The sequence below is a fragment of the Tachypleus tridentatus genome, chromosome 2 (genome assembly GCF_004210375.1).
Source record: "Tachypleus tridentatus isolate NWPU-2018 chromosome 2, ASM421037v1, whole genome shotgun sequence".
Lineage (NCBI taxonomy): Eukaryota > Metazoa > Arthropoda > Merostomata > Xiphosura > Limulidae > Tachypleus > Tachypleus tridentatus.
This window is the reverse complement of record NC_134826.1, coordinates 96,239,470-96,374,321: the sequence shown is the minus strand read 5'-3', so window position 1 is coordinate 96,374,321 and position 134,852 is coordinate 96,239,470. Positions and strand designations below refer to the sequence as shown.

The following is a 134,852-nucleotide window of genomic DNA, read 5'->3' as shown; positions in this document are numbered from 1 at the left end:
AAATCTTTAATTTTATGATGTTTTATTTGAAATATGAAAAATGTTTTTTATCTCTCTATATTATACCTATAATTATTTTCCATCTGTTTATTTTTTGAAGCAATTGATTTATATTGTATATTCATCATAATTCTGTTTGCTTAGTAGCTTAAATACCAGGTGTGAGTTATTTATTGTTCCAACTGTTGTCTAGATACCTATTTTAAAGCAATGTGTCACAGTTAAATGAATTTTTTCCCTCAGTACATTGTTATCGAAGAAGGTTCCAGTAGAAGGGCCTAAAACTTGCAAATAAAAGTATTTTAACATATGGAGAAGTCCATGTATAATTCACACAGAACTGTTTTCGTTTTGTATTATGTCATTTATATAACAACAGTTACTATTAACTTTGTTTTAGAGAATCATGTTGTATATTTATCAATAGTCAGTGAAGAACAGCTTTTGTTAGGAAATGTCATGTCATTATGATTGGTAGAATTGAAATGCTTAGACAAAATTTAATGAAGTTTTCACACACTGGTATGAAGTGGTCAAAAAATTGGCTAACTGCTTTCTCTGTGATGTATAATTTGTTGCATTTAGTGCACTAGATGTAGTAGGTACTGCGTGCCAGCATGTATACGCATTACTTTCTCATTTTAAACGTGTTACTTTGATCTTCTACTTTAATCGTGTTATTAATGCAAGAAACCTGAATAAGCTTGATTGGCTATTTCAAGGACATGTATTGCCTTCTATTCTTTAAATCTTTGATGTAGTTTATAAAAAGCTAGAAATGGTAAGTTGTAAATGTCAGTACTTGAGGAATCCGTAGTATTAATTCATAGCATCATAAACCACAAAGGGTGGAGAAAAAGCAATAGACATGTTAAATTTTATCTTGCATATTTTTAGAATAATTCCCACAGAAGACAAAGATTTATTTGAAGCTATGTTTTATTTGAAAATGCAGCGTTTTTTACTGCTTAAGTTTTATGCATGGTTGGTGTGGAGTTGTCTTAGTCTAGATATATTTTGCCCTTCCTATGAATTATATAGAGGGAGAATGTAGTTACATAAAAATTACAAATACTCACTATATTCCCAAATAAATCTATCACAATCTACAGCTGCAGAAAACAGTTTATCTCAAATTAATACGAACAAGTAAGTCTGTAGCTACAGTAAATCATTGTGAACCGTATCAGCTAGCTTTAAACCATGGTTATTTTCATTATAACGTATAAAGTTTACAACCATATCAAGTAATCCTTTGCACATAGTTAAGCATAAAAGCTAGTAAACAAGTAAAATAAATGTTAATTTAAAAATTTCCAACTAGGAATCATAAAAAAACAAAAGTAAGCAAACAAGAATGGAGATGATATTATTTACTCGAACTACAAATCCCTAGTTTGACAACACCAAATGTAATTTTAGGTAACAGCATGAAGTCAAAATAGGAGTTTATTTTAATAAATAATGCCTACTTTAGTGTCATTTGCTGACTTTTCTGATGATTCATGTTTGAAGGTTTTTAAATTTGCAATATTTTATCTTGTGTTCTTGTAACTTCTATTTTGAATGGCAATTAATGTGTTAAAGATCCCGTTAGAGGTGTGTTTTAGTAATCATGATGTATGATAATGTGAATATTTTGGCTTTTTATGTCAATAAGCTAGTCTCATTGTTTAAAATACAAATATCAGAAACTCTGTCATTAGTGTACTTAATTTACTTTACATTGCCCACATTTACAACATGCCATTTTTAGCTTTTTACAGACTGTAGCAAAGACTTAAAGAATGAAGTCTATTCAGGTTTCTTACATTAATAACATTATCAGAGTAGAAAATCGCAGTAACACGTTTAAAATGAGAAAGTAATGCATATACATGCTGGCACGCATTTGGGCAGTAAATGCATCAAATCATACATCATAATTGTCCTAGATGGTCAATTTTGTGATCACTTCAGACCAGTGTGCGAAAACTTCATTAAATTTTGTATCTAAGCATTTCAATTCTGCCAGTCATAATGACATGACACGTCATAAAAAAGCCTTTCACTGACTATTTATAGATACATGATTTTGTAAAATATAAAGTTAATAGTAATTGTTGATATATAAATGACATGACACTACACAATGAAAACTGATCCGTGTAGAATCATACACGAACTTTTCCACGAGAATCTACTTTAATCTGCGAGATTTAAGCTCTTCTACTGGAGCTTTCCTCTGGTAACAGTGGACTGAGAGACAAAAATTAATTTCACCGAGGAATATTTCTTTAAAATGGCTATCTAAGCAACAGTTGAAATAATAATCCACACCTGGTATTAAAGTTATTAAAGATACAGAGTTATGATGAATATACAATATAAATCAATTGCTTTAAAAAATAAACATATGGAAAATAATTATAAGGTTTAATACAGAGAAATAAAAATAAAATTTTTTCATACTTCAAATAATGCATTGTAGAATTAAAGGTTTAAATTTTCATAGAAACCACGACAAATAATGTGCTTCATGTCTTGTATTTGTCATGTCCATACAATATTGAGTAGACTTTGACTATGTTTTCATTTCAGCCGTGGGAGTGTTATAATGTGACGGTCGATCACACCATTTGTTGGTAAAAGTGTAGCACAAGAGTTGGCGGTGAGTGGTGATGGCTAGCTGCCTTCCCTCTAGTCTTACACTGCTAAATTAGGGACGGCGAACGTACATAACCTTCGAGTAGTTTTGCGCGAAATTCAAAACAAAAGTCCTTTGTTGTGGATGTAGTTTAGAGCTAAAAAACATCCTTGCGAAAAATGAGAAAAATAGAAGGAACTTTCTAAACAGAATCAAAATAGCTAATAATACTCGAAAAAAAAAAAAACCTTGTTGCTCAAGCTATACAAACTAGGGTCTTCTGAACAATCTTTTGTCGATCCTGTCAAGAACAGGGAGATTTAGTTTAGATAATCATCTTGAGCGAGTTGGTCAGCTGAAAAATAAATTATTGATGGAGTATAAACAGAATGATCAATCAGTGATGTCGAGAAACCCACTTGTTGAGAAATGTATATGCAAAAACGGCTCGTTTGGGTTGAGAAGAAGGTCGAAACGTTGTTCGCTCTTCTATGTAAAATATTTTCAACCCAAACGAGCCGTTTTTGCATATAAAAGAATGATCAATCCATCTCTCCAGAAAAGGTAAACGTACGTCATTTGAATGTGCTTTAGACATGCACATAAAAACTGTTGCCGTGTGTACAAACGACTTAATTTTGTATTATACATTGTATTATTTATTTTTATTTCTTAGTACAGGCACATTTTAGCGGGTGTCGGCATTACTTTGCAAAATATTTTGCGAAATTTCTTGTTGTATAAGGAGCTATCAAATCTACCGTTTCAAGAAATCAGTTTTAACGTAAAACACTATACATTTCTTAATGTTTTGTAAAATAAAAAAATCTTTATTGACTGAACGACTCACTTATAAAATAATAGTTTTCCACTGCATTTTCTTCAATACTATATTATTACAAATATTTTAAAAGCAATGATTTTAATTTAGCTATCAACTACCTAAATGTTGTTATGCTTTACGTTTGTGTTTCCTAGAATTTGTCGCAAAGGAGTGCAGAGTGAGGACACAGCATAAATTACTAGTTACATATTAAAGAAAAGCATCAGGAGTGCAAAGTACAAGCTTACTGGATGTAAAGGTTACTGGATGCTTAATACCAGTCGATTTATGTATACTACTTAAAATTCTGAATAGGATTGTTGAAGTTTGTAAAGCAAAACATAAATCAAAATTCTCAATTAAAATGCTAGCAACATACGAATAGCCACAGATTCATCTATATATATTCCATATTACACAGGGAACCCCACTAAATTGCACAGTTAGTACATCTCGTATATGAAATGTTCGTTTTAACCCTTGCCGAAACATCGGGGCGTGTGTGTGTTTTCTTATAGCAAAACTACATCGAGCTATCTGCTGTGTCGAGCGAGTGGAATTTTAGTGTTGTAAATCCGTAGACTTACCGCTCTTCCAGTGGGGGACCCAACATGTCGGACCAAGGTATTTTTAACACTACTTTATATTTTATAATCAAAATAATAACTAACACTTTCAAAAAGTCCTGTACAAACCATAGCTTTGTATGCCATATTTGTTTTCAAGATTGTATATTTTTTTGTATTGAGCTTGGCTAGAAACGTGCAACTCACCAGCCTAGATAGCAAGAACGAATACATCAACTGGTTTCAATGACAAAAGTGGAGTACATCAGTGTCTGTTAATTACACCGTTAGTATTTTAAATGTTTATGCAACAGTAAACATTGATCAAGCTAAAGAGATTGGGCACAAAATAGTACAGAGCATAAACAAAGAGCATAACGACCTTCTCCTTGGGAAATGATGTGCAAGTAGTAACATCCGATAACAAATATGAAGTATAAAGGTTGCTCATGTAAATCCAGTGTTCTTTCAGAGACTGGTCACTGTTGGTCAAAATATGACAAAGGCAAAATCATCATTCTTTACGTATGAATTATGCAGTGTTCTGATAGTCTATTGATTCTTCTGAACTTTTATGAGAAGCAACGAAGTCTACACTGTCTGATTACATCTAGTAAAATCAGAAAATACTGGCTATGAAAATAGCCAGTAAACAAAAGTATCACCTATCTTGGATGAAGAAATAGCGAGAATGACTATTATGTTAAGTTCAATGGTGACATAGTGCTATCTCTGATAAATTAGAATAATAAATATCAATTCGTCTGCACGTTGATTGAGACCTTTAAACAGGTGGGATGCAAAACTTCCAAGGTAAAGGCGGTATGAAATTGCTTATTATGCAGAAGTTATCAGAAGCTACAGTGAGCCAACCAACTATAGTGGTTGGCGAATACACTGACCATTAAGTGCTATTCTAGCACCTTGTGAAACCTGTGTCTGCTGAGAGATTCTTCAATTCAGAGGCACAATGTTAAAAGAAACAACAACATTAAAATAGAGGTTTGTAAAATTAAGGATAAAATTTCAACAACGAGCTCATGTATGTAGTTTCATCTTCTTCGTACACGCATTTAATGTATGGTACAACATCGCACCTTTATTATATTAAGAGTCAGAAAACTGACTGGAATATTTTTATGAACGTTTTATTAAGAGACGTTGGAAAGTAAGTATTTGATTGTGGTATATGAAAAGCTTAAAATATATACTGTGTTACTTGTCTGAATGAGATGTTGTTAAAGACTTGTTACATGTGTTAGTTGTCAGAAAATAAGTTTTTAAAAAAATGACTGGAATACTTTTAAGGAAAGTTTTCGGGCCCTATTAATATATTTCTCCATCTTAATAATTATGTACTTTTTATATGCTATTTTACAGTCCTTACTGCACATATAGCAGCTTAAATTATTTGTATGTAAAGCTGGAAATTCTTAATGTTATATCAGTTGAAGTACAAATATATAATAAAATAAAGAACTTATAACTGCATCCAGTTACTATTAATTCTTTTTAATACAGGCCATTACACGAAAGCAGTCTTCCATTTAAAAAAATTAAATTCTCCATCTACCACATTCAAGGTGCAATGTGGCGAGTGTCTTTCTGATGAGGTCACTTTGGTGATCCTAGTGAATTTGTGTGCATCACAGTATCTTAGTAGATGTTATGTAGTTGGATTTTAAAGATGTTATTTAGAGCATGATGCAATATATTCATAAGTAAAATTTATAATTTAAGGAAGAAACTTCTTTTCAGCCACAGGGGCGTCACAGTGTAATGGTCAATCCCATTATTCGTTGTTAAAAGAGTAGCCCAAGAGTTGGTGAAGGGTGGTGATGACTAACCACATTCACTTCTAGTCTTCTGCTGTTTAATTTAAATTGAAAACAGCTAGCGCATTTAAACAGCCTTCGTGTAGTTTTGCGCCAAATAAAAATACAAACATACAAGCGTTTTTCATTTTGAATAAAGTATTATACAAGTTATTATTTGTAACAAAGCTGCTACTGTTTGACTTCAATTTCAATATGCTTAAAAACAAAGTCGTAACAATTGAAATTTCTATTAGTGATAGATAGCTATTACCGTTCTTTCTAGTGTTATTCTCTTCGACTTAGCTTAACAAAGTTGTTATTGTCTTGATTTTTCATATCTGTGAATAAAATTATTATGAATATATATTTTCATCTATTTATTATCTTTTATCAACGTTGTTCGCTCCTATACATAAAATTTTTTCAACCTAAACCAGCCGTTTTTACATATATATTTTAAGAACATATGTAATATCATGCCGACGGCTAGCACCGACTAGGAATATTAACGTAATTAAGATCCATAACTCATTGTGGAACTACAAGAGCCAACATCAGCAGCTAGATCTATATAGCATTTTAATAATTGGTTAAGATACATATTCAAAAGCTAACACGAGTTGCCCAGATATGTAGCATTACAGGATAAAAGATTAACATATTGAATACTAGGTTAAGATCCAGCATCTAATTGTGTAATAAAAGACCAAATATGTGTATTGCCCTGGGATTGGTTTGTTTTGAATTTCGCGCAAAGCTACACAAGGGCTATCTGCACTAGCCGTTCTTAATTTTGCAATGTAAGACTAGAGGGAAGGCAGCTAGTCATCACTACCAACTGTCAACTCTTGGGCTACTCTTTTAGCAACGAATAGTGGGATTGGCCGTCACATTATAACGCCCCCATGGCTGAAAGGGCGAACATGTTTGGTGTGACGGAGATTCGAATCCGCAACCCTCGGATTACGAGTTGAGTGCCTTAACCACCTGGACATGCTGGGACATCCTGGGATAGAAACATTAACGTATTTAGCGCAAGCAAGGCCCAGGTAATCATTGTAAAATATAACATGACACGAAATATTCCATCAGCCGGCAAGAGGTTAAGACTCAGCTTGTCGTTATGAGATACGCAAAGGGATCCACGTGCCATACTTATGAGTAACGCTGCTCTCAAAATCATATTTTGAAATGAAGATTTTTAACTATTCCAAAAATTCGCTGTCGGTTAACACACGTTGCCATAAACTCTTCAGAAGCATAAACCAAATCTATTTTACCAGCGTATTCTGTCCCGATATTAGGAATCATCAAGTAATTCGAACGAGTTACTTATTAGTGATACGAAGATACGTCTTGATATGATTAAGATCACTAAAAGATCGCTCCTTAATAGTATTTGTGGCAGGCATGACGAGAATAAGATCAACCAGAGTGCAAATTTTCGATAAAAAAATCAGTTTTGCAGGATGGTAAATTTTTGAAATAGCTAAATAAATCACTAAAGGTAACACTAGCTAAAGAATTTGTTTTTGGTATTTAGGTTTCGAAAGTAGGGACCAACTGACTTTCTAATTTGTTTGCATTAAGGTTTGACTTGTAAAGGTTGGTGATAAATTTCTGTTATTGTGCATACTTTTAACCATTTACTGGTTTCAATAACAAATATTCGAGATTTCGACAGTCTTTATATCCAGACTGGTCAAAACTGTTTCAAATGTAAGTAGTACCATCGCCAAAACTTTTAAAGTATATCATTTGAAACTTATGTGGTGCATTTACGTCATTATACATTTTGGGTTCTTTTCGCTGACGATGTAGTTTAGGATCATCAACATCTAGGAACTTCGCTTTAACAACAAGGTCGACCTAGAAATCATCAAACTTTTCGTAATTTCTCACTAAATTCAGAGTAACAAGAGTCATTTTTGCTAATTACTGTCCTTCTAGAGTAGATACGTCTGTTCTTTGTAGAGACCTACTAAGGTTGTCAGCCTGTCAAAAATTATAAAACTAAACTTTATTCGATATAGAAATCTCGATATAGGAGTTCAATCCGAGAATATGATCTCTCATTTCAGGTTCTTTCACGACATTCATGCATTCCTGTTATAAATTTTGTAATGATTTATAGTTTTCTAATATGCTGGCAAACGCATCTGCTTTGACTGTCCACCTAATTGGACACAATAACCAGATAAGGCTTTTAGGCCCTTGAAAAATGTTTCATGTCTAAGAGAAAGTTTGAATAATTTTGTAAGTTTGTATTTTATGTCGAAAGGCTCATTACTTATGACCTTTTGATCATCTGGCTACATGCAAGACTGAAAGCTTGTCAATAACAATGAGTGTAGACGACCCTTGGTTCCAGTGCTTACGTAATTTATTGGCAGACAGATTCCACCTGGCTAAATGTTGGTGGCACCTGTTGCATCAACTGAATGCAGACCAAGGAACTCTTTGCGAATGTCAACTGTACTGTCAACCCACTATAAACAAACTACCACCTGTTCAATGTTATCTGTACCAGTCATTTCATTTGCCATTACTGTGTAAAACTTAAAGATTTGTAGTTTTATAACATGAAACGCAACATAAAAGGACAAAACAAGAAATAATTATATACGTGTAATTACAACTGCAACTATTGAATCAAAGTTTTGTTGGAGCACAAGAAAAATAATTATTGGAATAGGGATAATATCTCATATATACATTATAAGATGACTAAATCCATAAAGTACTGTAAGCCCATATTTTTTGCTTCATACATTTAACATTGCCTCTATTAACACATATACTCAGAAAATCTACAAATGAAATATTTAGACTTTGAAAGTGAGTGGTGGCTACTGCCTGTGAAACTGTTTAACCGTAGAGCTGCAGCACTATAATGTTATGTTTTACTGTTTTTATGTGCGTGTTTTATTTTCTGTTTTGTAACTTTTTTCGAAAAGGACATATCATCGAAATGTTGTTAATTTATCAAAACCTTTTATTTTTTCTTAACAATATCTAGAATAGAATTTCCTAATTTTGACAACCACAGCAAACCTTTTGTAGTAAAATAATATGTGATACATTCGTTAGGCATGCCACCTAACATTAGATTGTTAAACTATTCAAATATCATGATATTATTCTTAAATATTGTGTACCATTGACGTTTCTTAAACAAAATTTAAACTAAGCTATGGACAAGAGGCTCAGAGACATAGGCGCTTATCTGGTTCTTAGTTTTTTTCCATCAATATTAAATGACTGAACTTAAAGAAATAAGTTTAAGTTTATACTTCGATGAACTTTTAGTCCTAAAACAATTATAGTGCTACTGTATGTTGCATCACCAACCCTGTGATCAGGTGCCCATCAAAATGAAAAAAAAAAAAAATTGAATGGACTGATCATGATACACATTTTTGTTTCTGCAAAAGAATACTGGGAAAAGTTTCACAAACATATACACACACACATAAGAAAACAAAAACAAAAAGTACACAAGCAATTAACCAAACAAAAAACACACCAATAAAACAAACATTATCATGATAACCTGACGCCACCATGAGAATAAACTTTAATAAGAACCCTTAGAGACTAGCAACACGTCATACTGAAACAATCCCTTCATTTGTTGGTTGGTTGATTTAGTGTTTTATGGCACAAAGCAGCTAGTATATCTGCGCCAAACGTCAGGTAAAAAGGTAAAAATAAAGTAAATGTAGTAAAATTCATAAAAGGAAAAGAAGGTAAAACAAAACAGCATTAAAAAACAGAGAAAGCATAAAACCAATGTTGACACCTAGTCTACAATGTTAAGAGAGAATGCAGAGTAAGAGAACTTGTAAAGGACTTTCTCTAGCATAACGGTAATGATCATAACCCGCCAGGAAGACTAACAGGTAAGTACAAGAACCACCGTCAGCCACTTGAAGTTTGCCTTTCCAGTCCTGGTTCCGAGTTATGTGTCATAACAGCCATTATCAAAAGGTAAAGTAATAAGAGTTTTAAAAGATATGTAGCAAAATTGTAATAATAATTTGCCAAATGTCCGGTGAAAAGGTAAAAGTAAAGTAAATGTAGTAAAATTCATAAAAGGAAATGAAGGTAAAACAAAACAGCAATTAAAAACATAAAAGGCATAAAACTAATGTTGACATCCAGTTTACAAAGTTGTAAAGGACTTTCTGTAGCATAATGGTAATGATCATAACCCGCCAGGAAGACTAACAGGTAAGTACAAGAACCACCGTCAGTCACCTGAAGTTGGCCTTTCCAGTCCTGGTTCCGGGTTATGTGTCATTATGGCTAGTATCAAAAAGTAAAGTAATAAAAGTGTTAAAAGACATGCGGCAACACTGTAATAATAACTCGCCAGGACGACTAACGGGTACTTCAAACGGATAGTTCAAATAATAGCATTAGTTACCTGAAGTTGGCCTTTCCAGTCCTGGTGTCGAGTTATTTAATGTCATGGCCATTATCCAGTTTCAAATCGAACTAGAGAGATTGAGACTCTTAAAAGAGAACCACAATTAAAAAGGTGTAATGAATAAATATCAAGCACTTAAATGACATTAAAAATATTAATGGCCGTTAAAAAACTAAAAACTTTATCAAGATGGACAGTGTCACCGTCAACAATAACACTCTCTAATGTTATGGGCAAACCTTGAGACAGAACATGGTTAAAATAGTGCCATCGTTGAGAGTCGTAACGATGGCAAGAAAGTAAAATGTAGCTTACAGTGATTTGAGTGTTACACAAACTACACACTGGTGCATCAGTTCCAGATAATAGAAAACGATGAGTTAAAAAACTGTGACCAATGCATGGTCTAGTTAGAACAACTTCCTCCTTCTGAACCTTACAGAAGCTAGACGGCTAAAGTCCAATAAAAAAAGTCCAATTTGAAAAAGCTTGTTGTCGCGTAGCTCACTTTAAGTTGACTGCCAGCTGGCACGGAGCCGAGCCTTGAATACAGGACCATAGTCCAAGTATGGAATAAGCATAGTGGTGATAGTGCCATAGCAGATAAATTTAACTGCCGTGTCTGCAAGCTCGTTCCGGAGAATACCAACGTGGCTTGGTATCCACAAAAACTAGATAGAAGTAGCTGTTAATGAGAAATGGGCCAGTCGGTTTTGAATATTAGCGAAAACAGGGTGTGAGCCAACGTGTAGCAATTCCAGGGCCAGTAGAGAACTAAGCGAGTCAGTATAAACAGTGCAGTTGGAGTACTGCTTAGCTTCAGTATGATCCAAGGCAAGAGATATGGCGTACAGTTCAGCAGTGATCACAGAAGTTGTAGAGGGGATTCTGCGCGCAACCACCGAACTGCAACAAACCATGGCAGAGCCCACAGAGTTACCTGATTTGGAACCATCCGTATAAATTGGAATGGAAAGATTGTTCGAAAGATGTTCAGTAAATAAAATACGGTACTTCCAATCGGGAGTATCTGCCTTTCTCAGATGACTTAAAGAAAGGATTGTAATAAGCCACGGTGGGATGGGCTGACCAGTGGATACTGCAGTGTTATCCAAGGACAGACCCAATTCATCCAATTGCGCCTGGATGTGAAGGCCAAAAGGAGCAATGGCAGATAATCTGTTCTGAAAAAGTACGGCCCACCGAGGAAGAAAACAAATCCCCAGGTGGGATGCTTTAGTAAGGAACGAAGAATATAGTAAAGACAGTTGCAAACGGCGAAGGTGCAGAGAAGGTTCATGAGATTCTACGTATAAGCTCTGAACTGTAAAGTTGCGGAAAGCCCCAGTGCAGAGTCGAAGTCCTTGATGATGAAAGGGGTCCAGCATCTTTAAGGCCGAGGGTCTGGCAGAGCCATAGACCATTGATCCATAGTCGAGTTTCGATCGAATAAGAGAACGATATATCTTTAACATAGAACATCGATCCGCTCCCCAACTGACACATGAGAATAAGTAAAAGAACCGCTTTTGAAAAGAGAAAGTTTGTGATCAGTGAGCATAAGCTCTACAGAGCGACCCCTCCCATCAATATCAGCACTTCCCCAGAGAGGATGATGACCGTTAAAGTCCCCCAGGACTTAAAAGGATACGGCAACTGTTCAATGAGAGCATCAAGGTCTGATTGATCATATATCTCTATAAGCAACAAGTAGAGAGAACAAAGAGTGATAGTATGACCCAAGGAAACACGGATGACTATGGCCTCCAAGGGTGTGTTGAGTGACAAAAACAGGTTGGGCACATGCTGACCAACCCAACAGTGCCACCCCTCCATGTACTCGTCCATCACACAGTCTGTCATTTCTGTACAGAGAAAACTGCCGAAAGGTGACTGTATCGGCAGGTTTCAGAAATGTTTCTTGTAAGGAAAGACATACAGAATGGTAGGAAGCAATCAGTGTTTTGATGTCATCCAGATTAGAACGTAAACCTCGACAGTTCCATTGTATCAAGATGGCCATTTTTAATGATGGGTAGGCGAAGTGGCTGGAGAACCCTTCTGTTTACGACCACGTCTTTTTTCCTTACTGTCCTTATTCGGAGGAGGTCTATGGACTTCCATGGATCCTGCCCTGGGTCGATTTTGCAGGTCTCTGTTGTTAAAAGGGGTTTCCAGTGACTGAGGACGCGAACGAATGATTGTTTTGCATCTTGGAGTGGGAGAAAAAGATGTATCTGAAGAAATTCCTGTATTTGAAACCAAAGGATGTGGATCTTGGAGTTTGTTGGAATGTATGCGAGAAACAGAGATGGGTGTAGAAGTTTATTCATCAACCTTTTTAACCATGGAGGTCAAAAGGCTTTTCATTTGCTTTGAAAACGATTCTCTTGGAAGCACAGAGAGATCTGTCTGCACTCCCACTGTAGTTGTGGAACGAAGTGCAGCAGCATATGTTCGAGATGAATTGGCGGCCAGCAATTTCCTAGCCTCAGGATAACTAATGTTATGAGTCGTTTACAAACGCTGCACCTCTTTTTTCTCCAACCATTTAGGGTAAGAACGAAAGTAGGAAGGGTGAGAACCATTGCAGTTGACACAATGTGGATCCGTGTCACACTCATAGGCATCGTGGTCCTTGCCACCACAATGAGCATGTGTCAGGGAACCACGACATGACGTCTTTGAGTGGCCGAACCTCTGACATTGGAATGTACGTTCGTACACTGCAATTTAGATAACCTGCCTTGATGGTAGCAGGTGTACATGGTGATGTAAAGGTCAAAACGAGGATATTTGTCGGCAGTGTAACTCCATCTTTGCGAGTGGAGATGCGCCTCACTGCAGAAACTCCTTGAGTAGAGAAACCAGCGAGAATCTCTGACTCGGGGACGTTCTTCAAATCCCTCTCAACAATAACTCCTCGTGATGAATTCAAGATAGCATAAGGGATAACCTTAATAGGATGTCCCCAATAGCCTTTGAATTCAAGAGGAGTTCAGTGTGTTGTGATGTAGATGTTTTAACCAATATGTCTCCAGACTGAAGCTTCTTTACTGACTTTGGAGAGCCAGCAAATCTAGTCCCTTCTGAACAAAAAAATGGGAGCATTTGCCCTAAAGGTTTTTCTGAAAGAGAATGTAATATAAGAAAATGAGGTACGTGTGTTACAGAATGCTGCTCACAGTCTTCAAGACGTGGTCGTTTACCTATGGACTGTTTTTCACTATTTTATTTAAATTTTTCGTAAGAGGATCCATAGGAAAAAAGGAAAATTTTAGTATCCACTGACCCCACTCATCATGGAGCCCTACGAGGGGACGCACTACAATGTCATGCAAGGTCATTGCAGCAACGCCAGGGTTTCGTGAGCACTATACCCAAACACCAGCATCAGACACAGTGTCCATAACAACAGTTGAGAACTTCCAACACTGGTACTTGGTTGACTCTAGCCCAAGTGGGCCAGCCGATTGACCCAAGAGGGGCCACCCAAAGGCCACCTGTCTACAGGAATTCAAGGGCAAAGTGGTGTGTTAGGGTTGGACCCCTCAACCACAAGGGTCCTCTCCTCCCCTTCACGGGTCGCCACGCACGACAAACACGTGAGTGGATGTTTATATCCCAGATGAGATAACCAGAAAGAACAGAACCTTCCCTGGGAGGTTCCCTCACTATGTTCAGGAATCCACTCCGAGGGGACCCTTAATTTGTGTCTGAAAAGATTACGATGAAAATCTACAGAGTTAATGGGCAGATGGACAAACGGACGGGCAGACATACGCCTAATTGTCCATACTATAAGCTTGTAGTTCATCGGCTGGATGAGCTAAAGCTGGTTTGTACAATAATGCAAATAATGAAGGTTAAACTCCCTGAGGCTTGATTAATAGCTCATGCACGTTCATGTTTCCTTTAGGCTCGCATTTAGATTTAAAACGAGCGTTTTGTAAGGTATAAATACTTTATAATAGAAAGGTCACTATATATAGATTTATATAGCCATGAATTAAATCTTAATGTTTTCACAAGATTGAATCTAGATCTGATTATAATTAATGTAACCATCGTTCTTATGTGCAGGACCAAGATTTTAAGCATTTCATTTTGGATTTCAGGCGATGTGTATTTCTTAGTCTTTTTACCAATCCAAGTTAAAATCTGAGTATCATCTGCTTCTCGCAGATTTGTTAGCATGACCTCATAGTGTGAGACCCTTACGTGCTAAAAACCGCACATTTGACAAAACTTTCATTATACACTTGCAATTCTCTTTGGTTACACACTCATATAGTATGTTGCCAAAATCAGGCAAGGTCATTGGAAGGACGTTAATGTGCAAGTTTGCTACCTTGTGGCAGCTACTCTAGTGAGAGAATGATAGCATTTTCATAGTTTAAACATATACATGTTATGTTGTAGCCAGGACGAGCTGGTCTTGTTGATTTATTCATTCAAAGATATCATAGGTCTATATCTTAAAATGTTAAAGACAAAGCTCAGAAAATTAAGATTCAGTCACTCTTTCATAAATTGTATTTGGCTGAAAAAGCGTCGTAATCATACCCTCCTGGCCGCGACGCTTCCGTTGTACCTAACTTACGTTGTCTCTGAATTTCAATTTATAAAGTTGTAATGTTGATACTACTATTATCTGGACAAAGAACGAATACCTTAGCTTGTATCTTGCATGTCATATTATTGTTAAAATATTTTAGCTTGAGTAAGATTAATATTAGAAATATTTTTAAAACACCCTTTGTAAATAAAAAATATTTAAAATGCTTATTTAAAGAGAATAGTAAATACATATTTATAACAATTTACTTAAAAATTTAGGATAGATTATATTTTTAAAATATTCTTGGATTAAGCTGTATATGGTAAAATGACATTTCCTAAAATATTTGGATAGAAGGCATAAGCCTTACCTTAAATAATATTGGTAAAGCATATGGTAAAGTGTGTTTGCAAAAGTCAAATATAACTTAAAATATAAAGCTTTGATGAATAAAATTGTGTTAAAACGTGATTGGCCTAATAAAACAACTGCATTACAACAGAAACCTTTTGCTTATCATGATGATTTTTTTTATTACTTTTTCCACTTCATCTTCAACTGTTCAAGATAATTAACATTATTTACTGGACACAAAGTGCGTGTCAGCTCTTAAACTAAACAAATATTAATCATTGTTTAATCTACTTCAGGTAAATCAGGAACTTCAGTATACATGTATGCTTATAGAAGTTGTATATGCACATTATTTTAAGATCAGTATTTCTTGCACACCGGTAAAGTGTTACCTTTGGTATCTACATGTCCTTTCTGGCCATGTGCTGGTAGTTGAACTTCTCCCCTCTCCACTCCCCCTGGACTTACATACCATATAAGTACTGACTATAATAAATTCAAATTAGGAATAAACAATTTTAAAAATAAATAATGACATTAAAAACAAAAATAATAATTAATAGTATATAATAATACATTTGTATTTTTGACAATCTCGACAAGGAGGATATAGTAGTTGAAGAAGGGGGAAAATAAAGTTTATAATCAGAATATGGCCCATAAATGTGCAGTTACCTGAAGTTTCAGTAAGTTAAGTTATGGATAGCAGAAATAGTACCGGATAATAAATTGAAAGGTATTTTATTTTGATTACTTAACTTTATAACGCGATCATAAACTTAAATACATCGCTTGACATTACAGAGGTAACATAAGTTTGCACCATACTGATATAATAATAAAGAGTTTTCCATTAAACCATTAAAATCAGAATTTGATATTGGCAGGTGTTTTGATGAAACCAGTGGAACAGGCACAATGGGCCAGTTAAGTAGCACTTTCTTATCCCTCAAATGTTATGTTACATTTTATGCAATAAGACAGTCAATCAAGAAGCAAAAGCGTGTGCTTCATTTATATTTACTTAAGAAGTTATTGTTCTACAATTCTGAACTTATATGAACGAATATGAAAACAATTTACTCTGCAATGTGTTCAAGTGAAGAAACGTGCTTAGTTATTACTATATTCACAATTTACTTTTGCATTAAGTAAAATTTATCTATGTTTTGTCATCACGTTTCTTTTTTCAATTATAGGTATAAATGATAGCCTGTATACTAAAGAATGTTACAATATAATATTTATACTTAATACCAAGTACTTATACAGTATAATTTATAAAACACAGAATTTCATGTTTGGTTGGAAAAGTTCAGTGAGCTTTATATATTTATTTAAAATCTTTGTAACTAATAGTGCTTGAAATACCTATTCCTCACTCTAGCAAGTTTTTCTTTTTTCAATCACACTGTTTAATGAGTTCCCATTTATCACAAATACAGTGGATTACAATTAAGCACAACGCTACACATTGTACCATGCGTGTTCTGCCCACCATGTGTATCAAAACCCGGTTTCTATCGGTATGAGTCCGAAGATATACCACTATGTCATTGGTAGCCTCGTCAGTACAGAAGTACTTATAGTAAAAATGGGGCGGATACATAATACATACAATACAACCCTGGCCGACCCAAAATTTCTAATATAAACATTGCCAGTGAAAGCTATCCGATTTTGTTGACCAACACATAAAATGTAGTCCCTGTACCCTCCCCTCTTACATATAGGATACTATTTAATTTTTCGACATTATAGAAGATATTAATAGTAACAGACAATTACCACCAAATAGTCTTCTTTGCACGATGGATGTTTCTTCCTTATACACCAACATCCCACATGATAAAGGACTAGAAACTCCAAAGTCCGCATTAAACCTCTCTAACCCATCAGAATCTCAAACAATAATCGATCTTGCCAGCCTAGTTTTAACTCTGAACGACTTCGAATTTAATAACGAGCACTACATTCAGTTTAACAGTACCATAATGGGTACTATAATGGCTCCCAATTATGCCAACATTTTTATGGGTTATATTAAAAATCAGCTTTTACAACTCAGCCCTGTAAAATCCCATATATGGAAACGTTACATAGACGACATATTTTTCAATTAAACAGCCGATCTTGAATCACTTAAAGAATTTATCACGTTTGCAAACTCCTTTCACAAAACAATCAAATTTACTTGCGACTGTTCGTCTACGCAGATTATCTTCCTTGACGTCACAGTTTTTATAAAAAACGGAACTTTACAAACTGACTTGTAGAAGAAAAAAAAACCTTCGGACAGACCACAATATATTCACTATGAAAGCTGTCACTACAGCTCCATAGTCGTGTGAAACAAATATTTCCTGAAGTTTCCGCTGTCTCCTTACGAAAAAGCAGAACCCTAAAAGATATCCTTGCTCACACAAAAATAAATTACATCCCACTCCAAAATGGTTGTCGTCTATGTAATAAAGCTTGTTTTCGAACCTGTAAATTCATAAAAACCACTGACTCATTTTCTGACAAGCACAATCAAGGAAATTTTAAAGTATCTGAAGAAATCACTTGTGAAACAACAAACACCATTTATCTTATAAAGTGTAAAAAATTCAATCATCAGTATGTAGGACATACACAAACAACTCTGAGAGAATGTTTTAACAATCATAAATATTCTTTTAATACCAAAACATACCTTCCTGTTGCTCGACACTTCAACCAACACGATCATTCCATTAACGATGTTACTCTCACTGCCATTGAAATAAGATTCAAAACTAAAGCAGGTAGAGAAATAAAAGAAGCATATTAAATTCCCAAGCTAAATACTGTTCAACCTTTGGGAATTATTCTAGATCGAGGAATCAGTGATCTCCGGTCATTAGTTTCATCTCTGTCAGAAATATAACTTTATTCCTCACTTAGTTTTCATGAAATATCAAAACTGATTTTTTAAAATTGATTAGTATAACATATTTTTTCAATTACTCTCCAAATGTTATCTTTATTTTATTTTATTTAAACATCTAAGCATATATTTTTTAAACAAACATACATTTAGCCATTTCAAAATTAAATATCACTAACACCTTTTCACATTGGCTACCGAAAATGAGACGGTCTCAATAATACACAGAGAAATAAACAATTCCTGAAAAAGCGGATGACCCCCATGATGTCACTAAACACCTTCTATATATCACTCGTTCAATCACACTATCACTCCCAGTTTGCCCCAGAAGAAAAAAAAGTTCACCTTTCGAAAGCGTTCGGGTTATACGGTTTCTATTTCATTTTTACAATACAAACTATTAACTCATATACACCGTAACAACCAATTAATAAATCTTCAAAGGTATTTGAGAAACATACTTAGGTGATAAACAAACCAAATATAAAATTACAAGTGATACAAACACTTGAGAAAGTGAGCATAACAGATAAAAAAAATTCCAAAAAATCACAAATTTCTTAGCATCACTGGCATTGTTCAATTCTTCTAGCTGTGTAACAAACATTTACCACGAAATAGAACAATACCACAGCAAGTATTTGCTACTGCTCGCATTTTTCTGTAGTAACCATCACGAAAAATAACAGCTATTTGACACATATCAGGTATCAGGTAATACCTTGAACAGGAATGTCATTCTATAATACATATGTCTGCTCGCTCACTTCATACTGAGTGCATATGATCAACTAATAGTGCGAAGGAGTGTGATCTTCTTGATCCACAGCACTACGTCACACGGTGTGACAAGATCTGTAATTTAGGTAGTATGGAGTATGCAAATGTAGTCTAGAAATTTATAATACGTATTGTAAATTAAATCAGGTTTTTATTCAATGTAATTTAATATGTAGCATAATGCTGTGGTGAAATCCACACTACATGCGGTTTATCAACACCAATGAGTGATGCATAAGATTATGTAACCTCGTATGTAAAAATACATACATATGAACAAGTGAAAACAAATGTTTAAAAACTTAAATATAGGAATGGATGCACCAAAAATTGAGGAAGCAAATTAGGAATGGGCATGGTGTAATAAAACTTCCTCTGTACAACTTCACAAAGGAATATGTCCAACGTCCAGTTCATGCCTACTTTGTTTTTTGTTTTGTTTTTTGTGTGGTCATGATATTAACATTATGGTTACATATAAAATACTTCTATGATTTTTCTACATTTGCATAGACAGTAACGAATCAATGACGTCGATACATAAAAATTTGTTAGAATTCTTTACTTTGTATCTATTTTAATCCACCTACACATCTAATGTACGAAATCCTGCTGCCTTCTCACGTAATTGAAAAAGGTAGAACAAGACGTAAAATGAAAAAACAACAGACTTATGAGTCTACATGAATATATGATTCTTCTGGTGACATGTAATCAGAGTTTACAGTTCGTGTATTGCCTTCAATACTTCAATCTACAGATTACCCTAGTCATTGTATGGTTGGTTGGTTTTTGGAATTTCGCACAAAGCTACTCGAAGGCTATCTGTGCTTGCCGTCCCTAATTTTGCAGTGTAAGACTAGAGGGAAGGCAGCTAGTCATCACCACCCATCGCCAACTCTTGGGCTACTCTTTTACCAACGAATAGTGAGATTGACCGTCACATTATACGCCCCCACGGCTGGGAGGGCGAGCATGTTTGGCGCGACTCGGGCGCGAACCCGCGACCCTCGAATTACGAGTCGCACGCCTTACGCGCTTGGCCATGCCAGGCCAGTCATTGTATGATAAGCATAACTAAATTTGATAAGTTTAGTCCAGCTGGCTTATTTTCTACAGGATAGAAAGAACAAATGAACTAGATACCGGCAAGTTACGAAATTATGAGTAATTATAAATAAGAAAATAAATATTATACATAAATCATAACACAATGTTGTACGAGCTTTTAAAATAAATATTACATTAAAAATAATGGTAAAGTTGTAATAAATATTTTCATTGAAGTAAATTAGTATTTTAATTAGACCTAACTTATATAACGAGATCTTATGTACTTTTTAAAGAATTGAATTATAATTCTGTCCTTGAATTAAAATGTCTTCGAAACGAGTGTCCTCTAGTAAAAATATAGTAACAAATATTATAACTTTTTTCCTTTTCTTTTTTACATTGCTAGTCATCATTTATGAACCCTTTTTCTTTCGTCATTTAGGGCCCTCATTTTTCCCCTTTTGACCAAAAGTGAGGTAATTCATATCATTCTATATTATCACTCCATTTATAATAAATGGAAATTCTTCCAAGCCAATGTCATGTGACAAGTTCATTCGCCCCCAAGTGGCACAGCGGAATGTCTGCGGACCGTGGTGGGGACAGCACAGACAATCCATTGTGTAGCTTTGTGCTTAATTCCAAACAAATAAACAAAATGAACAATTTTATTTATATATAGATAACAGAATTTGTTGAATATCATAACCACATTGATAATTACTACATTGGATAAATAAAAGGTTATATAAAATAGTTATAGACTGATTGGAGATTGATTCTTTAGGCTCAATAACCAATGAAAATTCAGGGCTTCTTATGGGGTCCTGGGCGGACCCCATACCCCTGGCCTACATTTTGTACTACACCAGCCCTGTCCGCGGCACTTGTTCTTCAAACGCCCCTTTAAGTAAAGTTAAAAACTTACTTTAAATGTAATAATATTTTCAAGAGCAATAATTAAAAAAAAAATGAAATTTCAACTGATAAACCACGAAAGAAATTACCAAGTTATAAATTTGGCCGTTATTCTTATTTGCAGCAGAAATATCCGAGATCCCATTAGGCCTATGATAGAACTAGGTTTAGTGGTTATTTTTCAGGCGACTAATTGATAACTATTCAGTGTTATGCATATGGGTGTTTTAAGACCTTTTAAATCACCATACGTGATGAATTAAAAAGACTCAAAACTCCACAGGTATTATATACACATCACCATTATAAAAGGCTTAACTGTATTAGGTTTGCTGACCTAAATTATACTAATATGCCTTGAATAGCCTAAATTGCAGTCCATAAAAGTAGGTACGGACAATCAAGAAATGCATTAGGCTTCTCGTTATACACTCTCTTTTCAATTTTACGTTCGATGAAAAAGAAAAGAAATCTGTATCCAGTATTGACTAAATTCATTATTGTGACTGATTTCAAAGTACCACGAGAAAGATAACAGATGAAAATATACATTCATAATAACTTTATTCAGAAAAATGAATAATCAAGACAACAACTGTGTTAAGCTAAGTTGAAGAGAGTAACACCAGAACTAGAAGGAGCGCTATTAGCTATCACAAGCAGAAATTTCAATTTTTAGGACTTCGTTTTTAAGAACATATTGAAATTAGTCAAAGAGTTGAAAATTTGTTATAACTAATATCTTCTATAATACTTTATTCTATCAGGTCATCCCATAAGTAATGTCCGAAATTTTAATACAGAAAGTGCATCATCATTTCTGTGTTTGTAAAAGGCTTTTTTTTTTTTTTAATTTCGCGCAAAGCTACTCGAGGGCTATTTGCGCTAGCCATCCCTAATTTAGCTGTGTAAGACTAGAGGGAAGGCAACTAGTCATCATCATCCAGTGCCAACTCTTGGGCTACTTTGTTACCAACGGATAGTGGGATTGACCGTAATATTATAACGCCCCCACGGCTGAAAGGGCGAGCATGTTTGGCGCGACGGGGATGCGAATCCATAACCCTCAGATTACGAGTCGCACGCCTTAACCCACCTAGCCATATGCTGGGCCGTAAAAGGCTTTAATGATTAAAATATGTAGTAGGACGTGTATAAAAATATTCAGACAAATAAAAGAAACTAACCCAACTCCACATCTTCAGATCATTAATAAAATAAACCCTTATGAAAATGGATGTGTCTGAGGGGCACATTAAGCACATAATGCTTCATGAGATTAAAAAATGCAATACTGCAGCAGAAACTACATGAAACATTCAAGGCGTTTATCGTGCAGAGTCTCTCAATGAAAGAAAATGTCGAAGGGTTTCAGGTGACTAACGGTTGAAGAACTAGCACAGAAGCTTAATTTAACCCATTCAACAGTTCACAATAATCTGTAACAGCTTGAAAAGGTGTCAAAAGTTGGAAAATGGGTCCCCCATGATTTGTCAAAAGCTAACCTTAGAGCAAAAGTAAACATTTACACTTCTCTCCACTCTCGTGAACGTAACTCACCTTTTCTTTGATAGATTAATGACTGAAGATAAAAAATAAATATATTATAAAAATGTTAAGGGCCGCAGACGATGACTCAGTGTAGGTAAACTGGCTAAAGCACAGCCGAAAATGGTCCTCCACCTTAGAAAAGTCTTGTTAAGCGTTTGGTGGGATATTGTTGGTGAAATCCACTTTGAGTTGCTGCCACTCAATGTAACGATTACATCAGTCTTCTATTGTCAACAGTTAGAGCGCTTGAATGTTACACTGAAAGAAAACAGGCTTGCTTTGATCGGTCGTAAAGGTGTTGTTTTACACCAGGATAATGCATGGCCTCACACAGCAAAGATCGCATCTGCAAAGATTGAAGAAATAGACTGAGAAAAAGCTTTCACATCCTCTTTATTCTCCAGACCTCGCTCCATCTGATTGTCATCTTCCGAAGTTTAAAGAATTATCTTGATGGAAAAGAGCTTGGAACACATGAAGATGTCAAAACCATCCTCTCTACATTTTTTCCCTCCAAACCCCAAGACTTTTATAGAAGTGGCATTCGGGAGCTTGTGAATCGTTGGAAGGAAGTAATTAATAATAATGGGACATACATTATTGATTAAATAACATTAAAAGCTTTTGAAATCCTTTCTCTCTTTCTGAACCTAGAATCGGACATTATTTAAGGCAGGGGTTCCCAACCGGTGGGTCGCAAAGCCTTGGCAGGGGAGTCGCGCAGCCTTGTTAGAAGTAGCTTGGGATAACATTAATTTTATTTCATCAATTACATTTTCATGCTCTTACATTTTTTTTTGTTTCGGTGCAAAGCAAAACGTGTGCTACGTTAGTTCAATGTCATTAGGTGATATTATGGGTGTATGTATGCGTGCCTGTGAGTGAATGTGCCTGTGTGAATGTGTATGTGTCTGCAACTGTATGTATGTGTGTACTAGTGAGTAGCGAGTATGTGAGTGCACGCGCATGAACGTATGCTTGTGTGTCTGTTTAGCTGTAATTAAGTGTGTGTGTGCTCGCTGTCGACACGTGAGTCACATGTCCGTTGCTGATTGGTGGATGACGAATCGCGCGACTGGCCACGTTCCCTTCCCTCCCAATACTTACCCCATCATTACTCTACCTGCACCCCCAACAAGTAGTCAGTGTAAGATCTAAAGTTGCCAAAGCGTTCATTATTCAACATTTTTATTTTATTTTAACAAGGAGATAAGTAAGCAGTAGAGGTGAGTTGTGTCCATGGCTAAACGGCGCAGATACTCAGAATGCTACCTCAACATTGGCTTCACCACTGTGCTCGCCAACGAGAAACCACAGTGTGTTTTGTGCCATGCTGTCCTGAGTGCAGAGTCAATGAAACCATCAAAACTCAAGCGTCATCTCGAGACGAAACGTCCAGAACACGCAAAGAAGGGTTTGGATTTCTTCAAACGGCATGAACGGTGTCTTAAAAGCCAAAGAATCGATAGAAGTGGGTCGTTTCAGCAGCAGAGTGCAGCCGTAGTGGAAGCTTCATATGAGATTGCATTCGAAATTGCTAAACAAAAAAAGCCTCACACGATTGGAGAAACACTTCTTAAACCCTGCATGATGAAAACAGTAAATCTTATTCTTGGAGAAGCCAGTGCAAAGAAGATGCAGCAAGTATACCTGTCAAATAATACTGTACAGAGGCGCATTTCTAATATGTCTATGGATGTGAAGGAACAGGTTTTGACTGAAATCAAGGGTTCCCCTTTGTTCTCCTTTCAGCTCGACGAGTCAACAGATGTAAGTTCATGTTCTCAGTTGCTTGTCTTCGTGAGATACATTAATTCAGGTGACATCAAAGACAAATTCTTATTCTGCAGTGCACTTGAAACCACAACAAAAGCTGATGATGTCATGGAAAAAGTCTCAACTTTTTTTCAAGACGAAGATCTTCAATGGGAAAACGTGTGGGGGGTTTATACGGATGGGGCACCGGCTATGCTGGGATCGAAATCAGGATTCCAGTCGAGAGTGAAGAAGCTAGCACCTCAAGCAAAGGGCATCCACTACATGATTCACCGATATGCTCTCGCCAGTAAGACTCTCTCTGCAGGAAGAGCTTGAATCTGTAATCAAAATTGTAAATTATGTGAAGACTCAAGCACTCAACACTCGCCTATTCAAAGAACTATGCAAAGACATGAATGCTGACCACGAAGTCCTTCTCTTCTACACAGCAGTACATTGGTTGTCGAAAGGAAACGTTATTAATCGTGTCTTTGAAATGAAAGATGAAATAAAGCTATTCCTGGAGACTCAAGAAAGGAAAGATCTTGTAGCTCACTTCGAAGATGAAGCATGGAATAAAAGGGTTGCGTACCAAGCCGACATTTTTGACCAGCTGAACAAGCTCAATTTGAAGCTTTAAGGAAGGGAAACACATGTTCTCCTCTTTCAAGATAGTCTTTGGGCCTTTGTTTCCAAACTGCAAAACTGGCGTCGGAAAACCAATCTTGGAAACATCGCTATGTTTGAAAAACTTTGTGGAGTGACGGATAAGTCTCAGATCCAACTGGATCAGTTCCTCAAGGATGAGATTACCGAACATCTTCAGTCTCTAGAAAAGGAAGTCGAGCGTTACTTCTCTGAGCTATCACAGGAACAGGAGGCCCTGGTAAGGAACCCATTTTGTACTGAACTTGATGTATCCAGCATCCCAGATGATATCCAAGATAAATTTCTGGATCTAAGGAACGACTCTTCAGCTCGTGATCTCTTCAAGGTGAAATCCGTGACTCAGTTCTGGTGCGCTATATATCAGTCATACTCCAAAGTCAGCATGATAGCTTTACGTGTCCTTGTTCCATTTGCTTCTACCTACTTGTGTGAGGCAGGATTTTCCACTCTTGTCAATATAAAAACAAAGAATAGGAACAGATTGGATGTTGGAGATGACATGAGACTGGCTCTAACAAACGCTCGGCCACGAATTTCAAAGCTTGCTGCTGAAATGCAACATCAGGCATCTCACTAGCTGGGTTGGATAGCTGTTTAAACCTATGTTAATATTATTTTAAGAAATATATGTTCTTTTTGTGAATTCAGGTTGTACCAATGTGATTTAATTTGCTAATAAACAATTACAGAATTTTTAACTATTTTTTTAGATGTTTCTTTCCCTCTCTTTCACAGAAAATAAAAGAAAAATTAAGCTGCTGATAGTAAGCCCTAAGTAGGGGGTCACATGGGTTTCAAACTTTTAGGTAAGGGGTCACGAGTGCCAAAAGGTTAGGAACCCCTGATTTAAGGAATAGCCTGATAAAAAAATGAAAATTACTTGTGTGTTTGTTTTCTAGCAGCAAAAGACTAAAAGGAAGGTGGTTAGTCATCACCATCCTTCGCCAATTATAAGATATTGTTTTACTAACCAATAGCGGAGATAGCCCTCGAGTAGCTTTGCGCGAAATGCAAAAATAAACTAATGAATAATGGCATTTACTATCACACTATAACGCCCTTGCTGCTGAAAAAAACTTCCTTCTCAACTATACGTTATATTTATATGAATATATTTAAAATTCTAGTACGTGACACCTACAAAGATACTGTGATGCACACAAATTCGCTTAGATCAACAATGTGGCCTGTTATGTATTATAATTTATTTCGGACGAGTCTCTGGTCTATTATGTAATGTATGTTAATGTATTACTATTTCAAATAACCGGAAGTTTGAATTTCAATTTAGAAGTTAATATGTCTCAAATTCATTTTATTTCCAAACAAGATTGATACACACAATTTCCTTTTTTAACACAAATATGTTTTAATATGCAAATATAAAAATAATAGTATTCATGTCCACAATAGTCCCTAATTTTGCAGTGTAAGACCAGAGGGAAGGCAGCTAGTCATCACCACCCACCACCAATTCTAGGGCTCCTCTCTTACCAACGAATAGTGGGATTGATCGTTACATATAAAGCTCCCACGGCTGAAAGGCGAGCATGTTTGGTGCGACGGAGATTCGAATCCGCGACCCTCAGATTACGAGTCGAGCGCCTTAACCCTCTGGCCATACTAGGCCATGTAGAAATAATAGCATCCGAAGTATTTCAATGAAGTTAAACAGTTTGTAATGTTCGGAATCTTTAAACAATCCTGATTAAATTATGTAGTTTTGTGATTAATAGGCTTTGATCATAATTACAACTTTATAGGCTTAAACCACACTGACTGTAGCTACTGTAGCTGACCAAAAATAATCTTGTCTCTCGGCCCTTTGGTGTTTGTATACCAATCACACGATATACTGGAAATTTTAAGAGTGATTGAGCTTACTAGATTTTCAAAAAACGAGCATTGTTCATTTTTACAATCAATAACGTTCTACAAATTTCGAGAAGAGACAGGACTTGCGCAACACAGTCAAGAATATATATCACAAGCAAAAAAGAAAACTCTCCAGAAAAAAGCCTACGCTCTAAAATAAATGTACAAATATAAATCCGTTACAGACAATATCAGAAAGATGTTCGCTATATTGCGCTTTGAGTGGCTTACCCTTATCTCTACCCCAAACTGTGGTAGAAGAAACATTTAATTTTTGTTCATGGAAAACGTATTTCGTGCAATGGCTTGTATTGGAAAGAATAAATAGCAACTGGATATAATTATAACTTCTCCATTTTAGTATGCGAGATATATTTGTACTTCAGTTGATATAACATTATTTCCAACCTTACCTAAAAATAATTTAATCTGCTTTCTCTACAGCAAGCACTGTGAAATAACATATAAAAAGTACAGAATTATATAGATGGTGAAATATGTTAAAAAGAGCCATAAAACGTTCATAAAAATATTCCAGTCAGTTTTCTGACTCTTAATATAATAAAGGTGCGATGTTGTACCATACATTAAATGCGTGTACGAAGAAGATGAAACTACATACATGAGCTCGTTGTTGAAATTTTATCCTTAATTTTACAAACCTCTATTTTAATGTTGTTGTTTCTTTTAACATTGTGCCTCTGAATTGAAGAATATCTCAGCAGACACAGGTTTCACAAGGTGCTAGAATAGCACTTAATGGTCAGTGTATTCGCCAACCACTATAGTTGGTTGGCTCACTGTAGCTTCTGATAACTTCTGCATAATAAGCAATTTCATACCGCCTTTACCTTGGAAGTTTTGCATCCCACCTGTTTAAAGGTCTCAATCAACGTGCAGACGAATTGATATTTATTATTCTAATTTATCAGAGATAGCACTATGTCACCATTGAACTTAACATAATAGTCATTCTCGCTATTTCTTCATCCAAGATAGGTGATACTTTTGTTTACTGGCTATTTTCATAGCCAGTATTTTCTGATTTTACTAGATGTAATCAGACAGTGTAGACTTCGTTGCTTCTCATAAAAGTTCAGAAGAATCAATAGACTATCAGAACACTGCATAATTCATACGTAAAGAATGATGATTTTGCCTTTGTCATATTTTGACCAACAGTGACCAGTCTCTGAAAGAACACTGGATTTACATGAGCAACCTTTATACTTCATATTTGTTATCGGATGTTACTACTTGCACATCATTTCCCAAGGAGAAGGTCGTTATGCTCTTTGTTTATGCTCTGTACTATTTTGTGCCCAATCTCTTTAGCTTGATCAATGTTTACTGTTGCATAAACATTTAAAATACTAACGGTGTAATTAACAGACACTGATGTACTCCACTTTTGTCATTGAAACCAGTTGATGTATTCGTTCTTGCTATCTAGGCTGGTGAGTTGCACGTTTCTAGCCAAGCTCAATACAAAAAAATATACAATCTTGAAAACAAATATGGCATACAAAGCTATGGTTTGTACAGGACTTTTTGAAAGTGTTAGTTATTATTTTGATTATAAAATATAAAGTAGTGTTAAAAATACCTTGGTCCGACATGTTGGGTCCCCCACTGGAAGAGCGGTAAGTCTACGGATTTACAACACTAAAATTCCACTCGCTCGACACAGCAGATAGCTCGATGTAGTTTTGCTATAAGAAAAACACACACACGCCCCGATGTTTCGGCAAGGGTTAAAACGAACATTTCATATACGAGATGTACTAACTGTGCAATTTAGTGGGGTTCCCTGTGTAATATGGAATATATATAGATGAATCTGTGGCTATTCGTATGTTGCTAGCATTTTAATTGAGAATTTTGATTTATGTTTTGCTTTACAAACTTCAACAATCCTATTCAGAATTTTAAGTAGTATACATAAATCGACTGGTATTAAGCATCCAGTAACCTTTTACATCCAGTAAGCTTGTACTTTGCACTCCTGATGCTTTTCTTTAATATGTAACTAGTAATTTATGCTGTGTCCTCACTCTGCACTCCTTTGCGACAAATTCTAGGAAACACAAACGTAAAGCATAACAACATTTAGGTAGTTGATAGCTAAATTAAAATCATTGCTTTTAAAATATTTGTAATAATATAGTATTGAAGAAAATGCAGTGGAAAACTATTATTTTATAAGTGAGTCGTTCAGTCAATAAAGATTTTTTTATTTTACAAAACATTAAGAAATGTATAGTGTTTTACGTTAAAACTGATTTCTTGAAACGGTAGATTTGATAGCTCCTTATACAACAAGAAATTTCGCAAAATATTTTGCAAAGTAATGCCGACACCCGCTAAAATGTGCCTGTACTAAGAAATAAAAATAAATAATACAATGTATAATACAAAATTAAGTCGTTTGTACACACGGCAACAGTTTTTATGTGCATGTCTAAAGCACATTCAAATGACGTACGTTTACCTTTTCTGGAGAGATGGATTGATCATTCTGTTTATACTCCATCAATAATTTATTTTTCAGCTGACCAACTCACTCAAGATGATTATCTAAACTAAATCTCTCTGTTCTTGACAGGATCGACAAAAGATTGTTCAGAAGACCCTAGTTTGTATAGCTTGAGCAACAAGTAAAAGGTTTTTTGTTTTTTTTCGAGTATTATTAGCTATTTTGATTCTGTTTAGAAAGTTCCTTCTATTTTTCTCATTTTTCGCAAGGATATTTTTTAGCTCTAAACTACATCCACAACAAAGGACTTTTGTTTTGAATTTCGCGCAAAACTACTCGAAGGCTATGTACGTTCGCCGTCCCTAATTTAGCAGTGTAAGACTAGAGGGAAGGCAGCTAGCCATCACCACTCACCGCCAACTCTTGTGCTACACTTTTACCAACAAATGGTGTGATCGACCGTCACATTATAACACTCTCACAGCTGAAAGGGCGAGCATGTTTGGTGCGTCGAAGATTCGAACCCGCGATCCTCATTCAGATTACGAGTCGAACGCCTTGCCGGGCCTCAACAAAAGACAACACCTTCCTTATTCTTGTAACCCTAGTTATATAGATAACACTATTAATACCATAAATGCAACATGTAATAATATGAATGTCTCGAAAGGCACAACAATTGTACTCGGTCAATCATTTATCACAATGCAGTCGTTGATTTTGTATAGATCGCCTTAAGAGATTTAGAACTGCATCTGTTTCATCTGACTTTTCTTATAGTATATTCTTTTTCTAAATCATCTTTACACTTGTAAGAACCGATCTCCTTTTGTTGTTCCTTTTATAAGTCCCGCTTTTTTTCAAGTCTGTACATTGAGCATACTTTCTTAAGCAAGGTTACTATCAAACGATATTATTGATTGAGAGGAGGAATTAGCCCAGATACGCTAACGATTATACATTCAGGTAGGAGTTGATGTTGTTTGGCCCGGCATAGCCAGGTGGTTAAGGCACTCGACTCGTTATCTGAAAGTCGCGGGTTCAAATCCTTGTCACACCAAGCATGCCTACCCTTTTAGCTGTGGGGGCGTTATTATGTGAGTGGTGATGACTAGCTGCCTTCCCTCTAGTCTTGCACTGCTAAATTAGGAACGGCTAGTGCAGATAGCTCTCGTGTAGCTTTGCGCGAAATTAAAAGAAACAAATAAACAACGTGATGTTGTTCAGTGGATATACAGCTGGTACTTGCTGCATACTAAATAAGATGTAAGAGTGCTTGTGTTTCGGTAATTTATAATAATTTAAAGTATTATAATAAATAACTTATATTTAGCTATTTTAGTATCAGCTATATTAACATACATTTTAAATTTTCGTAAACTGTAATAACCACACTGGCCAAATGTGACAAGCAAGGTACATAAAGATTTACGTGTGATAATTCTGCTTCAATATTTGGTTATATTAAGCACGATTTAGAGACTCACAAAGCCACTAATAGCAAAGATACCCAACTGATGACTAAGGAAAGAGTGAACGTAGAAGCTTCTTTGTAGTTTGCCTGTTATCCATGATTAATACTGTTTATTATTAATTGTAATTTTTACTGTAGACTTTTAATAGTTACTGGGGTAGAAGCTAGTACACAATTGTTTATGTAAGATTTTTAAAAATAGGAAAAGAAAACATATTCACATTACACATCAAGCCCTTTAAAACGAATTTCCATTAGAATTTTTTACACATTAATTACACACTCAAAACAAAAGCAAAAAGGTTATGATAATAATAAAGATGACGTAGAAGGTGAAATTCGTAAGCAGTAACTTGTTAACTTGGTGCACGAGTGGGTTATTTCTTTTTGTACTGTTGATGTCTAAATATATTAATATCCTTTTTCCAGATCAGTTTTGTGATTTGTTTCACTGGCAGATTCGTTAGAATTATCTGGTGAAAATAAATAAACCAATAGTCCACATAAAAATAATTCATTACTTTTATTCTCTCCTTTAATGTTTCTACAAACTTGGACATTTATATGCTTCCGTAACTTGCAGTAGGCTTACATTACAAATATTTTTGACCAACTTGAAACAAAACATCTTACTTATATAGAGTTTTCTTATAGGAAAGCCAAACTAAGTTATCTGCTGTGCCCACCAAAGGGTATCTAACCCCAGATTTTAGCATTGTAAATACAAAGACTTACTGCTGTCACATCGGGGGACATAGAGGAATGCAATAGTTGACACACTGACAGGTTCACTTCGTTTTATGAAACCACTCTACAATACCTAACTAACTTAACAGATACAAGTGGTGTATATCTTTTTCTTAACTTCCCACATGTCAGCAATCCAAACGTCAGATCACACACACTTGGTTTATCATTTGTGCATTCAGTTGTATGTTGTACTGCCAATTTCACTTCACTGAAATTTGATAATGTTACTAGAAGGAGCTTGTGGGATTACTTTTATGTATTCAATACCACTTACGCAATCACTTGCACAAGTTGCACGTTCTTCTGTTAGTTTTATTTTTTTAGTGAAAAATGATCGCAATGATGTTTGTTTATGGTTTTCGCATATTTTAAGGCCGCGACGGGTTTTTTTAGATAAAAAGATTGTGATTAGCAATAAGGCTAAGTTAAAAATACTAGCTTAAACAAAACTGGCCAGACTTAGATTACTTGAAATTAAGTATTTATTTATTGGTTACTGTATTAGTTTGCTAGAATAGGAAACAGGATATTCTCAAGCTATTACACACTTTTCCATCTATACTGCGAAATTCCGACCAGCCAGGAAGGATAAATAAAATCAAATTCGCAAGAAGTTTATTGGATCCGATCAGGCTTTGTGCAGAGCCCTATCGCGAATATTTTCCATCACTTTTATACAGTACTTTAAACAATCACTGCAGAAACAAGCTGATAAACATGTGTGAAAAGATTAAAATATAAATTCTTAGGAAATGTATTTTGTTATTTCGTGATGCATACTGAAAAGTTCCTACACTCCGGACAGTATTATTCTTTTCTTTCATCGAATTTCTAAGTCAGCTGCTAACAGTGTAACAATAAGTGCGGAAAGATAAGAAGTATAAACTCTGACCAAAAGTCGTTTGGAAGTTTATAAGCAACACTAATAGAACTACATATTTTGTTTTGCAATATTTTCTTTAATGACTTGCCTACAACTGGGATGAAATGGTTAACGATTCTTTCTCTTCCTTCTTAGGGTAGACAAAACTTCATGAAGATAGAGATTTCGTTTGAAATAGTAGGGAACTGGCGTTTCAGCTGAAAACAAACTAGAAGTAAGGGAACATTATTTCACACTAATATACTACAGACAGACGCTTTAAAAAACGTTGTGTTTATAACCTACATTCTAATGTACCAGAGGAAGCTTAACGCCACATCCTGCGAACTTTCTAAAGCGTTCTGCATAGCCTTTATCAACAGTGTCTAATCGCAAAAATATTGATAAATTAGGAAAACAGAACTGCCGGAAGAAATGAACCCATTCTAAACATATACACATGAATAATATTAAAAACAATACCACAATTAATAATCAAGCGGATATCTCCAATGAACTATAAATACATCACTTCTACGGTACGTTCTTTTTTTAAAACCGAAATACCTTAGTTAATATTCAGTAGAATACGGTAGTATTGTTAGTTACATCTCAAACGAATGTTACCAATACATTCGAAAACAAACACAAAACCACAAGCAAAACATACTTACTCACAAATTTTTTATTTCTTTATTATATATTTACTTTCATTTTTAATACAGGGGAGAGCGCGAACGCAGTCCCCCACTACCAAAAATTGCACGTTCCATCTGCCCCAAATTGGGGTAGTGGCAGGGGTCAACCCACTCAAAGTGCAATGAATGAATCTTTCCCTGGGGAAACCACCTTCATGATCATAGAATTCCCAACGCCAAGTAAGTATATGTAAAATTCTTTTCGAACATGTTATGTACTACGCCTACACCTTCACTATGTAAGGTGTAGTATCAAATCTCTTAACTTATATAAAATTAACTCTTTATTACAAAAGAAATGCTTGTCATATTTGTTTATATTGAAATATTATATAGCGTATTATTTGTATAAATCTTGTATTTATTTCTATTTGACTGTAATATATGCTTAAATGTTTAAAAACGAGATAGCAGCTAAGTATTAGTAGTGTCGCTAAACTACTACAACTGCATCAGTACTAATAGACGTAATACTACGCATCCTAATATGATATTTACATCTATAGGTAAAATCCACGTATATTTGCACTGTTTGTAAATATTAATATATATATTCTTCTCTTACTCCATATTGTTCTTCTTCGTGTCACTTTATAATTAACTCGTAACAACGCTTTTAATTTTATTCAACTTGCTTAGTTGTCAGTCATTGAACAAATAACATGTCCAGATTCTACTATTAACTTAGTATTAATTTTAATGTTAGGCCTAATCGGCTTTCGGATATTTGTTTATCTTCCACTGTTAGTAATATTTCTGTGTGTTACTTTCTTATATGATATATATGTTGAAGTAAGTTAGCTCTTTTTTATTTTTAAGTAATTAGTTACTTCGGGACCCACAAAATGTATACTTAGCTATGCGAAATTGTAATTTGTATTTAACGATTTCGGGAAATAACAGCAGAAGAAATTCAAACATCGTTGGCATACTAAAGACATTGAGAACACAATGAGGGATTAATGTAGAGTTTACAAGTTAAAATTCACATAACTTTTAAGTTTATCTTTAGAAAAAGTAGCAATGTAAAGTCCTCCCTTTACTTTTAAGGAAAATTCCAGTTCCATTCTGAAATTTCTCTAAACCAACTGGTTATGAAAATACAACTATCTTCACTGGAGTTTGTTAACCTGTCTTCAAAATTTTAAACTTTCCCCACCTATTATTTTCTGAATACAGTGTAAATAATTTTGACTCTAGAGGCCTATAAGCTATCAATCACCCAGATAACTTTTTAAATTTAAGTAAGATCATCTCTTACATTTCTTTTTTTAAATAGAATATGTAATAAGAGATCTTAATCTGTAAAATATAACCCTTTTATCCCTGGAGTCATCCTGATTGCCCTTCTCTGCACTAATTTCAGTAAACCAGTATCATTTATTTGATAAGGAGACCAAAATTAGAAACTAAGATTTCACGTAATTTTCTTTCAACACATGTAGCAAAACATTGAACCTAATTAGTTAATAATCACTTTTTCCCAAATGTTCCCCATTTTAAACTCTTGCAGTTGTATTTTCATTAGTGTATCAAATGAATCTAAAATGGCATTCCCTATAGTCAACAACTGGTAAAGAAAATTATCATCAATGACTTTAAGAAATCTCTCTCCTTCACTATTTGACTATACAATACCAATCAATGTTCTAAAACAAAAATAACCCATAATATTGGGTCAGTATGTATAATAGTAGAAACTATAATCTAATTACACAGCTTGTTATTGATCACTTCTATATGAACAGATCATTTATAACAGTTGCTAATTACAGACCTTCTACTCGTAAACTAATGATTGTAGCCCATATAGATTCAACCCCATGACTACCAGTTTTCATCTTTATTCCCTATAGTGAGACATCCCACCCCTCTTAAAATGTTATCACCATTAAATAGCTTAAACTTTATATTTCAAAATAATTAGTATCACATTATTCACAAAATCTAATCAGATGTAAATAATTCCAGTTGTACTAGTCTACCATTTCAACTAGGTCTTTCGATTGTTTTGCTGTTCTAAATAATCCTGACATTAAAATAATAGCAGTTATGTTTATTCTTCATTACCATATTTATCTGACATACTTACCTTTAAAACTGTTTTTAAATCATGTTGTCAATTTCCTTTTTGCAAACTCCTTATTACCATAGTTATTTTATCAATTTGTTTATTCCCATTTTAAGTGTTGTACAAGTTCAGTATTTCCATTAACTGGAAAATATAAGTCATGTATTGTTTCATAATCTAGTTTACTGCCAGAGATGAAAACTGCCAGTCAGTCTGACTAGATTCAAAAAATCCTGTGAAGGACAGCTATCTTAGTGTATGCATATTAAGACAGATCCCTTCATTACTTTTTCTTCACAAACAGAACTTATAAAGCTATTCATTATTAAAGTGAGAATCTAAAACTTTAACCCTCCATCTTCTTGATTTTCTGCAATATCATGAATATGTTAAAACTTTCCAGAGAGGCTCCATTTCACTTTTTGACTTTCAGTATTATCTGTTAATCAGTTTTACATTACTGATGGACATGTTTATAACCAACAGGAAGATCAGAGTCTCCTCACATAAATCATACAAGTAGTTTAGTTTTGTGTTCTAAACTCTTAAGTGGAATTTCTATGTATGTAGTAGTGATGTTTTTGTGTGTAACCTGTGTATGGCTTATTTAGAAAGCTGGATAAATTATTATAGTTTTTTAACATTGCAGTTACTGATATATTTTTATGTTCTAAGTATACATCTAAATGCTACCTGAATTCTTCTTAGGTGCCCAAATGCATGAGACACAAAGGCTTATAGAAGAATGTTAAATTTCTTTTTTTGAATAAAAAACAAGACTCAAACATGTATACATTATTTTTTTACAAACATATTTAATATTGTTAAATTAAAAACTTCTCTTAACAAAATTTAAGTAAAGTTTTTAAAACTTTAAAAGCCTCAGTATTCTATCAAACATTACATTTGGCAATCACATGGCATTTCCCCTTTGAAGTGGATTCCTATATGTGGTGAGGGGGACCTCCCAGAGACAGTTCTGTACTTTCAGTTTACTTCCTTTGAGATCTAAACATCCACTAACAAGGGAGGAAAGGATCCTGGGGGTTGAGGGGCCCAACCCTAATACACCATTTTGGCCTTGAATTCCTGTAGATGGGCAGCCTTGGGATGGCCCTCCCCAGGGTCAGTTGGCTCATCCACTTGGGCTAGGATCAACTGAGTAGCTGTGTTGAATATTGTCAACGGGTGTTGTAGACATTGTGTTTGATGCTAATGTTTAGGTACAGCGCTCATGAAAACTGTGTCTGCTTTCCATCTATGTCCCTGCCACTTCTTCCAGTGTCTGTCTGGGTATACTTCCTATGCCTTAGGGTTTGGGTGTTTCCTCAGGTCCATTCTCTTCTGCAGCCTTGAGATGCAAAACAATTATTTGTTTATGCCCTAAGTTGCTGGAATCTTTATCTACAGGCAGAAACCTGCCTATTCAATTCTGTAAAGAAGAAAAAAAGTGGCCAAAGACAGATGGGTTCCCTGCCCCATTCTCCTCCACATAAATTAAAATTGCTACTTTGATACAGTGGAACTGTCGGGATTTTCATTCAAATGTAGATGACGCTAAGGATTTAATTGATTCTTACCATCCTGAGTGTCTCTCCATGCAGGAAACGTTTTTGAAACCTGCTGATGTAGTCACACTTTGGCAGTTTTCTTTGTACGGAAATGATAGGTTGTGTAATGGATGAGTGCATTGAGGGGTGGCACTGCTGGTCGAACAGCATGTACCACCCTGTCTTTGCCACTTGATACACCCTTGGAGGCTGTAGCATTCTGCATTTCCTTGGGTCGTACCATCACTATTTGTTCTCTCTATCTGTCTCCTGAAGAGATTTATGTTTAGTCAGACCTTGATGCTTTCATTGAGCTGTTACCATCTCTCTTTTTAATCCTGGGGGATTTTAATGGACATAATCTTCTCTGGATGGATAACAACCTTTTTCTCTTCAATACTGGTTCTTATACTTATTTTTATGCACCTAGTATATCTTTTACTGCTTTTGATCTGTCTACCTGCCCCCCTTCACTTTTCTCTTACTTTTTTTTGGGGGGGTTGACAGTAATGCATGGGGCAGTGACCAATTCATGTTATTTGAGTGACTGGCCATGGTCAGTGTATTCCTAAAACCTCAACACATTTTTCACAGTATCCTCTTCTGTAGTGGAGCTCTGCTTGCTACATGGCATGGAAGGCTCAAAAATGGACCTAGAGTATCCTCTGTAGGTATCCCACACATTTAAACTTCATTGCTTTTAATCTGGCTAGTGCACGTGCTAGGCAGGTCAGGTGTTAAAGCTAGAAGGAATCTTGAATTAAATATACATCTAATATTTCTTCTACCATCAGCTCCAACGTCATATGGGACAAGATTTGAAAGGTCAGTGAACAGTGTACTTTTGTCCCCCTACCAATTATACTCTATAATGGCCAGGAAGTTGCTGATACTCCTGGCAGAAGCTCTTTTCATGCATCCAACACTTCTGCTTCATCCCACACCTTCTTAGTCATCAAGACATGGACAGAGTGATCACCTCTTTCCATTTGGGCTGATCATCTCTATGACTATAATTGCCCCTTTACACTGGTGGAACTCAAACTTTTTCTTCATTGGTTTGACAGTACATCAGTTAGACTCAATGATATTAACTATGAGAAGCTGTGCCATTTGTCTCCTGCCTCTCTTGCTGTTCTTCTGGTTATTTATAACAGGATCTGGCAGGAGGATATTTTTCCTAATGCTAGGTGACATGCTATTGTTCTTCCTTCTCATAAGCATGGGAAGGATCCCAAGATCCCTTTAAACTGCTGTCCAATTACTTTGATGAGCTGTCTCGGTAAGATCTTAGTTTGCATCCTTGATGAAACAGATGTGAAAATATTAGTAGCTGAGCTGAAACTGTTAAGGAATTTAGCAAAGATATTATTCATTTTTTTTTTATTTTTCATTTCAAGCAAATTCTAGATATAGTCTTTCTGTTCTCCTCACAACAAGTAACTTTATCATTATATTTAAGAAAAAAAATCCTCTTTTGCTATGCTCATCTGTTTCTAAATTGTTTATGGCTTGTGGTCTAGATCTACTATAGACTGGTACCTGAATGATCCTATCTCTTTTGCTTAATTTTTTTTATAAACTGTGCACTTTTGTAAACTCAGTATTAGAGTTCTCTTTCTTCTTTCACTATTTTTTTCCAGTTTCTCTCTTACTTTCTGTTCTCAATCTTCTGTTTTGACCTTCTTATAGTACATTTTTCCATACAGTTATATCCAACTTATTCTCAGTTAAGAAAACTCTGAAATCTTACTGTATAAGTTTTTTTCTGAATTTCCTGAAAGAATTCAGGAAAAAAGTCACAAGATCTCTGCTCCAGAGACAACCTTTTGTGTGTGTTTGTGAAATATTGAATGAGTACAGTGAAAACACTATATGCTGGACTGAACCTACTAGTGGATAAAAGTGAAATAATTTCACAATTATTTTAAAAGCTAAACAGAAAGAGTTGGCTATTGCATAAAATAAAATTGCATTTTGATTACAGAAAGGAAAATAAAGCTAACCATATTCAAGCAATAACCCAAAAATGTTGAAAAATAATGTACCTTTACATTTTAACCAAATAATAGCTTTCATACATTATGTATTTTTTACATTTGTTTTGTTACTTGTAGATTTTACCATCTATTTTTATTTTTGCTGAATAACTCTTGTATGTCAGTACCAATATTTATTCATGAAACATCTTCAATCCTCTGTACCAGTTTTTACTGATAGCCAATAATCAGACCTTTCTTGGGCTTCTGTATTGATTGCATAGCTGTAAGCAATTTTACTGCCTTGTATCATGTTGTACCTAAGTCAGTGGTTTCTCCAAACTTTATTTTGCCACAAGTTGCTAGGGGTGTCATAAGAGTTACATCAACTGCAGAATAAACAAAAATATATAAAAAAAGAAAACTACAAAAATATTGCATTTGACAGCAGTGGTGTATTGCAAATAAGGTAAATAGACAGAGGAAAAATTTTTAAAACCATTGAGTGGAATAATATCATAACTGTATCATCTTTATGGACTTTTCTAGCTCATCCAAAGCCAATTGTTTTTTTTTAACATCAAACTGTTGTTATGGACCTGTTCATCATCTCTACGTATCTAGTTTTACTGAATTCTGGATCCCATGGTGGTTGGCAACACAACCTTGTTAATCTTCACTGACAGTATGAAGGTTTTGTCCATTCCATATCTTTATATGAAGTTTGATCCCAGAAAAGGATACATGTCAAGTAGCAGGTGATCTTGGATGTTCAATGATGTAACAGACTTTTCTAAATTAAGATTACTATCTGTGTAACAGATACACAGAATTTCTGTGTAAAAAGTATACAATAGTAGCTAGTTTAGGAAGAATAAATTTGAGGAGGAATATACATCTTCTCCAGGATACACGTGTGTTCTGTGGTCTACTATGGTCAAAATTTAGTGTATTATCACCATTTACTGTGGTTGGAACCAATGCATGAAACATAGTGTATTGTCTAGAAAGCAGGCTGTTCTTTTTCAAACAGTTATGTATTCAGTTGATGATGAGTCCTGATATTGTTTTGTAGTTATTGCCAGTTGGTAATTTCACTAATAAATGACCTCCATCAATAATACGTGAGAAGCTTTGTGAAAAGCAACTCTCGGTCTCACATGTAGCTTATGAAGTAATTTCTGCTCAAGCATCAGATATATTTATATACTAATAAGAGCAGGGTCAACCAGGAAGCCCTTATGTATGAATTCCTGTACATGGTGAGGGGACCTCCCAGGGAAGGTTCTGTTCTTTCAGTTTACCTCCTCTGGGATCCAAACATCTGCCCACATGTTTGCTGTGTGTGGCAACCCATGAAGGGGAGGAGAGAATCCTGGTGGTTGAGAGGTCCAACCCTAACACACTACTTTTGCCTTGAATTCTTGTAGATGGGCAGACTTGGTGAGGCCACCCTTGGGTCAGCTGGCTGGTCCACTTGGGCTAGAGTCAACCAAGTACCAATGTTGGAAGTTCTCAACGGGTGTTGTGGACATTGTATCTGATGCTTGTGTTTGGGTATAGTGCTCACGAAACCTGGCATTGCTGCTGTGTCCTTTTTTGACATTGTAATGCATCCCCTCATGGTGAGTGGGGTCAGTGGGCACCAAAATTTCCTTTTTTTTTTGGATTCTCCAAATAAAAACTTAAATAAAATAGTGAAAAAACAGTCCATGAGTAAACGACCACATCTTGAAGATTTGAGCAGCAATCTTCAACATCTGTTGTACCTCATTTTCTTATCCTACCTTCTCTTTCAGACAAACCTTTAGGGCAAATGTTTCCCTTTTCCATTCAGAAGGGACTAGAAGGACTTGCTGGTTCTCCAAAGTCAGTAAAGAACCTTTGATCTGGTGACATATTGGTGGAAACATCCACGTGTCAACATAGTGAACTCTTCTTGCATTGAAAGGCGATTGGGAATTCATCATGAGGAGTTATTGTTGAGAGGGATTTGAAGAACATCCCCAAGTCAGAGATTCTCACTGGATTCTCCACTCAAGGCGTTTCTGCAGTGAGGCATAGATACATGCCTCAAAATCCACTTGCAAAGATGGAATTATGATGCCGACCAATGTCCTCATTCTGATGCTCACATCACTACGTCCACCTGTCACTATCAAAGCAGGTTATCTTAATTGCAGGGTACAGCCATACATTCCACAACCTCTCAAATGTTTCCAGTGTCAGCGGTATGGTCACTCAAAGACATTGCATTGTGGTTTCTTGACATCTGCTCATTGTGGCAAGGATTGTGATGCCTCTGAGTGATAAATGTACCCTCATTGCGTCATTTACAATGGCTCTTGCCCATCCTACTTTCGTTCTTGCCCTAAATTGTTGGAAGAAAAAGAGGTGCAGCATTTGAAAACGATTCATAACATTATGTATCCTGAGGCTCGAAAGCTGTTGTCCACCACTTCATCTCGGACGTATGCTGCTGCACTTAGTAACACTACTACAGTGAGAGTGCAGACAGATCTCTCTGTGCCTCCAAAAAGGCTCGGCATGGCCAAGCGGGTTAAAGTGTGCGACTCGTAATCTGAGGGTCGCGGGTTCGCATCCCCGTCGCGCCAAACATGCTCGCCCTTTCAGCCGTGGGGCGTTATAATGTGACGGTCAATCCCACTATTCGTTGGTAAAAGAGTAGCCCAAGAGTTGGCGGTGGGTGGTGATGACTAGCTGCCTTCCCTCTAGTCTTACACTGCTAAACTAGGGACAGCTAGCATAGATAGCCCTCGAGTAGCTTTGTGCAAAATTCAAAACAAACAAATAAGCCTCCAAAAATCATTCTCCATTTTGGCCTCCATGGTTAAAAAAGGTGATGAATCAACTTAACACCCATCTCTTTCCTGGTTCTGGGTACAGGCATTTCCTTGAATACATCATTTTCTTCCACCCCAAGATGCAAAACGATCATTTGTTCGCATCCTCAGTCACTGGAATACTCTTCCAACAGCAAAGACCTGCCCAGTCGACTTAGGGCAGTATCCATGGAGGTCAATAGACCTCCCTTGAATAAAGACAGTAAAGAAAAAGGTGTGGCCATAAACAGAAGGGTTCTCCACCCAATTCGCCTAAACATAAGTAAAAATGGCCACCTTGATACAATAGAACTGTCAAGGTTTACGTTCTAATCTGGATGACATCAATACTCCCCTTCCTACCATCTTGTATGCCTTTCCTTACAGGAAACCCTTCTGAAACCTGCCGATACAGTCACCTTTCTGCAGTTTTCTTTGTACAGAAATGACAGGCTGTGTAATGGACGAGTGCATGGAGGGGTGGCACTGTTGGTAGATTAGTATGTGTCCACCCTGTCTTTGCCACTCAACACACCCTTGGAGGCCATAGTCATCCGTGTTTCCTTGGGTCATACCATCAATCTTTGTTCTCTCTATCTGTTTTTTGTAGAGATATATGATCAATCAGACCTTGATGCTCTCATTGAGTTGCCGTCTCCTTTTTAGTCCTGGGGGACTTTAATGGTCATCATCCCCTCTGGGGAAGTGCTGATATTCATAGTGATATTGATATTGAAGGGTCGTTCTGTAGAGCTTATGCTCACTGATCACAAACTTTTTCTTTTCAAAAGCGGTTCTTCTACTTATTTTCATGCACCTAGTCAGTCCTTTACTGATATTGATCTCTTAATTTGCTCCCATTCACTATTCTCCCATTTTTCATGGAGGGTTGACAATAATCCATGAGGCAGTGATCATTTTCCTATAATTTTGAGAGATACTGGCTATGGTTGATGCCACCCGATCTGCGTGCCCCAGTGGAAGCTGGATCAAGCAAACTGGCCCTCTTTCACTGCTTTCATAGAACTTGATCGTGCCATCGTCTGTAAGCCATCAGTAGATGACTGTGTGGCCGCAGTAACAGACTGTATTATACAGGCAGCTACTCATTGTGTTCCTAAAACCTTGACACATTTACCATGATATTCATGACAGGAACACTGCCTGTCACATGACACAGAAGGCTTAAAAACGGACCAGGATACTTTTCGTAGATATCCCACACTCTTGCACCACATCGCTTTCCAGCAGGCCTATGCACATGCTCGGTGGGTAAGAAGTCAAAGCCAGAGGGATCCTTGGATTAAGTTCACAACCAGCATATCTTCTATCACCATTTCCAAAATCATATGGGACAAGATTCGAAAGGTCAGTGGGCAATATAATTTTGTCCCCTTCTCGATCTTGTTCTCTGATGGCCAGGAAGTAGCTGATACCTGGAGCATTGCCGATACTTTAGGTGAAAGCTTTTACTGGGTATCTAGCACTTGTACTTCTTTCTCCACTTTCTTAGCCATCAAGACTCAGGCAGAGCAATCACCTCTTTCCTTTCGAGCTGATTGTCTCTATGACTAATCAATCCTTTACATTGGTGGAACTCAAACTTCATCAGTCTCGCAGAACATAGGTTGGACTTGAGATGTAAACTATGAAATGCTGCATCATCTATATCCTGCTAATCTTGCTATTCTTCGAGATTGAAAAGGCTTATGATACGTTGTATCATACATGGGTTACGTGACCATTTGCACATTTTTATTAAAGTTTTTTTTAATAGACAGGAGATTCCAAGTTCATATGGGTTCAACACTTTCCTGTTCTTTACTGCAGGAACTTGGAGTCCCTCAGGGCTGTGTTTTGAGTGTCACACTTTTCAGCATAAAGATTAATATCATCACTAAACAACTCCCTCTTACTGTTGCAAATGGGTTTTATGTTGACGACTTTCACGTCTCATATCAGTCGTCAAACATGAGGTATATTGAGCGGCAGCTACGGACTATCCTGAATCGTTTACTGAAGTGGACCACAGCAAATGGTGGCTTTGACTTCTCTCTAAAACCATTTGCATGCACTTTTGCTGCAAATTGGGTATTCACCCTGATCCTGAACTCTGTATTGGTGAAGTTGTGCTGCCTGTGGTTCCTGAGACAAAGTTCGGGGACTTATCTATGAACGTAAGCTGACCTTTATACATCAAGCAGCTGCAGGTCAAATGTACAAGAGCACTGAAAATTCTTCGTGTCCTCTTTTCCACAACTTAGAGAGCAGATCAATATTTTATGTTAAAGATATATCGTGCTCTTATTTGATTGAAACTCGACTATGGATCGCTGGTCTATGGCTATGCCAAGACCTCGGCTCTGCACTGGGGCTTTCTGCACTTCACCAGTTCAGAGCTTATTCATAGAGTCTCTTGAACCTTCTTTGCACCTCTGCCATTTGCAACTGTCTTTACTATATGCTTCGAAACTTCGTTCCTTACCAAAGCATCCCACCTGAGGTTGTGTTTTCCTTCCTCGATGGGCCATGCTTTTTCAGACCAGATGGTCTGCCATTGTCTCCTTGTGGCCTTCGTATCCAGGCACAGTTAGATGAATTGGAAATGTCCTTGGATAACATTGCTGTATCCTCTGGTCAGCCCATTCCACCATGGCTTCTTACAGTCCCCATTTGTGACTTATCTTTAAGTCATCTGAGAATAGTAGACACTCCTGATTGGAAATACTGTCTGCTATTTGCTGAACATCTTTTGAACCATCCTTCCATTCCTCTTTATACAGATGGTTCGAAGTTAGGTGATTGTGTGGGCTCTGCCATGGTTTGTTGTAGTTCAGTGGTTGCATGCAGAATTCCCTCTACAACTTCTGTGTTCACTGCCAAACTGTATGCTATTTCTCTTGCCCTGGATCACATAGAAACTCAGCAGTAGTCGAACTGCATGATTTATACTGACTTGCTTAGTTCTCTACTGGCCCTGGAATCGCTTCATGGTGGATTACACCCTGTTCTCGCTGATATTCAAAACCGACTGGCCCATTTCTCTTTAACATGTACTTCTATCTAGTTTTTCTGGATACCAGGCCTCGTTGGTATTCGCGGTAACAAGCTCTCTGATACCGCAGCTAAATCTATCTGCTCTGGCACTATCACTGCTGTGCCTGTTCCATACGTGGACTATGGTTCTTTGTTCAAGGCTCGGCTCCATGCCATTTGGGAGTCGACTTGGAGTGAGCAACGTGAAAACAAGCTTTTCCAAATAAAACCCTATATTAAACTTTGGCCGGCGTGTTTCCGTAAGGATCAAAAAGAAGAAGTTGTTCTAACTGTACTCTGCATTGGTCACAGTTTTTTAACTCATCGTTTTCTTTTATCTGGGACTGATGCATCAGTATGTTGTCTGTGCATCACTCAGGTCACAATAAATCACATTTTACTGTCTTGTCTTGCCGTCGTTAAATGGTGTTATTGGTTATGGTGATGCTGTCCACCTTTGAAATTTTTTTAGTTTTTTTAAATGCCATTAATCTTTTTAATGCTGTTTAAGATTTTTTAAATTTATACATTAGACCTTTTTTAATGTAGTTCCCTCTTAAGAACGAAAGTCCATCTAGTTCGATTTGAAATTAGAAAATGGTCGTAACGTCAAATAACTCGAAACCAGGACTGGAAAGGCCAACTTCAGGTGACTGACGCTGCTGTTTGAACTGCCCGTTAATCATCCTTTAGAGTTATATTTACAATTTTGCTGCGAGTCTTTTAAAACTTTTATTACTCTACTTTCAGAAAATGGCCATAACGTCAAATAACTCGGAACCAGGACTGGAAGGGCCAACTTCAGGTGACTGAAGGTGGTTTTTGAACTTACCTGTTAGTTTTCCTGGCAAGTTATGATAATTATAATTATGTTACAGTAAGTCCTTTACAATTTGTGTTACTGTAGTTTTTCTGTTACTGCTGTAGACTAGTAGTAAGCATTGATTTTAATGCTATTTTTGTTTTTTTTAACATTGTTTTATCTTACCTTAATTTTCTTTTATAAATTATTCTAAATTTACTTTAGTTTTAACTTTTTACCGGATGTTTGGCGCAGATAGCCTAGCGGCTTTTTGCCATAAAACACCAAACCAACCAACTAACCACTGAAATAAAGGTCTGGAATTAAAAACCAAACATTGGAACACTCAGATATATGCCCTTTTTTGTGAAATATGTTATTCTTATTTATAATGATGTGTAGAAGACCAAAGTTAAATCACTTTATATTGATTCAAATGTACATATTGAATATTTGTAGACATATTAGAAACGCTATTATATTGTAACATTTAATCATGTTAGTTCATCAAAGCATTAAATACATTTTTCACAGATGTTTGTTTGTAAGGAATTAAGTACAGACTACACAATGGTCTATCTATACTCTGACCACCAAGGGTATCAAAAACACGGTTTTCACAAATGGACATAACCGCAAAATTTTATATTTTAGTGTTCAATATCAAATAAATCATTGTTGCTATACAAAATTGACAATCATAATATTAAAATGATCTTTGATTATAAATCAAGTGATTATTGTTTCACATTTTATAAGTCCAACACTAACGATATATTGTTACAGAATATATTTTTACAACAATAATGTGTAATCAATATTTGACGAGCATACTGATTGCGGATTTATCACGAGACGTTTTAATACAGTGCCTTGCAGAAGTATTCACGTCTGCAGAGTTTTCACATTGTATTGCCATCTGAGTTTGCGATCATGAAACTCAAATGGGACTTAGTATTTAGAATTACACAGTCTACTCCAAACTAAAAAAGGCTAATTTTATGTAAGTAAGCTAGATTCACGCTTGCATAAATATCCAGCTCTTTTTCTATAGCAACCCTAAATTAGTTTAGATGCAAAAGATTAGTTTGAAAGGTTACAAAATTAGTGTAACTATCAAAAATACCCGCCCTTTGGATAGGTAAGTTGCTAGTTCCTGTTAGTGGGCCTGTAAGCTTTTCTAGAATTGCCTAACAGTTCTACAACAATGTACTCATATTTGGCATTCAATAATGTTCACAATCCAGGAGAAAAAAATATTTTATTGAAATTTTAATTTAAAAATGTGCTATCCTCACAGAATATATTTTCCTGAAATATTTCTTTGTAGATACAGTTATCAATGAAAGTGCCTTGCTCTTCCACAGCCATACAAATACTTCCTACTTTTAAAAATATTACCCAGTTGTGATCGTTAATGACTGGTGCTTTAGTTTCCAAGATCCTACTTTTGGAGGTATACATAGCAAGGTCAATTATAATAAAATGGTTTTTGTCTGTGTGTAAGCACAGCGGTTTAACTTGCATTCAGAGTAAACATATCTGTTTAAGTCACAACTCACTCAATGATACAACAAACCAACCATGACGACCAAGGAACTTTCCAAACAAATCGGGGATAAAGTGGTGGAGATCAAGATAAGACTATAAGAGAATTCTAAAATTGATGATTATCCCTTTGAGTATGGTGAAGCCCATCATTAAGAAGTAGAATGTTCTTCATACTATCTAGTCATTACCCAGATCAGACTGCTGTTTCCAACTAAGTAGCCACGGAAGCAGAAAGCTGTTTAGGAATGCCACTGTGAAGTTAAAAGTGATTTTGAAAGATGGAAGTGTTCATTGCAATACCCAGTCTCTACACAAAGCTGGTCTGTATGGGTGAGAAGCAAGTGTGAAGCTAGTACTCCTCCCAAACAAAATCCTGACTTTTATATTTCATTTGTTACGAAGCATGTAAATGATATGGCAAACACGTGGTCAAGGATTTTGTGGTCAGACAAGACAAAATTTGAGCTCTTTCGTCTAAATTCAAAGTGTTAAGCAAAACCCCAAGACAGCACATCACCTAGTCAATACCGTTCCGAAGGTCTGGTAAACACCTATCCATAAAGACTCGTAGCATTAATTGCTGCCAAAAGTGCTTCAACCAAGTGTTAAGTTAGGAGAATGAATACGGATTGAGTCAGCAAATTTCAATTTGTATATTTTCTTTGAACACTTTTTTAATATTCAACTTCCTTTACACATACAGTAGTAAGTTCGATCATTAAAGTTTCAACCAGCTTTGCCCAATGGTATAGTATAATTTTTGCCCATTCTTTCCGGTATAATTTCACTAATTCTGACAAGTTCGTGGATGGATTGCAATCTTCAAGAATACTGGATTGAAGTGAGGACTTTAAATGGGCCACTCCAAGACATTTACTAGCTTCTTTTGAAACCGCCTCAGTGTGGCCTTTGGCCTTGTGGTTCGGATAATTTTCTTTCTGAAATGTGAACTTAAGGCTCAGTTTTAGCTTCTTGACTTACTTAAACAAGTTTTCCTCTAGGATTAGTCTGTTCTTTGCACATCCATCTTCTCTTCAATCCTGACAAGCTTCCCAATCTACCTAATGATGAAAATCGTCATAACATTATATTACAATTACCATGTTTGATACTTTGAATGGATTTAACTGGGTTATTTGCTGTGTTTGACTCCCACCAGACGTAACACTTTAAATTTAGATTAAAAAGCCCTATTTGTGTGTTGTTTGATCACAGAACCTTTTGCTACATTTCTGCAGTATCATTTACATGCTTTGTCGCAAATTCAGTATGAAATTTAATAGGAATTTTTTTCAGTAACGACTTCTTTCTTGTTACTTACCCATACAGGCCATCTTCGTGTAGGAACTGGGATGTTGTCAGTGTGTGAACATTGACTCTCATAATATCCGCGTAACTTTGCAAGCCTTTCAAAGTCACTGTTGACTTCATAGTGGCATCCCTAACCTTTTTCTGCTTGTCTGGCTGCTTAGTTTGAAAGGGCGTTCTGGTCTGGGTAGTATGCAGTGCATTCCACTTTTCAATGATGTACTTCATTGTACGCAATTGGATCATCAATAACTTTGAAATTTGCTTGTAACCTTATCCAGATCTGTACCACTTTATTCCTTGTTTGGAAAGCTTCTTAGTCATTGTGGTTGACTTGTTGTATAATTATGTGAGTTGTGGATTGAATAAATGCGTTTACTCTGAAGTCAAATTAAACTACTTGATAACAGACAAAGACATTTCACTAAGTGTGTAACCTTTCATATTAATCCTTTATACCTAAAACTGATTGAGGGTTTTCACAGCAAAAGTGTTGTAAGCTTATACAACTGGGAATATTCTAATTTTCTTTGAATATGTGACTTACAGAATATCAACGTTTGTTAGCTTTCTCAGTTTGAACTGGATTGTTGTTGTTGTTTTGAATTAAGCACAAAGCTACATAATGGGCTGTCTGTGCTCTGCCCACCACGGGTATCGAAACCCGGTTTTTAGAGTTGTAAGTCCGTAGACATACCGCTGAGCCACTGCGGGGCAAACTGGATTGTATAGGTTCTAAATACAAAGTTTCATTTAATAGTTTCACATACCGCTGTGTCACTGGGGGGCGGATCAAAAAAGACATGTTCATTTTCCCAAATTGTAAGAATATCACTTATCAAGTTTTTAGGAAAAAGATAAGAAACAAGCTCTAGACAATGACTTGCGAAAATATTTACAGAAAGGTAAGGTTTTCTACAGTAGTTGTGGTTGAACCTAACTATGTACATAGTTCCTTTACACTTTAACAAAACAAGTCAACTTATAAAACTACACATGAAATTATAATATATTATTTAGAGATTTAAATAAACTAAGTGTCCCTCAGGGCGAATAGATGTTATACAGTATATTAGTTACAGACGTGAATAAGAACTGTTTTACACTTGTATTAAACATCAGAAAATGCAAAACATATATGATTTAAATTAAGTATAGAAGCAAAATGATAATCAGTAGAAAATATACACTAAATCGACATTTACAAACACAGTTGGCTGTACTAACTGTCTTATTCGATGTTTATGAAATTATACATTAGATTTGGTTTGATTAAACTATAGTCATTACATTAAATATGTTTTTAACACTGTCAGCCTGAACAAACACCAGCATATTATTTATATATTTACAAAATCGTTCTTTTCAGTGTGAATAGGTATTACACAATACATTAGTTTAAAAATATATTTACAATTAAGTGTTTTTACATATGAAACATCAGAAAATGCAAAATGTATGTTATGCAAATTAGATACAAAAGCAAAAACTATCTATTTTCAGTGTGTTAAGTGTTTACTAAATCGTTACTTGAGTAATAAAGAACACGATTGGTTTGTTTTTTGAATTTCGCGCAAAGCTCCTCGAGGGCTATCTGCGCTAGCCGAGTCTAATTTAGCAGTGTAAGACTAGAGAGAAAGCAGCTGGTCATCACCACTCACCGCCAACTCTTGGGCTACTTGATCGCACATTATAACGTCCTCACGGTTGAAAGGATGGGCATATTTGGCCATCACGACTGGGCTTCCCGGGCCAACACGACTGGTCATAGAATAATAGTAATATAACTGCCTTGATCGATATTTATAAAAATGAAACATTAGATGTGACAAAAACTTTTCAATAGTATATTAAATGTTTTAATATCATACTAGGCCTATAGAAATTATAGGCATATTGTTGAGACAATTATAAATATGTATGCAATCCTAAAAATATAGTAACACTGTCTACATGGGTAGTGTAGCTATGTAGATTTAATGAATGAGAACAGCCTAACACTATTAAACCTGATGAATATGTGTATATTAATTAGCAGTTGAGCATGTTACATGTAACATTATTCTTCGTTGAGTGGGTTCTATTAACTTATCTGATAAAAACAATTTGAAATCCAGTCTATGTAATGATAAAAAGTTAGTTTATTTCTCACTGAATACTTTTATATGCTTGTACACTTTTTCGTAATTTTTAGTCCTAAGCTTACGAACAAGAACATCACGCAAACTTGAATTGTAATATTACTAACACAAAATAAATCTACTGGTACAGTTCCATGGCTGGTCAATCAAGTAACTGTATAGGTGTGATAACTAACACAACTCCAAATACTTCACTGAAGTAAAATGTATGACTATACTCAACCACTGTTTACTGCTTGCTGAAAACAAAATGCAGGTTCTCCTATTTACATTCTAGCTTCTTTTCTTTTTTTTTCTAGGCGCTTGGTAAATTTACTAGATTTTTGTGACGCCATTTAGAGCATTCTAAGCCTATTCCAAAAAACTTGCTTGATCTTAACTTCATGTGTCTTCTAGTTGATATTCGCATTAAAACATTGAAAATATAGCTCACAAGAAAAATCCATAGGTGTGTGTACGGTGAGTTGAACACTTACGCGTTTTTCTAGAATAGCATGAATATTCATTTTATCTTCCAGCTGCTTGAGGTATGATACAGTTGAACAGATGTGGAAGAAACTTGTATCGTCTTTTCATATGAAGATCCTTCTTGTTTATGTTATGCACTTTTACATTGAATAATTAGATTACATGGTTTTTGTCACTGACGTTTGTTTTGTGGATTTTTACCTGTTACAAAATGAACACTTCAATATAATTTTTTAACTCTTTGTCTATCACTTCTTTGATCATATGGCCAATTTTTGTGGGAAATATTGCATTTCATTCAATGAGTAATTCAAGATTCTAAAAACAAACCTAAGACTAGCCAGTGAAGAACAGTGGAGTGGAATAATTATTGGCGCATACCTTTAACATGCCAATTTTGGCAGAGGTTATTGATATTCTCTTTCTGAAGCCCAGAAACCTAGAAATCAATCCATATTTGTCGGTCAGGCCTTTTAGCCTGTGGTACTATCAACAATGCCAGAAATATATACAAAATATTTACCCAACGAAACCTAATTCTTATGGCATGTACAACAATTCGTCGTTCAATCAACATTTTCAGATCTGATTCACGTTTTATATCTATGCCTATTTTATTCTGCATCTCCTCGTCACATCATCTGGCAATAATTTTTGTGATCATATACACTTGATTTATTATTCATTGATAAATTTGTATGTTTTAACCATCTTAAAGCTAAGAGACGGCTTGACTGGGTAATGAAACCACTTTATTATAAATGTCTTCAAGTATATACAGTTAAACCTGTTTAAGCCGGAAACTGCGTGTGGGAACCTGTACAAGCGGGAAAAATCAAAATTTTGTAGCATTATCTTAAGATTTCTTTTATAAAAGGCCCTCTATTTGGCGGAACCTGCGTAACGCAGACGAAAAACTATCTTTCACCTACCTCATCTATCACAAAGCTACTCGAGGGCTATTTGCGCTAGCTGTTTCTAATTTAGCAGTGTTAGACTAGAGAGAAGACAGCTAGTCATCACCACCCACCACCATCTCTTGGGCTACTCTTTTACCAACGACTAGCGGGATTGATCGTAAAATTATAACGCCTCCACGGTTCAAAGGGTGAGCATGTTTGGTGTGAGGGGGATTTGAACTTAACCACCTGGCCATGCCGGGCCTCAACAAATAGGATTAGAACCTGAGTAAGGCGGAAAAAAATGTTTTTGATTAAACATTAATTTCCTATTTAATTGGCCTGGCATGGCCGAGCGCGTAAGGTGTGCGACTCCTAATCCGAGGGTCACGGGCCCGCGTCGCGCTAAACATGCTCGCCCTCCTAGCCGTGGGGGTGTATAATGTGACGGTCAATCCCACTATACGTTGGTAAAAGAGTAGCCCAAGAGTTGGCGGTGGGTGGTGATGACTAGCTGCCTTCCCTCTAGTCTTACACTGCTAAATTAGGGACGGCTAGCACAGATAGCTCTCGAGTAGCTTTGTGCGAAATTCCAAAAAAAAACAAAACCTATTTAATTAATAATTTTTTTTAAATATTAATAAATTTTCAGACATTGTTACAATAAGTATTGGTTAAATATATCTTGTTCTTTTTTTTGATGAAATTATTTTGCAGTTAAATTAGCTTCATGATTTGTAGAAATATATTTGTCTTTTAAGTGCAAAATTCTTTAAATAATTCTCATGAGAAAAAATAAATTCCTATCTTCCCTGATTTTAAAATTTTGGGAAAATTTATCATGGGAATAGGTAAAAGTGAAAATATGCGCTGTTTCAAAAATTTAAGGAAGAATTAACTTCCTGTGGAATGGAAAGCGAATAAAAAAACGTGGTTTACAAGTGCTATATTCGAGGAATATTTGAACAAATTAAACAAAAAATGGAACAAGAAAATAGGAATATTCTACTTTTCCTAGATAATATAACCTGTCACCCAAAAGTTCAACTTTCAAATGTACATTTAGTCTTTCTACCTCCATGTACAACATCAGTTCTACAGCCACTAAATAATGGAATTATACAGTGTATAAAATTGAAATAACAGAAAATTGATGGTTCAGCATATTATTGCAAACATGGACGACTGTAAGAGATCATCTGAAATGACCATGAACATTGACGTGTTAGATGCAATTGCATTTTTAAGTCATTCAATTAAATGCGTAATAAAGTGCTTTCGAAACTGTGGATTTATTCTTGATAATGGCGGAGATTGTGGAGAAGTTGTTTGTTATGACGATTCTAGTGAAATCTAAACTTTTATTGAGAAGACTGATGCGGATGATTCTGTGAATGTAGAAAGTTTGGTGAACGTTGACAATAATGTTTTAACAGAAACTGATAAAATTGATTTAAAATATATAATAGAGTCGCAAGATGGTAACAATGTGAGAGATTCAGAAGATGAACAAAATGGAAAAGGTAGTGAGGAAATAGAAATTCCTACTTCGTCGCAAATGTTAAATTATATTAACACTACCAAATTGTGCAAAAATAAAAAGGGAAAATAAACTTCGTGAAAATATCGTAGAATTGATGTTCTGTTTTAACCGTATGAGAGAGCTCATTAAAAAAACGAAACAGTTGAAATTGTACACTTTCTTCAAATAAATTTGATTAAGATTTTGTTTACTTGTGTATATTTTGAATGTCTATTTTTGTTCTTATTCTAATAAATATAGCATAAACAGCATAATAACTTTATTCACAAACGTTTAACTTTCCTTGAGTCAAGCAAGTATAACGTTCCGCTCAAAAATTATATATAATTAAGAAAATGTATGTTCACTATGTCTAAGCCGGAAAGTTTACTCGGTCCCGTGCGATTCCACCTTAAACAGGTTTTACTGTATATATATTAGAGAAAATTAATACTGATAAAGTTAATTAAACAAAATCAAAAGGAAGAACTGAGTTAAAAACAGCAAATCCAAACCTTTAACTAATTATTTTAGTTTGTTATAATTTAAAAACAAGCAAAAACAAAAGTAAATAAAAAAATAATAAGCAGAAAACACTGCACTAATTAAAAAGACCCCAGGGTACAAGCAATAATGTGGGATATAAAATGTACCTTAGCTTTTGGAGGTGACTAAGGAAGTAGGATCAAAGACGTAGCTAGGGTTTTCAGCGCCTGGGAACAAAGTCAGTTTTCGCGCCCCCTCGTGACAAAATGTAAGCCATAATTCCTAATTATGTAACATCAGTTTGGCGCCCCCACTCCCGATGCTGCGCCCGGGGACAGATGTACCTCCTTGGCCCCCTAACTACGCCACTGAGTAGGATCCACATTGCGGTGGGGATACACCGTCTATCAGTTTTAACCTCCATTTGCCAGTCTCGCATAAATAAAATAAAGGAGTAGCAATATTTATAGAAAATAGGAGAGCAAGATGTGGGTGCTCAAGCCTACAACGTTCCACATCTATTTCACCTTTCACTGCCTGCAGACAATTGTGGGAAGACAACTACTCTCCAAAGTAAAGAAAAAACAAACAAACTGATAAACAAGAATAAGAAAAATAAGGTACTACCAGTTAAATTTTACATTTTGAAGTTAGCATACCAGCCTCTATTATGGTTGAAAGGCACTAATTAGTAGCCCAGTAGGGCCCGACATAGCCAGTTGCATAAGGCATTCGACTCGTAATGTAATGGTCGCGGGTTCGAATCCCCGTCATACCAAACATGTTCGCCCTTTCAACCGTGGGGGTGTTATAATGTGACAGTCAGTCCCACTATTCGTTGGTAAAATAGTAGCCCAAGAGTTGGCGGTGGGTAGTGATGACTAGCTGCCTTCCCTCTAATATTACACTAAATTAAGGACAGCTAGTGCAAATAGCTCTTGTGTAGCTTTGCGCAAAATTCAAAAGAAACCAATTAATAGCCCAGTAAACGAATTTTATTACAATGAAAAGTCCCATTCAGTTTTCTAAATAAATTTGTATAGCACCCCAACCACCACTTATTTATTAAGTCTACTGTGACTATCATGCTCTAAAGAAGCCTTTATATACGGCAAGGTTTACATCCGCATAAAGTAGTGCCAATTTGTTAAATGACGTTATTCATTATTAAAAATAGTTATTAGAATTTTTTTAGCATTTTTCTAATTTTTATTTCTTTATATTTATTTAATACATTCCTATATGTGTTACACAAAAACCATTGACACTAATACACCAAACAACAACAGAATATTACACTACAGCTTACTCGACGTTAAAGTAAATTGATTATTAAATAAAGATTACATAGAATCACGTAGTTCCAACGTCATTTATACGATAACATACATTCACAATTTTAGATCGGAGAAATAGGTAGAAAATTGGAAACCAGAAATAAGAAAATCTCCCGTGCTTACTACCATTGCAACTAAAAAATACAGTATATTCGTACAAAACACTAACATTTTAAACAAAGAACCTAACATCAGTATACGTAAAATAAAAGAAGTTATTTTAATTGAAGAAAATAGCCCCATCTTAAATCAACACTCTTGGCCATCTAGGGTACTAAGGTATCTATATCAGATTGTGAAACAGTATCCGGTCATGTGACTTCTTTGTTCTATACTCCATATATACTCTTGTATCTCTGTAAAGTACGTGTGTCTGAGAATGACAAAATCTTGGCGAAACATCGTACATTTATCATAACATTTTCTCATTACCCAGTCAAGCCGTCTCTGAACTTTTATTATCTAAAAAGTGGGTTCCTCGTTATCAAGTTGTAGCCATTTAGTAATTCAAACCTGTAAACCTAAAATTTTATATAGAACATTTAAATTCCTATATTGTTTCAGACATTTCATACATGAAGTTCTGCAATCATGTTCGAAGTATTCGCTACAATCTGGGGTTCGATTCCCCGTAGAGGACAGAGCACTGATAGTACGTTATGTAGCTTTACACGTAAAACAAGAACTAACATGTGGGAAACTATTGCATTCTATTCTCAGGCTTACCATCTATTAAATCAATTTGTATTTAGATGCTACACAGTAATAATATTAAATATTGTATATTTTGAAATATTGAAATTTATCTGTCGTACGCTATAAAACTTGCTCAAATATATGATGTTGTTTATGTTATTATTTAGTAGTTGAATTAGGAGGGCTAATAAATATATCCATAAATGCTATTAGTTAGTTAGTTAGTTATCACCATTAGATTCCATCAAGGAACATAGGGCCGCAATCGTTTGCGGATTCTTCAACAAGTATTTAAGTGAGTAGGTTGTTAGCCCACTGCACCGAGCTGTCCCTAATTTAGTAGTGTAAGACTAGAGGAAAGGCAGCTAGTCATTACCACCCACCACTAACTCTTGGGCTACTCTTTTACCAACGAATAGTGGGATTGACCATACATTATAACGCCCCCACGGCATGTTGGCTCGACGTGGGAGCGAACCCGCGACCCTCGGATTACGAGTCATGAATGCTATTAGACCTGATTATTTGGATAGCTATTTATTTATTTACAAAAAAAAATATTATTCTTAAGACCTTATTAAAATATTTGTTTACTAGTTATTTCATAATAATTATCTTGTATTGTAAAAGAAAAAAATCTCAATACTTCTGGAATCCAACTTTGAAAATTAGATTGTAAGTGTGTTACGATTCACATTACGTTCAATGCACGACAGTAACTCAGATTTAACTCGTTGGGAACGTAGTACAACTACAAAAGAAAATTATTATGAAGAGGCTTGTATCCATAATGAAACAGTTGGTTCCTTTTTCATGCCTTTAGTTTCGTAGTTAATTCATATTCTTAACGCGTGGAATTCAAGTAACCTTGCGCAGCACGAGCTCTTTCCTTCAAAATTATGTGCTAAAATAAAACTAACAAATCATCGGAACGGGGTGTATTGACTCTTGTTTGCTTAAGCTGCTAGGCACCTATTGTAATAGGTAATACTGTCAGAGATGTTTCTGTGGGCAACACGCTTACGTAACCCTATCTAAAATTTACCTATAATTTTCCTACTTCTTAAACGTCATCTTGCTACAAATGTTTGCTCTAAGCACGAATGAGGCTTTGGTGGTAAGGATAACTCTTTACCATCCAGAACCTTGTGCTAGGGAAACTGGTACATATCATTATTTTCTTAACAACATTTGTCAATGACATTAATTTTTTAACTTTACGTGTTGACTTTGCCGTTGAAACGTGGTCATAGTCTACATTCAATTTCTACTTGGAATTTAATCTCTTACCTATACTGAGTGACTTCGTATCATTACTCCGGGTTATCAAGTTTGTGTGGTTGCCGGACTCCAAGTCAGTATTGGACCAATTTCTACTTGGAATTTAATCTCTTACCTATACTGAGTGACTTCGTATCATTACTCCGGGTTATCAAGTTTGCGTGGTTGCCGGACTCCAAGTCAGTATTGGACCATGCAGGTGTTTCCTTTCTCAAGTACTGTCAGCGAGTCCCGCTAGTAGGCCAGTTCATCCTATTAATTTCTGTGATCTACTCTCCAAGTCCGCCAGTTCACTGGGATTCTGCATACGCACGACACTGTCTTTTCATTGTTCAACTCAACCTATGTTCTATCTACTTTACAGAACGTCTTTATTTAGTGTCTGCCATAACAGGAAGCCTCAGTCACTGATGAATTTTTTAGTTTAGTTAAAATGTTTATTTTTTTGAGCTGACACCATCTGACAAAATGAAACGAATTGCACATCTAAAAAGCAAATCTTCAAAAGAAATTCTATAGGAGTACCTGAAGCAAAAATCCATGATCACGAGATGGGCAACCCAAGCTATAGATGTTAGGAGTAACTTGTGTGACCTGCATGAATAGGTATATCTTACGATTATAAACATACATCATGGTATTACATAGGCACTACATATAGATCTCAAACCTTGGTAACCTCTATGTACAATTCCGGAAGAGGTCGTTAGATCGGTACAATTGATAATATTATTAACTATTTACTGACCGTGAAATACTAGTTACAAGGATAGTGAACTCATAAAATCTATAACAACAACAAAATGAGTTTAGTAGTAGAACTGTGAATCCATAATATATATACAATAGATAATAGTTTAGAGACAGGACAATGAATCCAGAAATAACACAACAAATAAAAGTCTTAATCTATAATTGTGGATCCACAGAATCTACGAGACATACAAAAGATTAGATTGTAAATTCAAAAGCTCTATAACAACAAAACAAATTGTATAGGTTATCCCTAACCAGCTAAAACTTTGATTTCTAAATTTGTTTCACGTGTTATTTTAATCCCAGGAGCTATTACTTAAATCTCGCTACCGCAACTGGGCACAATATAAATACCTGCACTTTTATAGTCTTTACACTGGTGTAGCACTGATTGATCGGACGACAGCCAGTCATAATATAAAATATCAATATTCTAGTACAGTTCATTTCCATGCAGTAAAAGGAGTGATGTTCATGTAGTATAGAATTGTCTTTTATGCTGGTTTTCCTTGTTGTTACTATAATTATTTCAAACACTGTAGAACAACTGTTAATGCTGTCTACATGAGCAATATTATAAATAGTGTATCAAGTAGACACGTACATATATAATTGATGTTGTTAATGTTTCAACATAAATTTATCTTTCGCAGTCCAGATAAAGGGAAGAAGCTAAAATACTATCCAGAAGAGAGGAAATGCTGCAACAACGTCTAGAGAGAACGGGTAGAAGCTACAGGATTGTTTAGAGAGAGAAAAAAAGCTGTAAAAGTGTGAAGAACTTAGGATCACCAGAGGAAATTAATAAAGCTACAACCTTGTCTAACGAGAAGAAAGAATCTACGACATTGTCTAGAGAGAGAGAGAAAAAAAAATCAACAATGCCGTCCCGTGAGAGGGGGAAGAAGGTGCAAAATTTTACAAAATTAATTGACAGATAACGTTTCCTTCTTTTTTTTTTATTTCACAAGTGAGAGGACCTAAAGATCACAATTTCCCGGAGTCGATGAAAAGAGTTTCCGGAGCTGAGGATAGTACAGCCTTTACGGTCGATGAGGCTAAGTTCAGAGTCTCTCAATCATGTTTATAAAGAACAAAACAGAAACTTGTTTAACAATGGTAATGGCTCGTATTATCTAACTCATGTTAAAAGTAATCAGAATAACTAAGCAACGGAAACTCGCAAACTATCAAACACACGTACAAAATAATAACAAAGGTCAAGAATTAATTCTGTGTATTTTAGGTTTATAAGATTGAATCAAGAGAGTATTGGAATGTTATCGTGCCCAATCCTGTTGATTCTCACTTGTTTCCCCATATCTTCTTCCTGATGTTTTTATTTAAAAAATGTTTCACAGCTATCTTATAGTTTATTTTGTACTAAATCTCGAATGTGAGTGAGCTCTAGACCTATCTTTCACTGAATTTCATCACTTTGACATTCAGAACACTGGGCATAAATCATATTGCGTCAGACCATCCAACGGCAATCGCAACGCTTTGTTTTACTTAGTCAGTCGGATTATATATTTAAAAACGGCTAAGTTTGAATAAAATCGTTTTGTTATCGAAACTTGGTAAAAAGAGTAGCTCAAGAGTTGGCGGTAGGTATTGATGACTAGCTGCTTTCCTTCTAGTCTTACAGTGCTAGATCAGGGAGCGTTAGCGCAGATAGCCTTCGTATAGCTTTTGCGTGAAATGTCGAGTTATTGTAAAAGTTGATAAGTAAATAAGTCAGTGTCATTACAGGATTATAAATTGAAAAAAACTTGACTTCATAAAGTGATACAGATATATCTTGTAGAAATTAAAATGTTTATTTTTCGTTAAGCTATATTGATGCGACTTAATGTTGGGAAACTAACATGTGGGAAACTATTGCATTCTATTCTCAGGCTTACCATCTATTAAATCAATTTGTATTTAGATGCTACACAGTAATAATATTAAATATTGTATATTTTGAAATATTGAAATTTATCTGTCGTACGCTATAAAACTTGCTCAAATATATGATGTTGTTTATGTTATTATTTAGTAGTTGAATTAGGAGGGCTAATAAATATATCCATAAATGCTATTAGTTAGTTAGTTAGTTATCACCATTAGATTCCATCAAGGAACATAGGGCCGCAATCGTTTGCGGATTCTTCAACAAGTATTTAAGTGAGTAGGTTGTTAGCCCACTGCACCGAGCTGTCCCTAATTTAGTAGTGTAAGACTAGAGGAAAGGCAGCTAGTCATTACCACCCACCACTAACTCTTGGGCTACTCTTTTACCAACGAATAGTGGGATTGACCATACATTATAACGCCCCCACGGCATGTTGGCTCGACGTGGGAGCGAACCCGCGACCCTCGGATTACGAGTCATGAATGCTATTAGACCTGATTATTTGGATAGCTATTTATTTATTTACAAAAAAAAATATTATTCTTAAGACCTTATTAAAATATTTGTTTACTAGTTATTTCATAATAATTATCTTGTATTGTAAAAGAAAAAAATCTCAATACTTCTGGAATCCAACTTTGAAAATTAGATTGTAAGTGTGTTACGATTCACATTACGTTCAATGCACGACAGTAACTCAGATTTAACTCGTTGGGAACGTAGTACAACTACAAAAGAAAATTATTATGAAGAGGCTTGTATCCATAATGAAACAGTTGGTTCCTTTTCATGCCTTTAGTTTCGTAGTTAATTCATATTCTTAACGCGTGGAATTCAAGTAACCTTGCGCAGCACGAGCTCTTTCCTTCAAAATTATGTGCTAAAATAAAACTAACAAATCATCGGAACGGGGTGTATTGACTCTTGTTTGCTTAAGCTGCTAGGCACCTATTGTAATAGGTAATACTGTCAGAGATGTTTCTGTGGGCAACACGCTTACGTAACCCTATCTAAAATTTACCTATAATTTTCCTACTTCTTAAACGTCATCTTGCTACAAATGTTTGCTCTAAGCACGAATGAGGCTTTGGTGGTAAGGATAACTCTTTACCATCCAGAACCTTGTGCTAGGGAAACTGGTACATATCATTATTTTCTTAACAACATTTGTCAATGACATTAATTTTTTAACTTTACGTGTTGACTTTGCCGTTGAAACGTGGTCATAGTCTACATTCAATTTCTACTTGGAATTTAATCTCTTACCTATACTGAGTGACTTCGTATCATTACTCCGGGTTATCAAGTTTGTGTGGTTGCCGGACTCCAAGTCAGTATTGGACCAATTTCTACTTGGAATTTAATCTCTTACCTATACTGAGTGACTTCGTATCATTACTCCGGGTTATCAAGTTTGCGTGGTTGCCGGACTCCAAGTCAGTATTGGACCATGCAGGTGTTTCCTTTCTCAAGTACTGTCAGCGAGTCCCGCTAGTAGGCCAGTTCATCCTATTAATTTCTGTGATCTACTCTCCAAGTCCGCCAGTTCACTGGGATTCTGCATACGCACGACACTGTCTTTTCATTGTTCAACTCAACCTATGTTCTATCTACTTTACAGAACGTCTTTATTTAGTGTCTGCCATAACAGGAAGCCTCAGTCACTGATGAATTTTTAGTTTAGTTAAAATGTTTATTTTTTGAGCTGACACCATCTGACAAAATGAAACGAATTGCACATCTAAAAAGCAAATCTTCAAAAGAAATTCTATAGGAGTACCTGAAGCAAAAATCCATGATCACGAGATGGGCAACCCAAGCTATAGATGTTAGGAGTAACTTGTGTGACCTGCATGAATAGGTATATCTTACGATTATAAACATACATCATGGTATTACATAGGCACTACATATAGATCTCAAACCTTGGTAACCTCTATGTACAATTCCGGAAGAGGTCGTTAGATCGGTACAATTGATAATATTATTAACTATTTACTGACCGTGAAATACTAGTTACAAGGATAGTGAACTCATAAAATCTATAACAACAACAAAATGAGTTTAGTAGTAGAACTGTGAATCCATAATATATATACAATAGATAATAGTTTAGAGACAGGACAATGAATCCAGAAATAACACAACAAATAAAAGTCTTAATCTATAATTGTGGATCCACAGAATCTACGAGACATACAAAAGATTAGATTGTAAATTCAAAAGCTCTATAACAACAAAAACAAATTGTATAGGTTATCCCTAACCAGCTAAAACTTTGATTTCTAAATTTGTTTCACGTGTTATTTTAATCCCAGGAGCTATTACTTAAATCTCGCTACCGCAACTGGGCACAATATAAATACCTGCACTTTTATAGTCTTTACACTGGTGTAGCACTGATTGATCGGACGACAGCCAGTCATAATATAAAATATCAATATTCTAGTACAGTTCATTTCCATGCAGTAAAAGGAGTGATGTTCATGTAGTATAGAATTGTCTTTTATGCTGGTTTTCCTTGTTGTTACTATAATTATTTCAAACACTGTAGAACAACTGTTAATGCTGTCTACATGAGCAATATTATAAATAGTGTATCAAGTAGACACGTACATATATAATTGATGTTGTTAATGTTTCAACATAAATTTATCTTTCGCAGTCCAGATAAAGGGAAGAAGCTAAAATACTATCCAGAAGAGAGGAAATGCTGCAACAACGTCTAGAGAGAACGGGTAGAAGCTACAGGATTGTTTAGAGAGAGAAAAAAAGCTGTAAAAGTGTGAAGAACTTAGGATCACCAGAGGAAATTAATAAAGCTACAACCTTGTCTAACGAGAAGAAAGAATCTACGACATTGTCTAGAGAGAGAGAGAAAAAAAAATCAACAATGCCGTCCCGTGAGAGGGGGAAGAAGGTGCAAAATTTTACAAAATTAATTGACAGATAACGTTTCCTTCTTTTTTTTTTATTTCACAAGTGAGAGGACCTAAAGATCACAATTTCCCGGAGTCGATGAAAAGAGTTTCCGGAGCTGAGGATAGTACAGCCTTTACGGTCGATGAGGCTAAGTTCAGAGTCTCTCCAATCATGTTTATAAAAGAACAAAAACAGAAACTTGTTTAACAATGGTAATGGCTCGTATTATCTAACTCATGTTAAAAGTAATCAGAATAACTAAGCAACGGAAACTCGCAAACTATCAAACACACGTACAAAATAATAACAAAGGTCAAGAATTAATTCTGTGTATTTTAGGTTTATAAGATTGAATCAAGAGAGTATTGGAATGTTATCGTGCCCAATCCTGTTGATTCTCACTTGTTTCCCCATATCTTCTTCCTGATGTTTTTATTTAAAAAATGTTTCACAGCTATCTTATAGTTTATTTTGTACTAAATCTCGAATGTGAGTGAGCTCTAGACCTATCTTTCACTGAATTTCATCACTTTGACATTCAGAACACTGGGCATAAATCATATTGCGTCAGACCATCCAACGGCAATCGCAACGCTTTGTTTTACTTAGTCAGTCGGATTATATATTTAAAAACGGCTAAGTTTGAATAAAATCGTTTTGTTATCGAAACTTGGTAAAAAGAGTAGCTCAAGAGTTGGCGGTAGGTATTGATGACTAGCTGCTTTCCTTCTAGTCTTACAGTGCTAGATCAGGGAGCGTTAGCGCAGATAGCCTTCGTATAGCTTTTGCGTGAAATGTCGAGTTATTGTAAAAGTTGATAAGTAAATAAGTCAGTGTCATTACAGGATTATAAATTGAAAAAAACTTGACTTCATAAAGTGATACAGATATATCTTGTAGAAATTAAAATGTTTATTTTTCGTTAAGCTATATTGATGCGACTTAATGTTGGTCTACTCAGTCTAAGCATAGCTGTCAACAATAACTTGCAGGTTTTTTTTTGTTTTTTCGATGTTGCTGTGCACTTATTTTAATCCGTATTTTTAGCAAGAGCATGATATCGTTAATATCCACTAGTTTTGCAATCACATTAGATCATTTTAAGAATAACTTCAAGAGCTGGTGGTAGGTCCATTAGAACTGGGAGCAAAGCTCCATCTCTTTCTTTCCCTCCGTATGTATAAGGAGATTGTAAATTAGGGCATGTCACATCGGAATTCATTCAAATCGTATCTTCATAATGAGCCCGTAGTGTCTGCTGTCTCATTACCAACTTTGTTGGACGTAACTTTTCTGCTTCAACCTTCTTCTTGAATAAATAAATGTCAACGAAATTTGCCAACGTTCTTGAATTTAGGTAAAAGGTTATAAAGATAAATATTCCTCTAGGGCATCATTTCTTTGTTATAAAGATAACTATTCCTCTCGGGCATCATTTCTTTGTTATAAAGATAACTATTTCTCTAGGGCATCATTTGTTTGTCATAAAGATAAATATTCTTCTAGGGCATCATTTCTTTGTTATAAAGATAGATATTCCTCTAGGACATCATTTGTTTGTTATAAAGATAAATATTCTTCTGGGGCATTATTTGTTTGTTCAGAAAGATGTTTCACTTTTACAAGAAGACGAAAGGCATTCGTGATATTATCATTGGCTTTCAGGAAAGTTTTCCAGGATTTTTCTCTTTGACAACTATCTATCCTGTTGTGTCTGAGCCTATGAAGGCATGAAATACACATAACACATGAGCCAGTTCTTCTTAGAGAGCGATGTATATTGGTTATAAGTGTACTGTTCTCATGTTACCAGTTCTAAATATAATACATAATTTGGACTCAATATCAGACAGTTTCTGAATAATTAAATTCTATATGTCAATGTATGAAGAAATGATGCATTTCATCAACAATGTGTTTGGCATGCAGTATCAACAAGAGTATCTGCTTCTTCTTGATCACTGTTTAGTTCCTCCACATTTATCTTGATAGGCTTTGCACCATTTTTCGTAGCCCTAACACACACTTTGTCGATGCTCTGGAAGTTATCTAATTTTTAGGTTGTTAGGAGAACTATCAATCTCTCTTTGTTTGTGTCATTGCTCAAACATTTCTTAACTGGCATCTTCAGTTGGTTGCTTCTAAGGCCTCGAATGTACCACAGGAACTAGTATTTGCATAACGATTTTGGATTAGGTAACTTGAAGTGTTCACCGAAGAGATAATAAAATATTTATATTTTCATACAGTTAAGTGATGTTTCTGACAGGTGTTCTGCCTCATGTAAAAGTTGCTAAACAGTATACAAAATAAAGGTAAATGATCATGATAAAAGTTACATAAACTGAAGATTTTATTTCCCCATTCCTATTAATAGTTTTGTTACGAATTCAAAACCAGAGGGGTTTTATCGTCCAATCCACATCTCGATTTTCTTATCAAACGAAAGGTCTCTTGGCCAGCCATCTGGGATACAACATATCATTCTGAAATGATGTTTAAACATATCTGCAATGTAAAAATTAAGAGAAATGTGGGAAAAATCTGCAGTTTACATATAATCTATCACAAATTTTAACTTTTCCTTTGGTTTTTCGTATGTTTTGATGGCTTTTTCAGTTTGAATTGTAGATTTACTGACTGTTCAAATTTTAGACCAATACATTTAATGCGATCTGGCTTGACAACAATGCATGAATTTTGTAAATGAAAATAGACAATAAAATCTAAGGTAAATTAAGATCAAGTATATAAATTTCTGTATGTACATAGCAATGGATTAAAATGTTCAGTAAAGTGTGGAATTTTCAGTTGCTTTCAAGAGTCCAATGTTCCTATGCTAGAAACTGCATTCTCTTCATTTTTTACCCCTTCTCCTTCCTATGTGTTGCGTCTAACTAATTTTTAGATTGATACAACCAGAACTGGCTTTGATCATAGCAAATAATCTGGAGTTTGTGTAGAATTATTCAGTTCATCGAACAGGCCAGTCTTAGGCTGACTAATTAGCAAGTCTATCTGATGAACTGAATAACTTAAAAACCATTAAAATTAGTGAATCACAAGGAAAATCCTATAAACTGTAAAAACAAAATAATGTGGCATGTAGACCCTTATCTGTAATATGTTTAAAATGACTAAGTTTAAGGTTAGCACTTGTTTTTAATCTTAATGGTTCAACTTGCGTACGAGGTGTACAAAGAACGATTAGAAGTGCCAAGAATGATGCTGCTTATCTGATTCAATGTATAAAATGATGTTTTAAGGCAATTTAATTACAGTCACGTGTTTTAGCAATGAAGAAGTGAAGTAGAATGCATATATAAACAAGTTATAAGTTGTTATTTAATAATTTTATTTTACACAAGCATTAGGCAAGGGTTACAAAAATTTTTGACATTGATATTGTATGAAATAATGTAAAAATATTTTATAATGCAAAGTATATGGTCACAAAGCTTTACAGTGAACACAAATTTATTTTCTTTGCTAAAATATGTTTTATAATAAGCATATATTTTCATAACAAAATTTTATAAAATGATAATTACATTGTGTTATTTATTAACTTTTGTCCCTAAAATAGGTCAAATGTACCTTATCTGTTCAAAGGTGTTGCTTGTCATCTCAAGTCTGACTTTGAGAAATTGTGTTAAAACAGCTAATAATTTTTTTTCCTGAAAGTTTATAAATAAATTTAAAAATTAACATTTGATTTGTTCATGCATTTTTCAGAATATTTACTAAAAGTTTGGAGTATCCTTAAGAACAGAATATTTGTGGCAGTATTTAAGTTTTCATGATATGCCAAATGTGAATACCAGTTTTGCAGGCAATAAAATAACCTTATGCACAAAAAGTATATAAAAATTTTAAACAATACTAATTTAAAACATTCAGATGTTTCAACATAGTTTTACCATAATAATTCCTTAAAATGAGCTTAGAACATAAGAAAGTGCTGGTAAACAACTAGTGTTACTTTTTAGTTACAGCAGTAGCTGAATACTAGAAGTTTATTATATTCAATGTTTTACTACACTTGCAAAATTAATTGGGTTTGTCTAGGTTTTAGGAGCTCTGAATACTTTAATTTTTACATTATTATTTATTATTGGCATCTAAAACATTCAACTAATATTTTGAAATATTTATATAGTGGTCTAAATGGTCAACAGATAGCAGATGCTTTCATGGTATAACAAATTCAACGATCAATAACTAAACACTGATGAGCATTTTAATCTTTAAATACAATAAACAAGAAATATATATATGAAAGTAGTATCAGCAAATCCTTCAATGTGAAACAAAACAAGGGCTGTGCAGTAAAGCACAAATACTGATTAGTGTTAATTAAACTAAATATATACACATGCATAAGATTTCACATAATACACAAGACTTCTTAGACATATATTCAACTCATCATCCTTTTCTTTAACAACAATATGAATAAAAAGTAGCTATACAAAAATCATGGTCAAATTATTTACATCATATTAAGTTTTCTTTTCTTTTTAAAGCATACAGTGCATTCACAAAAGTAGAAAATATATCAACCAAACATTAAGGTGATTCTGGGGATCCACCTGAACCAGGGAACACGAGAACATGTTCCATACTTTGAGGTGTAGAGTTGCGGGCATCATAATTATGACTATTGCATCCAGAACTGCTGGAACTCAGCTCTTCATAACTACCTTGAAATTCTGCAAAAGCAAAAAAGTATACAATATTTTCTCAATAAACAGAGGAAATCATAAACTAAATAAATTACAGAAGATGGAGATTCTAAGTTTGAATAAAGGACAGTTTCTTTTGATTAAAAGTTAATTATTTTGGTGTAATGAAAGAATAATGAAACATACTTGAAAAATGGGTTATTTAATAATAACAATCAAAGAATGAATAAATACAACATAAGCTAACTGAGATATAACTTTCTAAGAGGAGTTGAAGGCTGTAAATGCTGGAGTTGTACTCTTTTTTTTTTTTATGAATGTTTACTTGGGTTATGCGTTTTAAACAGATCATAAATTTTCTTCTTGTAAGTTTGTATTTGTTTATTCTTGGTAACCCATTAGTATGATGCCTTCACTAATACAGAAGAATATTTTCTTAACCTATTAATTCATGTTTCACATTTCTTCTTTCCTTTGAGGAATGTTTTATGAAGTTACAGATGGGTTCTTTATGAATTATATGTTATATTTATATATATAATCTTATATAAACAAAATCAAGTCCAAACAAAATTTTAAAATGCTGCTCTAGTCAAAAAGATGTTTAGGATACAGGCTATCATGTGGAATAAAAAAAATGTACCATAGCTTTTGGAGGTGACTGGGAAGTAGGATGAACATTGGAGCAGGGATACACCATCTATCAGTCTTAACCTCTGTTCACAAGTTTCACATGAAGAATAATTAAATAATAATATCTAATCTATTTCTGTTCTTTTGATTACCTTATTATTCTTCATGTGAGACTGGTGAACAGAGGTAAGACTAATAGACAGTGTATTCCTACTACATTGTGGGTCCTACTTCCGCAGTCATCTCGAAAAACTATAGTACATTTTATACTCCACATAACAGCCTGTGCCCTGGAGATCCTTTTGATTAATGCAGCATTTTTTATGTTTTTGGGCTTGTGTTTGATTATAACAAATTATCATTAATCAGAGGTTTGTATTTGCTGTTTTTTATGCAATCCTTCCTTTGGATTTTATTTTACTTGACTGTTCAGTATTAAAGTTCTCTATATAATATGTGAAATGAGCTTACGAAAATGTAATCGAACTAAGTTACATATTTCAACATACCAGTGTTATTAGGGGGATCAATAGTTGTTGTGTCTCTTGCTGGTGTTTCTATCATAGCATCAGCCAGAGATTCTCTCAGTTTGTCTTCTATTTGACCTCGTTCTTTTGTTGCTTTACCAGGAGAAGGAGCAATAACTTCTATTTCTGTCTGGCCACCACATACCTCTAGTATACCAGAATGTTGTTCAAAACTCCCTAAACAATGAGCATAACAATTTGGTTATGCTACTGTTAGAAGGATTTTAACTCATTGCAGTGAAAGGCTCATTACCTCTTGCAGGGTTAATAATCCTTTGCTTTTTCATGGAGGACTACATATGCTTCAAGGAAGTAAGATAACCAACATTATTTTCTGTTTAAAATGTGCAGCATTTCACTTTTCATCACATCAGTTTGATTTTGGCATATGAAGAACTTAAAGATTACAGCATAGATTATAGAGAAAAAAAACCAAAAATATCACGTTACATCAGATAAAAAAAACAGTTTGACCCATTATGGCTTTATTACGGCTAAAATAATTTCAAATTTCATGGATGTGAAACCTATAATTTCAACATTGTGTTGTTAAATTTTCCAAATTTCAAATATAGATTGTAAAAATGTTTGAAAAACAAACCTTGTGCTCCAATAGTATTATTAAACTATGAGACACAATATGAACCTTAAGGTATGTAAAAGTATGCTTGAAACTGATTAAAAAACAACAACAAATATAGTAGACGTTTTTTTAGTTACAACTTCTCTCTGGAGAGCTCAACATCAAGTGGAAGGTGCCTTATATACAATGATGAGCTTTAAAGTAACACAATAAAGTTTAAATGATAAATTAGATGCTGAGTTAAGGGCTCAGTCCGAGATAAAGCAGGTTCTATATATGGAAACTGTTTTTCATTGGCCTTCCTTAAGACCTTAAAAAAATTTTAATGCATAACTGATGTAAAGTACAGAAGTGTGCCAGTATGATAGGCATTTTGGTATTTGCATGTTCATTCATGCAAGGTGGAACCAATGTGGCCTTGTGTAAAATAAAAAATATCTGCAGACTGGTGTGAATACACATAACAAGTATCAAGGTGCTTATTAGATTTTTCCAAGAGTAGTTAAGTACATCTTGAATAAGTGAGAGTATATTTAAATATATTATTTAAGTAATTTAAGTATATTAAATTATTTGAAAATTCTTAATAATGTTAATATGAAGGCAATCTCCATATAAAAGAAATCCTGATTATGCAAAGACCAAGGCCACAACTCCAATCATATTATAAAATCATCTGGTATTAGTAATGAAAAAAGCTTAAGGGGTAGCTTAACTTGAGAAACATACCCCAACTGCAAGTGGCTTCTATCAGAACAGGTGAAGCAGATGGTTTAGTGTGTGTCTGGTGGTCTCCCGGCATTGTCATAGGACTGGACCGGACAGGCCTAATGCTAGTTACAAAACAGATTCTTAGCAATCACTCTAACACTGAACACATTATGTAGAAAAGACTACACAAGTATCAGACCTGCTGAACTTGAACAATATTAAATCTTAGTAAATGTACCTTGCCTCTTTACCCAGGAAGTAGTACCCAATAACACTAGAGAATGGATGAGTTAGAATGTACTTCATTGAAGTTCACAGTCTTAAAACAAAATTATAAATGTTAAGAAATGATTTCACTACCTTATTTACAACAAGCAAGGACTGGCACTCAAACAAGAAGCTAGAAGACGCAAATAACTATCCCAATTTTTGATTCAAAATCATTCTTTATTCAAAAATTTTAACATGATAAATATGGAAGTATTTTGTTCAAGTACTTCAAAACTATGCATACACTTTTCAACTTCAGTAAAGTTCATAGAAATGGGCAAACAAGTATATTGTTATTCCACATTTTAAATTAAGTACCTTATTATATTCATTTTTTACTGATTTATTTAAATAGTTGAGAATACAGGAAGTATTTGATTTGTTATAACTTCAGAAGAGTATTTATTTTCTCAATTTACAACCAACATAGTAAACTTGCATTGACATTGAACTTTTAACTTCATAAATACAGCAATATGTTGAAAAATGTACACTTATCATCACTAGTTATTTTTGTTTTAAAAGTTGAGTAATATGTATTAGAAATAAAATGCTTTATAAGGTAACATTCCAGACCTATGCAGATCTACCCCATCAGGCTGGAAGTCTAGAGTGGACGAAGATATCTCGGGGCAATCCGAGAGCAAAGCAGATGATGTGGAAGATAGTACAGTCGTGTTAGAGGAGTGATGAAAAGTTTTGAAAGTAAACTGTGGACCCATCCAGAGCCTTCTTGGAGGACCAGCATGAGTTATAATCTCCACCTGGTGGGAAAATAATATTATAAACCAAAATTCCATGAAGTAAAATGTAATTTAACCACAAGCTTTTCTTCTGCACAAAATACTTAATTGCATTCTACAAAATTGTTTGAATCAAATTTAAACTAAATAAATTACAAAAGGTACATCCATCATAACAAATCAATAAAGAACTTGAAAGTCATCTAACAGCTTAATAAGGTATTTGCAATTATTCTATTTTTTTTTGTTTTTTCAGTGTTTATAAGGTACAATTACCATTTAAGCTGCAGACGTTGAGGGTCAAATTTACATAGTACATATTAACTTGCCTGTGACAACCAGCTATCTCCAATGTCTTCTTTAGTATTTGACTGGCCAACTTGGTCCTTGCTGCTCTCAAGAGTTGATGAATATGATGTTCCACTATCTAATGATAATAATCAGTATTTGGTAGTTTTTGATATGACAGCGATATGTTTATGCAAAGGGATAATAACTAAAGCTTCACATAAGTTATTCAACGTTACATATGTTTAAGAAATTTCTCAAATGCTAAACTACAGTTATGCTTGCAAAGTAATAATATATCCAATTTATATACCTGAAGGATTTAACAATAAAATATCATCTATTCCCATTTAAAAGGTTTGAAAAAAAAAAAAACCTTGTACATTATTCTTCGTATGGTCCAAATCTGTCTGGGTACCAATATTCATTAAAATTGTTTGTGGAGCTCAATGTACTGTTGATCATTACATGATCTGCAGTTTAAAAGCATAAACATAGGAATAAAACATTATGCAATATTCATGTCACAAGTACACATTCATCATCTATTTTAGAAAGTAAAACAATGTATTGTAAGGTTAAGTGAAATTAACCAGGCAGTAACTTTAAAAGTGGATCTTGCACTTGAAAAGTTGCACAGGTGATTGTTTTGTCACATTCATTAAATAAACCTAACTTATAGCTGACCTGGATCCCCTGATCAATAAATCAAAAGATTCAATGGTGTTCAAGACCTGCAAAGGCCCTCCAGTCATACAACAGAAAAAGGTTTAGCAGATTTTATGTTCCAAATATTAACTCTCATGGGCAGCAGTCAGTCATTGAAAATAACCAGATCAAATTACCCTGCTTCTTGTCCTTCCCACTATGTTGAGCTACAGAAGTCTCACTGGCTATAATGAGGGGGTTTGTACTGAGTAGAGGAGGTCGAAGCTCAGCCGAAGAGTGTAACCTGTGAGAAAATAAGTACATGATTTGTCTTCTCCAAAATAGTAAATCCATACATTAATGTAAAGTACACTAAGCAGAACTAAATTTATTTACACAATTTTCTTGCATGTAAATTTCCATTACATAAACTCCCAGAACATCTTACTGTTTGTTTCAGAAATTCATACATAGCCATTCATGGACTTTCTGAACTAACCATCCTTAACTTTAAACCAACAGAGGGAAGGCAGCTAATCAAGAACACCCATTTATTCTCAGGCTAAATGAGTATGAATGTCACACTTACAACTCTTATCCCCTACCATCCATAAAGAGAATATTTAACTCACAGATTCATAATTTGGCATCGTATATTGAGTAACCGTCATTATATTACGTCAGTAACATTGAATGTTATTAACTCATACAAGTCTTCTTGTGCATAGTGCATATGATACATTAAGGGTGAAATTAAAACATCCTATTTATCAATAACTTTTTCCACGTTAATTTTCTAATCTACAGCTGCCATTACAAAAAAAAACAAAACACTTGTGAGATAAGTTAATAATTCTCTCAAACAGTAGGGGTCCTAGTCATTCCTAGAGCAAATGTTCGAAATGCAATTCCATTTCAACAAAATAACTGGTACTTTTAACGTTATATATTGTTTACCTAGTTGGTTTCATAAATGTTTACAAACTTAAATTTTCAATTTTGTGACATCTTTAGGTCAGAAGTGTAAACAGCTTTTTTTTAAATTTAATTTTTGCTAATTCTTCAGCTTGTATTTCTCTCTCTAATGTTTTAGCAAATTAGTAAGCTTGACATTTATTGCACTGCCTGGAAATATTAAAATATTCAACTGGTTCTAAGCTTTGAAAAGGCAAAGACTAAGCTTTAATGCTATACATTTTAAATTGTAAACTAGCTAGAATAAGGATGGGTATGGTAAAGTAATAAAGCATATTCAAGACAGTTCTGAAATACTTCCAAATTAATTCAGAGCCTTGAATTTCTTTTTTGACGATGCAGATATGTGTGTGAAAGCTACAGAAATATTATTCTATGACAAGGCATCAAAGTTAACCAGTATGATAAGCTAAGTATGTCTATCTCTCCTTTTCAAATTTAATATACTGTTTTCACACTAATGCACACAATAACTTATTTATTGAGAACAAACTATAAGCAGGAAGTTTATTGCTTCAATTGGCAAAGTAAAGTATCAAAAGAAATATATTCATGGAACTTTATCAGACATTTAAAAGCCATAAAAATGTTAATTTTTTTCACACAGAAACAAGACATTATTTTGAAAGTTTCATACAATTTGGTTAATTAATTTTACTGAAAATACAAACAACATTACAATGAACCTGAGGGAAGATCAGTTTTTTACAAGTATATGCTAAAAACGTTTTCACTTCTTAAGAATCAATAAAATCTCCCAACTCACCTCTGTAAGTTCCACTGTGCCTGTGCCATCACTTCCAGTTCAATTGGAGATTCTTCAGTGATCTTCTGCTGTCCACTAGCCACTCTGGGTTCAAGACTATATTCAGTTAAGTTACCATGGCAACCAATAATAAAAAGTGAATCCAACACTCGCTTGTCTGGACAACAAAGATAAATTGAAATGTAATAACACCATACAAGTAATTATGTAATCACTCTTCATTCACAAAAAAGAGAACTATTTTTAAGCTTGTAATATTAAAGATATACATAATGGTAATAGCCATAATCCTGCAGAAGTACTGTCACAAAATAGACTAACGCTTAAAATTCCACAATAAAAACAAGTTAGTATTTATATAGAATGAAAAAAAAAAAGGAAGCTACCTTAAATATCATAAACATGATACAAAAAAGAACCTGTGTAAAATGTTATTTCAAGATAATCTATTTATTTTTCTAGAAATAGGCTTAGAAGTAGAACATAGTTTATTAACAAACAAAAGTTAACAATAAGTAACACTAACTACCTGTCCTCTTCTCCCTTGCCAGACTTGGGCTTCCGACCAACCATGCCCGAGGTGGGGAGAATGTAGCAGCTACACTTGTGTTCTCATTTCCTTTTAGAACAGTATTTCCAGTACATCCTTTCCCTGAAGGACTTTTGGGGACATTTCCAGAAGAAAGGCTAGTGAGAGGAAAACTTAATGGTTGCTTGATCTGTGAAAGGGGGAAAATTGTAGTAGGATGGGGATAAGGGGGAAGTCTTGGGTTCCCCATCCTGCCCGAGGTGGTTGAAGAAAACACCACACTTGGGTGAATATCGGGTGACCTTGTGATGGCTGCACCTATAATAAAACAATAAATAATGTTGAACACGAATATATCTACAAGTCAGTTATGTTCATAAACACAAAAAACTATACATTATAGCATTTCATTTTTGGTCTTCAAAATAATCCCAAAACCTTCATAATTAAAATTTCATTTGTGTCCACTCCTTCCAATGTGAATCATAATGAAGCCTCACCTTACTGATACTTACCAGGAGAACCAGGGCTTGCTGAGAGCACGGGACTACTTCGACCTGTTTGGGTAGGTTGTTGTATTTCTTCTAAACCAGCACTTTTGTGGAAGCGGCTTAACTGATTCACAACTCTGGGTGATGTGTGAGTTCTTACACTTACAGGCCCTAAGGTAACAGAAACATGAAATATCAGTTCTTTCTTATACTTGGGACTTTTTTATCATAATGCAATTAAATGTTAGTTATTTTTGTAACTTACCTCCATAGGGAGTCAAAGGGAAAATGTGTGTTGTTCCACGCAGTGTGCTAACAGCTACCCAACGGGTATCCAGTGAAAAAGCTACTTCTTGGACCTAGAAGCAGCAACAAATTAAAAGTTAGAGAGTTTGTTATCTACATGATTAGGACATTACAATTAATGTTCTGTTAATATATATATAAAGCTATTCAGTACTACTTTCTATCAATAAAATCTTATGATACTGGGAAGTGAAGAATTGGGTATTAACAGTCTGGTGATAACATTTTGAACCAATTTCTTAAAATACAAAATAACAGTGGCTTTCATATCTGCATTTACTCCCCACACTTTGTACAAAATAAGTTATGGTAAAATGTTTCACAATACAGTTTTGTAACAGTCAGTTTTTTATAGTGAGAACAACCATTAGTTAAGCTGACATCCAGTAGTTCTACTCTAGCATTAACAACAACATGCCCCCAGTAGTGTATAGACAAACTGCAGGATTATTTTGCTAAAGAAACACTACATACATAAATTTATTTAAATCTATTCTTGACCATTTTACTATCTCAGTGAATTTTATTTGTTTGTTTTGCAGTTAAGTGCAAAGCTAAACAATGGGCTATCTGTGCTGTGTCCACTACGTTGGGCAACAAAACCAAGTTTTTAGCATTACAAGTCTTCAAACATACCAATAAACTACTAGAGGATCCTTATCTTGCACATTTTTTGTCAAAATATGGTTTTCTTATAAAACGATTCAGTCTCTTATCAAAAACTTTTATGTTTCTTCAAATCGCATACACACATGAACATACATATTTATCCTTGAAATATGATAACAATTACTCTTAAGAATATACAAGTTTGATGAAAAATTCTGCATTCTCATTAAGAAATTCATTTTTGAATGTCATTTGCACTTAACTATACATAAAAGCTACAATTTCAAATGTCTAAAATTATGAAATGACATCTCTATTAAAAGTTGTGCCCATAAAGATAAGTTAATTCTAAATTTTGGGAAATGATAAACAAATGTTAAAAGACTTAATTTTTCTTTTGAAAATTGGATGGGAATTATCATGAGATGTTGTGAATTACACCTGGTAAATAATTTTTAGAAACATTTCTTGATCTGTAAATACCCATAGTATAGGGAAAGTACTTCTCAAAACACTTAATATAAAGATTTAAAAAAATCCTTTCTTAACATTAACAGATTATACAGTTACAAATTTACAAATATGAGTTTTTTTTTTGTTTGTAATTAAAATTTCAAACCTTGGCTGTTGTATCACCACGATGGAGTGTATACAAGTGGTGAACTGCACCAAGTGAAGAACTAGCAGGGTGTGAGAAGATTCGGAAAATGTTAAAGTTATGTCCAAGCTTGCAAGCCGTTAACAGCAACATCCCACTTGGATCAAAAGACATAGCAGCTATTGGTTCGTTTGCATGAGCAGGAAAGTGGGCAATGATTCCTTCTCCTTCAGTGTCTTCTTCAGTATTTAGCTACCATTTACATCAATAAAAAAAATAAACATCTTCACACATTGTTATGTGGGAATTTAAAATGGCTTGTTTTCAAGATAAAGAGTACTTCCCCTTCTGAAGCCAAATAATAAAGCACTTCTAGTTTTAAATTTATCATTTCATTCTTCAAGCAAGCAACTGATAAATATTTTAGTTTTTAACAACTTTACTGTACAGCTTATCTGAAAAAGTCTCACCTCCTTACTTTTGTAATTGTCAATAGATGACACCATGAGCCCATTTGGGACTTAAAATTTTCAGGTTAGACAAACAACTGAATGTTAATGGAAAAACTAAAATCTGCATGGATAGGTCATAAAGTTTTAAAATATTATGACATGTAATTAAGCACATGTAATGGCTACTCTGCTTATGCCACAATAGGTTACTGCTTATATTATTTTAATAGTATGAGTGAGATAAAAAATGACTAGATTGAAAACATCTGAAAATTTTCTTTAGTCTCTTATAACAAAACATAAACTGGTGAGACACACCTCTCGAGTGGGAATACACTGGATATCAACAACTGTAACAATTCCAGGAGTATATTTATTTGTTGACTTAGATTCTTTCTTGGAGGGACTACTGCCACCATGTACTTTGTGTCCAGTCAAACTCGTTGCTACTGTCTCTCCAAATACAGTCAGTCCCTTGGTAATGGTCTATAAAAATTAATTATTGTTCAACCAAAGTGGTTAATTATGTAGTAGTAAATAAGCTACTGAAAATTTAAGCAGTCAAATCACAATTGGTATTTGGATATCAAAATATGGCATGCCACACTTTCCGAGGGAAAGAGCCCCATTAGCTTTGAAAAACCTTTAAGACACATTAACACAATAAAAACTATAAAAACAATGCTAAAATACCCACTGTGGATTTGCACATATAATATGAAATATTACTATAGCTATGCTTTAAGAAGAATTTCTGCTTGATACTTCTCTCAGAAGATGCAATTATCTAAAAACAAAAGACACATGTAAGCTATTGTGTAAGTTAGCTGAAGAATGTGGGTTAAATCACATTACTGATTAACAGATTACACATACTGTATCAACAAACATGCTTGTGCTTTCTCTGTTTCATATTTTAAACATCAATGAAGAGACATAAAAAAATTATTATGTTACTTCTTACTAGATACTGTAGTGCAGGCCAAGTCAAGAACAATTTATAAAATAAATACAGGTTTTACTGTAATGTAATGTGAGAACAAACTTCCAATTTACAGATTGCACTTCACCAGTACAAGTCATTATATATCACCAGGGGCATAGATTTTTTACACCCAATGGGAGGGGATGATTTTTGCAACCACTTATGTGGGCTGTTCAATTCACAAATTGGTAAACTCTGATTACGTGAACCTGAAAGCTGTAAACATACAGTCCCAGAGTAATCTTGTTGTCACAATACTTGCATGTATACTTAGGCCTACTGATTGATACTTACGAATTATCGCTTAAATCGAAAAGCTTAGAAGCATGCCTATATTAAAGATGTACATTTCGGCTACTGAAAAAGCCTACATCTAGGCCTAATTATGTAATTCAATTGGTAAGAACACGAGAATCACAAGAACAAACACACAATTTGTAGGCCTGTGATACAATAAAACAATTCAACATACCAAACTGTAGGGGGGGATGATTGTATGCACCACACCCCACCACCTAAAATGAAGGGGGGATGTAGGGGTCATGACTCTCCAGTCATGCTTAGCTAACATTACATAAAACTTGCATTTATGCAGTGCACATGCACTATGTTATGCATTCAATAATATGTATACCCCCCATCCCCCCAGGATCTACGCCCCTGTTTATCACAATAATCTGTAGATTTCTTGGCTATGCCCACATATCATAAATCTACTGTATTTTTCAACAAGTGTTTTTTCTAAATATTTCTCAAAGACAACCTGATTTTTGCCTTGAATACTAAAAATAAGTTTTAAGTTAATCTGCACAGTCTATGTTCACAATATAGGCAATAAACTTACCTTGGCTGCATGTATCACTGTTGCTGCATATGATTGAACACCATCACCTGCCATACCACCACAAGTCTGATGGAGTGGAACAAGCTGTTGTAATAAGAGACATGTAGGTATTATGCATAAATCATGTGGCATTCAAAACTAGTACACTTTGCTAAACTTTTCTTGAACGTTTGTTCAAACTAGACATCTAGATAAAATACTTTACAAAAGATTTGTTTGTAAAAATAGTCTGTTTCCTTACTAGTCTTAGTGCAAAGTGATTTCATGTTATAATTAAAATAACAATTCTTCATCCCCAAATTTTCAAATATTATTTGTATAATCTCTTAAAACCTCTTAATTACATTTCAAATGTTTGCTTTCAGTAAGACTATTTTCTATACTCTTAAATGTGGGGTTTGTCATTTGTCCAACCTTGTAACCATCACAAAAAGTTACTAAATAAATATAAATTATGCCTTTTTTGTGCTAAAATGACTATATAACACAAAAATATAAATGTTTAGTTTAAGTAACTTAAATCTCATATATAATAAAATACACACATATATACACACACACACATTTATTTACAAAAATATGTATATATTTTACTATATGGACTCTCCAGTCATGCTTAGCTAACATTACATAAAACTTGCATTTATGCAGTGCACATGCACTATGTTATGCATTCAATAATATATAAAACTGATCTTCATTTTCCTTGTCTTGGCTGTGTTTTAGTGGCTAGTATTTTGTATCATATAGTCACATATCAATTATTATACATTATATATGTATACAGATTATTATTATTTGAAAAATAAATGATTAAACTTGTTTTTTTTTAATATTTAACAATAAATCAAGATGTAAAGCAAACAATTATCTCTTCTTGCTACAGTATTTTAACTCAATTATTGCTGAACATATGTTGCTAAACCTTTTAAAATTTTGCACATAGAGAATATGAAACAAAATTGTAAAATAGGTTTTCAAAAATAGTTAAATAACCAAAAAATCACAAATAATTAGACTGATACCACAGAAATCCAATATCATTTATTAAGCTTAGTAACTAAAATGTTTTTACATTAAAAAAATATGAAACTTCAAACAGACCCAAGACACAACCTACCTTCTTGAAATTTTTGTTTGAAAGAATGCGGAAGCCATTTCACAGATTAAAATGACTGAGAAACTACCAGGGGGACATATTAAGATGTCAGTTAGTTAGTCATGTCACATATTTAAGTAACTGTATACAAGGGACCATTTTTAAAATTGGAAAGAGGTGAACAGGGTCACCAAATTTGATTTAGTACATATCTCAGTGCAATAGAGAGATGAGATTCTTATTTTATATTCTAGCTTCTCAATATTAGTAATTTGAATTCCTAATTTGTATAAAACTATTGAATTAGTAGTTTAACAAACAACTAATTTTAAATAGTACTGCATTCAACATACCATGTGACACTAAAATCTATATTTAGGTGTGTTCTTTTCATATTTACTCATAAATTAAAAAATTAACTCAAAAATGTTAAAGTTTGAATTATAATTTAAACTAATTATAATACAAACTAACAAATGAGATGATGTGGCATTTGACTCATAACCAAATGTGAAAGAGTTAATGGCAATTATGAATCTGTAAAAACAAACTCTGAAACTTTTTTTTTTTTAATTACCAAAGCATTGGTGGGGAATATAAAAGAAGGAAATATTATTATTCAGTAATAATAATCAATTTTTATAATTGATCAAATGGGAATACCCTTAACAAATCAACAACTTTAGTCTAGTAATTAAGACTAGCGCAGTTTAATATAAAGTCTAGAACTAAAAGGATTGAGAAAAAAAATTAAAATTTATATTTATATGGTTCCATAAATGTAATTGAAACCAGTCTTACTTTTTTGTCAGCAAATGCCAGCCATCTTGTTCCAAGAGCAATAGGGTTTACATTTGGCCCAGGACTCGGGTAGCATCCTATTCCCAGAAAATAATAATCATCATCAAAGCAAGCTACCAACATAGATAAGAATAAAACGTAAACCAATAATTAATACAGTTAATTTAACAGAGGCCAAATTATAAGCCAATGCGGGACATTTTTGTTGAAAACAAAAACAAAAAAACAGTCAAGTTTTGCTTAATCTGAACACTATAATTTTCCTATATTAAAAATTTCTAATAGGTATTTACCTCTTCTCATATAAATAGTTATTCTCATTCACTGCTGCTCCCTAAATCCAAAAATATTTCTTGAAGCCTTGAAGCTCTCACCCATCTCTGACTGATTCAAATGCATCTCATATGCAAATCATCATGCAACAGCCATCCATCCACCAATAAGTGTGACACTTTTGTTGCATAAGACTCCCTCTTTTCAATTCTACTGAACTATCACTTCGTGATTTGACATTAAATGGATGCACCATTTTTCAGTAGGAAGTGTGAGAGGGGTTTAGTACTTATTGAAAATACATTTTCATTATAGGAAAATTATAACTTCCAATTCAGTACATAACCTTCACTCACAAATAGCAGTAATCCCACACTAGAAAGTTAGAGGAACCGGTTTGAGGGAAAGAAAGAAGCATTGTTCAAAAGTATCAGAAGGACACCTCCCCATACAATATTTATTAAACTCAATCCCACTAAACATAAAAGTGGATACGATAATAAGGATAAGTGGCTATGGCATGGTGAACCATACATGGCAAGTCTTCTGGGGATAGGATGAGAATCATACTGCTGGCAAATCAACTGCAATTCAAAGCATAAACAACAAGGAACCAACATCTGTATGGGGGTAGGAAAGAGGATAATAATGTCTTCGCTTCAAGTCCATGAGACTGGAGAAAATCTTGTATTTTAACCCCCAGCAATGAATTAGAATAGCCATTTATGTAAGAGAAGGTAATGTATCCAATTGGAATGAAATTTTTTGGACATTTTTATTTGCTAAAAAGAAGGCATTTCCTGCACTCTTTTAACATTGGGGCTGCAAAAAATGATTTGAAGTGGTAAGTGACTGAAATCTGTCACTGCATAATGAGCTTAATAGCCAAGCACAAGAAGCATGAAAGTTTCCAAATGGCATACGAAGATATTATAGAACCATTTGAAACCATATTGGTATATACTGTGCAGCAGCTGAGTACAATATTATACATGCAGCTGCTCATTGTATTGCTGACTATTGTGATACTTCTACCTTCTCTACCAAATTGCAGGTGAAATCGTTTGTATCTAAAATGAAAGCTACACATAGAAAAGACGATAGCAGATATATAAAAGGTTGGTAATTGCTCAATTAATGATGCTGAAAATGTAGCTTTACTTGATATATACTCAATTTACTTGAGGATGCTGAACTTCACTTAAAAATTCATCAGTAAAAAAACAAAAATTTGTCTCGAAAAGATATGTCCAAAAATACCTATGAGGGTTTTTCAATTGAACTTACTTTTAACATTCAACAAATTTACCGTAAAGACACCCCTTGGTTTCTGAGGGATGTGTTAATATACCATTCTAAATTAATAAATGCAAAAATATAAAACTTACAATGACTAGAATGTATTGATTCTTCAGCTGGGTTCCCTTGATATGTTATAAATGTGGTATAAATTACATAGTAGTCTAAAACTGAACGTCTTTCATTTTATTAATTAGTCTTTTGGGCAAGAATATTTCTGCAGCAACTGAAATAGTGTAAGTATAGTAAAAATACTACAATTACTTTTCTATGTTCAGTTAGATTTCACTCTGAGGACATCACAATGCTTATTCTAAAGACATACCAGTTATGGTAAAGAGATCCCTAAAAGTTGAGCTGTCAAAGATTGTAATACGTTCCTGGAAAGTTACTACCAGCACCCTTCAAAAAAAAAAGAAAATAAGTATCAATAACCATAGCATCATTATATTAAAAAAATCACGAATTACTGTAAATCATACAAAAACCACTAAAACATGCTATGAAATAATAGTTTTTTTATATTACATTACCCATGACAAATGCTCATTCCACTACTCTAAGTATATCTATACTTCATAAGTCCTAGATATTGATGAACCACTGAAAACCACACTTTGTGCAGTGTTTTTACTGAATCATCACTTAAACCTAAATGTAGAAGGTAATCAATGAACAAGCAAGTCAACTTTATCTCCTATCAGTTGCCAAAAACAACTATCCTAACACAAAGTTCAGCAGACTGTTTACTTACAAACAACTCTGATTAGTTCAAATTTTAAGCTTTTATACAAGTGTACAGATTACAAACCTTTCCAACTTACCTTTTGTTGCAATGAATATCTAGAATTGGTGTTTTAAACTTTATGCAATGTATTTGGTCACCAGTTTTCAGTGATACAAAGTTCACAGAACAGTACTGCTGTCCAGCACTGAAATAAAATAAACAATTTCTAATAATTTTTTCAAAAGTATGGGTGTCTTTCTTTATAATGATGCATTAAAAAATTAAATGGCACTGGAAGAATCAAAATAAATCTATATTAGGAAAATCAAAATCCACATGACTAATATAAACAAAAATCAAATTCTTGATGTCACTTAAAAAAAAAAAATGGAAATAAACATTTTCTTTATAATAGAAACTTTGTGAGTATAGGTAAATATTTTAAATAAATGTAGAACAGTTGAATTTTGACCTTTGTTGTTTTAAAATATTCTGATAACAATCAAAAATATATACTTAGAAAAACCTCATTGACATGTTTAACACTAGATGGTAATCACATCTAGCTATAAAAAAACATCTTAAGGTCAGTTAACTCTTTCGAGATAGGTCAGAGGTCAAAGTCCATGTCATCACGTTTGTTGACTAATACTATTTTACAAATTTATGTCAATAAGTTTGGAATCAAATTGTAGAATATAAATCAGGCTTTGATGTCATATTAGTGAATTTCTTAATTTAATAGTAAATATTACAAAACACATGCCTAAATATAGATTTCAGTGAGTCATGTGGTATGTTGAATGCAACACTGTTTAAACTTAGATGTTTGTGATGTCAAAATACCAGTTTATAGTTTCATACAAATTAGGAACTCAAACTAATAATATTAATAAGCTAGAATATAAAATCAGAACCTCGTATTTATTTTCTTGAGATATGACTTGTGTTGAATCAAACACAGTAACCCTGTTAACCTCTTTCCATTTTTGGAAACGGTTATATACACTTACTTCAACATAAAACATGTGAATAACCAACTCAGAGTTTAGAATGTCTCCCTAGTGGTTTGCTCAGCCATTTTAATCTGTGAAATAGTTACCACATTCTTTTGAATGGAGATTTTAAGAAGGAAGGTTGTGTTTTAAGTTTCATATTTCTTAAAAATCTAAATTCATCTTAGTTACTAAGCTCAATAAATTGTAGTGGAATTCTGTGGTATCAGCATAGTTACTTATGATTTTTTGGTTATTCAATTGTATATATAAAACCTATTTTACAATTTTGTTTGATATCCTCTTCATGTGAAATGTTAAAAGGCTTAGCAACATATATCCAGCAGCAACCAAGTTTAAAGGTTGTAGCGAGAAAAGATAACTGTTCACTTTACTTTGTGAATTAATGTTTTATATTTTAAGAATGATACATTTAATAATTTATTTCTAAATAGTAACAATCTATATTAGATATATAATGTATAGTAATTGAAATGTGATTGTATATTAAAAAATACTAGTCCATTAAAACACAGCCATGACAGAGAAGATTCAAAGTTATTTTTATATTATTGGATACTTAACACAAGTGAACATGCACTGCATAAATGCAAGTTATGTAATGTTAGCTAAGCATGACTGGGAAGTCAATATAATAAATAAATATATATGGCATTATAAGATTTATGTCACTAAGGCTAAACATTTGTATTTTCTTGGTATGAAATGCAGTCAATTCTAGCATGATAAAAGCATAATTTACATTTCTTAATTTTTTTTATGATGGTTACAAAGTAGGTTAAGTGACATACTACTTATAGTTATAGTACAACATATAAAGTCTTACTAAAAACAAACATCTGAAACGTATTTAGGAAGTTTTAGAAATTACACAAATAACATTTGAGACTTTTGGAATGAAGAATTTTTAATCTGAACACGAAATCACTTTGCAGTCAGACTCAATATTTTCACAAACAATTGGTTTAGTTTGTTTTGTTTTGAATTTTGCACAAAGGTACATGAAGGCCATCTGCACTAGCCATCCCTAATTTAGCTGTGTAAGACTAGAGGGAAGGCAACTAGTCATCATCATCCAGTGCCAACTCTTGGGCTACTTTTTTACCAACAAATAGTGGGATTGACCATCACATTATAATGCTCCAAGCGGCTGAAAGGGCAAGCGTGTTTGGTGTGATGGAAATTCGAACCTGTGGCCCTTGGATTACAAGTCGAGTGCCTTAACAAACAAACCTTTAGTAAAAATGTTTCATTAATATCTGATTTCTTGTGTACAAATACTTGTTGTCTTTACTAAAAATCTACCAAGTTTTGTGAAAAACATATGCTTTATGAAAAATCATAGTGCAAATCCTTCACATGTGTAAATGTGTAGATGAACTTGTGTATATTATACTAAGCCTATTGCAAAAGGGTTACAGATTAACTTAATGGTGTGTAAAAAACATTAGTCAAAAAGTTTTGATAAACATTATACCACTTAATTAACATATATTTTACTATAAATAAATGGGTTATTCAAAACTGTTTTTAAAAAATCTACACAAATTCTTACTTACCTAGAGCTATCACACATAGCCACCAGAGGACGTTTAGAAACAAAAAGATCTTGAGATCCAAACACTATGTAGTAAATAAGTATTATATAAAAATATACTCATAAAAGCATCAAACATTCTGTAATGAAAATAAATTAATGATAAATATTGAAACAATAAACAACCAAGTTCATTCAGTGAAATAACAATACAAGGTTGTTACTTTTTACATATATTTAGCAAAAAACAACTAGTACTTTCACAAATCAACTCTTAAGAGAATGTTGTAGTTTTATACAATTTGGTGAATATTTGCTCTACATACACAAGCATACATTATTTGTAATATCAACACAAGCAAGAGTGCTTAAGCCTTAGAGCAACATTATCCATCATCATTATTGGTGTTCTATGTGGAGGTCTATGTTCTACTACTCTGCAGTGCAATTGCCACTTTAAGTCACAGTTGTCCTCCTCCTCTTTACATGTTTTCCAAAGTCTACTAATAATGTATATATAACTTTTGTCAATCTGTTTGAACAACCCAAACGTACAGAATTCCTGTTTGTACTGACATTGACCTCAACATATAGCTTGATGCTTTGTCTTGAAGGAGCCAAGCCTTAGTGGTATTCAATCTAAATTCATATTTTTTCATAGCATAATACTATTACGTTGGCAAGATAGCATGTAGAATGTGCCTTGGCAGTTTTCTCTCAACTCTCCAGACAGTTTACCCACCATTAGCAGGATAATAATAAAATTTCCAGAATTTTTTAGATGTGCAAGTTGAAACAGCATTCATGCAGTGTAATAGTAATGACATACTGCTATTTATCACATGCCAGATACTGCTTAACAGTACTCCAATTAATATTTATTTTGTGGACAGCTTGTGAACACAGACCTTGGGTTATTGACTTTCTAGATTTAAGTCTGTATAAATTTTATTTACAGTTCCAGCGAAGATTTCTAGTTGCAATGAACTAGAAACCTTCCACAGAACTGTAAGAATTATTTTATTATCTCCAGTCTGTAACTGATCCCCTCGATGTGGATTCCTGTACGTGGTAAGGGGACCTCCCAGAGAAGGTCCTGTTCTTACAGTTTACCTCTTCTGGAATCTAAACATCAACCATTAGTGCATGTTTGCCATTAGTGGTAACCCATGAAGGGGAGGAGAGAATCTTGGTGGTTGAGGGGTCCAACTCCAACATATTCCTGTAATTGTATTACTTGTATTCCTGTAAACGGGCAGTCTTGGGGTGGACCCCTCAGGATCAATCGGCTAGTCCATTTGGGCTATTGAGTACCAGCATAGGACGTCTGACACTGGTGTTTGGGTATAGTGCTCACGAAACCCTGGCGTCGCTGCAGTGCTCTTAAGGCACTGTAATGCATCCCCTTGTAGGGCTCCATGGTGGGAGGGGTCAGTGGGTACTGAAAATTTTTCTATTTATTATGAATACTCCTAAAACAAAAAATAACACAACTTGAAACCATCGAGAAAAATCCAACTATTAGAAAACGACCATACATTGATGATTCTATACAGCCTAACTCACCACTTGAATCTGTCCCACGATTCTTAATTTTGCATTCCTTAAGTGACAAACCTCTAGGGCAGATGTCCCCATTTTTCATTCAGAAGGGTTTAGAAAGGCTTGCTGGCTCCCCTAAATCAGTAAGAAAGCTACGTTCAGGAAACATCTTAATCACAGCATTCCAAACTCCTCCTGACATCAAAGGCCTAGGGGGACATACCCATTGAGGTTACTCCTCATTCCACTTTGAATACTTCCAGAGGGGTCATAGTTGAAAGAGATTTAAGGACTGTCCCTGAATCAGAGATAATTGCAGGTCTCACCAGCTAAGGTGTCACAGCAGTATGCCAAATCTTCACTTGAAAAGATGGAATTCTGGAACCAACAAATGTTCTAATACTAACATTTACAATGCCACGTCTCCCACTACAATAAAAGCAGGATATCTGAATTGTAAGGTGCAACCTTATATTCCAAATCCTGTACGATGTTTTCATTGTCAATGATTTGGTCATTTAAAACAATCTTGCCGTGGTTCCTTGACCTGTGCCCATTGTGGTGGTAAAGACCATAATGCCACCGAATGCCAACTTGAACCACATTGTATAAACCGTAATGGTATGCATCCTTCTTATTTAACCTCTTGTCCTAAATGGGTAGAAGAAAAAGATGTACAACATCTCACAACAGTTAACAATCTCACTTACACAGAGGCTCAAAAATTATTACTTATTCTATCCAGAACTTATGCTGCTGTAACCCATTCTACTACCACAGTAGAAGTCCAAACAGACCTCACCCTATCCCCTACACAATCTTCACCAGCAAATCTTAATGAAACACTTCCCAAAATCAACACAGTTCACAAATCAGTGTCTTCTTCCATCTCTGTCCTGACCACACCTTCCAGTCATTGCCGAACTTCACCTTCTTAAAGTCAAGATGTTTCCATGAGTCTCACTCTCTTGATACCCCAAAAATTAAACCAACCACTCAGTCCGAGCCCTCAATTATAAGCATGTGTACTGATAAATTCAGACCCAACCATTTCAGATAGAGCAGGATCCATAGAGGGCAATAGACCCACTTCCAATAAAGAAAAAACATGGTCATAAGCAGAAGGACTCTTTACAGTCTTCTCCTCTGAAATAATTATACATGACCACACTAACCCAATGGAACTGTCGAGGTTTCCAATCAAATGTGGCTGACATCAAAGATCTGATTGACTTTTATCATCCCATATGTCTTTCTTTGCAGGAAACATTTCTACAGCCTACAAATACAGTTACTATCCGACACTATTCATTACACCAGAATGACAGGCTACTTGTAGAATGGTAACATTGGGGAGTTGCATTGCTGGTTGATCAGCATGTGCCCACCCGATCCCTGTCATTGAACACACTCTTGGAAGCTGAAGCCATCCATGTCTCCTTGGGTTGTACCATCACTATTTTCTCTCTATACCTTACACCTGAAACGCATTATAATCAATCAGACCTCGATACTCTCACTGAGCAACTGCCAACCCCTTTTTAATCTTGGGAGATTTCAATGGGCATAATCCCCTCTGGGGTGGTTCCTGTATTAATATCAGAGGGAGCGCCATGGAGCATATGCTCCTGAACCACAACCTGGCTCTATTCAATACTGGTTCTTCCACATATTTCATGCACCTAGTCAGTCATTTACAACTATAGATCTTTCTGTCTGTTCCCCTTCGCTACTCACTCACTTTTCCTGGGAGGTTGACATCAATGCACGAGGTAGTGATCATTTTCCCATCATCTTATGAGTAATTGGCCGTGATGAGTACCACCCGACCGATGTACCCAGGTGGAAGTTGGTCCAGGCCAACTGGTCTTCTTTCACTACTCTCTTGGAACTAGATCCTGCCATATTATGTAAATCATCCATAGATGATTTTATAGCAGCAGTAACCAACAGTATTATACAAGCTGCTACTTGATGCATCCCTAAAACCTCGACATGTTCCCCACGTCATCCTTATATTGGTGGAATTCTGTCTGTTGTATAACACAAAAACTTAGAAATGTGCTTGGGATAAATTTCGAAGATATCCCATGTTCTCAAACTGCATTGCATTTCTGCAAGCCCATGCACACGCTCAGCAAGTTAGACATCAAAGCCAGAAGGAATCCTGGATTAAATACACCTCCAGCATTTCTTCAACCACCAGCACAAAAGTTATATGGGATAAGATCTGGAGGGTGAGTGGAAGATATACTTCTGCCCCCCCTCTCTGTCTTAATATATGATGGCCACAAAGTTGCAGATGCACAGAGCATTGCCAATACTCTTGGGGCTTTTTCTCTCATGTATCTAGCTCTTCAAATTTATCCCCTTCCTTTTTAGCAATTAAAACACGGGCAGAGCATCTGCCTCTTTCCTTTTCAACTGACCATTCCTATGACGACAATCGCCTTCTTACACTGATGGAACTCAAACTTACAATTCATCAGTCTGGCAATACATCAGTCGGACCTGATAATATATATTATAAGATGTTACGCCACCTTTCCCAGAACTCTCTTACTATTCTCCTAGCTGTCTATAATTGGATATAGCAGGAAAATGTCTATACTGATGCTTGGTGAAAAGCTAACATACTCCCTATTCTGAAACCTGGGAAGGATCCAATGATTCTTTCAAATTCCTGTCCAATTGCTTTGACAAGTTGTCTCAGTAAGATCTTAGAGAGGATAATCAATGCTTACCTCGTTTGGTTTCTTGAATCAAACAACCTCCTCTCACCTACTCAGTGTGGGTTCCAAAGACAACACTCTATGATAGACCACTTAATTTGCCTTGAAGCATCAATCAGAAAAGCTTTTTTAAGGCAACATCTTGTTACTGTTTTTTCAATTTGGAAAAAGCTTACGATACAACATGGAGATATGGCATTTTTCGAGACCTTCACTCATATGGATTGCGTGGCAACTTACCACTTTTCATCAAGCAATTCTTAATGAAGCACTGATTCCAAGTCCATGTGGGCTCAACTACTTCACATTTCCCCACAGAAATTTGGAGTCCCTCAGAGCTGTACTCTAAGTGTCACACTTTTCATTATAAAGAATAATGCCATCAGTGAGCAGCTAACCCTTATAGTTGCAAACGGTCATTTTGTTGATGACTTTCAGATCTCATGTCAGTTATCAAACGTGAGGTTTATTGGACAGCAGCTACAAACTGCAATCAATCAGATACTGAAGTGGACCATGGCAAATGGTTTTAAACTTTCATTCTCTAAAGCCGTTTGTATACATTTCTGCCTCAAACATTGTACTTCCTGTTGTCCCTGAGTCAAAGTTCTCAGGTCTTATATTTGATTGTAAATTAAATTTTGTAATCGCATATCAAGCAAATTCGTATCAAATGTCTAAAAGCATTGAACATTCTCCGTGTCCTCTCTTCTACTTTTTGGGGAGCAGATCGATACTCCATTCTCAAAATTTATTGTGTCCTCATCAGATCCAAACTTGACTACAGGTCTGTGGTTTATGGTTCTTCCAGACACTCAGCACTGAAAATGTTGGATCCTGTCCATCACCAGGGGCTTTGGCTTTGCATTGGAGCTTTTCGTACTTCTCCCATGCAAAGTCTGTATGTGGAATCTCATGAACCCCCTCTATATATTTGCCATTTGCAACTGTCTCTAATGTATGCTTCCAAACTTTTATCCTTACCACATCACCCTGCTTGGAATTGTGTTTTCCAACCACAATGGACCATACTTTTTAATAACAAAAAGTCTGCCATTGTTCCTTTTAGTCTCTGTATCCAGGCACAATTAGAAGAATTGTATTTATCCTTGAATAACATTGCAGTTTCTTCAAATCAACCTCTTCCACCATGGCAAATTACTGTCCCCAATTGTAACCTGTCTTTGAGTCATATGAGGAAAGCAGATACACCTGATTGGAAATATCGCTCTTTCTTTGCTGAACATCTTTCATGTGATCCATCCATTCCTATATATACAGATGGTTCCAAATCGGGTGACTCAGTGGGCTCTGCCATGGTTTGTGACAGTTCGATTGTGGCACACAGTCTCCCCCCTACAGTTTCTGTTTTCACTACAGAATTGTATGCCATCTCTCTTTTACTAAATCATATTGAAATAATGCAATATACAAATTGTACAATATTTACAGACTCACTCAGCTGTCTATTAGCCCTGGAATCATTCCATTGTAGTCACCACCCTCTTCTCATCAATATCTGGCTCATCTTTCTCTCTCATCTGTATCTGTCCAATTCTTTTGGATACCAGGTCATGTTGGTGTTTGTGGGAATGAGCTGTCTGTTCTGGATCTATCATCTCAGTACCCATTCCATACATGAACTATAGTCCAGTTATCAAATCCAGACTGCACACCAGATGGCAGGCAACCTGGAATGAGCAACACAATAACAAGCTTTTTCAAATCAAACCTTCTCTAGGTCTTTGGTCCTCTTGCTTCTGTAAGGATCTAAGAGATTTTGGCAAGGCTACGCATTGGTCAGTATTTTAACCCACCACCTCCTTTTATCTGGTACTGCTGCACCAATGTGTGGTCTATATGGCACTCAGATCACATTCATCCACATTTTATTATCATGTAATCATTACAACCTAGAACAATGACACCATTTTAAAGATATTTGTAAGGCAAGTTTGCCCTTGACTTTGGCCCATGTTATAGATGATACTGCCCATCTCACTCATGTTTTTACATTTTTAAGAGCCATTGGTCTTTTACACTTAATTTAAGGTTTGTTTTATTGGACTATATAGTGTTTTAGCATGATTTTTTTTACACATTTCAATTTTTATTTTCACTTGAACCCAGGACTGGAAAGGCCAACTTCAGGTGTCTGACAGCAAAGGTGTACTTCTTTTACATATTTTACTTTTTACCTTAATTGCCCTATACCTATACTTTACCATATCTTGTCTGGCTCAAATAGTCTTGTAACTTTGTGCCAATAAACAATGAATACCTACCTACCTACCTGTAACTGATAGTTGGTTGAGAAGTAGTCAGGTTTTATCCTGCTGAACTCATTTTCCTTTGTTTTATGAAAAATAGTTCAACACTACAGATATACCTTTTTACAAAATGCTGACACTTGATGCTTCATATGCTCTTATAATACTGGAATAGGACTATGTGGCAAAACGTTTTATAATGTAACCCTCACAAAAAGGAGTAAGTTTTTGGTATTATCTGCACTTCCAATGTACCTTGCTTCAAGTAAATTGCAACAAGATCAGGACTTTCAGCCTGCATAGTAACACATAGGAATAACCAGGGGTCAGAAGACTGGATGTAAAAATTGTTACCATATATAATGAATAATATTAATATTACAACTACTTTATTTTTCTTTCTTTTGCTTTACTTAACTTTATTACTTTTACTAATCCTTCTCTATAGTCTTGGTGCTTGTTGATAAATCAAATTAGAAGATTCTCCTCCTCCCTAGCTCAAAATAGATTTCTTGATGATTCTACTTTTGAATTCCAAACATAGAACTTGCCATGTGAAAAGACCATTTTAAGGGTCTCATATTTTGCTTTGGTTGCTATTTCTCCTGGTAAAAATGTAAACATTTGACATTTTTTAATGAAAAACTCAAAATAAATAATTTTAGGAACAACAGGTGGTTCAAAGATGTGGAGTCATTAGCTAAAATGCTGTAGGCATGGCTGAGTATGGTATGGCCTGGGTAATAACCACCCTATGCATGGGCCAGTGTATTATCCTACCAAGTTTAGCTGAGATTTGTTCAAAGACAATGAAATATTTTGCACATAAACAAACTATTTTTATTTTACTTTTTATAAGTACAGATTTTGTTCAAAGCTGGATAGTCATTTTGCAAATACATGACTAAGGACAAGGTGGAAATTTCACAAAGTGGGCTTAGGATTAGATCTTGGTTGTTACATACCTGGCTGAGGAGTAGGAAGTAGTTTCAGTGCTCGCACTGGTCCTTGTCTCCAAGACAAAACTTCTTGTCCTTCTCCATTTGCCTAGTATGAAAATTTTTTTTAGGTTCTTCAGCCAATGACATGATTTATTCTAAATATAGATTCATACTGAAATGAAATTAATAACAAACATTTTTTATTTATGCATGAATAAATGACAGCTTTTTAATTCTAGCATAGCTGATAGTTAAAAACATCAAAACGTATTCACTGTAATGGATCTAATTTCAATATAAGAAAACAAAAAACACCTTTGTCACAGTTGTGTAAGACCTTTAATAATGCTGTAACACATAGCATTGTTACAACAAACACTTGAAGTTAGTGCCTATCAAGATAGTGTAAATAACAGCACCCCCTCTCATATAACTGGAATGTTGTACATTACCAAATCACTGTGATAGTTAAGTCTTTTATAATTTAAGCACACATGCTAAATACAAATATGAAAATTAATTTGGCTACACAAGTTCTAATAACTGCCATCATTTTATATGTTTATATGTTTTTTAACTATCAAGTAAGATGATAAGAAGAGCTATTAAGTATTCTAACTTATAATGCTGGAACCTTTTTTTTTTAGGGGAAGGGATATAATGGTAAATAATGACTATTTAATAAATGAAAAACATGATGTATAGGGTTACATTTTCAATCAACCAAAATCAATATGTGTTACATCCCTCAACTTCTTGTTTCTGCATAGCCCATTTATCTCTTTCTCATTAGGCAATGTATAGTTTGTGTAACAAAGCTCCCCTGTTGGTATAGTAATGGACCATTCTGGTATGCTCACAGTTCTTTGTGTGAATAACTTACTGTTTCCTTGTACAGAAATATTAGCTCCTGACCGAAGCTATAGGAGAAATTAATTTTATTACACTAATAGATGTTAACTAAATGTTATTAACAACGAAAATAAATTGAAGTTTAAGTAGGTACATTGGGGACATGGCAATTGTATGAGGCAGTGCCTCACTAGACAAGCAGCTATTAGTTCAGTAGTTATCTGCATTGTATATAAATATGCATATCACATATCTGTTAAAAGCATCTAGTGTCAAATGATTTAGGGGTAATTTAATAACTTGATATTTATTTTTTGAAGAAGAATTACAAATTACAATATCAATTATTAAGTTTTGCAGTTTGTGAGTGGTAAACTATACATTGGAGCTATCATACTACTCATATTTTACCATAAAAACATAAAACCAGATTATTTTAAACAAAAAATGAAAAGAATGTTTAATATACCACACAGAATAATTATCCAGCCTTATCAATTTACATGAATAGTTTTTACACCTAAAAGAAGAGCTATATTACTGTTAAAATGTTTTCAGTTAAGGTACTCTGTTTAATAAAACACTGTTTTGAAATACAATCAGAATTACTTCATTTTTTTTACAGTGGACTGACTTAAGAAAAAAGACATTACCTCAGAACATAAAATTTAAAATTGTGCTATTTTAATTAAAAACTGTTTTCAGTCAAGAAGAAATATCATCTTAGTAGTAGAAAATTTTCAACATGAGCTACTTTATTTACAATACAAAACACCTACAGAGATGCACCAAATCTGTACACCATTGGTATAGCCAAGAACCACAAGCAGAGAGGGGGTGTTTCCATTCTGAATGTCAGCATCTGATGGGAAAAGTAAGTTGTTAATATTATCTGTCACAGAAATTAGTAGAGCAAAACTATGAAATTAGTTATATTATTTACTTATGCACAGAGGTTTAGTTATCATAATGTTCTCAAGTTCAAAGGCAGAGCAAACAGGTACCTCTCCTTGCTGATCAGGTTCCACAGCCAGCATACACTGGTACCTGTTCTTGGTAGTCAGGTCCTTAGAATGTGTATTAGTACCTACTCTTGGAAGTCAAGCTTTTAGATAGTGTACATTAGTACCTCTCTTTAGGCAATATACATTGATACCTGTACTTAATAGTCATGTCATTAGGCAGTTGATAGTCAGTGACATACATAATCCTACAAAGACCATGGGGGAAATATCTTGTTCCTTCTTACAGCCTGATTATAATACACAAAAATAAACAACCAAAATGTATACATCTTTAAACAATGGTTGTCATTTAAGCAAACCAAAACAACTGAACAGAGAAACTTAATTATTTATAGCTAACAAATACTTTTATCAAACAAAATGTATAAAAATATTAATCTATTTTTACTTAAGAGATATCCTTCTTTCGAGCCTTTTTTTTTTTTTAAGTATTAGGTTGAGGAATAATTTGTGAGCATTGTTAAATAATTTCATTCAAGCATAACATGCAAGACTATACAATACTTCAATGCATGAACACATTACACCCAAAACATTTATTATACTTTATTTCATGTAATACCTAGGTATATAGTATGCATTGTTTTAAAACAAAATTGCAAGAAATTAAATGCGAAAAGCAGATGGTGTCGAAAATGCTCGATTTTGTCCACTTGACATTCCATTTAATGAGCTGAAAATGAAAGCAAAAATTAAAGACATGTGAAAATCAAACACACCATCTATTATAGCAAAAAATTATCTACCAAATGACATGAAATATTTTGCGAAAGCATTTCATTTATGAATATATTTTGTTAACTTGAAAAAACGCTCACGAATTATTCCTCAACCCAATATATCAAGCACAGCATTGAAATCCATTTCTTATGCTCATGCTAGTGTATTTGATAATCCTCTCAGTTGGTTTAGAGAGTTGTATCTCACAAGTGGACTGTTGTTATTAGGGAATGATTTGGATCAGGCAGTTGTCCCATCTATATGTACACCATTGTATGTACTGTATCTTTTTTGCTCATGTTCTTAAAACCTGCTGAGAATCATACTTAAGCCGAAACTTTCACACTTCTTTCAAAATTTCATTTACTACCAAGACAAAATCTCTTTGAAAGCTTAATAATGCCTAGTTAATGAATTGTAAACTTTCAGTCAACAATTACAAAAGATGTTAGTAAATTGGCCAATGTACTATATATATAAAACATTTTAGATATTAAATACTTTTCCACATTTTTCTATGCCAATCTTATTCATTTTTATTTTTATTTTTTTTTTTTTTATACACATTAAGAGTCAAGCTTTGATAGTTCCCTTATACTCGTATCAATCTTTGTTACTTTATCATGTAATTCAAAACAACAGAAAAATGACTTACAGGTTGTTACAATGTGACAAGTATATTTGCAAACATAAATTAAACTTACATTTTCATTAAAGAACTTAAGAATGTCAAGGCAACTTACAGTTGCTTGTAGAATAGCAACATTCTAAATAACAGACAGGAAATCAACTAGAAATATTTTTAGTATTAACATACTAAACTAACAAACACACACACACATATATATATATATATATGTATCATGAAAGCAATGTGTTTCAGTGTGCAACTCCTCTCTAAAACTCAGCATTTACACATTCACTGTCTGCTACTATTGTCAAAAATATGTGGGAATGATCTTACCATTAATATCTGAATTCTCAAACTTAACCCATAAAATAGGTTCTTTGTCTTCTTGCTTAGTTGAGTTTGAATATGCCTAAATTACAAAAGACAGTATATTTTATCTGTATAAACAACCAGGAAATAAAATCCATAAAAAAAACAACTTTGTAATGTAAATGATCAATATTTCAAATCTATAAAGAAAGCCTTAATATTAATCATACTGCCAGGAATGTATAGCTTTAAAAATCTTTCTTTACTTGATATGTTACTATTAACTATTGTGGCAACTATAATAAGAAGTTGAACATTTTTACTTACATGGGGCACAACTTCATGGAAAAATCCTACAACACTCTCCATGTATGATTTATCACTGAAAAAATAATTCAGTTCCCAAAATAAGGTATTAATTATTCAAAAGCAATAACCATTGATCTGTTTGCAATAGGGCTATCTAAGATTTAAAAAAAATTGATAAATGTTATGCACTTTCACTATAATAAATTGAATTAAGTTTTAATATCATACTGTCATTTTTAATACTGAGTTCATAACTTACACACAAGTAAAAGCTACTTTACATAAATTTAAGTCTACTAACTTGGCAAATCCTTATAATTTAACAAGTCATTTTTGTCTAAAAACAGTACTAGCACTGAGAGCCATTGAATGAAACAAATTTAACAATTCAGTAGGAGAGATGTTTGTTTGGAACTTAGAGTTGTAGTAGTTCACTCTCAGGATATAAAAATAAGCCAGGGGTTCCGAGTTCAAATTCCAATAAAAAAAAGAAAAAAGCTTTCAATTTATTTTGCACCATTTAAAGTGATCTTCCAAATGAAAACCTCTAGTTCAAACTGTTTTTGACACCAATGCTCTACAAACTGAGTAATCATAATTTCTAGTTGCAAGTACACAACTGTTTGCTAGGTTTATTACAAAATCAATAATTTAGTCAAAATAATACATGAGATTCCTAAAGTAGTAACAGCTTATTGAGCTTATGGATAAGGGCTTGTCTAAGCATATCATTAATATTAAAATCTAAGCATAACATTCTGCCTTTCATTTCTATGAAAATAAATAATTACACTTAAATCCCATTAAATTTTTTTATTTTTTTAATCTCTCTTTGACATTTGATATACTATATTAATTGTAACAGATCAACCTACATTATTATACCTTGCTTAATATTTGTTTTTTTATCCTTCTCAAAAGTTACACATACTTAAGGGTTAACTGATTTTTTATATGCCAATAAAATTCAAATTTGTTTCTGTGTGAAAATAGCTTTAATTTCAGTGTATTAAGAATATATTGTTAACACTTTTATTAATTTAAATACCCAACTACAAAATACTATAATTAAAAAAATTTTTAATTAAAAAATTAAAAAAATTGAAAAATTTTCAACCTACCTTACAACTTGAGGTCGAGCAGACAGTCCAGTTTTAGATCCTCGTCTACCAGTTGAGTCAGCAGCCATTGCTCTTATTCATATATTAGGTTTTTACTTAATAATCAACAAAATATATTCAAAAATGTTCCAAATGGATAAGAAAAAAAGTTAAATATTATTTAACATTTACATTCATTATTACAGTACAGTATTATGGAATAAGAGGGTCTTAGTGTTTTAGTTGATCAGTCTCTTAGCTATCCAAGCAATGTGTTGCTACTAGTTGTAGAGCAAAAATGATTTTAGAGTTTGTATTATCTTCAGAAATACTAAATACAAGTCTAAAGTGGTTACACCACATTGCAAAGTATTCTGTTCAATCCTAAGGAAATACACTGAATTGTTGGAAAAGGGCTACTAGAATGATATCTGGAGGAAATGTCATTATATGAGGATAGATTAAGATTTCTGAAACTTTTGATAAAAAAGAAAGTTACAGAAGATCTGACTGAGGTGTTTAAGGGAAATGACAGTGTCAGTGTATTGTCCTTTCTAGGTTTTGTAATATATTAAAGAATGTATACATCAGTACATTATCATAAACTTGTATTTTCAAATTACCAAGCTCATCAAAGTCCATGAAAACATTGCAACATGATAAACAGAAAAAGCATGAATTCTCACTGACATAAGGGTTGACTTCCATGAAACAAGTTTCAAGAAAGAAATGTTTTTTATTTCATTTTAACTAATTTTTCAGAACATTATAATTTCTACTTATAACTGAATAACGAATATCACTATCACCGTCAGAGCAAAGTACACTTCAACTAACACAAATTAAAGTACGCAATTATCCATGTAATATTACATAAATATTTAAATTTATGGTACTTGTACAGAATTTCCCAGGTAATATATCAAGTATTGGAGACATATCATTTGTCTTAGTTTAGTTGAAAACTCAAGGGTATTACAATTCTTGATCATAATATCAATTAGAATACTTTTAACGTCATTATGGTTACACTTGTTTGCGGATCAAATAAGTAAAAATACTAAAAGTAAAATATTTAGTTATCAACTACTACAAATGGATGCGTCTCTAATACTTGATATATTACTAGGGAAATTCTGTACAGTAGTAAATTTATTATTATATTACTAACAGCCATATGTTAAAAACAATAACATAAAAATTAAAATATTTCATTAACTAAGCCAAAACCAACAGAGAACAAATAAAACAATGCTATTTTAAGTTTAAGGTACAAAATGAACAATTCCCAAACGAAAAATAATATCAGCAAAAACTATTTATTGACCTACCACATAATAAATCTATTCAATTGATGTACGACAACAATCAATGGAAATCTAATAGTTTTAACTTCAGTAGTATTTAAAAAAAAATTCCTAAACTTATTCTTACAATGTTTCCTAACGTCACAAAATCGCCCTGCGTCACCTGTTTATAATCCAAGACAGCTGTAAAGATATTGCACTGCCATCTATATTCCAAAGAAGTGAATTAATTAAAATATATATATTAATAATTTCTTTAGTAAGAACCTTCAAATTTTGACCATAAATCTCACGAAGTTAATTTATTTCTTTGCACATCAACAGATAATAGTTAACTTTGTCTTTCGGCAATACTTGTTTGTTTGTTTTTTACTTAATATCGCTAAAATAACTAACATTAAAATTACAGCTGTAGGTCAATAAATTTATTCAAATATTTTAAATATTCAAAACTAACTATTCTGCCTATTTAAAGAAACACATAATAAAAGCGAGAAAATATTATGAAAAAAATGTTCCGCGTCACTTCTTTATTACAGCTTATCCAAACGAGACCTCGAAATTAAGACACATTGGCTTGTTTGTTTGTTTTGAATTTCGCGCAAAGCTACATAAGAGCTATCTGCGCTAGCCCTCTCTAAGACTAGAGGGAAGGCAGTTAGTCATCACCACCCACTGCCAACTCTTGGGTTACTCTTTTACCAACGAATAGTGGGATTGACCGTAACATTATAACGCCCTCACGGCTGAAAGAAGGGCATGTCTGGTGCGACAGGGATTCGAACCCCCAACCCTCAGATTGCAAGTCGAGTGCCTTAACCACCTGGTCACGCCGAACCCTTTGGTTTGTATGACTTCGTTTGAAAAAAAACAACCAACAAACTTTTGTTTATTTTTAATGTATATTGTTTATTCTCGAATTTGTTTTGTTTTTCTTTGTTTTTCATAATTCTGCGTGAGTTTATATTGCTGAAATTTGTTTTTCAATGTCCTCGTCAGTAACCTATATAATCATCTAGGCCTAACTAAGGTTGTTTGGTAGTTACGATGCTCGACTTGCAATGCGTAACTTCCAATCCTGTCACCAAATGTGTTTATTCTTTCAGCTGTGGGATGTTATAATGTGACATTCAATTCCTCTTTTCGGTAGTAAAGAATCATTGTCGATGGGTGGTATTGACTGTCTGAATTAGTTACCACTAACGCAGAAAATCATTAGAGCCAAATTCAACAATAAACAATATTTAAAGTATTCTATAATTATATACAAATTACTAATTAGTTTTATTCTACTTTTATCCTGTGTTGTTAGTGATGGGATTTAATCCTAAGTCTTCTTGTAACAAGTCTGTTGCAATACCCACTAAACTTGGTTCCTATTCCCATTTATTGTATGGGTTTCTTCCCGGAATGATGGACTATTGCAGATAGATCGTTATTACAGCAATCTTGTACGTCTTTTGTGCTCCTAATTATAATTTTTATTCCCCCTTTTTCTTTTTTTAACTGTATTGATATTTACATTTAAAAGAGATGATGTAAATGATGTTTTTCTTGTACATTGAATATTTTGTTAGTTCGGCGTGCTCTAACTACGATAGTATTATGGCTACTTAATAATTTTATGACTATGCTGTTTACATATTATCTATGTTGTTAGTGAGACCTCTGACATAAGAAAGTATGTCTAATTGCCTGTAATTTACTTCCTGTTTATTCTCGCTTTTCATTTCCTTTTCAAGTGTTACAAGAAAGAGAAAAATAAAGTTGAGGAATTTTTCTATATCTATCTTACTGGTAACATACCTAGTTAACCTAGCAGAGAAGTTAATAAAACCTGAATACCTCTCTACAGAATACTGAAAAATAATTGATTCAAATTATAAGTGAAGAACGGAGAATCCAGTGGAGTGGACGATGTACTATACAGTACTGTGCAAAAGTGTTAGGACAAGAGGATATTTTGTCATTCTTTTCATTTTACGTGGCTAATTCATTCATGCTATTACAGATTCTAAATTTCAATGCTATAATAATGCTTCACTGATCTCTGTTGACAATTGAATGATTCATGGTGAGAATGCCTGTCATTCTTTAAGATTCCCATATACATGTACTAAGGGTATGTAATTAAGGTTTTGCTTGAATGAACATACTGATCAAATTTAGGTTATGAAATAACTATGCAGTGCTTTAATTATATAAAAGGAAGCTACCATATGGTATGGTACCAGCATATACCAGAAGAAATCAATTTAATAACACTACACAAATAAGCCTTGATAAAAACAGTGTTTAACACTATATATTCAGTTTTGTTGTAATGCCACGACCCAAAAAGTGTATGGAATTATCAGTAGAGAAGAATATCCACATACAAGTTTTATATTATGCTGGTTGGACTCTCCGACCATTCCACCAGCCATGCAGCCTACGCTTTAAAACAAATATTTAAAAACTTAATATATAATGCTAAAAACTGTTTTTGTAAAGATTTATTTATGTAGTGCTGTTAACTGATTTACTCTTGTATGTGCCACATGGTAGCTTCTTTCTATATATTTATTTCAGATCCTAAATTTGATCAGTATGTTCATTTAAGCAGAAAGCGAATGGTATTCCCTTGGTACAGGTAAATAGGAATTCTAAAGAATGTTAAGTATTTTCACACTGGCTCATTCAGTTGTCAACAGGGGTTATTGTTTAAATTTATATTTTGTAATTGTATGAAAGAATTAGCTCTATAAAATGAAAAGAATGACAAGATATTCTCTTGTCCTAATACTTTCACACAGTATTGCATTTAGTTCAATATCTATTCACAATATTGACTTTGTCAGTATTTCTAAATTTTCTATTGCTAAAGATCAAGTTGGGTTAGTGGTTTATTTCAAAAAGGTGTATTGAGTTAAAAATCTATGTCGAATAGAGATTTCTTTTAAATTTCTTAAGTTAGTATATTTTCATATTTAGAGCAATATATTACAATATGAAAGAAAACAACGGTAACATGATAGTTTACCTTGCAGTTTTGAATTTTTTGTTATCGTTTGAATCAAAGAAATGGTGTTACATTGGTTACCCATGAAGCAAGAAGTGTATAGACACCAACTCTCAAGCAGAAATGATATGATAGTCCATGGATAAAGCAGAATATTCCTGAAATTGGACATCCTCTTCTACCAGCACACAACCAAGATAGTAGATATCAATTAACGCAGATGATATGAAAACAAAAGAAGCTTCCTAAAATGACTTGATTTTGCTTATTACTTGATTCCATTCATCAGGAGCTCAAACAGTAAGCCACTAGACGGAATTCAACATATCAGTCCAAAACATGGTTGAAATATCGAAATTTGTTGTTGGTTATCTGCCCACAATAAACTCTCCTGCAACAGAAGTTTCTCCCGCTGGTACAGCGGTAAGTCTATGGACTTACAACGTTAAAATCAGGGGTTCGATTGCCCTCAGTGGACTCAGCAGATACCCTGATGTGGCTTTGCTATAAGAAAATACACACTCACACAACAGAAATATCTATCATTCATGAAGTTCTAATCCAGTTCCAAAATATTATGGAAAATCTGCACTTCCACATCTTCGTAGTTGTTTTTGATCAAGTCATATATGTGATAACTATTGAAATACTATGGACACATGCAGACAAATTTAAGAATATAGTACCAAGACTTGAAGTATTCCACACCATTTATTCAATGTTGGGCATAACAGAAACGTGATAACAAGATGTAGACCTTAAAGATCTTTGCATAGAGTCTAATTCTAGCATTATTATTGAGGAATCAATCATTAACATTCCAGAAGGTTGCAAGTACAACAGAATTGTCGGGTTCTATAAACTGTAGCATGAAACATTACTACACCTTGTGTGAAAGGAATTTTCTGCAAGTATGGACTTGTAAAACAATGATGAGAAGCAGCACCTTGAAGTTGTGATAGCTAATATACCTTCAATGTTCTTGCACACTTTTAATAATGTGCTGCAGGATCATTCCATCATTAACCAAAGTGTCATCTTGGAGATGATTTAAAAAGGTCGAAACGTTGTTTTCTGCTTTATTTTGGTAAAAATGTTAATACACATACCAGCCGTCCTGAGATACATTTTTAATCAAAGTGTCACTTGAGGTTTTACTCCAAATGTCTCTAATATACTTCCATAAAATTTGTTTGAAAGTAGCTTTTGAATTGTCAAGTTTTTGAACAATCAACTACCAGATCTGCTCAATTTGGTTGAGACTGGTGCACTCTGAAGGCTTTTCCATCATTAAAATGCTTCCAGCTGCTGCTTTCTCAGCTGAGTAATTTCTAGATAGGTTGGATGAGTGTTTGGGGTCATCATCTTTATAGTAGTATGATCGTTTACCAATAAAATGCAAATCACTAGGTATATCATAACAGATCAATAGCTAATGGTACTTGCGCTGGTCCATTATTCCATCTATTTTGTAAATATCCCTTGTCACCTTAGCAGAGAACATCCCTCCTTCATAGCTCATGTTACATGCCATGTACTGAAGTAAGTATTTTTAGTTTTTATATCGCTGAACATGCAACCTATACTTTGAAGCAAATATTGTAAACTTAGACTCATCCATTCATAACACCCTTTTCAATTATCAACACTTAAGTTTTGTTCTTTTTTAGCAAATTTCAGTCTGTTGACAGTATTTGGAGATCAAAGTAAAGGTTTTTTTAATTGCTACGTAATCAAATATTCCATTCTCGTTGAATCTTCTTGATACCGTAGATTTGGACATTTTACTGTTATTTGGTACAGGGTCGTTTACCTCGTGCTTGAGAACAGTAGGAGTCTTTCTTTTCTTTCCTGAAGGCTGCGTAAAAAACATACTTAACTTTTTCTCGATACTGTAAATTGATAGCTTATCAGTGTGCCTCTCCTGGCATGGGCAGGTGGTTAGGCCGCTCGACTCGCAATTTGAGGGTCGCGGGTTCGAATCCAAATTACACAAAACATACTTGCCTTATTAGCTGGGAGGGCATATATAATGTGACGGGCAATTGCACTAATATTGGTAAAAGAGTAGCCCAAGAGTTGGTGGTGGGTGGTGACGCCCAGTTGATTTTCCTCAAGTTTTACACTATTAAATTAGCGACAGCGCTCGTGTAGTTTTGCGCGAAATTCAAATTAAGCAAACACTTTTAAGAGAAGAAGGATCAAACTAAGTGAACTTGAACAAGCAATCAAAAATTTAAAAACAAAGCACCGGGAAATGACAACAACTTAAGAATACATATATATCTTATAATATGCTTTTATTTTATACAAAAAAAACACTTGTAAGTGTATTATAGAACACATGAAAGTAATCCTTCATATAAAAGCTTGGATCATGTGCAGTAAAGCTATGGTTGATGGGTAAATAAATCTACACAAATAAGACTTACCGTACAGCTGTAGTTAAGATGAAACATATTGAAGAGAGGAAGAAAAAAGCAATAAACAGAAATAAAAAGAACACTTGAGCTGATGCTAGCGACTTGCGTATTTGTATCGTTTACTAATTGTGATTTGTGCTGTAAAGAAGAACAGAGTGACAGAAAAGATGTAAATATTCTAAGGATGACCAGTTATTTCGTACTGGAGACAATTTATATACAAATATAATATATCCATGAAGTGCTATATTGTTTCAGTAACATGTATTATCATTGTGATGGACAGGTATGAGGGGTAGCCAATGTAGTTCGACTTTACCACCAGCCACAATAGATATATATTAAATCCAGAACTACGGTCACAACTGCAGTACATAACTTACTAACTCATGGAAGTTTATGACTAGACTACAGAACTGAGTCAGAGACTAAAGTTTCAAAATATACCTAATTTTTAATATAATTTAACCTTATAAAATACAACTTTCTATAAAATCCTACAAATGCATTAATGTCCTTTACTGTTTTAGGTACTGTATAGTTAATACAAACCTCTAGATTTTTCAGGTGAGATTTTATACCATCTATGGTTACAAAAAAACACAAGATATTCCACTATTTTTTTCAAAAACTGACATTTACTTGGCTTAAAATTAAAATTTTCTTCCATAACCTATCAAAATACATGTCTTGAACTTCAAAATTTGCATTGGACGCTATGAACATTATCTAAATAACAAAAACATTCTGAATCTTGCAAGCCCGATAGTACAACATTCATTAATATCTGGAATTTTGACATTACATGAGCTAAATTGCATCCTATTAAACTGATAATTACCTGAAGATTTGTTTATTTGTAGTTAAGCACAAAGCCATGTAATGAGATATCTGTTCTTTACCCACCACGGTTATCAAAATCTGGTTTCTAGCATTGTAAGTCTACATACATATTACTTTGCTACTGAGGGGCTGCCTGAAGGTAACACAAAAGCAGTTTTAGCTCTATCCTCTTCTTCTATTTCTATCTGTCAATACTCACCTTGTAAATACATAGATGAAAAATACCCTTACCTAACTTATCTAATATCTCTGATATTAGGTAATGGATAAATGTTTTTAAGTGTTACTCCATTTAACTTTCTAAAATCCACACAAAACCTTAATGTTCAAACCATCTTAGGAGCTAATACCAGTGATGCCAACCATTATGATTTGAGCGTAATCAATACGATTTTAATGTATACATTACGACTGTACGCTCATACAGGCAAATATTACGACTTGGGGCAACTCCCAAATTATTATATATTATATAGGCCTATACAATAAAGTGATAAATTGTTACCCTAGGATTTGAAATGGGTGAAAAGAACATTTCTAGTGAGATACAAATAAATTTTGGTAATAAATAAATGACATAGTCCAAATGGCTACTTGCGATAATTATGTTTGTGCTTGAAATAATAAGAAATATTTGTATCTCCGAAGTCTACTAATAGTTTGAGTGCGGTGGTTCTCCATACTGAGTACATGGGGGAATCCATATTTACGTCATCAGTGCTTGTCAGCCAATCAGCGTTCGCGTAGATGGGTATTTCTCGTTTTCTAAGCGACATAGAAACACCAATGCGATCGTTCACAAGTTGGAAAAAAAAGAGGCCTCGTTCACCAGATTGTCTTGCTTCTGGCAAATCTAAAAGGACTAAACCTGTGAATCAAAAATTTAGGAAAGAGTATAGTGCAAAATATCCGGTCATTGCATCAAAAGTCAGTGACAGTCATGCATTTTGTAAAGTTTGTCACATCGATTTTTTTGTGGCGCATGGCGGGATAAACGATTGTTCCGGACATACAAAATCGGCATCTCACCAACAAAAGGCTGAGGCAAAAACAAAAACGATGAAGAAAACGACATTTATGAATAAGAATTCAGAATATGAAATCATAAATGCATAAGTAATGTTCACGCAATCCGTCATTGCTCATAATTTATCCCTAGCTGTAGCCAATTATACAGGACATTTATTCAGAAAAATGTTCCCAGATTGTAATATAGCGAAAAAATATGACTGTGCTAGAACCAAAACTACAGCCATTGTACAAATGTTGGGCTGTGAAGATGACAAAATGATATCAAGCATACTCACTAACAGTGTTTACAGTTTAGCCACAGATGGATCCACAGACATGGATGACTCAAAACTGTATCCAGTGTTTGTACGAAATCTGTACGGGCTTTGTCTACAATCATTATGCCCAGTCATTTGAAATAATTGGCATCTCTGTAATACGACTGGTGATAATATGTACTGCTACTGTCCTGCAGCACTCCTTGTTGAAGCGTCTTATTTACATATTCTTGTAAATCTTCTCTGTGTTTCTTTAACGCTCAATTGGATCTCTGTGCTATAGACTTACTGTTATTCAACACTATCTTGTGTTTAATCTTATTTGCACATTCATTAGAGACATTTCCCCTTACAAATATATCTCTACACTTTTCTAGTAACGTTATCAGACCTTCCTTATGTTTCTTTTCTACATTTTATAAGATCAAATCTATCTTACCTCACTGTGCATGTTTTTTAGTATTTCCAACACTATGTTGTCCTACTGAAATTAATATTTCTCTACTTCTAGCCTTACTTACTACAATAAGCTTAGGTAGTATTATTTTTTCGCTCTTTATATTTAATGCTTTTATAAGCACTGCGCCTCTCTCAGACACTTTATTGATACAAGTAGCTATACAAATTCTTATTTCTATTTTATTACGTTCAACTAATACTTCCTTATTGCCCTTAAAGTCGTTTATTTTAGCTTCAACAATAAACTGACTCCTGTTAGGGTGTTTTTTTGCTTATGTTAGACATTAGTGTTGAGTCATTTTATTTCCCTGTTTTACAACTTTATTTGCGATCTTGTTGTGTCTTACTTTACCATCATTTTTGCTGGACTTAGAGTTTTTCTATTTCTTCTTACTCACTTGATTTCTTTATGAACACTTACTATTCCTACCTCTTTGATTTTGTTTCGTATTACTACACTTTTGGATTTTGATAGTTGACCCTTGGATTTGCTAACGTTAACATTAAGTGTCTGACTCTTAATTAGCTGAAAGGTATGTTTTGTCGTCTGAACTGTTGCACATAAGTCTGAAGATTCAAGTCCTTCAAAACTTAAGGTCTCCATTTGTACACACAGCTTACCTCTAGCAACATACTTAAAACATCACGAAACCATACACTGCTGCATACTATATATTCCCGACATCAGCAGAAAAATAACCAACATTTGGCAAAAACTAATATTGTTTGTTTTTGAATTTCGCACAAATCTACTCGAGGGCTATCTGTGCTAGCCGTCCCTTATTTAGTAGTGTAAGACTAGAGAGAAGGCAGCTAGTTATCACCACCCACCGCTAACTCTTGGGCTACTCTTTTACCATCAAATAGTAGGATTGACCGTCACATTATAACGTCTCCACGGCTGAAAGGGCGAGCATGTTTGGCGCGACGGGGATGCGAACGCGCGACCGTCAGATTACGAGTCGCACGCCTTCACACGCTTGGCCATGCCGGGCCTCAAAAAATAGTAACAAAATACGGCATTCCAGTTGATACCAAATTTATCCAAAAACCAGGCACAAAACTGAGGTCTATACTATCTAAAAACTACACTGACAAACACCACACCAACATTATTTATAAAATACAATGTGATAACTGCCACGACTTCTATATTGGAGAAACAAGTAGAAAAATGGAAACCAGATTCAAAGAACATAAAAGTCACCTTCACACGTTTTTGAACACTGCAAGTCAAACAAACACAACATAACCATAGAAAACACTCAAATACTAAATAAAGAAACAAACATAAACAAACGCAAAATTAAAGAAGCCTTACTTATATAACAACTCAAGCCCAAAATAAACCAATACAAAGGAACACCTTTATAACTATATTAATAAATATAATCAAACACGCCCTCTACATTCCTACACTCAGTTACACAATTCCCTTCAAACATGTGGTCAGCTATCAGTTAGTTACCTCTTGAAATAATGGCAGAATATACAAACCCTACAAACACCAACAGTCTCACAGACATAATAGTTAAAATCATTTTGAAACACATACACAAATTCCTGCCGCAAATTTTAACCTCCATCATAAACTCTACTAAACATGGATAACTTCACAGTTCTACACATCAATATCCAGGGTGCTCTTGCTTCCAAAAAACATGAGATTGAAGATACAACAAGCTCCATAAAATCTGAGTGTCTCAAACATGCAACCAACAGTTCGATACCGAAACAAAAACACTTCACAACAACTCATTCATGGCAACCACATAAAGACATAATACACTTAATTAAAAACAGACGTATACTCCGCAGACAGTACATTCAAAATCGCAACCCCACACTTAAAACTCAGATAAACACAATAAGGAATAAAATACGAAACTTAATCAGACAACAGAAACAAGAAAACTGGGACACCTTCTGTTCCGACCTAAATCACAAAACTGATCCTAAACAATTCTGGACACACTTGAAAAGATTTACAAATACAGGAACAACAAACACAGTATATCCACCACTGGAACTGGATGGAGAAACAGCATACACTAACATAGAAAAAGCCGAGATATTTAAAAAACACCTAGAAAACACATCATGAACCAGACATGAACAGATACTTTTATAATACAGTCACAAACTTCATTGATCAAAACAGAAGCATCTTTACACCTAAATTTCCAGTCAACACTATTACACACCAAGAAAAAACAAAAGACTGGAGCACTCATCAACTGATAAAACATATCACTGTAACAGAAGTCGTAACTGCTATTAACAACACAAAAAACAAGCCCCTGGAGAAGATGGTATTCAAGCTATCCTCCTAAAACAAGGCACTCAGAGATTATATGAACACCTAACAGCGTTATTTAATCTCTCACTATCAGCTGGATATATCCCCGTTTCTTGGAAGGAAGCAATAGTATTAATGTTCCAGAAAAAAGGAAAGCCAGCGAATAAACCAAACAACTACCGCTCGATTAGCTTAACCAGTTGTATTGGCAAAGTATTAGAGAGGATAATTAGTAATCGTCTGTCAGTTTACTTAGAAGAAAATTCAAAATTACCAGAAATTCAAAACGGATTTCGAAAAAACCGCCAAACTACAGACCACCTGATTCGACTTACAGAATCAATTACCGACAGCTTCAACAAAAAAGAATGCACTGTAGCTTGCTTTCTCGACATTGAGAAAGCATTTGACACAATGTGGCATAATGGCTTACGTCATAGATTACTTGAAATGGCATTACCCCAGGAAACTATTCGCTGGCTGTCCAACTTCCTGGATAACAGAATGTGTAAAGTAAATGTAAATGGGGCCCACTCAGGGTCCTTTTCACCCGAAGCAGAAATCCCGCAGGAAGGGGTTGTTAGCCCTATATTATTTATCATGTACGTGAGTAATATGCCTCTGTCGGACCTAAATTTAGGTTATGCATCACAGTTCGCTGACGATGTAGCAGTCTGGAAAAGTGCCCCCACTCCGTCAATAGCAGCAACGAACCTACAACCAGTCCTAAATAACATCGAAGAATACTGCCAGAAATACAGAATCAAAATCAATATTCCATAAACCCAAGTCATAGTATTCAGCAGACTGAATAAGCTGTAAAAAGATCCACCAAAACTCTATATGAATGGATCACTTTTACTGACTGCTACTTCTGCTAAATTTCTAGGTCTAACCTATGATTCAAAATTAACGTGGCTACCACATATTAAAAATGTACTGATACGAATCTGGAAAAGAGCAAACTATGCAAGAAGTCTTTCAGGTAAAATCCAAGGAACATCACCAGACAACATACTTAAAATCTACAAAACGTACATTAGACCAACAATAGAATATGCATCACCTGCCTGGATTAACATAGCACCCACACATGTACAGAAACTTCAACGTATACAAAATTCAGTACTAACTTCAGGATATAAAGTACCACGTAGCACCTCAACCACATTCATGCACAAGTATGCAAACATAGACACAATATCTGAAAGACTCTTGCATAATTCTCTAAAATATTTCAATAAGAATTGGCATAAAAATGACTTAATGAGTGATTTCGACAGATATCACGTACATGATGTAAATGGTCCTAAATACCTCTCCCCTTTTAACATATATTTAAGAAATGTAACACAAGCTGGCCACTATGCACTAGACACTTAGTCCTTGTTTCTTTTTATTATTATAATTATTATTTACTTTTTTCTTTTTTTAATCATTTTATTATTTTTTTCTTTCCTCTCTTTTTGAATTATTATTCAAGTATTGAATAATAATAATTATTATCACTTTTTTTCTTTTCTTTTGTGCGTGTGTGTGAACTACAAGTAGTAGTAGCATTCTCTCTATCGAGAAAAGGAGAAAAATACAAAAATATATATATATATTTGAAAATACAAAAAAATAAAAAAATAAAAAATGAAGAAAAAAAACACAAGAGAAATAATAAAAGGAAAAAAAAAACTTCTTGTTCGTCCATGCATGGACTGAGCCCTGAAATGGGCCTGAGTGTGATGTTATACTTTTACTCTGGCCCAAAGCTTAAAAAAAACCAAAAAAAAACAACCTAAAGACAGACGCTATAATCGTTCGGGAGGGAGGAAGAGGTCAAATGTACCTGACCCTCCTGGGTATTTAACAACATCAATACCCAAATACCGACACAGTGAAACTTGGAACTTAGTTACCTCTTTCTTTCTTTGTGAACCTGACGATGACCGAAGAAGGTCGAAACGTTGTTCGCTATTCTACATAAAAAATTTCTCAATCCAAACCAGCCGTTTTTACATATATATTTTTCTCTAGCAACAGACAGTTCAGTGCCATAATCCCTTAATAACTCCTGTCCTATAATGCCATATGTTTCTAACTCTATCTATGTACAGATATAAAACACGTGTTCTATATCTAAATCTCCTGTTTTCATCTGAACACTATACGTGCCTAGGATTTTAACATGGTGTTCTTGTATGGAAGTTAAAATACTTTTTGAAGCTTTCTTTCAAGCATTAGTTAGTAATGTTGGATTTTATCTAATAGTTTTGCACTAAACCATGAAGATTGAGCACCTGTGTCAACCAGTAACTAGTGTGCTATATCTTCTATTTCAACTAAACCTTTGCCTTCTGGGAAGGCTTCATTAATACAGTGGACACTCAATCCTTTATTCCATATTACTAAAACTACCTTTACTTTTGCTCTGTAATCCTGGCGGGGATTATATATAATTTCTTTTATTATACGGTAAAAGTAGGGCTATTATTATTTCTATGGAGCATTACTCTGGAAGTACCATACTTTGGGGCTTTTCTGCCTTCTGCTTGCATCTACAATCTTGGTTTATGTGGCCTTTGTATGCATAGTTAAAGCATCCTACCTGTTCATTTCTCTTTCGTTTCTCAAAACATTTTCCTGCTATGTCACCAGCCTTGCCACAGTTAAAATGGGCTTACTCTGCTTATTTTTCCAGTTTGTTTTATCCTACCTGTTACTATTTTCTTTAATTAATAGCAAAGTGTTTAGGTCTATATATCTGCTTTTCTCTTGTAGATACCTCTATTAGACATAACAAGGTGGTATCTAGCATGTTCACTTCATTCATATGATTGAGAAATGCATTACTAAGCAAACCTTGCTCATAATCAGATTTTAAACTATCCTGTATTATTAGTTCATTTGAGTATGCATAAGCTCTGTGTAAGCTATTTCCTAACTTTTATGTTTATGCTTGAATACACTGAAGTACATATTTGTGTCTCCATTGTATATTTTGTTTTACTTTATGTATTCTTCCTCTGAAAACCCGTGGTTTCATACAGTTCACCATAATGTAATACTTTTTTTCTCCTGCTGTTCTCAATCTGAAAATGTGTACTTTACGGACATTGGTTCAACCTGATATTTTTGCAGCTTCCTTTAAAGTATGAATAAAATCTTCGACATCCTCGTCGATCCTACTGTGAAACAGCGGTATAGTGCTCGCTAAGTGTGTAGCACCATGTGGACCTACTTATGTGGGCTGATCTGCTACAACTTCAAAACTTATTTCAATTTTTCTTTTAACAGTAGGACATGCACCACCCTTTTCTGTAATAATATGTAGTCATATTCGTTTTCTTACAAATCTTCTGCTCACACTGCTTACAATACTACTTCAATTAAATTACTTTTTTATTTGTTTTCCTTAATATAACAAACCTGTTATTAGTTACTCCAAAACTCCTAAAAGACTGTGCCATTGCGATAGGAAGAAATGAAGGTTAGCCATTGGACTACGAGTTTACCACAAGTTCCAATAGATTTATATTAAATCCAGAAATACAGTCGCGAGTGGAGTACCCAAATCATTAACTTGTTGAAGGTTATGGTTAGACTAAAGGATTAACTCAAAGACTGAAGTTTAAAAGTACACCTAATTTTTAATGTAACTTCATAACATACAACTATTCACATTAAATACTTATCTAACTCATTAAGTAGTTCACCTAGAAGTTTTATTAAATTATTTATTATCTTTAACAAATTATCGATTAAAACACTGTGTGAAGTATATTCAGAGATGCTTCAAGTTACAGGTTCCTTTTAAAATTAGACATTTCACTTTTGTTCTTTAACAACATTAACCGATCAAAAAAAATGTCAGTTTATACTTATATCAAGGTTGAAAACAGTGTTCTGGTCTCGTTGGATTGGAGATAGCTTTGACATTTTGGAAAACTGGAAAACTTCAAGATCAACTCTCTCATCAACTCTCTATATGCTGGAGGAACTTTTTTTCTTGGTCCTGGAGAGTAATTGATATTTTGCTCCATACATGAATTTTTAAATGATATTTCCTCAGTATCCTTAAGATTTTTAAGTAGTGTGCATAGCTACCTGTAAATAGTTCTGACACTTCATTGGTTTATTTCTTCAACTCATCAAACTTTCCCAATCAGAATCAGTAAATCTTCAGCTTACTCCCTTGTACTGCTATATCCTTCTGCAATTATCAACCCCACTTCAATCTTTCAACTCCCACCCCTAATGTAAATGCTTTCTGTAGCTTTTTCTCTGCTGCAGGGACAAGGTTATGTTTGAACCAACCTTGTGACTGGCTTTCACTAGATTTTATTTAAACACATCCATAAGAAACTTTTGTTTCTCAATGCCAGTAAAATAGCTTCTTACCTAATTCTTGACTTTATTTCATAATGTAAGTAATCCCTCTAATGCCATTTCTCCTTACATGTATGAAACACCCAGGGATTTCTATTAAATAGAGTCTTCTTAATTTTTACTCAGTCACTGAAGCTTTTTTATAAAATGCTTAATATTCCCAATTGCTTCATCATTATGAATCTTTATTCCTGTAATTGGTATTATGCATCTACAGAATGGATTCGTAATATTATTGTATACATTATTTACGGCTTAGGTGTAATGTAAAACGTTTTAATATTATTAATGTTTTTATAATGTAAAGAGAATCCTTTTTGCTACAAGTTAAATTATAATGAATTGTAATCGTGAATGTCTGTAGTCTATTGGCATGTTATATGTCCATTTTCCTGCACCATGATTACAATTTATCACTATTTTATTATTATTCATAATCTGGTTTAAGATATACATTCCATATTTTAAGAGTTATATTTAGTCTATCTTAAATTTATTTTATTTAATCCACCTACTTTTATTTCATTTTAATTTCTTTTCATTAGTACATAACATTTAGGCAGCATTCAAGTATACATCTTTTTTCTCAAGTGTCCATACAATATGTATTTTTCTTCTTTTCTGTTTTATGTTTTACACTCTCTGTATGTGTTTATTTCATGTGTCTTGTGACTTGAATTTCAAAGGGTTTTTATTGTTGCTCGTATATAAAATATAAATGATGAGTGGATTCGAGAGTCTGATGTAAATAAATGATTCATTGTCCTGTACTCTTGTTTTTCTTTTGCTATCTTAAACTACACATTATTGTATTTGTTTGCTGTTGAAGGACATATTCGTTATACATTGCGTATTTAGAGTATTTTAATGTTCCATGAAGATCTGTTCCAACATACTTAAAGACGCTTCTAGATTTTTAATTTGTACGTACAGTTTCTTTTCATTTTTCGCAAGTGTTTTTGTGTTCTTTCGTACAGTAATTACTTAGTTGGTCTTCAAAGTCATTTGTCTTGGTTATTTTTGTTTACGTAACTCATAGAGTGTAGAAACACGTTGTGAATCCCATGCTATTCTGTTTAATTGGTGTCTGGTCTAATGAAGATTATAATTCTGAAGTAATGTAAATGTATTTTATTGTAATTTTGGTACTGATTTGTGGCTGTAATGTTTAGTTTGGTGTTTTCATGGAATTTCTTTCTGCTTGCAAGAAGTCAAGACTTACCAGTAAAATATCATCTAAAGTTCAACACTTCTTCTTGTTCTGATAACATATGTGAATTTAAACTTCATTATAGACGTTCAATTTAAGAAATTAAAACAATCTTTATACAGACTTAATTACATTTCTTTTTACTTCTGTTTAAAGTCTTTTTTTATTGGAATCGCTAGTCTTGCCACCATCAAGATAACATTCCATTTTCATCTGTACTTAGATAAATACCGTATATTTTGTTTGTTTTCACACTGAATCTTTCCTCTTTCCTTAATTTGCAATAAATCACTAAACTTCGTACATAGTAAGTCCTCAGACTTCCGATGTTGCGGTGATCAAGTGACTAAGTTTGTTTTAGTCAGATTCTTGAAATGTCACTATATCAGTCCTTAAACTCCTTCATGTATGAATTTCTTAGAAGACAGTAATATTTCTTGATGACGAGATACATTTTAAGATATGGATACTTGTGGATTTTGATATGTAAGTTTGTTAGTTACCATATGGTGTAGCTTTAATCGTTAAGTTTCTTATTCTTTTAATTTTTCACTACCATATGGTATAACGTGGATCGTTAAGATTTATTGTGTTAGTTTGTTAGTTCCAAAACCGTTCAATGTTTGATGTTCAGGTTTTTGTTTCATTTTATTAATTGCCCCTAAATTCGATGTACTTAGTGTACTTCTTGTCTAGATAAAAGTTAGAAAACACTGGAAATGTATTTGCACTATAATAATATTTATGACCTATTGTCAGAGACATCTGTGAAATATTAATAATCGTTTTTGTTAACTGCTGCCATTTTTTTGTGTTTTCTGAAAGCTGCTGTTAACAAATCTTCAGTTAATGGTGTTCGTATACAAAAATAAAATAAGAAAATTAGCCAGGACATTAGTAGTTGAAATTTATTCTATTCAAGAACCACAAGATTGTAAAGAAAATAGTTGAATGAAATGTCAAAGTAAATAAGTTCGTTTGACAGTTTTCATGAAAATATTTAAATTTATTTTTTAGTCAAATTGACTTTAAGTTTCCGAATTTATGCTAAAAATGTGTGTGTGTGTGTGTTTTTCTTATACCAAAGCTACATTGAGCTATCTACTGAGTCCACCGAGGGGAATCGAGCCCTTGATTTTAGCGTTGTAAATCCGTAGACTTACCACTCTACCAGCGGGGGATTTGATGTCAAGAAGTGGTTGCAACGCTAAAATTAAAATCAAAGTATGGAGTTTATAAATTTAATAAGTGATATTTCACCAGGTCGTGTAACTTAATAGTTAGATTTTGAAGTTTGACAGAAATTTTATTGTAAAACAATATTGCTTAACTGAAGGTTTTCACAATTTAACTGATTATTTTAACTTTAACGAAAATGATTTTTCATTTAATACCCATTACTGTTTCTTTCAGCTCAGTAACTATGTACCTAAGACATATATATAAAAGTAACTTTTTATACTCCAAGTGCTCTAGTTGAAATAGCATAGATTTCTGAAGGTTTATATCTCAAGAAAGCGACTTTCTATATCTGTGGTGGGCAAATACACTTATCCAATTGTGCAGCTTTGGGCTTAAAAGCAAACACATTGTTAAATACTTAATTTCACCATGGTCGCGGGTTCGCGCCAGCGTCGCGCTAAACATGCTCGCCCTCCCAGCCGTGGGGACGTATAATGTGACGGTCAATCCCACTATTCGTTGGTAAAAGAGTAGCCCAAGAGTTGGCGGTGGGTGGTGATGACTAGCTGCCTTTCCTCTAGTCTTACACTGCTAAATTAGGGACGGCTAGCACAGATAGCCCTCGAGTAGCTTTGTGCGAAATTCCAAAACCAAACCAAACCTTCACCATGAACGTGGTCACTTTTAATAGTTCGTTCATTTATAGGTAATGTGAAAATGGTCGTATTAGTCTGTATCAGTTACCAACAGAGAGTGGGAATTCTTTATCGCTTTACTTTGGTAACCAACTGTGAATTCTCTCATAGGAACTAGATACATCTTGGGAATATTGACAGTGAATTAATACATTTTCCCTTTGTTCTGACTAGTCTAAAATTACTTCAAGAGAGAAACTAGCCATTATTTAACGGTACGTTTTTTATTTTCTTCCAATTCATACTGAGCTATAATCTGAATACAAAAATAATATTTTTCTCAAGTTTTTCTTTTTAACTTTTATAATGTTTGTAATTAATCGTTCCGTTATGGTATGATATTGATATAGTATCTGTTTCTGTCCTTGTATAACATCTTACATGAATACGTACATTATTTAACTCTTGTGAAATAACGTTGTAAAAGCGGTTTCTATGACTATATTTTACGGTTCTTACGGTTTTATTTTAACTTCACGCATTCTATTTGACGTTTGTTTACGTTTATATAAAGGTTTTCTTATTATTTCGTGCTCGCAATATTCCGTAAAATTATTCATTCTTTTAATGCCATTTTTTCACTCATCAAGACAAATATTTCACATTTTTTGGGTGTATTACGTAAAACTAACTTACAAGTATCAACTTTATTAACTACAGTATTTCAAATACATGAATAACCTATATATTAGATTACTTTTGATCAACAACTTCTTTTTTCATTCAGTTTGTGTCAAAAGTCCACAAGCCATGTCCATAAAACTGACTTGCTTTTGTTTCGTTGTCAATGTGGTGGTTTTACTAAAAGCCTATCCGCATGGTTCTAACACAGGTAGGATCTCAGTTTGGTCACTTTTGTTTACTTGTCAGTGCAGTTGTCTTACTGAAAGATTATCCAGGTGATTTTAACACAGTTAGGATCTCACAGCGGTTGTTTTACTTTTTAGAAATCAAATATACTTAACTAAATTAATGATAATTAAAATATTAAAGAATAATCACCCGATTAAATATTCACACCAAAGTAGTATGCTGTTAGTTACTCGGTCAGTGAACGCTAAAATAACACCGCGTAAGAAAGGTTTAACATTGTAATTCTGGTGTTGTCACGTCAGCAAAATGTACGCGTGCCATTAATCACGAGAAGAATTATATGATGATTACAATATAACATGACATATGAGGTCAAAATGTAAGGAATAAAACTATCTGTTACTCTTAACTTTGGTTTTATTTATTCTTAAAACAGAATATATTCGTAGACCTTGTAAAAGTACATCTAGTTTTCTATGTTCATCAGAATATTGAAAAGTTTAATAACTTTGATATCAGATGTCAGTTATTTCATAATGTTAGAAAAACATGGAGGTTTAAGATGTTTTAATATAAAATTAAAATTCCCTAAAACACTTTGGAACGGTCGAATTTTCGAAAGTGATCAAGTGACCAGGATTTTATCATTTTAAATGTCAGTTATTGCTGCGATTGTTTCCTAGATACCTCTTTTCAAAGCAATATTCCACAAGTAAACCAATCTGTATCGCTCAGCATATTGTTGCTCGATGAAGGCTCCTATAAGTTGTTGATTTGTTGTTGTTTTGAATTAAGCACAAAGCTACTCGATGAGCTATCTATGCTCTTCCCACCACTGTTATCGAAACCCAGTTTTTAGCGTTGTAAGTCCACAGACATTCCGCTGAGCCACTGGGGGCGCTCCGGTAACAAGCCCGAAAACTGGTGAATAAATTAATTATAACGTAGAGAAAAGTTCGTGTTTAATTCTACGTCTTTATTTGCCTACGTTATGAGTCTCGAATATTTTAAGTTGGTTAAAGATGGTGAAAATTACAGGTTTTCTGTGTAACATCTCGTATTGCTATTATATGTTAGTTTCTGTGTAGATTGACTGACAGAGAGTTGTAAATTATTTTATCTCTCCGATGATAAGATTTAGTACTTCTATTAAACCTTTCGATGCCACAAAAAATATAAAGAGAAATATAAAGTTTTTTATTAGAATGTACTTTTATGGATACTTCTTAGGAAATCGATGCCGTATTAACGAAGATAAAGCATGCTTAAAGTGAATTTAACATAAAGTATTTTTCAATTTTGATAATATTCACGTTTCGGCAAGGGAAATAAATTCATAACTAATTTGTTTGTAACTGTGGTTTTATGTTTCCGTAATTTTTTTATTAGTACATATCTATTTGAATTATTTTTTTGTTAATATTATATGCTTTAATTAAATTATTCAAAAATTATCATTTTATTACTTTCGTGGAGTACGTTTCTACAACTATATTATATATTTATGTAACATTAATTTCATGAATTAAAAACCTGAAGATAAAAGTGGTATTTGTTTTTTTAATTTAGCAGTTAATTTTATACAGAGTTAGGTCAGATGTATATATATATATATATAATACTCAATATTTTAAACAGAGAAACTGAAGTCCGACGAACCTAGCAATCTGTGGGATATTTTGAAAAGCGATGATATTCTTGAGAAAATTTCACTGGACGACTACCTAAGGAATATATTGGAGAATTTTCGGGAGGATATGAGAATTGGCATTGATAGTCTAAAAATCCCAATATTAGACCCTTTCAGCCTCCCAGAGGCTGTAATTGACGTCAACGAAGACGTTGCAAAAGTCAAAACAGTTTTTAAAAACTTAGTTATCAAAGGAATGTCTTACTTCTATCTGGAGCAACTGGCCACCAGTCTTAAGTACTTAAGCATTAGCTTCTCAATAACACTTGAAGATTTATTTGCTTCTGGGTATTACGAGTTAGACGGCTTAATTATTAGTTTCATTCCACTTCGGGGAAATGGGTCGTGCATCATGCAAGTCAAGAACGTTACTCTCTCGGCTACTGCGTCCCTGGACACCACTGAAGATGGGAAGCTACAAATGGCTAACGATTTTGATGTCTTCATCTATTTTGATTCTGTTTACCTGGACTTTGAGAACTTACTGGGAGGAGGCAAGTGGACAGAGGTTATAAAAAACGTTGTGAACAAGATGGCTAACTCACTCTTTGATAAATTTCTTCCCCTGATAAAGGGGGAACTAAACAATGCCTTGAGAGGAGTCATTAATCGGGAGCTTTTGAAACTTCCCATCAAAGCCATTATACCTGGCAGTACAGCCAATGAGTACGTTGATCAAATTTTGGATAATGTTAAGGAACAAATCAAGCATTATGAAATGGACCCCATGCCCCTACCTGAATACTACTCGAACTTTTCGAAAACAGTTCTGTTTGTCACTGTATATGGAGAGGCAAAGCTTTTCGATGGTTTGTTGAGTGGGATTTCCTCCATACATAGGACCGGAGACTGTGAATTGGATGCAAGTAATGACACTCTAATTGTGTCTGCTAATCTTGGGCTGAGAAACTTGAAGATTTCATACACTGGTAAGCACAAACAAATCTGAAATATAGAGAGAGTATTGTGTGTTTGTTTGTTATAGCAAAACCATATTGGGCTATTGGCTGTTCCAGTGAGAGAAATCGAACCCCTGATTTTAGCATTGTAAATCAGAAAACTTACCACTGTCCCACCGGGTGACCCGAAATATAGAAAGAGGAAGAAAGATTTGTTTCACTCATGTTATTAAGCTCTTAAAATTTGTATAGAATAGTTTTATAGTAACGGAGACTTTCTAACATTTTTCAATAAATATCAGTGGGTGTGATATAATAGTTAGCGTGCCAAACTTCTGATTATCAGGTCAAAGATTCGAGCCGCAGTGCGTTGTAGTTGTGAATTCTTAATTCTGAGCGCAAAAAGAAAAAAAGTAACGAAACGCAACCTTATGATACACCAGATGATTTTGTTTATTTATTAATGTTGAATATCCGGTTGGTCAGTTTCATCAGGAAAACGGCTTAAATGCATTGCATGAAGCAGTGACGGAGTCTTGAGTTTAGTAATTAGTATTTTGTTATTGAGACAATTCATAATCACGATTTAATGCAGAATTAATTTTTTCAATAAGCAATGACTTCGTAATTTTCCGAGATATGATCACTCACTTATTGTTTGACTATGGATGTGGACATAATGTTCCACTGAGACATTGTCGACTGTTTAAAGAAATATTCAAGATCTATATAACGACACAAGGATTAGTGCCTGGACCTTTTTCACCACTTATAGTAGTGGTTATAGACTACTGTTTTGCACAGCACAACTAATACTGAAAGAGACTTTTTACAAACACACTGAAGTCAATATTAATCCCTCCTCCTTCGCTCTTAGGCCTTTTCCAAAGTTTAACAACTCTGCAGGGAGTACGACTTCCGATAATTTATTTCAGCAAAATAAAAGTTTTTGTTCATTTGTTTCTTTTTAATTTTGAGTAAAAGTACTTGAGGGCTATCTACATTAGCTAGTTCAACTACTCATCGCCAACTCTTTGGCTACTCTTTACCAACGATAATGTAATTGGTCTTCACACTATAAAAAAGTCTGAACCATTGCACGAATTTACCTCTTTAATAACAAGTTACAAAGAAAATGTTTTGTTGACTTGGATGTGTGGCTGAATGATTTACGTAACCGGGTGATTTTTGTTCCTTGGTCAACATTTATAAACATTTAACCAATGTTTTGTATAATAACAAACAGAATGTAAAACAAAATATTTCATTTCTAGGCTTCTGTCATCAATACTTAGTAAGTAATGTAGATAATTTTACTACAAATATTATTCATTATGTGCGTGTATATATTAGCATCTACCACCCAAAGTTCGCTGGTTCGAGTACCATAATTTTTTGCATGGTAACTGAAAACTATCTGAAGGTATACCTGGGCTATTATGTTTTAAGATTTTGGAAAAAGAAGAGGAATAAGACACTAGAAAATATAGTACATTCCACTTTTTTATATACTTCTGGTTTGAATTTAAAGACACAAGTACTTTGTCAGTTAAATGAATCAGTTATTGCCTTCCACAAAGCAGAGTATGCAATTAGCATCTAATGATGTCATTAGAAATTTAATAACAAAGGAAAGAAGGAAGGGAAACATTATCTAACGTTGTCCTTTATACGGTTTTTGCTTCCTTAATGGGTACCTTTAGCTAGTAAACACAAACAATTCCCAGCTGGGACAGCGGTAAGTCTACGGATTTACAAAACTTAAATCAGGGGTTCAATTCCTCTTGGTGGATGCAGCAGATAGCCCGATGTGACTTTGCTATAAGAAAGCACACATGTTGAATATATTTTTGTAACGAATGAACATGTTTGATTTTTAAGGGCCCAGGTGGTTAAGGTACTTGACTCGTAATCCGAGGGTCGAGGGTTCGAATCTCCGTCACATCAAACATGCTCGCCCTTTCAGTTGTGGAAGCGTTATGATGTGACGGTCAATCCCACTATTTATTGGTAGAACAGTAGCCCAAGAGCTCGCGGTGGGTGATGATGACTAGCTGCCTTCTCTCTAATCTTGCACTGCTAAATTAGAGACGGCTAGAGCAGATAGCTCTCGTGTAGCTTTGCGCGAAATTCAGAACAAACCAACCAAACTATTAATTTGTAATTTGACTTTATTAACTAATTTGCATGAAGAAAATTAATATATTGCCTGTCCTGTTTACATGTTGGTGTAGGATGATATTGTGGTAATTTCTAAATCTCGAAGTAAGTGTTCAATACCACAAACTATTCCCCAGATTTTATAAGATGTCGGTTAGTTATAAAAGTGGTAGTCAATCTCTCAGTTAGGCCCGGCATGGCCAAGCGTGTTAAAGCGTGCGACTCGTAATCTGAGGGTCGCGGGTTCGCATCCCCGTCGCGCCAAACATGCTCGCCCTTTCAGCCGTGGGGGCGTTATAACGTTACGGTCAATCCCACTATACGTTGGTAAAAGAGTAGCCCAAGAGTTGGCAGTGGGTGATGACGACTAGCTGCTTTCCCTCTAGTGTTACACTGCTAAATTAGGGACGGCTAGCACAGATAGCCCTCGAGTAGCTTTGTGCGAAATTCAAAAACAAAGAAACAAACAATCTCTAAGCACAAACGATAGTATGGTGCTGATGGCAGATCCCTTTTCTTTGGTCAGTAGTCAAAAATTAGGAACGGTGGCAATTAGCTTTGACGTAAGTAAAACATTCAAATTATTTGCATACATAAAAGTTTTCAACCTTTAATATTTTCAGTGTTGTTTGAGATTTTCAATTCTCGATATTGTTGTCATGAGAAATATATTAGATATTACATTTTTACATTGCTTCTACCTTTTTTATTTCATTTAAACCAGTTCTTCTGTTATATAAATCAATTCTAGTTTAGGTTATGCTGGCATAAAACAATACTGTGTATCTTAATTCAAATATACGCAATAGGCTATCAGCATCTTCTTTACTAAGGAGAATCGATTGTAAGATTTCAGCTTTGTTAGTTCGTAAAATTACCATAACCCTCAAGGAGACTAACCTGATAATATTTCGCCAAATGTGTCTATAACACTGAAGTATGAGTGAGTAATAATATAATCTTTGGTTTAAATGAGTGTATGAATCTTAACTTTTAAGGCATATATTTATCTTTGCTTTTAAAGAGTACTTAATATAAAGTGAAGTATTATAACCTTAGTGTTGAATAAACGTATTTTATCTAAGTTTGAAATTCACATCAATTTTGGTTTTGTTGGTGTTTATTAGTATTTTAAATATGTATGTTAATTCAGATTTAGAAATCATATATTACCCTTAGATTCTTTATGGTGAATGAAAGTGAAAAAAAAACCCATTAAAATACGTTTTATACCCTACTTTGAACTTGTATTTTAATTTTTGTTTAAATTTATTCTTATGTTGAAATTAAAATTATACGTTAGTATATTATCATTACATTGTACTTAGTACTAATTAATAAGGGATTTTATGATATTTATTAACAGGGCATGCCAAGTTTATGAGTTTAGGTCCGACTATTCAAGGAACTGGGAGTGTTGAGCGACTGGATTTTTATTTCAAAGTAAAACAATCCAACGAAAAGTCTGCAAATCCAGAGTTAGGTGCGTTGGACGTGACCAATATGAGTACGATCTGGTTTGATCTTTCTGGTCTCGGACCATTGACTTGGATCCTTCAATACCTCATGACAGGAATAATAAAGCTAATCAACGGATTTTTGGTCGGAAAAATGATGTCTTACCTAAGAGAATATATTGTCGAACAGCTTGCTGGAATTTCATTCCCAATTGGATAATTACAGACAAGTGACACATTTTTCATTTCCAAATTACACTGTACCACTTATTATGGTGAAAATAAACGCAGTTTAAAAACTCACCTTTTGATAATATATATATTGATATATGGATATTTTTAATCATCAAGCTATTCTACTGGTGGTTTATAATAGATGAATCAATTTGTTTAATTATTATTATAATTAACAATTTGTGTTATATAGATATAAATAGCTTAATTGAATCATTATGTTTTATTACATATACACATTTCTTTAATACTGCTTACCTTGCAATCTTATTTTGATTAAATTTAACGCAGGTGAATAAAACTTATAAAACATGCTATGTTTATTAATTTGTAACTAGCTTCACATTTAATGAAACATATTTTACTTATTTTTTTAATCTATTCGTCAAATTATTTTTAAGTTGACACTGATATCCTGAAACATTGAAATTTTAGCATGTTACTATTTCATAGTTAGAAATATATTTGTTCATTTATAGTAGAATGTTCCAACGTTTTCGTTCAAGCGCTTTGCTATAAGTCTTTATTTCAAATAAAACGCGCCTAGCTTCAATTTGCAGTAACTAACACTTTGGAAGAATAAATAGCACGGGAGTGATTCATTTTACATCTTGTGCGTTCACTGAAATAATCAAAATTGTTCTCAGGTTTTTATAAGCAGGAAGATAATATTACTTTTTAGGCAAAGCAGGAATGATTTTCAAAACAGGAAATTGAGATTACTGGACACGCTGTAAGGCGATATTTCTGTCTACCAAGCATTGGAGTAAGACAGAATTCCTTCCTCTCTTGCCTGATGCAAATGTCTCTCTTACTTGTCCGACAAACAACAAACAAAAACATATAACTTATTCAGTAGCATATAATTTTGTACTTAAATCAGTAACTTGCATTAAAAACTGCATGCATCTTCTTTGGAGTTTAGTTCTCTGACTTCAATTTGATTTATTATTTGTAAAACACCCAGTTTAAAATATTTTGCCATTGGCAAGATTTATAACTTATGTTCAAAGAACACTATTTTGACTTCCACAGAGTGAATTATGCAGAATATTTTGGAGCCAATGCTATAAATTTGTTTTCGCGAATTTTTAGATTACATTAAATACGGTTCTTTCTTTTCAAATTTCTCTTCTTTTATATAACGTTTCCTTTCGTAATCATGAAAAATTAATTTGTGATCTAAAAATTCATGTAACATATGTTTGAAAGGAATAAAAAAAAACTGAAGTGAGAACATGATCCAGCCTGAGCAATGTGCACTGATGGTTATTGTTTTCCGTAGCTCGTAGGAAGTTTTGAATGTACGCAACAAATGATACATCTCAGAAAGAGCTGAACCACCAGAAGATGGAGTTGCTAGCATCTCAAACTGGTAAGATTGATGTAAATGGTGATACATAACCATATGCACTACTGTATCTGTTTATTTTGTTGCCAATACAAATTCTGATACTATATTTGATTATTTCATCACTCAGACCTTCAGAACACTTAAGAGAAGTGAAGCTTAGCGATTTCAGAAAGGTCATAGTCAAACTTGATCAGTTTTGATATGGTGGAAAACAAATTATCCTAAGGGAATAATTTCAGTACTTGTTCTTATGGAGCTTACTAGGACTTTGACATTTATAGAAGTGATTTGTAACGACTCCATGAGAAGAAATAATTATTTCACTAATCGCAGATCATGGGAGATTTAACAAGTTCATTGTTAGGTTCCTGAGAGAACCCCATAATACCAAATAAATCACAGGGACTAAACATTTCTAAAGGCTATTGCTGCATGTACACCTCTTGAAATAATTATATCAAACCAAACTGTAGAGCACAAAAACAAGCTAAAACGATTTTTATAGTGGCAAATATTGTTCTAAACAATGATCCATGAAAGATGTACGAGACGAAAGATTGACCAACATCTCCACTGTCGCATGCAAACTGTGTATTGAAATGTAGACGCCACAACAGTACCATCACTATTGCTGGATCAAATTATTTATTGACGTGTGATTCAGACCTAAATGTACAAGTAGTGTTCCAGAAACAACAGACTACATGTGTAAGTGCAGAACAGAAGGTTGTACCACCACTGAAAGTACACTGTGTACTCTGTGATGTGGTGCAAGGATAGAGCTAATGCACAAAGCAATGAGTTTTCGTTCAGAAATAAAGTAGTTTCAGTTTCTTGGTGAGAGTTGGTTTATAACTATGTGCAGATGTTTATTCAAAATCAAGCTTGGATGGTTATCGTCATATTGAGTGAAACGAGGGATAGAATCTAACATTCAAGCTTGCTTAATAAAAACTTTTCTAATAATATGAACGTAAAATGTTCACTGATTCTTAGTAAATTGCATACAGAGTTTTCAGTACGCGTAATGCACAAGATAGACATTTATAAAGCACAATTACCACTCACCATCAAAATAGATATAAGTAACTCGTGATAGATAAAGCAAATATTCTGTACTGGATGCACTAGTAGATTCTTATTAGTTTAATACCGTAGCTTAGCATCTAGCTATTAAAAATCACACTGAACAATGACAACCCAAAACTATATTTTAAACACTCAAGACAGTTGACAAATTGTATGAAGCCCATGCTATGCCATTCTTTTCTGGTACTTTCGATAAGTTGATGGAGTTTACATGATAGCTGTAATGGAATAGATGACTTATTTATATGGGTATCATTCTGGTTTTAAGTGATACATGTTGGTTTCTTTAAATTTCCATTTTGAGCTGTGATTATGTATTATTTTACTGTGTATTTTAAATTACTGATATTTTAAATCAAAAGTCTGACAAAATGCATTTATTTGTCACATAGACTTAAAATGTTCTTGAGAAACTTGAGAAAAATGTGAAAATAAATGTTATATTTTTAGCTTCACAAGTAAACTCTAAGTTTTGGGAGTTTGTTGTACACTATGTTCTCTCCCTACTTATTACCTCCATCACCTGTGTGTGTCAATAAAATTTCTCTGAAACGTTCAGCGGCCAGATAGATTTGGACAAAAGTTGGAATACATTTGGACTATGACCAATCAAAGAAGTGATTAGTTTTCAGAGGGTCAAAATCACAGTAAGATTACAAAACAATTTCCAACTGTTAACATGGGGACCAATTTTTCACACTATTTTCGCACTGTAACTCAGTCACAATTGAAAGAATTTTTATGAAACTTGGTGGTCCTATGTATCAAGTCATCCCTTAAGTAATGTCTAATTTTAGGTTCAAAAAACGAGAAAGGATTTCAAACGTTTTTAATGTTATTTAATCAATAATGTATGTTCCATTATTATTAATTACTTCCTGCCAACGATTCACAAGCTCCTGAATGCCACTTCTATGATATTCTTGGGGTTTGGAGGGAAAAAAAATGTAGAGAAGGTAGTTTTGACATCTTCATGTGTTCGAAACTCTTTTCCATCAAGATAGTTCTGCAAACTTCGGAATAGATGATAATCAGATGGGGCAAGGTCTGGAAAATAAGGAAGATGTGGAAGCTTTTTCCAGTCTAGCTCTTCAATCTTTGCAGATGTAATCCTTGCTGTATGGGGCCGTGCATTATCTTGATATAACACAACACTTTCCGATTGATCAAAGCAGGCCTCTTTTCTTTCAGTGCAACATTCAAGCGCTCTAACTGTTGACAATGGAAGTCTGATGTAATCGTTACATTGAGTGGCAGGAACTCAAAGTGTATCGCACCAACAATATACCACCAAACGCTTAACAAGACTTTTTTAGGGTGGACGTCCATTTTGGGCTAGACTTTAACCAGTTTGCCTGCACTGAGCCATTGTCTGCAGTGCTTAACATTTTTATAATATATCCGTTTTTCATCTCCAGTGACTAACCTGTCCAAAATAGGCGAGTTACGCTCACGAGAGTGCAGAGAAGTGCAAATGTCAACACTTGCTCTAAGGTTGACTTCTGCCAAATCAGGGAGGATCCATTTTCTAAATTTTGACACCTTTTCAAGATGTTGCAGATGACGATGAACTGTTGAATGGGTTGAATTAAGCTTCTTTCCTAGTTCTTTAACTGTTACAGCACAATCTTCATCAAGTGCAGCCAGCAGCAAGTCATTATTAAATTCAACAGGATGACCTGAACGTGGCGCATCACTTAAGCTGTAGTCACCTGATCTGAGCTTCTGAAACCACCTTCGACATTTTCTTACATTGAGAGACTCTGCACCACAAACGTCTTGAATGTTTCGAGTAGTTTCTGCTGCAGTATTGCTTTTTTTAAACTCATAAAGCATTATATGCCTAATGTGCTCCTCAGATACATCCATCTTCATAAGGGTTTATTTGATTAATGATCTGAAAAAATGGAGTTGGGTTAGTTTCTTTTATTTGTATGAACATTTCTATACAGTCCTACTATATACTTTAGTCATTAAAGCCTTCTACAAAGACAGAAATGATGATGCACTTTCTGTATTAAATTTTCGGACATTACTTATGAGATGACCTGACAGAAAGTTAATCCCCATTGTCTTGCCAAAAGTGGTCCGTTGTCCATTGATAATGACGGATACGCTGATTTTTCGTATTTCTTGAAAGCCACATAGATACGATAAATGCTGTGTAAATAGTTCGGGTTATACTTTGTACGTATGTGATGATTAGCTGTCTCAGGGAGGGGGAGGGAAGAGATGAGAAATGATATCAGCAAAGACAATGACATCATGTTTCCACAAAGCATCACTAGAAGCCGCCATAACAGGCAACCTTTAGGTCAGAGAGGATTACGCCATAGCTCCATAAAGTGTCAAAAGAGTGTCTAGTTCTAATGCAAATATTTAAAAATCCTTTATTTATTCTGAGTCTGAACAGTTTTTATATAATACGTGGCCCAGAAGACTGTGAAGTTGAACAGTTTTTGTATAACACGTGGTCCAGAAGTTGACTTTCTGCTAGAACATTTGTTCCTTTATTGTTTTCTTTTATTTTTGTTCGAGAGATAATATCTACTCCAACTACAGAGATGTTGCTGTAATGCTAAAAGTTATGTAGGGATGCCAACAATGATAGTATCTTTGACTTGTGAAGCAGAAAATACTTTTTGGTTACGGCTTCTTATAAGTTAACTTAAAACGAGCAGTCACATGGTTAAAGCCGATTATTAAAACTATGTTTAACGTTCCTGTCATGTAGTGAACTCTTAGACTAAAGCATTACTATATAGGATCGTAAGTGAATTAGTTGGCGGGAAGATATCTTTGTGAAGGAAAATCTGTTGGTCAAATTATAACTCCAGTAGTAGGCAAGAATCCAATGTCAATAAAGCAAATACACACAGTGTTTGCCCATTATTTAACAGAAAGAAAAGATTATTTTCATTTTGTATAACACATCATACCCAATTTTATTATTGCGTTTTTAAACGCAGTTAGTTTAGTTAAATTCCTACTTTAAAATTTATCCTGCTTATACTCCTATTATAAATTTAAGCTACAAGAACCACATGAATTATGAATACATGTCACACTCTTATTGGTGGAGGGTTGATGCATGCTAATACCCATGAGAGAAGCACTGGAATCTGTAAATTTCGATGGAAAACTTGTGGCACACGTTAACTTGCTTTTTCATATAAAAGGCAGTCCTGAAATATAATAGCTATTTGTGCGAGAAGAAGTAAGTACTTCAGAACGGCTGGTATGGGAATTAATACTTTTACTAATAAAGCAGAGAACAACATTCTTCTCTGAGATATATTTTTATTTCAAATGGATTTCTCGGCATCAAGAAGTAAGTACTTCTCTGAAATACATTTTCATTGTAGGAACATTATAACGTTTAGAAAAGTGCATGTTGTGTACAGTATTGTTGTCACTTATGACTGAAATGTGAACAAATGTTTTATAGCTTCTAAATATCAATGTGCAGTTGTGTAATTTTAACAATTTTATCTCAAAAATATTTTTCATTTTCAAATATTTATTTAATGTAATAATTGAAAAAGGCTAGTATTTTCATTACTGCAGATGTGTTTTATTTTCACGAATAATTTTTCACCTCTTGAGAACATATATAATATCTATGTTTCGACTTTCAAATGTGGTACCACATAAACTGGTTTGATAAGTTCCCAATGAAACGGCTTTAATATTCCTATAAAGAGAAATATAAGAATTCAAGATTTCGTGAGCATTTTTTGATACAAAAATGCATCCAATATGAGTGTCAAATATTTTTGCAAAAGGCCGTGATCAAAGAGAATAACTACCTAACAGACTAAGTTTATTGCTGTATTCATTCACTCATTTTTGTTGGGCAGTACATTGTCAACTGCTGTATTGAAATTTGTTTAGTTTTTGTCTTTGTGAAAAAGCTTTATGTGTTTTTCTCAGGTTCAACATACCCGTGGAAGCATCTACATGATGTGATTAAAAACTAGGGTTTTGGATGATAAAAAGATTATTATATATAAGATAGAATACTCACTGAGGTAGAATGCAAACCATAAAAATGTGGTACAACTCCATAATACAAGTTTTCTCTTTTATTACAGATGATGAGTCTGGAAAGCTTCAAGTGCAGAAATTTTCACTGGAGAGTGGAGAAATCTTAAGCAACAATTGCAACAACTAATAATATGTATAATGATGAATTATGAAGAATTAGCATGGAGAGATTTCGATATACATACAACTCACTACAAAACTTCTAAAAAGATGTCAGTAACGTTTCTCAGCTCCTAAAATCTCTTAAGACATTCATGTAGAAATTTCAAGGCTAATTTCCTGAATATGCGCAAAAGCAGCGTTTTCCAAAGTGTGGTCCACGACTCGGTACCAATCCATGAAAAAAACAAAACACGCCAGTCTGCAGAAAACTAAAAAAAAAATTAAAGTAAATTAATTTTAACCCTTTCACTACCAACCACCATTTTTAAACTTTCTCTAAGCCTTTGCTGTATATTAAAGAAAAATGCAATTAAACCAGATTAAGCTTTACAGTGTTGATAATCTTGAGATTCTTGTTAAATGCTCTAAGTTTAAACCACGTGTTAGCTAGACACGTCCCTTTGCTGAATCCAAGCCGATATTACCCTGTCTGCAGGTAAGATCAAAGAAGTGATTTTGTCTCGCATAAAAGGACCATTCGTTCATTCAAGCTAACCTGTTCTTCGACACTGAAATTTTGGGAATTTTATTCCAAATATGTTAAACTTGCTTACCCTGTTAATGGAAACTGACAAGCATGTGTGACCTGAGTCTTACGTTTGGTAGTGCCAGATGGCAACAGACAAGCAGAAAAGTTGCTGATGGCCGGTGTTAGAAGCGTCAGTTTGTTTTGAGAAGAGAGAGAATTGTTTGTGACTTAGTTTGTACTAACTAAAAATAAATTAAGTTGTTCATTTTCAAGAAAACTCCTCTTCAATGTGGATAGATGGCTGAAGAAACATACATCACATAAGAACCTCTCAAGTGATGCAAAAATGCAGCCTAGTTCTAGTGAAACTGAAGTTAGTGAAAAAATTAACTTGTAGTTACATCGAGTTGAGAAGAGAAAGTATATTTCTTTTTCTACTTTAAAAGAATAACAAAACCAAGATGAAAAAAGTAATATTCGTTCTTCAAGCCTCTTAGTTTGTTACTGTATCACGAAAGGGATGGCCAACAATATGCCCAGGACTTTCTGTTTAGGAACATAAAAGCACTGGATTTCATAACTAACTACCCTGTTAGAGATAATGGAAAATGTGCATTACTGTGTGACATGCCGGACGTTTGGGATCTCTCTGAATCTGTTGGTTGATGTATCGTGTTTGTGTAGAAAGTTTAATTCATTTTTCTCTTATTCATCCTTCTAATATTTTAGTTGGATTTGTGATTTAGATAGTGTCAAAATATTATGTATCTGAGTTTGTATAATATGAACATTTTAGATAACGTGTTATTGTTAAAAACATTATGTTTCGTTATGTAGCTTGTGTTCTCGATTTTATTGTTTGTGAACAGTTTATTTTGTATTTGTGTTTTTGTGCTTATTTCTTCGACATGAATATCACTTTGCGACATATATTAATGTGTCTTTATTGCAGTGTAACTGGAAATTAATATTTCTTTGTTAAATGTTTTTTTTTGTACTGACTTTTCAATGGATTGTGTTGCATAGAAATGCTTTTGGAGATAAAAGAAGATTGTATTAATTACTTAATCAACTGAGGTTTTGAATTTTAAAATAAATGTTGGCTTGTGGACAAGCCTGAAAAAAAGTGTTGTATATAAACATAGTATGTGATTTCTGCTTTCATATTTTAGTATAAGGATTAAAAAAGATTGTTTATGCATAATATATGTGCAGTTTACACAAACGTTACTGAATACTTTTGTTAAATTATTTACGTTGTAGTTACATATTATTCTCTATCGTTCACCAGATATAGTATCTTTTGTGTTTCTATGAGAAAGACAGGTATGAGATTGTACATAATATATGAAGTTGGATAGCCATTTTCCCCTATTAGCAGGGTTCGAATCCCAGTCGCACCAAACATGCTCGCCCTTTCAGCCGTGGGGGCGTTATAATGTGAGGTCAATCTCACTATTCGTTGGTAAAAGAGTAGCCCAAGAGCAGGCGGTGGGTGGTGATAACTAGCTGTCTTCCCTCTAGTCTTATACTGTTAAATTAGGGACGGCTAGCACAGATAGTCCTCATGTAGCTTTGCGCGAAATTTAAAAACAAACAAACAAACAATCATTCGAATATAAAATATATTAAATAAAATAAGAATAACAAAAACACATAGTTGAAAGAAAATCCTACTGACATTAGCCGGAAAAAATGTCATTATTTTCATTTTTTAAATTTCCCTTCATTAAATCTATCATATGTATACACTTTAGGGCAGCAATAAATTTAAATATACTGACTGATATAAAAAGCATCATAGTAAACCTTATCTATCAACTAAAGACAGAATTGCTCAAAAGTTACTTTGAAATATACATTACTTTATCATTAAACATACATACTTCTGATCACGATATCTTAATTCACTGGTATAAAACACTGTGTATCACATATAATAATTTTATACATACAACTTTCCAAGAATTTGTTTGAATCAGAGCTAAGCCTCATCAGCATTTGCAACCTTCATAAACCAACGTAAACAATAAACAATTAATAAACACTGCAATGGGGGAAGCACAATTACAATGACATGTAAGGTACAAAAAACACCAAACAGATATCAAGAACTGTGCTATAAATACATCAGGTATAGCTTTCCACGTTCAGGAAAACGACCATATAATAGAACTAAAAAACTGACAAATAAGAAAATACTTAACGTAGAAAAACCAATGAATCTATTGCCATCCAAGCACAAAACAGTGAACCAGCAGAAGATATTATTGCAAACAACTGCCAACAACTACTCAATACTGTAGGGACACCATAAATAAAATACATAAAGCATTTGTCGTGTTTTCTATGTAAAAATTAAACCTTTAATTTTACACTGCAGTTTAAAAATTCCATTATTATTTATCTATATAATATCTATAATTTTATTTTAATTATGTTTATTAGATCGAAGCAATTGATATATATTCTATATTAATCATAATTATATATGTTTAATGGTTTTAATACCAGATGTCAGTAATTGTTACGATTCTTCTCTAGATATTTATTTTAAAGCATTGTTCCATACTTTAACGAATTGTTATCGTTCAGTACGTTGTTGTCATAAGCTCACAAATAAAAGTATTTTAACATACAGAAAAGTCCGAGCACTAACAAGCTAGCATCGAAGTCGAGAAAAAGCAAGCCCATATCAAAGCCGAAAAAGAGAAAACACAAGCCCGTATAGAAGCCGAGACAAATATTAAACTAAAAGAAATGGAAATTAGACTCAAAAATAACAACTTTGAACTCAATCAATGTGTTAAAGTAGCATCATTTAATGAAAATGAAGTTGATAAATACTTCAGACATTTTGAGAATGGTGATCAAAGCATGGAATGGTCCATCGAAAAATGGTCTCTATTATTACAACGTGTTTTAACCGGTAAAACACAAGAAACATAAGCTGCTCTCTCTCTAGAAGATTGTATAAATTAAGATAACGTTAAAGCAGCTATTCTCAAAGCACATGAGTTAGTACTGGAGGCTTATCGCCAGAAATTTCGAGGCTATCGCACGCAAAACAGTCAAACTTATATGGAATTCGCCCCCGAAAAAGAGGTTTATTTTGATCAATGGTATAATTCTATGCATATTGGTAACACTTTTTACAAACTTATACAATTATATCTAATTGAGGAATGTAAACACTGTACAAGTGACGACCTGAAAACGTACTTGGATGAAAAGAAAGTTAAAACAATACAGGAAGCAACTATTCTTTCCGATGATTGCACATAAAAACCACTTTTCATAAACAGAAATTTGTGCCATCTCAGAAAAAACCTGAACCTATTCAATGCAATAAAGTTGGTCCCCCTCTGGTACAGCGGTAAGTTTACGGACTTACAACGCTAAAATCAGGGGTTTGATTCCCTTCGGTGGACTCAGCAGATAGCTCCAAGTGGCTTTACTATGTGAAAACACACACACACACACTACTAAAGTTGAGGATTCTTATAAGAAATCCAGCTTATTTAATTCAAAATCTTCAGATAGTCATGATAGAATTTTATCAAAATCATCAATCAAGGCTTGTCTGCCATTTTTGTAAAAAACTGGTCATGTGTGATTATTGGTGTTTGAATAAGATAAAAACAAAAGGAAGCATCATCCAGTGTGTTTGTGTTCACATATGAACATAGTTTGACATGATCACCCAATGTTGTTGATTTGGCCATTGATAAAAATCCTGGTGTAGTTTGGGAGAAATTTAGACCTTTTGTGTATGTTGGTTACGCGTCTTTGACAAATGACACTGCTAATTCCGTACTCATACGTATTCTACATTGTACTGGGGCGACTCAATCGTTGTTGTAAGAAGTAATACTGTCTTCACATTAAGGTTCTGCTACTGGTGGGTCAGTGCTCAGGGTATTGAAGTTGGCTTTGTTAATGTTCCTCTTCATAACATTTATTTAGCATTAGACCTAGCTACTTTGCCATTTAAGGTTGTGTCTTTATTGTTGGGAAATTATTTGACTGGAAGAAAAGTTGTTCCAAACCCTAAATGGTTAGCGAGGC

At 34.2% G+C, this 134,852-nt stretch overlaps 5 protein-coding genes and 1 non-coding gene across 12 annotated transcripts; 4 read left to right on the top strand and 2 right to left on the bottom strand.

Moving 5' to 3' along the window:
- The first annotated feature begins 16,990 nt into the window (after nucleotides 1–16,990).
- Nucleotides 16,991–17,302, top strand: LOC143245566 (uncharacterized). The gene has a single exon (XM_076491926.1). It carries the CDS (start codon nucleotides 16,991–16,993, stop codon nucleotides 17,300–17,302), a length of 312 nt encoding a protein of 103 aa, XP_076348041.1.
- Nucleotides 17,303–32,820: 15,518 nt separating this feature from the next.
- LOC143244628 (uncharacterized) lies at nucleotides 32,821–58,735 on the top strand. Of its 4 annotated transcripts, none has more exons than XR_013025248.1 (3): nucleotides 32,821–33,134; nucleotides 45,184–45,310; nucleotides 58,334–58,735. XR_013025248.1 is itself a non-coding variant. In XM_076489652.1 (2 exons), the coding sequence occupies exon 1, from the start codon at nucleotides 43,859–43,861 to the stop codon at nucleotides 44,327–44,329; it is 471 nt and encodes a 156-aa protein (XP_076345767.1). In that variant the 5' UTR covers nucleotides 40,440–43,858; the 3' UTR covers nucleotides 44,330–45,238; nucleotides 58,334–58,735. The 4 variants fall into 4 exon arrangements, 2 of the variants coding, with proteins under 2 accessions (XP_076345767.1, XP_076345765.1); XR_013025247.1 differs by lacking the exon at nucleotides 32,821–33,134 and adding an exon at nucleotides 33,391–33,460; XM_076489652.1 differs by lacking the exon at nucleotides 32,821–33,134 and having other exon boundaries at nucleotides 40,440–45,238.
- On the bottom strand, nucleotides 32,979–33,142 carry LOC143245690 (U1 spliceosomal RNA). The gene has a single exon (XR_013025673.1). It is a non-coding gene; the product is annotated as a U1 spliceosomal RNA (small nuclear RNA).
- A 7,102-nt stretch (nucleotides 58,736–65,837) lies between the features above and the next one.
- LOC143244626 (BCAS3 microtubule associated cell migration factor-like) lies at nucleotides 65,838–98,838 on the bottom strand. 4 transcript variants are annotated; one of them, XM_076489647.1, is made up of 23 exons: nucleotides 98,760–98,838; nucleotides 97,347–97,441; nucleotides 96,244–96,298; nucleotides 95,941–96,016; nucleotides 94,011–94,093; nucleotides 92,404–92,485; nucleotides 84,917–84,980; nucleotides 82,439–82,546; nucleotides 81,940–82,016; nucleotides 80,043–80,119; nucleotides 78,143–78,226; nucleotides 76,632–76,799; nucleotides 75,883–76,113; nucleotides 74,614–74,707; nucleotides 74,373–74,519; nucleotides 73,858–74,175; nucleotides 73,329–73,485; nucleotides 71,785–71,891; nucleotides 70,981–71,078; nucleotides 70,485–70,672; nucleotides 69,657–69,760; nucleotides 68,327–68,521; nucleotides 65,838–67,211 (listed from the first exon to the last, which is right to left on the bottom strand). In XM_076489647.1, exons 2-23 carry the CDS (start codon nucleotides 97,412–97,414, stop codon nucleotides 67,069–67,071), a joined length of 2,724 nt encoding a protein of 907 aa, XP_076345762.1. In that variant the 5' UTR covers nucleotides 97,415–97,441; nucleotides 98,760–98,838; the 3' UTR covers nucleotides 65,838–67,068. The 4 variants fall into 4 exon arrangements, with proteins under 4 accessions (XP_076345762.1, XP_076345764.1, XP_076345761.1 ...); XM_076489649.1 differs by having other exon boundaries at nucleotides 97,347–97,418; nucleotides 98,760–98,830; XM_076489646.1 differs by having other exon boundaries at nucleotides 98,657–98,824.
- Nucleotides 98,839–116,504: 17,666 nt separating this feature from the next.
- LOC143244625 (uncharacterized) lies at nucleotides 116,505–123,733 on the top strand. Its single transcript, XM_076489645.1, has 4 exons — nucleotides 116,505–116,625; nucleotides 117,138–117,242; nucleotides 118,862–119,842; nucleotides 123,339–123,733. Exons 2-4 carry the CDS (start codon nucleotides 117,161–117,163, stop codon nucleotides 123,647–123,649), a joined length of 1,374 nt encoding a protein of 457 aa, XP_076345760.1. The 5' UTR covers nucleotides 116,505–116,625; nucleotides 117,138–117,160; the 3' UTR covers nucleotides 123,650–123,733.
- A 1,232-nt stretch (nucleotides 123,734–124,965) lies between these two features.
- Nucleotides 124,966–134,090, top strand: LOC143245565 (uncharacterized). The gene is made up of 3 exons (XM_076491925.1): nucleotides 124,966–125,038; nucleotides 133,447–133,731; nucleotides 133,795–134,090. Exons 1-3 carry the CDS (start codon nucleotides 124,966–124,968, stop codon nucleotides 134,067–134,069), a joined length of 633 nt encoding a protein of 210 aa, XP_076348040.1. The 3' UTR covers nucleotides 134,070–134,090.
- Nucleotides 134,091–134,852: the final 762 nt, after the last annotated feature.

Coding starts and splice junctions, on each gene's coding strand:
- LOC143245566 (XM_076491926.1), top strand. CDS start 16,991: ATGGATGTTTCTTCCTTATACACCAACATCCCACATGATAAAGGACTA.
- LOC143244628 (XM_076489652.1), top strand. CDS start 43,859: ATGCTTCGAAACTTCGTTCCTTACCAAAGCATCCCACCTGAGGTTGTG.
- LOC143244626 (XM_076489647.1), bottom strand. CDS start 97,414: ATGGCTGCTGACTCAACTGGTAGACGAGGATCTAAAACTGGACTGTCT. Junction 94,094..95,940: donor TGAGAATTCAGATATTAATG/GTAAGATCATTC, acceptor TTTTCCCATCAG/ATGCTGACATTCAGAATGGA. Junction 92,486..94,010: donor TACAGATTTGGTGCATCTCT/GTAGGTGTTTTG, acceptor TTTTCATACTAG/GCAAATGGAGAAGGACAAGA.
- LOC143244625 (XM_076489645.1), top strand. CDS start 117,161: ATGTCCATAAAACTGACTTGCTTTTGTTTCGTTGTCAATGTGGTGGTT. Junction 117,243..118,861: donor TCCGCATGGTTCTAACACAG/GTAGGATCTCAG, acceptor TATTTTAAACAG/AGAAACTGAAGTCCGACGAA. Junction 119,843..123,338: donor CTTGAAGATTTCATACACTG/GTAAGCACAAAC, acceptor ATTTATTAACAG/GGCATGCCAAGTTTATGAGT.
- LOC143245565 (XM_076491925.1), top strand. CDS start 124,966: ATGTACGCAACAAATGATACATCTCAGAAAGAGCTGAACCACCAGAAG. Junction 125,039..133,446: donor GTTGCTAGCATCTCAAACTG/GTAAGATTGATG, acceptor AGCACTAACAAG/CTAGCATCGAAGTCGAGAAA. Junction 133,732..133,794: donor CGGTAAAACACAAGAAACAT/AAGCTGCTCTCT, acceptor CTATTCTCAAAG/CACATGAGTTAGTACTGGAG.